Here is a 144,179-nt window from a genome sequence, read left to right on the forward strand (position 1 = left end):
CAGGACAGCTGAGGTGCTGAGACTGGCAGCAGGGAAGTCACCCACCTGGGAATGAATCCTGCCGAACCCTGCCGAACCCCACAGTCCCCTCAGCAGCACAACGGTAGAAACATTGCCCAATATTCAGACGTGGGGTCAGCATTATTACATCAGTGCAGAGAATGTTGCACCAAAGACTTCTGCAGATAGCCAAAGTCATTCCACATCACTGGGTCTTTGTTTTTCTGAAAAAAAAAAAAAATTGGTCGATGAAACTGTCAAAATAAAACAGATTGATTCAGAGGTGGGAGCTCCTGCACCAATCAAACATCAACCAGTCCTACCCTAGCCATAGGAAAGAAGCAGCATGTACTTTTGTGACTTCAAGAAAGCATTGGAGAGCGTGCTTGGCTCTTGTTGTGCACCACTGAATGGAGGTAGACTATTCACTGCACATTCTAAAGAGCTTGCAGGCTGCGTGGACAATCAGACATTGGTCTGTCCTTGTCTAGTGTCTGACACATGAGGTGACCAGAGCATTTCAGTACGTTACAGGGAACCCTAGCGATTGGGCTACAAATCAATCCCACTGCTCCTTTCCCCACATAGCCTGAGATCAGCCATGGAGAACAGCGGTGGAGAAGGAACGTATCAGAAAGTGAACCACGGGTTTTTCAAAAGTGACAGTGTGAAGGAATTGGCAATTTTGCTTCTCTTGGATTTCAACTTTCAGGCAAAGTTGATCCTAAAGAAGCACTTATGACATCTCAAAAATAACAGCAGACTTTCGATCATTCAACATATTTTGGTATGAAAAACTGTTAACAAATGAGAAAGCACTCGTAAGCGATATGTTACATCATTGCCAGATGCCCCAATGCCAGGTGTCCTAGAGGGAATGAGCAGAACATGGAATCCTCAAGTGATCCCTCTCCTGTCACCCATTCCCAGCCCCTGACAGATAGAGGCTAGGGACACCATTCCCACCCACCCTCGCTAATAGCCATTGATGGACCTACCTTCCATGAATGTATCTAGTTCCGTTTTTGAACCCCATTAAAGTCCTGGTCTTCACAACATCCTTTGGCAAGGAGTTCCACAGGTTCACCATGCACTGAGTGAAGAAAAATTTCCTTTTGTTGGTTTTAAACCTGCTACCAATAAACTTCATTTGGTGACCCCTAGTTCTTATGTTATGGGAACAAGTAAATATTGTTTGCTTATTCACTTTTTATACCAGTCATGGTTTTATAGTCCTCTATTATATCCCTCTTAGTCTCCTCTTTTCTAAGCTGAAAAGTCCAAGTCTTTTAATCTCTCTTCCTATGGGATCCATTCCAAACCCCTCATAATTTGTGTTGCTCTTTTCTGAATCTTTCCAATGCCAATGTATCTTTTTTCAAATGAGGCTACCACAGTTGTGAGCATTATTCAAGATGTGGGTGTACCATGGTTTTATATAGAGGCAATAAGATATTTTCTGTCTTATTCTCTATCCCTTTTTTTAATGAATCCTAACATTCTACTTGCTTTTTAGACTGCTTCTACACTCTGAGAAGATATCATGATCTCTCTTTTGAGTGGTTATAGCTAAATTAGTCCCCATCATGTTCTACGTATAGTTGGGATTATTTTTTCTAATGTACATTACTTTGCATTTATTAACATTAAAATTCATAGCAACAGAAAGTAGGGTATTCCATGGGCAGCAGCCACACCAAAAAGAGAGAGAGGCAGTTTTGACACGGATCCAAGGAGGATCCTTTAGATCAAACAATTCATTAGGGCATTGAACAAAGCCAGTCCCAAATCAGTGCATTGGTGAGGAGTGCACAAGAACATCATCACAATTCCACTCCTGTCAGTGGGACAAAGAAAGTGTGCCACCTCCCACCACAAGAAAGAAAGCCAGTGAGAAAGCCAGCTTCTTGGAGAAGATGTACAACTAGCACCCATGAACAGCACTGACATCAGCCAGAGAAGGCAGAGCAGAAGACAGGGATCAGTGGAGATGCCTTGGATTCATGATTGCTGCTGAACCAATAGAGCAAATATGGATAGCAACAAATACTCATCACATGTTTCATGTGAAAACACAGAAATAAATCTGGCTGCACACCTGGAAGTGAGGACACAGATTAGCCCTGGTTACTCCTGCTCTGCCCCACAGTAAGAAATCCCTTCTGCTCCCCCTTATTTCTCTCCCTGACACCCCTGAGGCTCTCTCCATGCAGTCCCAACTGACATGCAGGAACCGTGGGCATGCTGTTCTCTCAATGACGCCAAGTGACAAAATCTGCATTAAGTGAATCAACAAGGCCATCTCAGAAGAGGCCAAATAGGAAATAACAGGGCCCATTGCCTAATGGGACTTATCAATTATTATCTCAGACCATATATCTTTGAGGGGTGATTGTTTCACAGAGCCTGACATCTCATATAGCTTTAAATTACTCACAACCGGGACGGCTTACAAGATAGCAGTAAAATCAGGAGAGGATTGGGCAATGTAATTATAGTATGGAAATGATGTTGATCGCTCAAGCAGTGAGCAGACCTTGAATCAAAAAATCCCCTTTCCCACTCCCCCTCCTTGCTCTTCACCACAGCCACTGCACCTGAGGAACCAGGGAATTAGAGCGCAGCTGAACCATCATGTTAGAAATCTGCCAATGAGGGTGTGAGGATGGCTTTTTAAAATAAAACCTTTACCACAGCAGTCCCCTTGTCTGTTATTAGTGCCAGCACGGTGCTAGCTGGAGATGGAATCATTTGGTCAGTCAGTAGCATTGAAAAATGGATGTGCGCTACTAAGACATAGAGGGTCAGAGTTAGATAAATCCACAAACAGGTGCCTATAAAAGTAAAATGTGGGTCTCGCTGGAAGATTTAGGTACAGTGCATATGCCTTTAATGGGCATTTCCCAACCTATTAGGAACCAAATTCAGCTCTCAGTTAAATTGGTATGAAGCTGGTGCATTTCTATTGACTATGGGGGGAGTTTCTCCAGATTTAGCCCAGTGTAAATGAAGGCAACATTTGGCACTATGTTTGGTAGCAGCTAAGGGAAGACAAGTCAATAATGGCCTGGTGCTTTGCAAAGTTAGAATGGACTTTTAAAAGACAATCCTGACACGGATTATTCTTGGTTGCCGGTCAGAAACCACTCCAGAAAAAAACCAGTATCTTTAACAGTCTTCAGGATGAAACAAGATGGAATTTGGAAGAGCCCGTGAGGGTGTTCATTTAGGTGTGAAGTTACCAGAGATCAGAAGGGAATTTGGGTCCTTCAGTCTGTGGCTGGACTAGAGATTTCTGGCAGAAGAAGAAGTGTATCAGTGCCAAAACTGGCACAAATAGAAACAAGGCTGGTTAAAAAGTGTCTGCTTGCCTGGAAACTTTTGATTTTTCATTGAAAAAATGGAAAAAACATTTTTTTCTTCAAAGCTGAAAAGTTTTCTGTTTCCAAGAATTTTTTGACAGAAATTTTTCATTTTTCAGGGTTTTTTTTTTTAAATAAATGAAACCATCTAAAATTAAAACATTTTAGTAGAAATTTTCAGTGACCATCTTTAGATATCAGGCTGGCAGTATTAGGGGATTATGCAAATAGCTGTAAATGGAGGAGGAGATTAAAACTGACTAGAGTATTTGCATTCCAAATGACGTTTTACAGAAGAAACTCTAAAAGTTAATGATGTGGTTTGGGAAATTTTTCTTGTGGGTTGGTTAAAATTGCATAGCACCAGGCAGTATTTCTATTTGTGATGACTTCCCAGGATCGACAGTGCCAGTGCCAGGATCTAAGTTCAGTGGCATGCATGGAACCATACACACTACACTAAAATACACACAAATATTGTGCATATTTAATGTAGGAAAGTAATCTGATTTCAAACAATTCCCAACCAGGCATACATCTATTAGGGATCTCCATCCACATTTATATGTAACTTGGTGATAAAAGCCCATCTCAGGGCCAAATCCTGAAGGCTAGTGAAGCAGAAGTGAGTAACGCAACTAGTACTCGGAGAAATACTTAGTTTTGGCCTTGTCAGTATATGGTCCCATTCTACCAAGTTTCCTTCCAAAGATTTTTCCTATGCTATAGACAGAGCTCACTGAAAAACAGAATTTCCATTCAATGGGAAATTCTGAGATTTCAAAATTTGGTTTCACCCCAAACTGAGGGTACGTCTACACTACACCATTATTTCAAAATAACAATGTGAATGTCTACACAGCCATTCTGAAATCGGTAAATCTCATTCTATGAGGAATAACACCTATTCCGAAATACAGGCAGTCCCCGACTTACGCGGATCCGACTTATGTCGGATCCGCAGTTACGAACGGGGCTGCCCCAGAGTACACGGACTGCGGGACCTCGCGGTCCTGCCGCCCGTGTACTCTGGGGCTTTCTCTGTGTCTCCCTGGTCTGCAGACCAGGAAGACACAGAGCAAAGCCGCGGAGGGGCTCGGGCAGCCCAGGGGCGCCTGGGCTGCCCGAGCCCCCCCGCGGCTTTGCAAAGCTGCGGGGGGGCTCGGGCAGCGAGGCACTCCAGGCGCGCCTGGGTTGCTCCGCTGCCGGCTTCCCCGCGGCTTTGCAAAGCTGCGGGGGGGCTCGGGCAGCGAGGCACTCCAGGCGCGCCTGGGTTGCTCCGCTGCCGGCTTCCCCGAGCCGGGGAAATTTTCATATTATTGAAATTAAATGGTTTGATAATTTCCAGTGAAAATTTTGAAGAATGGTTAGATTCCTGCCAAATGTTTCGATTTCACTGAAATCATCATTTCCAAAGGAAAATTTTCAGCCAGCTTTGGTTGTAAAGGCCTTTTTACTTCTTCCCTCCCAGTGCTGTATGCGTTTGTGCAACAAGCTTCTGCGCACTCTTAGATCAGAGGACCCTGAAATAGATTCATACTTGCATGTAAATCAGACCCATTTCTGAGATTCTCCTTCAAGCAAAACACCTCAGCTTCAGCCAGATGTTTGCCTGAATAAAGATTTCAGGACCAAACCCATCATTTTAACAGTGCTCTAGCATCTTACAGAAGACATTGTAATTAGCTGGCTTTCAACACTGACCCTTTGCCGAGTAGCTTCAGATCTGCTCATCTGTGTGTCAGATACCCTATACTGCTAACAGCTAAAGGAGATTCTCCTTCCAATCCAGTGTCAGTAGCCTATGATTTTGGGGCAGAAGGAAGGATCTGAAGTGTGCAAGGTTGTCTGAATGTATTGCATCCATTATTATTGTATATGACTCATACTGATTTGTTGTGTGTCTTGCAAAAATGTTTTACATGATCATCTCTACCCATTTGCTGTGCTCAGAGCTTTCATTGCTTTCAAACTCAGCACCGTACTCTGGGGAAACATGAGCTGGCACAACACATATTGCAGGAGGGTGTTATGCAAGATCCTGCCGTGTGTCCCTAAAACACAGAGTCCTCATATGCACTATTTTATACCTCTGCACCCCATTGCCACTGCAGATTAATCCCCATCCCTCCCCTAAACACACAGCTGCACTACTGCAAGTGCACCTTGAACGTCACCACAAACTTTTCACACACCCTAGGGCCTTGCTAGAGCACAGGTGGTCAATTGTGTCTCCTTTAGGGTGGCTTTATGCTCCAAGTTCATGCTCACTTATGGGCTATGAGAGTCACTCAAGCATTTTCACTGGCAAACAGGCGCAGTTGGAATCCAGTGGTGTAGGAATGAAAGGGGAATGCCTGGGATACCCCGCTGCATTGCCTGCTCTGATGAGGGTTAACATTTGAGAATAGGCCTTTGGAAGGGGAACTGGACCCTGGCAGCCCAGGGGATAATAATGAGATTCATTCTTCCTTACAGTCCCTCCAGGACAGGACCCTCTGCAAACAACATGAGGGCTCTGGCTCTCCCTCTGGTGTTTCCTGCAGAGAAGAGCAAGCTGCAAACCTCAGCTGCTGCTTCCCTTCGCCCTCCATGTTATTGAGCCAAGTTATTAGCGGAGGAGAGGTGGTCAGAGGAAGAAGTAAATGAGATTTCACACCTGCACAGAAGCAGAATACAAAGCACCCCAAGGGAAGGGAGCTCGACACACAGAGCCCATCAGTTAGTGGGAAGAGCCACGAGAAGGCCTCGCCTGACGATGCTCTTTACAGCAGCAGGCTCGTTCCGCTTGCAAATCCGGACTGTGAAGGGTTTTTGAGGTTTTAAAAAACCGATCTCTTATCGTCCCTCCTATTCAGAACACCACGAGGCCTGACAAAGGTAAAAGAATCGCAAAGGAGAAACAGCTCTTGCTCAGTAAAAGCCTCATCACCAGGTTATTCAAAAGTGAAAAGAAAGGATTAGGATTAGCCAGGACCATCTTGAGGATGCACGGGGCTGAGCATGGAGAGGATATTCAGAATCAATCTGGACTGCAAATATTGAATAAAGAAGCTTTCAGCATGGAGCGAAGAGCTGGAGCTAATCACTCACTCCCCCCCAGGTGGGAACTTGTGAGATTTCTAGCATACCAATACCCTGCTGGCGGGCACCTCATTGTAACTCAGTCTGGCAAGTAGTGAGGAAAGTAGGCCACAGGAAAGTAATGAAAAGAGCAACAAATAATGCAATCAGATTTCAGACAGACAGCACATTTCACAGATTCTGAAACCACAAGGGATTGCTAGGATCATCTAACCCAGGGGTAGGCGAGAAACCAGATGCAGTTCGCCAGGGTTAGCCACCGGTGGGTTGCTGGCACAATTTTTGTCTGCATGTCTACGGATACAGTTTCTCACAACTCCCGTTGACTGCAGAGCACTGTTTTCAGCCAATGGGAGCAGCAAGAAATACTGTGGACTGAAACACCTCTTCCTGCAGCTCCCATTGGCCGGGAACAGTGATCCACAGCCAATGGGAGCTGCGATGGCTGGTACATGCAGAGGGACAAGTAAATATAGCAGCAGGGGCCTGCCAGGGGCTAACCCTAGTGAACCAGATCCAGTCCATGGGCTGGTATTTGCCCATAGCTGATCTAGCCTGGCCTCCTGCATTACTCAGGCTGCAGGAGTTCTCTGAATTTGTTCCTCTTTGAACTAGCACATGACTGTTGGAAAACCCTCCAGTCTTAAAAAGGCTTGCCCTGGACAATCTGCCACAAGTTGTGCAAAGGTTTGGCACTTTTCACTGTGCCCCCCACAGCCACATAGGATCTGAACCCTCAAACAGTGGCAGTGGAACCACACTCTTTTGCTAGCCGGCTGTCTGTTATGGGCATTTGTTCTTGTATTGCACCATTCTTTCTTGTGGGGTAAATGCTACCTGCACTCCACTGATTGTGAGGGCTCTGTAGTTTGCAGTGTATTGGCTTTGCACATAAATGGTTGGCTGCTATGGGACGGGAAGGGCTCTCCCTTTCGTTAGCCTTCATTAGCCTTCTCTCCACACAACATTTCTGATTATTAGCTATCACAAACCTATAAACAAAAAACAGGACTATGTAGCACTTTAAAGACTAACAAGATGGTTTATTAGGTGATGAGCTTTCGTGGGCCAGACCCACTTCCTCAGATCAAATTGTGGAAGAAAATTGTCACAACCATATATACCAAAGGATACAATTTAAAAAATGAACACATATGAAAAGGACAAATCAAATTTCAGAACAGAAGGGGGATGGAGGGGGGGGGAAGGGGAGGAGGTAAATGTCTGTGAACTAATGATATTAGAGGTGATAATTGGGGAAGCTATCTTTGTAATGGGTAAGGTAATTAGATTCTTTATTCAAACTCAGGCGTAAAGTGTCAAATTTAAGCATGAATGACAGTTCAGAGGATTGAAACAAAATACAGGACTATGTAGCACTTTAAAGACTAACAAGATGCTTAGTTCAGAGGATTCTCTTTCAAGTGCAGTCTTAAAAGGCCTTTGAAGCTGAGGAAGTGGGTCTGGCCCACAAAAGCTCATCACCTAATAAACCATCTTGTTAGTCTTTAAAGTGCTACATAGTCCTGTTTTTTGATTCAGCTACACCAGACTAACACGGCTACATTTCTATCGCTACAAAGAAAAAGTCAGTTGTCATTTTGCATAACATTGTAAACCACTTTCTAGAGCAATAATATTAATCACAAGGAAGGACCCACATGGATCTGGCTCCCTTAAGAAATGGTCTGCCAGCAAGCCCCACACCAAAACCTGCCAGGAAGCCTCTGAGAGTGAGTCATACTATTGATTGAGGGCAATCAGCAAGTCTGCAGGAGAGGAAATGAGCACCCTTCAGGGCAATTGCACAGCTGTGCCTTTGCCTTCAAAGACAGACTTGTGGGGCAAGGGCTGGGCCAGGGAGCAGTTGCCCAGGGGCACTGATGACAAAGCTATCAATCAGGCGGGAGGCTTAAATTGGTCTGCAGGTACACTGGTTCCAGGAGGACTGAACAACAGAGGCAGGGATCATGACTTGCTTTCCCCCTGCTTTCTCCAACTCCTTAAAAGTTGATGCTCTGTGAACGCTTAACAAACCGCTGTTAGTCCAAGTCCTGCACAGTACGGTGGGGGAGGGAGGGACCGGAGTCTGGAAGGGAGGCCAGGTACAGATACATTCAGAGTTCACAGCCAAGCTGCCAGCACTCCTTTCAGGTGAGATCATGTTCTCCTGCCAGTCAGGATGCAGACACATCTGCAAAATGCAGCAGCTGCTGGGACATGTTTGCTAAGCCCAGTGAGGGCCTGGAGAGACAACTACTGCCTGGACACACAGTGCCAAGGCCATGGGTTTGGGTGCATTTGGTCTGGGCGAGAAGCAGGTAATTTCTGCTGCCACAGACTCCCGCTGGGCGCAGCTGCTGCGGGTGCCTGTGTGTGCAGAGGAAGGGACTGGATCTGTGGGATTTGTCTGGAGTGTGGGCACTTGTTTCCCTCCAACACAGTGCTAGGCCATTTCCTTCCCTCCGGTGCACCGAGACAACAGCCAAGTGTCCAGCTTCACTTCCCAGCAGCCTGCGGCACGACACAAAGAGAAAACAACCCTCAGGAGAAGTAAGCCCGGCTGACAGGCCACTGAGGCCCCTTCCCCGGCACACACTGCCCCTCTGCTTTCCCACATCTGATGGACCAGCAGGCTCTTTTTCTCGCCAAGCCCCCCTGCAGTAAGTCCCCTGGCATAAGGACAACTCTCCTCGCAGGCAACTCAACAGCCCAGTCAATATCAAGAAGGGACTAAAACACTCAGGCTATGTCTATCCTGGTGCGATCTTGCACCAGAGCTATGCAAATGAGGCTAAGCGCGGAATATCGCCGAGCCTCATTTGCATACCTAATGAGCCGCCATTTTTTGCGGAAGAGGCTCTTGCACCAGAAGGAGCATCTACACTGCCCCTTCTTGCGCCAGAAAAACCCTCTTGCGCAATGCCGTTATCCCTGAAAATAATCAGCGTAGCAGCATTGCGCAAGAGGGTTTTTCTTGTGCAAGAAGGGGCAGTGTAGTCGCTCCTTCTGGTGCAAGAGCCTCTTCACCAAAAATGGAGGCTCATTAGATATGCAAATGAGGCTCAGCGATATTCCACACTTAGCCTCATTTGCATAGCTCTGGTGCAAGATTGCGCCAGTGTAGACATAGCCTCAGGAACGCGGGTTCCCATCCAGGCTGCAGGGGTGTGAGATGCAGGTGACTATGGCACCAGCCCAGGAAATCAGACCTGGGCAGGCTGGCTGCTAACTACAGCATTGCTCAACATCTCTGTGAGCCTCAAGAGAGTTCACCTAGAACCACAGAACAGGCTCTGGGGTGTCTGACCCACCCAAGGCAGATGCTCTCCAGCTTAAGGATGTTAACTAACGACTAATTTACTAGCCAAGTAGTCTATGGAATTTCCATCGACTAGTCGATAAGCACTTCCACATTCCTCCTTTGAAATTCCATGCTGGAGCCCAGGATCAGCTGGGGAGTCCCCAGCTTACTCCAGGTTCCACAGAAATGCTACAGGGAGCCTGGGAGTCCTCAGCTGACCCTGGGCTCTGTGCGGTGCTACCCCTTTAAAGCAGCAGCGCCTCACGGAGCCTGGGTATGGAGCCCTATCTGATGGGGGGTGGGGGGAGGAATCGACTAAGTGACTGACTATCCACTAAACATTTGCTTATCAGATAGTCGACTAGTCAACTAGTCCTTAACATCCTTACTCCAGCCTCCTTTTGAAAACCTCCCAGGAAGGAGATGTCTGGAAACCAGAGTCGGAATCCGGGTCTGTACTGAACCCCTCCTCCCCTCTGCCCGCTGGGATTAGCAAAAGCCTAGGGTAAGGTTTCTTTGTGATTCTTCAAATCTGCTCCAGGGAATCACGGGTTAGATCTTTCACACCCTTTGCAATCGGCTCAGCAGGGACATCCGACATGGTCTCTGTGAATATACCTTCCTCCCACTCAGCACAGCTTCTTTCCCTGCCACAAGCCCTGGGCACCCTTTCTAACCATCAGCCAATAGCACCCTCTTTCCCTCATCTTCAGAGTCCCACCAGATGCAGGAAGTTAGAGGATAGTGACGACCAGGCACCAGCATGGGGTTTCCCAGGTTTTTGGGGAACAGGGCAAGGAGGCCCCTAAGTGGTCTGAGTTCACTTGAACACCAAACATGAAGAAGAGTTGGCTGCTGAGAACCTCTTGCAAATGGCTTTTGTAAGCTGAGTGCTTGGGTGGCCACCCAGGAGAAATTCAGGTGCCGCCCAGCTGATTAGCAGAGCACCCTTAGCCAGCAGCATGTGTTTTAGTAGTGGTACACATCTGCACATATTGGTGCACATAACAAAATTTATTCTGCACATGGATGGAAAAAATTAGAGGGACCATTGCTTACTACCTGGGAGTAGTTTCCCTAGCCAGTAGTAGGCAATGTTTTAAAGAAGGTGTCTGCATTTCCGGGACTGTTGGGGATGAATGAAAGAGAGAACAAGCTATAGATAGACTCCCTTGGGGCTCAGGCGCCTCTTTGGGCTAGGAGCTCTCCATGGGGCATGGTGGGGTCTGGGCACTGATGGAGAATGAGAGCAGATAACCTCTGTAAGGGAGAGATGGGGCCTCTGTTTCTCGCTTTCTGCCTGGCTCACCGCATAGGCGGTTTCTGCCAACCTTTGTCTTGAGATCCCCAGCAAGGGTCATGGGCTCCTGCAATCTAGATTTCCCTTTGCCTTAAGGCCAGCTGCTCCAGGGAACTCTCACCGCCGGTACATGGGGAGAGCAGAGCTTTGGATGTTCTGGCTGTAAGAAGCACTGTGGCAGGGAACTGACTGCTCTGGGTTTGGCCCTTTTTTTGGCACCAGCATCAGAGCTGAGCTCTTGTGAAAGTCTGTCCTGGATACCGGCACTGGGTGCTTGAAAATCTGGCCCTGAGAGTCAGGGGGGAGTGAAAAGGTCTGGCATGTCAGCATCCCCACTGACTCCAGAGACCCAGGCATCCCACCTGTCCCAAACACCCCTGCTGAAGAGCCGGGCCTGCCAGGTGCCTCTGCCCACACCAACCTCACTCAAAATGCACTGCTAGCCTCCCATGTGGCTCCCAGCCACAGAGAGAGGGGAATTAAGCTGGCCTGAGCTTCACACAAAGAGCATCACAAAAGCCAGGCCTGGCCAGTGAGGCAGGGGATTATCCCACTGAGCTAAGAAATCTAAGCTGAGGGATGCTGGGGGCACAGTCACTGATTTCAGGAGAGCACTGCAGCTATCAGACTGGATGGACATGATAAAAGGAAACCCCCTAACCACCGGCCCGGCATTGAACTCACCCTTGTGGGCTTGCTCCGCTCTCTGCTCAGAGCACTGACAGAACTGCAGCTGTCCTGGGATGCTGCTTTCCCCCTCACCCATGCCAATGTCCAGCACATCCTGGCAGGGCTGGCCTGAGGGGAGATGGTGCCCTGGGCCAACTTGGTGCCTCTGACTCCTGTGGGCATGGCACAGCACCCACCATTTCCCCTGGCACTAAAGGGCTCCCAACCCTGCACCCCCATGCTGTGCCCTCTGCCCTCAACCTCTGCACAGTGCCCCCTTATACCTATTAATGGAGATATATCTATCTCATAGAGCTAGAAGGGACCTGGAGAGGTCATTGAGTCCAGGCCCTTTCCCCTGTGGCAGGACCAAGCACCATCCCTGACAGATTTGCCCCAGAGCCCTAAATGGTCCCCTCAAGTATTGAACTCACAACCCTGGCTTTAGCAGGCAATGCACAAACCACTAAGTTACCCTTCCCCCCCATCCTATGTGTGACTGCCAACTCCAGCCCAGCACTGCAAGCATGTTCTGTCACAGTGCTCCCCTGCCCAATACCCTCCTCCCCCTTTGCTCAGCAACTCCCATGGACAGTTGCCCCTCCCACACTGGCTATAGTGCCTTGGGCACAGGCCCAGTTTGCCCAGTTCTAAGGCCAGCCCTGCACCCTGGTCACAAGGTCCCCATAAAAGGGGACAGACTAGACAGCATGAGAGGCAGTTCTGCAAGCTAGCCCTTGGGAGCATGGATAGGCCAGTCAGCTCAGTGACCCTTCCCCCAATGCCCATATAGGTTGGTGCCTGATCTGTTTTCCTGAGGATCACCCTGTAGGAAGGGAAGGCCTCCCAGCATCTCCCCAGCGTCTCCAGCTGCTGACTTACGGGATGCAGCCCGTGTCTAACCACAGCCCCGCTGTGGTGCCATTCTGGCTCTGACATGATCACTCATCACATGAGAATACTCCTGCAGGCCCAGAGGAGCCAGGGGCTGGAACAGCTCATCCCAGGAGCTGCCCACCAGAGAGAAGACTCAGGTTGCATGGGACAGATGTGCTTCCAGCCAGCCCCGTGCACTGTTTATTGAAACCTGCCCCATACAAGGTAGGTTTCTTCCACTCACTTCCAGACTTGCCAACTGAGACACGGACAAATTGCTGCCCTGAGGCCAACCGCACCTGCAGAAAGCCCAGGAGAGCTGGTCTGAGGGCCCATGCTGGGCAGTAGGTCAGCAGTGCAGGGAGGGAGGCTTTGCATGTGGTTCTGCTGATCACTGGCACGGGAACCCTGGTGAAATCTGATTGTGATTGTATCCTCTGAAGGGTCATGGGTGCAACGCAACTGCACCAGTAAATAGCTCATAGGTTCCATCGCAGACACATGCATTTCCTAGGATTGCCAGATGGTTGAAACAAAAATACCGAACTCCCCCCCCCAAAAAAACTGGGAAAAAATGTTGTTGAAGGGGGAAAAAAAGGGGGGGAGCAAAACCAGAAACCAAAGGACTCTAAGGACTTAAGCCAATAAAATAAAACAGCATTAAAAGCATGTCCCCTTTAAGAGTGAGTACCGGGATAGGAACAGGGGAGCGGTTGAGCACTGAGACCCATTGCTTCCCCTTGGTCGGCAGCCATTTTGTGCCAGCAGCCTTGCGGAACCAGGTAAGCATGGGGGCTGGGCTGAGGGCATTGGGGTTCAGCCGGGAGCTGAGTGTTTGTAGGGTTGGCAGGTGCCCGGCATTTTCGCCTCCTGGCTGGGAAAAAATCAGAAAATACCGGACAGCTCAGGAGTCCGGTATTCTCTGAATTTTTTTTTACCAGGCAGGAGGCGAAAATACAGAACTGTGCGGGTGAATACCGGACACCTGGCAACCCTAGACTGATCCAGAACCCTGACAGTCCCTCCCTTTCAATAACTTCAGTGTCTACCATAGTGGTCACCAATCCGTAGACCTCTGACTGGGGATCCTGACTGGTTTGGCCAGGAGGCTACCAAGTACTTCAATTGCCCCTCCACCCACTGCTGTGCATCTCCTGCCCTCTGCCTTGGAGTTGCCCCCCTGGCAGCTTCCTGCTTTCTGTGCAGGGTGTGAGAAGTAGAAGAGGGGGTGCTGATGTCAGCGTCTAGACTACAGGCTTTTGTCAACAGATACTGTCGGCAAAGCTTCTGTCAACAAAGAGCGTCTAGACGGCATCCGGTTCTGTCGACAAAGCAAGCCGCTTTGCGACATGACAGTGTAGACGCAATAACACCTTCTGTCGACAGAACTCTGTAGAATGAGATTTAGAGCTGTTGACAAAACTGCTGAGTTCTGTCAACGTTATGTCGACAGAACTCAGCAGCAATGTAGACGCAGGTTTAGTTTTGTCAACAAAAGTCCACTTTTGTCGACAAAACCCTGTAGTCTAGACACACACAGGGTGTCCTTCCTGCCCCAACTTGCGTACCCTGTCTCCTCACAGGGAGAAGGGGATGGAGGGAGCTTGGCAATGCAAATCTCTGTTACTCTCACACACTGTGTGTGTCTCTGTCATTCTCACAAACACACAGGCTGTGTCTAGACTGGCAAGTTTTTCCAGAAAATCAGCCGCTTTTGCAGAAAAACTTACCAGCTGTCTACACTGGCCGCTTGAATTTCCACAAAAGCACTGACGATCTCATGTAAGATTGTCAGTGCTTTTCCGGAAAAACTATGCTGCTCCCATTTGGGCAAAAGTCTTTTTCCGAAAGACTTTTGCCCAAAAGAGCCAGTGTAGACAGCACAGTACTGTTTTCCGCAAAAAAGCCCCAATCATGAAAAGGCGATCGGGGCTTTTTTGCGGAAAACCGTGTCTAGATTGGTCACAGACGCTTTTCCGCAAAAAGTGCTTTTGCGGAAAAGCATCCTGCCAATCTAGACGCACTTTTCCGAAAATGCTTTTAACGGAAAACTTTTCCGTTAAAAGCATTTTTGGAAATTCATGCCAGTGTAGACATAGCCACACTGTCCTTTACTCTCATTTCCAGACCCAACACGTATATATGGGGGGGAAGGAGGAGGCAGGGTTGATTTACCTTTTTTCTACTGCTTGCAAAGTAAAACATTTTTGGTTTTTGACTGGTCTCTGCGTTGCATAATTTCAATTTCTCTCTCACACTTACATTTAATTCTTTAAGTAGAGAGTTCTAAAATGCTTAACTAGAGTAATTATGCCTATGGTAATTGCTGCTCCACACTCCAAACTCCTTGGTCCAAGACCAGAGCCTGCACCCCAACCTCCTACCCCAGGCTGGTGCAAGTGAGTGAGGATGGGGGAGGAAGGGGAATGGAGTGAGCACGGTGAGGTCTCAGAGAAAGGCTGGAGCAGGGGCAGGACCTCAGAGAAAGGGGGAAGGAAGCCAGGCAAGGGTATTGCACTTACATTGAAAAAGTGATCTTGTGGTTAAGAAGGTTGGAGACTCCTGGTCTACCCCATTGCCAGAGGCTCTGACCACAGCCCCTTTCCCTGGCTGGCAAGGCAAGAGATTCACCAGCAGCAGGAGAAAGACCCAGGTGTCACTGCTGGAGGAGAGGGGATCCTGAACCACGTCTCTTCCACCTGTGAGTTTTCCCCTTTCCCTTTTCCACCTGCTCCGCTTTGCTCCTTCACTCGTGTCTCCCTGACCGTGCTCTGGGGCTTCTGCGCCAGGGAAGCCACTGGAGGGCTTACCGGGGCAAGTCAGAATGCAAGCCAGGCGGGGAAGTTCCTGGGTTTGTATCCAGCTTAGAAGCAAGCCCAGGAGAAAGGAGAGAAGGAGGCACTCGGGTAGGAACCACTGCAGAGGAATGGCCGGAGAGCAAGGACAGCGTGAGACAAGAAGTTGAGTGAAGGAGGAGGGGGTCGGCGCAGAACATCCTAGTGAACAAAGAGTGAACAAACAACAGAGGCTTGCCTGAGCCCCAGTTGCATCTGCAGAAGTGGGGCAGGACTGCCCTCTCTAACACAGGCCAAATTGTCTTGGGAAAATTACACACCAGAACCCCAGCAACAGGGGGCAAACTTCCCTCCCTGTGGAGGTGTGTGTGTGTCTTAGCTGCCTCGATGGCAGGGATCCCTCTGTCCTTTTCTCTGGGGAGGCACAGGGCTCAGGGAGTATGCACAGCATCTCCTGCAGGGCTCGCAGGCCAGGAGTGGGCCCCCCCAGCCTGGCCCAACCCCACTCCCAAAAGACAAAAGTATGGAATGGAGCAAGGATGGGCAGGGAAGTGGTGACTGGCGTGGAGAGGTCGATCTATCCCAAAGGGTTTCGATGAGAGGGAAACAGCTCCTTGAACTAGCTTGGTTTGTGGTTCCTTCTTTCAGAAATTATAACCCCGGCACTGGCACGGAAAGGACAGGCAGCTCAGGGACTCCACAGCTCCCAGTCCTTTGTGAAGATTTGGATGTACCCCCAAAGGGAAGTTGATCCCTGGGTACATCTGAGCCCCCACTGCTCCACAGTGTGTGGCTCTGCCTAACGCTGCTACTGCCTTTCATCAAAGGAGAAAAGCCCGCAGAACACATGCCTCAAATGCACCAGCATCACTGACAGATTTTCCGAGTCTTCAAAGGGCCCCATTAAATATTAAAAATAGCATTGTTGTTTTAGCAACATTAATTTAAATGAGGCAGATACGACACATTTTTACTGCCTGCATGAACTACAGGCACTGTGCTTTCACTAGGCAGGAGAGCTTGCATTAGTTCTACTTTCTAGTGTGTCTGATAGCAAAGAGGACAGCTGATGTGCTGGAGACCAAGGCTGGGAAAACGTTTAACTCTAAGTCTCCAACCTCAGTGCGTGCAACACTTCATCCCTGTGGGTGTTTGGCAGGATGTGCTATAGGTTGCCAGAAATGTCCCTGCTATATTTTTCCATCTGTGTGCAGAATAAATTTTGTTCTGTGCACTGAGGCATGTGCAGATGTGCACCACCAATAGAAACACATGCTGCTGCCCGTGGGAGGGTGTGGGTGCTCCAATCAGCTGTGCAGCACTGGAATCTCTCCTGAGCAGCTGCCCAAGCACTCAGCTTAGAGGGAACCCTGGTTGCCAGGTGTCCGGTTTTTATTCGGAAATCCAGTTGAAAAGAGGGTCTGGCAGGATCCAGGCAGATATATTGCCTGGACACTAAAGGGTTGGTTGCTGCATAGTGACGGGGAGGTACCAGGTCTGTAACAAAGGGGTGCTCTGGAGGGACACTACTGAGGGTGGATAGCTTAGTGAACCAGGCTGCTCAGCCCAAGTCTGGGTTCCTCTGCTTACAGGCACCAAACTAGTCACAACGAGCACTTCTGCTTCACCTCACTGGCTGACTCTAAGTCACACAAGCAACCCCTCAGACACTCTGGTTCCCCTGCATCACCACCAGTAACAGTCCCCTTACAGATGAGAGGCTACGAAAACCAATCTGATCAAATAAAAGGTTATTCCCATCTCAGTGGAACAGCCCAGGTTAGTTTATAACTGAGATCAGGACTAGAAATCATGCTGTGAGAATCCTTGACAATCTAAAATCTAAAGGTGTATTCCAAAAAAGAAAGAAAAGAAAAAAAGAAAAATAATTAAAAATGAGGATATAACCACTTAAAGGCATCAAATACGCACCCCAACTGCAAAGTTCTTGGTGCAGGCTTGTAGCAGAGATGGAATAAACTGCTGGCTTAAGCCAAATCTCAGGAGTACATCCACAGCTTAGCTGGGCCATTCAGTCCTTTGTTTAGAGTTTCAGTTTGTAGCAAAGATCCTCCAGAGGTAAGAAGTAGGACTGAAGACAAAATGGAGGGGGTATCTTCTGCCCTGTGGAAAGAATCCCATTGTCCCGCTGTGGCAATGTACATCAAGAAGACGGTGTTTGGAGTCACATGAGCAAGTCACCATTGCATGCAGGAGTCAGTCTTCACAAGTAGAAACTATTGCACTCGTGCTGTCCTGAACGTTCACAGGGGAGCCCATGGGATGTGGGCTGGCACCTCCCGGTGCCCATTGTCAGTCAAGTACTTCTACTCGGCTTGAATAGCCCCTTCACGAGACATTAGTCAAACCTCCTGTCAGTGTCTCCCAGACGCAAACATTTGAAATTCAAGTTCTGAAACAGCCCTCCTAACTTCAAATACAAAAATGATACATGTGTACAAATGCCATCATCAGAACCAGCAAACCATATGCTTAACATAGTCACCTCACGTGGCACATGTTGTACAAGAGATGTTGCAAATATAACACAGAGTGTGCAACAGTGATCTATAGAGTCATATTTTAACCCAGGAATGCCACAGGATAATTACCCATCCGTGCCCTGTTCAGCCAGGGCCGTCAGGCTGCAGCAGTTCCCAGCCCAGCCCCGGAGCGGAGAGAATGCAGGTTGAGGGAGCAAGGGAGGTGGTGGCAACTCAGCCAGCAACAGGAAGAGGAAGGGAAGAGGAGCAAGTAATTGGGGCGGGGCCTCGGGGAAAGAGGTGGAACAGGGGCGGGGCCTCGGGGATGCAGTTTTAAGCAATTAGAAAGAAGGTACCACCCCATGAAGTCCAGAGGCCCCATTTTCTGAAAGCTCTGTTTGTGACCTGGCACCTTGTGAGGACCAGCTGCAGGGGGGTGAATTTTGCCTCCTGAGAACAGAGCCTGGGCAAGGAACAGTGCAAAGAATCATCCTGAACTTCACCCCAAACCTCTTCCTGGGCCCTCTCCAGGCCCCTAGATTCCCTAGTCCTCCTGCTTTTCCTGGCTTGGCACATCTGACCACCTACTCGGCATCTGCCATTCCATTTTGCTAGTGGATCCAAGGGAAGCAACACACTTGTGACTTGGGGGAGGGCTGGCACAAGTGACACTGGCCTGAAGCAGCCACCCACACCTTCTAAAGAGGTTGCTGGAGCCAGAGAGCCTGTCTGGCCCAGGGGAAACAATGTGTGGGGACTGAGAGGAGTGTGATGTGGAAGGGACCCCATAAGTAGACAAGCAATAGCACCTGGTCTCACTGGACATTTCTTGTTGACACTTTCCTCCAAGCGGGCAAATGAACTTTCCCCCTTTCTGAGCAACGGTGTTCTAATCGCTGGGTCTCCGTCCCGGTTGCAGCGCTGGATTCTGCACCCAAGGGGCACCAGTGTCCACCTTCTCCATCACAGGAGGGGAAAAGGCCACGTGCGATGCCACAGGGTTGGATCCACACTGTCACCCAGGCATTCATTCTCCCCATATCCTATCAGAACATACGCAAACGCCCATCCCAGGGCCCACACTTTATTTCATAGGCCGAGCATTTGGGTAGCAGATAACTGGGAGGTGATGGAAATCACCTGTGACTTGACCTTCAGTAATGATGGATAGCGTGCTCCTAAAGATCATCTGCAGAAAGCCTTCCTCCTAATGCATCATCTGCAGCTGCAATGAGTCAGAAAAAATAAAAAGCCCTTCCACGCACCTTCGGGGGCTGAGCATTTTGTGTCAAGGAGCCTTCCACTTCCCAATGAGCTGGATAATGAAATTTGTCTGCATAATATAAATTTCAGTTGAAACTCAGAATCAGGACGTGCAAAAGATGCCTTCGGTGCAACTGATTTGTCTTTCATGTCCAAGTGCCCCAATTGACCCTCACCATGTCTCTCACAGTTCATTCTGCAACAGCACCTTGCCCAAGAGATGAGCCACACAGCATATAATTTAGCTGGCAGTCTCAGATGCTTCTCTGCTTCCAAGTCAGATGTGGCTAAAGGCATTTTCTTGATTTGCAAACGCATGTTTTTTAGAATAAATCATTCAGATGCAATAAAACTACCCAATCCAGCCGCCTGGCTATAAGTAAGTTATGTTGTTGGGATATTTCTTGTAGACAGTGCTTTCCCTACTCCTGGTGACAATATGCAGTAGCTCCTCATATATAAAAAATAAAATAGAATACAATAATATTTTGTACTTACCTGGTGCGTTCCATCTGGGGATCTCAGAGATGTTTGCTCAGAAATATATTTTACGGTGACAATTATTATTTGAATTCATTACCGATAGAAGGAAAGTGAGCAAGCAAAAGCCACAGTGATGCTGTAGGACAAAGAAGGACATATTCGGGATTGTTTATCCATTTTGTTAGATTCAGACACACAAATGCAGGAAAGCTACCAGCCGTTTCAGGGGCGTTGCAAACGGAAGGCTTCATGATAACTGATGCAAGAGCTGTTTGGAAAGACTCCAGTTGCCATTCCTCACTCCCCACCTCGGCTCATTTCTAGAACCATTCCCCATGTCTTGTGTTCACTGCGTTTCTAGCCCAAACTCTCAGATGCCAGAAGCTGAACATTCATCTGAATGCCAGATTTTTGTGGCTTCTCTAATCACAATGCTTGAGAGATGCTGGGAGAAGAATTCAAACATAAGCATGGCTGTTGTGGAGGGGAAGACAAACAAAGAAAGAAGGAAACATGAACTGTGAATAAAACTGCTGTGTTAGATCTGATATTTAAGGCTATGTCTACACTGCCAGTTTTTTTTTGCAGAAGATATGCAAATCATGCTCTCATTTGCATATTTTCTGCCGATCCTTTTCTGGGAAAGAGGTTTTGCTGCTAAAAAGTCCCGTGTAACACCATTTGTCAGAAAAAATCCCTTTTTCGCAAGATCCCTTATTCCTCAGAAAATGAGGTTTACAGAAAAAAAACAGCAGTGTAGACATAGCCTAAAGGAGCAAAAGGGATGTAATGCTTGATCTCAACTTCTGTCTCCTCGAGGAGGGAAGGTTTGGATTAGGCATTCAGATGTAGAACAAGGTCCAGTGGCTTAGAACAAGAAGTCTGCCAAAAAAGTAAAGAGTTGGAAGGAAGACCCAAATAACAGAGAAGTCAAAATTGTTTGGTGCCATTACTGTCAGTGCAAAAAATCCTGACATTATTCAGTAGCAATGACTGGAAATCTCCAGCGCCAGTGATGGGGCATGTAAACTATAAACCAAAACATTTCCCAGTGCCTTGTAGTCCTTTGCCAGCCATTGTCTCTGATTGGGAAATGGATAGAAAGTGCACTGTGTGAATCGCCCCATCACTAAAGCCAATGATGCTAAATAAAGGTTTCTGCAATGTGGTACCTCTGTTCTTCTATTGAGTTAGCCCTCAGAAGCCCATTGGAAAGGCATGAGCTGCTTCAAACTACAAAATCCAGATGTTGCAAATGTGTGAAAGCGGGTCTTTGGAAGCTGGCATGACTCTAGATAATCCCAGATAATGTAAACCTGCCCGTCTTCCTTGGTGCTATTAATTCTACAGTGTGTTCTGTATTTTAATAACTGGGGTTCTCACTCATTCATTAAGAGAAGGTGAGTTGTAAACTTATCTCAAATGTACAGTATCCCATACCAAAAGCCCTAATTTAGTTCCCATTAGTCTGTACAGTGGGGACACGATGGCAGAACCACTAGTGAGGCACTGTTTTGGGTCACTGCTTTAGAGTATGATGGCATTTTTGTGAGTGAAAGGAGCTGGGTTAATGCCTTTGCCATACTCACATCCTTTAGAATCACAGAATCATAGAATCGCAGAGTGGGAAGAGACCTCAGGATGTCACTGAGTCCAACTCCCTGCTAAAAGCAGGACCATCCCCAACTCAATCATCTCAACAAAGTATTCATGAGACACTTACCCTTCTTCCATGGAGCCATTCAATGGACTGATTGCTGCAGATATATTTGCTATGGCAGGTACCAGCATATGGACCATGACAGAAACCAGGCTTTAATTAAGACTGAGCATAAGTGTGAGCAATGCTCATTTTAGGCACTGATGAAATTCAATTCTGATAAAATCATTCCAGTATCACAAAGATGCTTACTTGGTTTGCAGCTGCCAGGTAAGTTGTGCAAGCTGAGAGTTCTCAGTGTTTAGCCCCAATCCGGCGAAGTACCAAATGACTTCAACAGAGCAGGTGCTTAAAATTAAGCATGCGCTTAAGTGTTTTGCTAGACTAGGAATTTCATGAATGACACAGAATGGGTGTGTATTGGCTCCAATATCTCCACAACAAGGATGAAAATTTGCGTCTGAGGAAGTGGGTGTATTAAAAGAAAGCTCATTTTGCAGACACTGAAAGCTGTGAAAACAGGAAAAGATAGTCTAATCACGCTCCGGGCAGGGAAACTTTAGCAGATGTGTCCCCGTGGATTCAAGCTCCGTGTTAGCTCATTCCATGTACGTAAAGAGGAACAGATGCTGCTTTTCATTGCAGAGTTTTTCTTTCTATGATGTAAGAAATATTATTCCATGTTGTGTATTAAAAAGTGTAATCATGTGGGTTGTGGTGTTAGGGATGTGTATTTTCCTCACTGCCTGCTGTTGTATATTCCCAAAAGTTTGAGTAAGGTGGTGAGCAAACAGCAGAAGAAAAAAAAGTTGTGTACATGTTTTCTCAGCCCAAACACAGGTTTCAGTGTGTTTGTAACCCTTTTCCATTTGCATTGCATCTGCCTTCAAGTAGCTGGGTTCTGCTAGCACAAATACACATGTATTTATGAGGCTAATTGAGAGGGCTGGAAGTGTCCCATACTTAGCTTTTGATGTCAATTGGCTGTTGACTATTACCACCCATTCAGGTCATGTCTTTGCTGAGGCCAGGAGAGATGGTGTCAAAATTGCATAAGAAGGAAAGTTGCTCCTAAGAAACAATTCAACCAGCCTGACCACTCGCTTGTCACACTTACCTCATTTCTTTGGTTTTCCAGCTATAAACATTTGAGCAAGAGAAGCTCCTATGCAACTGGCTGTTATCTGCAAGTTAACTTCCATTTACTCCTTTCTCAATGGCCTGTGGGGTACCCACTGGGGAAGGACCCCCCTTCACATGGCTCAGCTGAAGAGCTCTTGGAGAGGCAGGACACACCCTCTTATCTGCCCATCACTTCTATTGAATGTCCCACCCAGCTTCCCTGAATTTGGGCACTTTGACTTCTCAGGATGGCTCATTGCTCCTGCCTGCAGGGGGGGGGGGGGGGGGGAAGTCTGTACAACATCCAGAATCCCTGCAAGCTCCTCTCCCAGGCCTGTTACTCTTGCGGCTGCCACATGTTCCCAGACCAGCTGTTCCTGCCTTTGTCCCTATATGGTCCCCTGTCCAACTGCTAACCCACCTCACACGTTATAGCATAGGTAATGGAGAAAAGTCAGGCTGGGGAAAGGCAGATCATGAGTATTTCTGGCCCTGACATTTTCTTCCAGATATCTGGATTTCCATATATTTGAAAACCTAATATAAACAACAGAGAGGGAATTTGCATTTCGGGCAGTGAGGAATGAAAAATGGAGGCGGCGTAATGTATTGCCGCTCGAAGAAGAGGAATGACAGTGGTAAAGTCGAGCACACACGACAGCACCCAATCGGATTGTGGCAAACTCATTTCCTGGCAGAATATAGGGTTTCATCTGCTGGAACATTTAATAGGCATCAAAGAAAGATCACTTCTCTCCACTCGGTGCAGATTGAGAGCCTTCGCTCTTGCTTTATTTTTGCCATTTTATTAAACCCTTTATATAGTTTTAATACAATATGTATAATCCTCCTGAAAACAAATAAATTCTTATACATTTCCCAGATTCTAAGGATTTCTGATGGTTACACATGTTTTATTTATATTTTCAGAGAGACATTAAATATGTGATGTGTAAAAATATGCAAAAAAAATCAACTCTAATTTATTACTATGTACAAAACCACATTACGTTATGGCGTTAATTCCAGCCCTAGGGAAGGCAGGCAGAGCCTGCAGCCAGTATAGCCAGGGGTGGGTGTTTGCACCAGCCTAATTTTCAATATTAATTGAAATGCATGAATGTGCCACGGCCTGGCCATGCATTCAAAAGAACTTTTAATCTTCCGAAACTTGGCGCAGGGATCTCCCCAGAGATGGAAGCTTTTTGGTGGGAGCTGGGAAGAAATGGGGAGGTAACTCATTTTTGTATTCCACAATCCCTCTTCATCTGTGCTTCCCTAGCAGGGTGTGAGGCTGCCACAACAAAAGCCAGTAGCACACAGAGGCATTATCCTAGTGCTGCACCTGTATTTAGGAGCCTGTGGAGACTTCATGCCCTTAGAAAAGTGGGGCTCCCCCTCTCACTCACCCAGTGTAAAGCAGGAATAACGCCGTGGGAGTCAACGAAGAGACACTTTTAGCACACGTGTAAGTACCAGGAGAATAGTACCTGAGATTCTTGCACGGATCCTGTAGCATTGCTCATTTAGCAAATGGCTTTGGGGCCCATGTGCTGGTGGGAACTGTAAGGACATAAGAACAGCCACACTGGGTCACACCGAAAGTCCATCTAGCCTAGTGGCTGGTGCTAGGTGCCCCAGAGGGCATGAACAGAAAAGGCAATCACTGAATGATCCCTCCCCTGTCATCCAGTCCCATCTTCTGGCAGTCAGAGCACCCAAGTGTGGGCATCTGGGCTAATAGCTGTGGATGGACTAATCTTCCAGGGACTTAGCTAATTCTTTTGGAACTCCGTTATACTTTTGACTGGCACAACATCCCCTGGAAACAAGTTCCAGAAATTGGCTGGGCTGTGTGACGAAGTACCTCCTTGCCTTTGTTGTAAACCTGCTGCCTAGTCATTTCACAGATGACCCCTATTTCTTGTAGTATATGATCCCCTTGGAACTCTTCACAGGCTGCTGGGGCCTAAGCTTTCTTAAGTCATTTTGTATCACTTGCCTACTTTACCCCTTTTCCCTGAACATTTATGGCACTTAGCTCTCTGCTGCAGCTCCTGGCAGAAGGCTGATGAGTGGATAGGGGCTCTCTGCCAAGAGATGAATTCCACTCTGCCCATTTATTGCCCTAACAATGGGAGACAGGTCTCTTCAAAGCCTGCCAGCATGTTTCTTGTCCACCGGAAGTCAGAATCCTGCCTGTGACATCAAAATTCCACAGCAATCAGCTGGTATGTCACAAAGAGGATTTTGACATGGGCTGGAAAGCGATAGGTGAGACTGACAGGACCCAGGATCTTATCACCATGCAAATCACATCAGAGATAAAACACATTGGGGATGAGAAAGCCAAGTTACTTGGGCTTCATCAGGAGGTGTCAGAGGTTCCTAAGTGCCAAGGCAACACATGCTAAGCCTACAAATGCTTATTAATAAAGCACTAATTGCACATGATGGGTCCATGCTCCTGGCTATACAATAAGCATCTTCCTGGAGTCCCCCAATGGACCAGAGGGACTTTTACAGCCACACTATGGCTGCTACTTTATTATTGTTTTAAATCCCAACTGAAATGAGAAGACAGGTGCAATTCACAATAGGATTGTTGCTGCCAGAGCAGGGCTGAGGCATCAGCCTCTCTCTCTCTCTCTCTCTCTCTCTCTCTCTCTCAGAGGCTGAAGAATGGTTTGTGGCATGGCCCTTTGCACAGAGCAACCTTTTTGAGTAGCTTACTTTGCATGTATTATTTTTTGTCTTGTGAGCACAATGATGTGACATGACCTTCTGGCTGTGGGTAACCTCTGTTAACAGAGCTGGAGTCATGTCAATTCAGAATATCTTTCAGGTGTGTCCTTTATGTATTTACTATGCAAAATCATCACAGTCAGAGCTTCAGGGGCCTCCCAACTACTTAATGTGCCTCTGTGACAAACACACACAGCTCTTGTGAGCACTAGACATGGAAGTGCAGCAAACACAAACTTGGGCTGACCTAGACCAAAGAGCGCACTACTCTAAGACAGCCATAGTAACGATGGAGATGGAAACCCTAAGTGAAGAGTAACAGGGCTAGATTTTTAAACTTAGACTCCCCATCTCACAGGGGTCAGAGCATCCAGTTTGGGAGGGTCAATAAGAACTAGGAGGGATAGATCCAGTGAAGATGGGATTTGTCTCCATGCCCAGGTTTGAATTCCAAATGTCCCCTAAGCATTGTGGCTGGACAGAGTCCCAAGTTTGCACCATTGTCTAGGCTGACCATAGAAAAAATACCACTGAAAATATCACTGTCAGAAACTCCCTTATGACTACTGCTTCCACTCTGGATTAAATACAGTGCCAGTTCCTCTCTCTGCCTGTCTCTTACTCATTTTCACATATTCCCTCCACAGTCAAGAATGCAGAGACATGTGGCAGAGAGAAGGACAGGGAGAGGGGAAAAGTTGAATAAATAGTCTTTACAGACCTTGCAAGGTGTAAGTGTTAGGCAGAGTTGGGTGGGTTCATGTTTTACCCAAACTGATTCCACAGGAACTTGAAAAATGCTCTGAATATGCAAAGCTTCACTTCTTCAGAGTGACTGGTTAACAGATGCAGAGGTGGCAATTTTCCCAGCCATCTCTATTAGCCATGTACCATGAGAGAGATGGGACATAGGAGCTTTCATTTCAACTAGATTTAGTAGTGAGCAACGGGGTCGCTTGGGTTTTTGACCAGACCAGAAAGGACCATCACAGAATCCCTGGCCCTTTCCACTCCCAGGGTACGTCTACAAAGCAGCATTGTTTTAAAATAACTTAGTCCGCATCTACACAGACGGCAGTTATTCCAAATAGTCTCAAAATACTGTCCAGCTGGAGGACTTCTTACTCTGACTCCTGTAACCCCCATTGTATGAGGAATAAGGGAAGTTGGGGGAAGAGTGCTCTACTTCAAAATAAGTGCTGTGTAGACGCTCCCAATTTCAAAATAAGATGTTTTGAAATAAGCTACGCAATTGACGTAGCCCAATTTGTGTAGCTGGCGTCTCTGGCGCCCTAGCAACAGGCTAGAGGGGGAGAGGAGGAGCTGCGAGCCCTCTCAGCTGTGTCTATTTAAAGGGCTCTTGTGTTCCCCAACTGCTAGGCACAGGGAAGGCCCCAGCCCTTTACATAAAAAAGCATTTAAAAGGGCTCGCAGCTCCCTGCGCCTCTAGAGTGTTGCTAGGGAGCTGGAGATGCATGAGCCTGTTCAACTGTTTCTATGGAAAGGGCTCCGCGCCTGCTGGGCAGCTGTGTTGCCTGGCAGCCACCCAGCAGGCCAAGCCCTTTAAACAGAAGCAATTGAGAAGAGCTCGCAGCTCTCAGTCCCACTGGTCAGTTGCCTGGGAGCTGCTGGGAGGCGAGAGCCCTTTCAACTGCTTCTGTTCAAAGGGCTTGTGCCTGCTGGGCAGCTGCCAGGCAACAGGTTTAGAAGTGGGGGGCATGGCTTTGTTCTCCTCTCCTTTCACATATGTGGTGGACAGTGCTCCAAGTGACCTCCAAATGGAGCTTATTGACTTGCAGAGTGATGCCTTGCTTGCGGAGCAATACACATCAACGCCGCTTCTGGAATGTTATGCATCTCTCAGTGAAGAAAGCTTTCCGAAGGGCAAGGCTCATGTCCAAAAGACGCTTGTATTGTTCGGAGCAACTTATATCTACCAGCAGACATTTTTTGTGAGAAATTCAATAAATCTAAGAACAGAACTTCTATCACTGATGACCACTTGGCAGTAGTGCTCCGCATTGCTGACTTCATGTTCCTTGTGAATGCCCAGCACAGAATTTCTTCTTCACACTGAGTTGCATTTTTTCTTTTACATTTAAATTTAATGCACAGAAGTTGCATTAAACTCAGGTGGGCAATAAGTCGGATGTGGCTTCTGCCAGTGCTTATTATTCTGTGCCTCTGCAGATGTGGCCATTTAAAGCTCCTGTTGACTGTGGATCACCATTCCTAGCCCATGTGAGCTGTAGGAGGTGGTGTTTCAATTTTTGCAGCGTCCATTGGTTGGAGATGGTGCTCCATGGTGAATGGGAGGTTCAAGCGGCTGTACCAATGGAGGTGCCTGCGGGGGCTAACCCTGGTAAACCAGGTTCGCTCCGCAGGTTGGATACTGCCCACCACTGATGTAACTAAAAGGTTAGTGTTAGTGTTGTTATTATAAATGTTACAAGTGTGCTCAAAATGTTAATGTTATTACAAATTTTACAAGCTTTGCCTTCTATGATAATCCTTGGATAATATTGTATACAGTTAACTATGATTAAAATGTAATTACTTTGTGGTGTAAAAAACATATTGGCGACTTTTTACAGCACATGGACTGCTCCTTCCACCCAAGGCCTAGCCCCTCCCAGGTAGGCCCTTGGACACTTCTGAAATTTGTGAAGTGGCCCGCCTTCAAAAATTATTACCTACCCCTGCATTAAACTAGAGAGCGCTCCCTCTGGGGTTACCCCAATTACCCCAAACCAGCAAAGCCCTTAACCACATTTCCTGCCTATAACTTAACAGCCAGAAAATACCAAACATGCACAGGGCAGCTCTTCTGTCTCCAGCACCCCCTGACTCAGCTTCCACTCATCATCTTCCTCTTAGTATCTCAGCAGGCCAGCCCTGACCTGCTCAGTGCCTCAGCTCAAGGCAGCTCACAGCTGGGACTCATCTCCCCCCACCCACTCTCAGTTGAAATTTAACCCTAAAAGGCCCATCCCACAATCTGGCTTTGCAGTGTCTGGCCCTAGGGGGCGGGATGTGGCAGGGTTGATGTAGGGGGCCACCCATCCCCTCTACACCTTATCCCGTGGCTAGTGCAGCTTAATTTAATGCAGTGTGATGCACTCTGCGCTGAGATCTCTTTGCACTGTTTGCTGAGCTCCAGAGTTATGGCAGTCTGGAGTCAGAGAGATTGAGGACTCATGAGAGGCTGAGGCTTGATGGGACACAGCTGCACCACAGCTGTTTATCTGAGGCCTCCGATCCTCATTAAAATTATTTTTCACTCCTGAAGCCCCGTGGCAGGTGAGCAATGCCATTTGCTTTTGGCTACACATACTCACTGGACATTGACTTTTGCTAATTTTCCTGCAACAACACTAGCCTTAAATCTCCTGTTGCTGCGACTGCTAAGAACTGTACTCCTGCCTCTACAGAGGGTGCTGCTTCTCTGTCACACTCCAGAAGGTGGTACTGCCATTGTCTTCAGAACAATATTTGCTAGATGTCCACTCTGCAGTATGCATTAGGGAAGGGGAAATAAATATGGCCTCTTGAGCAGGGCTACCTCTCAGTGTAATTCCAGCATGTCAGGAGCACACGTAAATTGCAGGTTTTACCCAGACTCAATTTTGATATTTCTCTTGACCATTTCTTGTTGCAAACCCTTCCTGCTTCCAGTGCAGGCAAAATGTTCCATGTTCCTCTGTGATCCTTTTGTTCTTCAACCTGTATATAGTTCAGCAATTTCCCAGAGAAACGCATAATCATTTTCACCACCCAGGTCAGAAGGCCAGAGCTCCGTCATGCCATCTTGCAAAAAACATCCCAGCAGTCTCTGCCCAGGTGTTCCCCTTGCAAGGCTGGCATCTCAGCTAGGAGCCTAGCTCTGGTTGTACTATGACACAGCATCTATTGAGACCCACCAAGATGGCAAGCCACTAAGCTTAGCTTCCCATGTCTGGAGTTGGAATGATGTTTCTCGTCACCACTTGAATTTAATTTAAATGGTTTGCTTCTGCTTTCATTTTATTGGCACCCATTATCTCCTCTTTTGTACCTCTGGCATTTCCTTAATAGTCTTTTGACTCATCTGCTCTCAGGAGGAGAAACATTTTTTACAAGAACAATATGAAGTAACAGTTATAAAATCTGTAGCCCGGTGATAAATGTTAAGGACTCATATTCTTTTATTGGAAATTGCTGTCTTTCAAATGTTTAACAGATTTGTAAAAATAATTTCTCCAAAAGGTTACCATTCTACTGAACTCCATTAGAGAGAGGCTGTGCTCTAAATCACCCCTCACGTGCATGAGACTCTGGCAAGGGACACACCAAAGTCATAACTTTCTCCCTTCACACATAGTATTACTTGGCTCATATCCAGCAGCATTCTATTTCCAGGACAACTTCCTTGACCCTTGGGTCCTTCAGCCACAACAGAGGGGCGCGCCTGCCTGAATCGAGGCGTGAAATTATGAAAGAATGGGCCCTGCCTTAGCTCCAGTTGCGCTAAGACCTCAGATGTGAAATCGCCACTTGTTTTTCTCTCCCTCACTCTGGCCTGTCGCACGCCGGGTGGAAAAGATTGTATTTATCACCTGTCAGGGTTTGGCAGAGCTGAGTTACGTGGAGCAGGACAGCATAAAATTATCATACACAAGCATGAAATTACAAAATCGCTCGGAACTGAACAACAAAATTATTTCATTTCTGAGGGAGGCCATTCCATTTTTTAGCCATGACACCTCGACTGCCAAACTTTGAATTGAAATTGAGTGTGAGGTGCATGGAATATAGACAGCAATAACAAGCAAAGGCATGTAAACTAGCCATGCAAATACACTACATTAATGGCCCCAGAAACCTCCCACAGGAGATATGTAACTAAATAAATGTCACATGTCCCAATAACTCAACTTTTCTTATACATTGTGAAATGAATTATGTTGCAATCGGAGCACAGGCTGCTCCTGACGACGTGACTCCCAGGTGGCTGGGGGTTCTTTCGGGTTGCGTGTCTTTCTTGCTTTTCCTCTCCCCATCTTTATGAACAGAGATGGGTAAACACTGTGAATATTTCAGCACTGGATAGGGAGGGTAGTGAGGCAGAATGGAGCTGTATGGACTGGAATTTGGGGAGGACACTGGTCAGTGCAAGGCAGCAATGCGATTGCTAACACACAGAATGCTCCCTGTCCTGGCATTGTGTCTCTTCTGAAAGCTAAAGACAGAAGAGTCTTTATCTAAAGACAGAGGAGTAGCCACAAGTGCCGCTATTTTCCTACATAGCTCACTAGAGGCATGATTCACACTGATACATGGGGACAGCCTGTTGGCCCGGCCAAACTCCATGCACTGCATGATTTCCTTGAATCATCCGTATGATACAAGTGTCCTTGGTGCAGGGCTTGCAATGGACTGAAATTGCATCTCCTTGCAACTTTGGGGCCTCAGCAGCAGCTGCTGAACTGTCTGCCCAGTGAGTCCAGCAGCAATTGCTGGCTGTTACTGTGGTTTGGAGTAAAAAAGCTGTTCTGTTCTATGACAACTGGTTGTGTCCCTTTTGGCTCCGGGCAAGGCAGGGACAATATTTTAAAAGCACTATTTGTGTCAGGGCTTGTTGTGCATTTGTCTGTCACTCCCTGGGGATTGTCTTCTGCCATAGAACTGGTATTGCACCTACCTGGCACCGGGTGGTGCGCAGGGCACGGACACCTTCCCCACGCTGGCACCAGCCCCCCTCCCTCAGCTGCAGCAGACTCCAGAGCGCTCCCAGGAGCAGCCGACACAAGGCTCTGCTCAGTAATCAGTTCCGCCGGTGAGCAGGCAGCTCAATCCATCATGGGGGGGGAGACGGATTTGTCAGCTTTCTGCAGCGCTGCTGGGGCCAGGCAGGGTCTGTGCCGAGCAAACCAAATGGGATGTGAAACAGAACAAAAGGTGGAGGGAAACAGTGCAGGGATTGGGCACCACGAGCTCTCACACTGGCTTTGTCCTTTGTTATTTGCCTCCCAGCCTGGCCTGGGGAGAGGTGTGGAGCCAGCATGCAGGCCACAGTACCCAGGATTCTGGGAGAAGCCTTCAAAGGCCCTGGGCTTTCACAACATGCTGAGCACCCACCCTCAACAACCAGGAGGCATCCCCAGTCAGATCCCCCAAAACAGAAGCGCCTAAAGCACTAGACACTTAGGAAAAGTTTGGCCCTAGACACTAGGATGCTTGAGAAAGGGGCCATAGAGGATGGAGAGAGAGAAGGATTTGGTCCAGTACCGAAAACATCCCCATGTTTTAAATACAATCTTGTAAAAACCAGGTTCTTTACTGACCTTGAGAGTTGTTTCCCTCCTGTCTGCAGTGTGAGGGGCCAAAGGAGTGTTTCAGGCTGCTCATGGCAGAGTCAGCCCATCTCTCTGGACTGCAGATTTCACAGCCATCCACGCTCTGACCCATCTCTCCTGCACTTACCTGAATTCCCAGCCAGGCTGGAGGCTTTTCCACCTGGCCCTTGCTGCTTGTTCCCACCCTGCTCACTGGCTGGCAGATCTGGTGACGCCTAGCACAGAGGATGGAATGAGCAGGGATTGAAATGGTCTCAGGGAGGAACACTGGGGGTGGAGGCAGGTGGTTATTTTCCGTCACTTACCTGGGAAAGGTGAGGCTGTTCAGAGAATCCCAGGGTTCTTTGGGGAGTGACTTGTTTCTGGTTAGAATCATAGAATCCCAGGGCTGGAAGAGACCACAGGAGTCATCAAATCCAGCCCCCTCCCCCAAGTAGGACCATCCCCAACTCAATCATCCCAGCCAGGGCTTTGTCAAGCTGGTACTTAAACCTCTAGGGATGGAGATTCCACACCCTCTCTAGGGTGCCCATCCCAGTGCTTCCCCACCCTCCTAGGGAAATAGTTTTTCCTAATATCCAACCTATTGGGATATTAATAACCTCCCCAACTGTACTTTGAGACCATTGCTCCTTGTTCTGCCATCTGTCACTACTGAGAACAGCCTCTCTCCATCCTCTTTGGAACCTCCCTTCAGGAAGTTGAAGGCTGCTATCAAATCCCCCCTCACTCTTTGCTTCTCCAGACTAAACAGACCCAACTCCCTCAGCCTCTCCTCATTGGTCATGTGCTCCAGCCCCCTAATCATTTTGGTCGCTCTCCGCTGGACCCTCTCCAATGCATCCACATCCTTTCTGTAATGGAGGCCCAGAATTGGTTGACTCCAGCTGGGTTGCACTGGAGCAGAAGTAGCACTGGGACTTCTCAGGGTTTTAAGCCTCACTGAGACAAGGCAGAAGAGTCAGGACATGGCTCTGTTGCCTCTTTTTGAAAGAGGCAGCATCTTCCCAGCAGGTCTCTGGCATTTCTGCTGAATGTCAAAGGTTCAGCATCATAGAGGAGGAGTCAGAAGGACCATTAGCTCACTAAGACTGAACTTTTGAGCATCACAAGCCATGAGCACCCTCAAGCACCAACATTCCCTCTAATCTTTTCCATCCATGCACAGATTTTTTCCATCTATTGTAGCCAGACAGGAATCCCCTTGTAACATCCATTTTTGCTTGCCTGGAGCATGCAGGGCACACGGAGCGGAGGGCCCAGGCTGTGTGACCGTGAATGGCTGTGGACAGAGATATGCCAATTGCTGACCAAGAGGCTGCCAAGGAGTGCCCTTGACTTAACCCATATTGATACGAACACACATCCATCCGCGGGGGGAGGAATCTCTCGCCCAGTAAAAAAATGTCTAGTGCTCACAATTTAGTTATCTCTCTTGCAAGTGTAAATTAACTTGAAACTTGCTTGTAAGAACTGGCGCCACAAAACGGACCAGTAGAATTCGGCATCTTAAATAAGAAAGAGAATACGGGCCCCCAGGGGTATAAAGATAGGTCCAGCAGCGCATTCTCTTTGAGTGTCAATCTACCATCTATCTGCTGGTCGGGTTAGGTGTTTGATCTCCCGAGGTTCCAAGGGGACGCCCACCTCGTATTCGTCTTTCCTAGGAATTGAGAGACCGGCCCTGGCCTGACACGCTGGAGTCGAGAGGCACAGAAAGGGGTAAAAATTGTACCTGGATGTGGTCCTTTGTTGAAGTATATATATACATAGACTTAGAGCTCTTTAAAGATTAAGCTGTCACTTGGTACCATTGTTTCTATTTTCTATCTTTATTTTCTTTGTAACCATTTTTAAAATCTGTATTTGTTAGCATTTAAGAAATAGAGCAATAGCCATTGTAACCATATGCTTTTTATAAGTCTTTTAATAAACCTGTAACTGTTTAAGCTTTAACCTGACTCCTTCAGTTGCTGTAACAGAACCAAGCACAATTTAAAAGAACTTCAGCCGGTCATAAAAGGACAGACATAGGGAGAGCTTGGGCGTTTGGATCTGTGTCACTCCCAGGTGACAAGATCCGTTGGGGCACCTTTCCAGCCTTTCCCAGGCTGCCCGCTGCGAAGGAACCCCTGTGTTCTAGCAGTTAAAATCTAAGGTGTAATAAGCTCTTCCTATATAACGGGGCGTCTGTTGGCCTGCTGGCCACCCTCTGCGACGGGACCCCGGTCCTAGCAGTAAAGACACGGACGTTAAACCTTTTCTGGGAAGCATACACACACACACTGCCCTGACCGTCGGCTGACATCTATGTGTGGAATACATTTTATGTGCACCAGTGGATGCGCAAATGTGAACCACAAGGAGAAACACAAACTTAAGTGCAGGCACACTGCTAAGCAGCCAGGTAGCATTTGCATCTCTCCGGAACAGCCACACGAGTGCACTGCATACAGGAAACCCTGCCAGTCACACCAGTGCCCAAGGCCCCTGCAACAACAGGGAAATGATTACATGAGACCTACCCAGCAGTTCCTGGTAACTGACCTCCACCCACAGGCTGCAGAGAAAATGACACCTACCCTCCCTCCCACCCCCGCCTCAAGGTCCCAACCAAAATTCCATCCCAACCCACATATGGCAACCAGTTAGACCCTGAGCACGTGAGCGAGAACCAGCCAGCCCAGCACGCAAGAAAGAACACTCAGTGCCACTTCAGAGCCCTGGCCCACCCTCCCAATGCCCCATTTCAAGCTGTCGCTATTCCTGATGGGTCAGAGGGAGAACTTTAAAACACCTCCCGGAAAACAAATCCCTTCCGGAGGAAACTAATTCCTTCCTGACCCTGCCAGGTGGCCAATCCTGAAGCATGAGCTTTAGGGATCTCAGACATAAATCAAGTCCCACCCCAACCCCCAATCAGATAATTACACTCAAAGTTCATCTAGCTGTCTTAACATCTGTCTCCAGGATCCCTAATGGGGCTCGACAGCATCCAGGCTCGGTCGCCCCTTCGCACACAGCACTTGGCTACTTTTCTGTCCGGCCTTTGGCTTTGGTTCTCCAGGGGTCTCTGGTTTTCAGCACTGCTCAGCCCAGGGCTCACATGGCTCCAGCTTTATTGACCACCTCCCTGCGTGTCTTGTTCCAGACAAGCGGACAGCATTACCTGGAGGCCAGGAGGGTCCATTACACGTTCCCACACAGTGGCCAACCAAAATATAGCGAGAAGGGGCAGGAAGGGAGGCTGGGCATTAGAACACCGGTGGCCCAGGTGGTCAATGGAGAGACAGCTTACACTGGCAAAGATGTGAAAGTGGGGCCAGTGCTGTGTGGAAAGACACCTCTGCACCCAGTGGTTGCCTGTCCTGAACTGCCTGACTCCTTTTGCCCAGCTGGGGTCTCAGCTGCATGCAGCTTCCTGAGTCAGCATCCTGGGGGTAGGACACAGCATGGGGGCTAGCTTGGAGGGAATTCTAACTGCATGACAGTCTATCTCATTAAAACCAGGGACATGCTTCTCCATTTAATGAGAAGCCTCAGGCACTCCCCTCTGTGTTCTCTCCTCCACCAAGTGACACTTGGGTGCCCCTCCCATTTCCTTCCACATTGGTGCAGGCTGTTTGGAGACCATGTATAATAATAACCCCAAAGGAAAACTCCAGGCCACTGTGCTGCATTCATTGGCTGCTCCATACGCCCCCGGGTATTTCCTCACAGTGCCTTCTTGAGAACAGGAAGTGAATGGCTATGCTGGGTTACAAAACCTGGTGCCCACTGATCACTCTTCCTACCTCACTGTGCAACAGCTGACATATTAGAGCCCTTGGGCAGAAAGACCACATCATGCCTTACCTAAGGAAACTTTGTGAACTCTTTTGCTGTTATTGTTGAACCTGAAGGCAAAGGCAAAGCCTAAAGATGTCAATTATTTGGCAGACCTGAAAGCAGTTTCTTCAGCTCTGAGTAAGGCAGAGAAGATCCACATGATGCACAGGGACTACAGAATAGATACTTTTCATTAAGCCTAACACAATTATATTGCATAAGGTAACCCACCCAGTAGCTGACACTTAATAGATACAATAGACTTTAAGGCTACGTCTAGACTGGCCACAAATTCCGGAAAAGGGATGCAAATCAGGTAAGTCAGCATAGGGAAATCCGCGGGGGATTTAAATATCTCCCGCGGATTTAAATAAACATGTCCTCCGCTTTTTTTCCGGCTTGGGGAAAAGCCAGAAAAAAAGTGTCTAGACTGGTGCGATCCTCCGGAATAAAGCCCTTTTCCGGAGGATCTCTTATTCCTACTTGAAAGGAATACCTGCTCGATCTCTTATTCCTACTTGAAAGGAATACCGCTTGAAAGTAGGAATAAGAGATCCTCCGGAAAAGGGCTTTATTCCGGAGGATTGCACCAGTCTAGATGCTTTTTTCCTGGCTTTTCCCCAAGCCGGAAAAAAAGCGGCGGACATGTTTATTTAAATCCGCGGGGGATATTTAAATCCCCCGCGGATTTCCCTATGCTGACTTACCTGATTTGCATCCCTTTTCCGGAATTTGTGGCCAGTCTAGACGTAGCCTAATAGTCTACAATAAATACACAATCTTAATCTTACAAGTACTTGTGATTCTCCTTTCACGATCTTATTAAAAACGTCTTACCAAATTTCTCAGGTTCAACACAATACAAAATCCTTGTGGGCACAGCATTGTCAGGTTCATAGCTCATCACATGACAGAAGAGCTGTGACAGATTGCTGACCGGTCTTCACCAAGCGGCGAGCAACATTGGCACAACTTTGTGACTGGCCAACATTGGGCTATGAGGAATGACTGAACTGCCAGGCCCTGCCCCCAAGTGGTGCTCTTTTGAAGATATGTCCTGACACATTTTAACTGTATTTACATATACCATGGTGTTCCTCAACGTGAAATAAATAATATAACTCAGCTTGTGACATGGCCACAATGCACTGTTTTCAAGTACATTATTTGATACTTTTGTTTTTAAGAGATAACGTATTAATGTATTTTAAAATAGAGAAAAACATTCACTTCCATCTAGTTTGGCACACCTCAAAGCCTAGTGCCTTAGGTGACCACCTACTTCACCTGTATGATCGAGCACCTCCTGCCCTGGAAGATGAGGTGCAGAGAAGAGAGAAGACATCTTTGAAGGAGAACCACTGCCATTTTGCAATTTGTTTATCCAATGCAGGTGCAGCAGCTGCTTACAGCTGGGTTGAAAGAAAACAAAATGTTCATGGGAACTATCTTGGCTTTGGTGTTTCTAGTTCTTTCCTGTCAGCACAACAGCCTCCTAACTGATTAAAGAGGAGCTATAGCCATAAAGAGATAGCCCCATGGCCATTGCAGAGAACCTTCACAGACTAGCCTCACAGCCACCCGCCAGCCATGGGGAGCAGACGCTGTGAGCAAAAGGAGCTGAGCTTGTTCGTGCAAAGCATCAGATGATCTGAAGAACTTGTAGCTTGGCTTCTGCATGACTGCCAGCTTGCCCTTTCTGCCGACTCTGTCACTTTACCCTACTTGGAACCTTTGCCATTTTTGGGAGTTCTTGCATTTCCACTTCCTTCCCAACATGGAGAATGGAGCTTTGCAAACAGAGATGAGCCTCTTGAGTTTCAGCATGACCAAAGCAAATGGCAGATCTAGTCTTTCAGTGCCCAATTAATGTATATAGTGACTTGGAAAAGAAGGGGGAGTGGGACCAGCGAGATAGTAAAATTTGTAGATACCACAAAGTTACTAAGGCCATGTCTTCACTAGACACAAGAGCGATGCTGCTGTGATAAATTTTCTGGAGTTTGATTTAGCAAGTCTAGATAAGACTCACTAAATCAAACTCAGAGTGTGCCCCCGCCTGCTGCCTGCTTTTGCGAGGAGTATGGGAAGCTGATGGGAGTGTTTGTTCCCATCGGTCTCCCACTGTGGGGACGGCAGAGAAACGCAAAACAAGGTACATCAACTCCAGCTACATAATTAACATAACTGGACTTGTATATCTTGCTTCAGCGTTCCCTATGAGTGTAAACCTGGCCTTAGGTTAGTCAGCGTTAGAGAGGACCCTGAAGAATTCAGAGAGAGCTAACCCAGCTAGGTGAATGAGTCACATGATGGCAAAGGACATTCAAAGGCAATAAAAGCAAAATAATGCCCAGTGGAGTAGAAAAAATGGACATACATGATACTTTGACTTACAGATGACAGGTGACAGGAGACCTGGAGGCCACGGTCAAGTACCTGCCACTGAACACTGCTTCAATGCAATAGATCAAGTATAATACCTGGGTGATTTTGGACATTAGAAAAAAAATCTCTTCAGAAATTCCATTGAGCCTTTTGTTGCCATTTAGGGACAGAGATGAAGCTACTCCAAGGCCACAAGAGTAGTAACTGAAGGCCAAAGGGGACATTATAATAATCCAGACTGGTATCCTCTATAACTGAGCTGTGGAACATCACTCAGGTGTCTCTGCATCTGGTCCATGGCTTAAAAATAGCTTAAACAACGAGTGGTCCTACAACACCTTAGGGTACATCTAGACTATACCTCTCTGTCGACAAAGAGATGTAGATTAGGCATGTCAAAATTGCTAATGAAGCTGGGATTTAACTATCCTGCATCTCATTAGCATAAACAAGGCCACTGCTTTTTTTGGGAACCCCCCCCCCCCCTCCAAAACCCAGCAGTCTAGACCCGGATCTGTCAAAAATAAATCCTTTTTCGACAGATCCTGTAAACCTTATTTTTTGAGGAATACAGGATCTGTCGAAAAAGGGTTTATTTTCAACGCATCCGCATCTAGACTGCTGGGTTTTTTTTAAAAAAACTCTATTTCAGAAAAAAGCAGCGGCCATGTTTATGCTAATGAGGCATGGGATATTTAAATCCTGGCTTCATTAGCAATTCCGATGTGCTTGATTTGCATCCCTCTGTCGACAGAGACACAGATTCTCCCTCTACTCATCTCCACTTCTTCAGTTCTAGCTCAGTGAGAACGTTCCCTGTAACAAGACATCCAGCCTTCATGGAAAGACGCACCAGGTGATGGAGAACCCAGCACCTCTCTGGGTAAGGTGTTCCAGTAGCTAGTTACTCTTCCAAAGGTGCACTCTGTGTTTGTCTAGCTTCACCTTCCAGCCAGGAGGCCTCATTAGCTCCTGGTTCCATTAATGAAACTGGCCCTGGACAGGGAGATGCCAAGAGTTGCTCACAGCTAGATGAGATGAGTAGAGGGAGAGTCTGTGTCTCAAGTCTGACGGCTGTTTGGGAGGAAGGATCGTTGCTCTGTGGATACACCTGTGTATCTGCATTACTCTCGCCAGTGATGTAACAACACTGTAATGAGGCAGCTTGGCCTCCCTCTGACCCAGAAGGGGAAAGACTCGCTGAGCATCCCGGTGAGGGGGCCAGAGCAACCCAGCCTCACTCCCAAGAAACAGAGGGGCGGGTCAGAAGTATTAAGGCAGGAGCTAGGAGCTCAGCTGGGGCCAGCCATGGAGGAAGCCAGAAATGCTGCCCGAGCTCCCAAGGGGGAAGGCTCAGCCACATTGCTGAGGAAAGAAGAACTAGCCTGAGCCTCTGGCAGGCTCCAAAGGCTGGTCGGGACCACTGATTGACCCAGACCCAGAGCTGATGGACCCCCTGCCAGCACCATTATTCCCTGCAGACCCAGAGGAGTGAGGACAAGTGAGGGAGGGTCCCAGGAGGAACGTGGAAGCAGCCCAGGGGTAGCCGACCCATGTCTGGCTGAGGAGATGGAGATGAACAGGTCGGCGTGTTGCGGCCAGGATCCCTGCTGACCCAGAGGCAGCCAGAGCTGTCACTGCTGAGGCCTTGGGCTGGGATGCAGTGGAGCAGGAGGGCCTGCATCCCTCCTGCCACCCCACTCCCCATGTGGCAGGTTGCCCCTGTTTTGGACCAAAGTCCTGTGCTTGTCGGCTCTGCCAGAACAAGGAGACTCGACTGCTGCTCAGCCTGGGAACAGGCCTGAGCCTTCTTAAACTGCTGGCTGCCCTGCCCTGGACACCGGCCCCAAGCTTCCTGAACTGCCTCTGTTTGTTGTCCTGCCTTGACTGGGGGCCTGGGATTATTGACCACAGCTCAGCCTGGATGCAGGCCTAGGTCCACTTATTGCTTGATGCTCATCCCTGATCTAGGGCCAGGTCACATGGACTTCTGATCAGCCTGAACCTAGGCCTGAGTCTCTAGTTCTATTGCCCTGCCCTGCGCCGGGGCCTATGCTTATTGATGGTCCTAAGGCCAAGTATTGGCCGGAGACCCCAAACTGTTGTGTGGCTGCCCTGAAGCAGGGCTGAGCTGGACTGCTAACTGGTCTGCTTCTATGTTGTGAGGCAGCCTGGCCTCCCTTCAGACCTGGACCAGTACACCCAGAAATCACACAAAGCCATGCGGTGTGTCATTGCTGAGCCCCTAGCACAATACACACCAGTCCCAGCAGTCTCGGGAAGCTGGACATCTCTGCATCAGCAGCTCCACCACGGGGAATCTGGCCTTTCTGCTGCTGAAATCATTTCCCCAAATCCAGCAACTTTAAATGCAGAGGAGCTAACAGGTCAGGGACACACAGATGCTGCACATTCCTCATGAGGGCACTAAATGCTCCATGAAGCTCTACAGGCACACACACACTCCAAGCCGCCAGGTGGGTTCCAGGTGCCTCTAGGGAAGCCCCACTGAGAGAAAGTGTGATGAAGAGACCCAGACTTTTGCTAAGGAACCAGGAGCTTCAGGATAGTATAGTCACTGGCCACCTCAGATCCATCCCTACACAGTGGCCACTTGGAACCAGCCAATCCAACCTGTCTTTATTGTTCCGTGGTGAGTTAGGGACATTGTATAGGGGATTCCCAACTGCAGCAAGTTGAAGAAAAGGAAACACTGCATGGAAAAATCACCCAGGGCCTTTGCTCTAAGGTCCTCTGGCCAAACTCCAATGCAGAGGGAAGGAATGGTCAGTCCTGGCCCCTGTCTGAAATTTCAGCAGGTCAGTGGGCACAGGGATTTACAGAGAAATGGCTCTGTTTTCAGTGGGAGGATTTCTCTTTTCATTCCACTTGTGCATTCCTGCCCTGCCCTACGTGTCTGCAGGGGAGAGGTGCATAAGAAATATTTTCTATTGTGAACAAAATACAAAATCCGCACCCCCCAATAATAAATAACAACTCCACTCAACTGGAGCATGCCACATTCAGCTACTCCTCCTGTTCAGTGCAGATGTGTGGAGGAGAGCCCATCAAGGGTTAAAACCCTGCTTCGCCAGACTGTGAATTCACAGCAAGTCTCCCACATGCAGCCAAACAACAGCTTGACATTTTCCATCCTTCACAAGAAAGACAAAGGCGTGAAGATATTCCCATGATTCCTTTCTGCATGCCTAACTATGAGCTCAGGTGCAGCAGCATTTGCCCTGGACCGGCCTCATCAACATGAAGGGCGAACTCATCGTTTCTGCATCTTTCCTCGCCACTGCTTGATTAATTGGCTCACGACAACGCCGGCTGAATACCTAATGCCTCTTCTGTCCCTGTTCTTTCTTCACAGCCTTTTTCTGCATTTACATATACTTTATATTCCATAATTTTCACATACACACAAAAATGGGAGCACATCTCAGTAATTTGATGTAATGACGGCATGTCACCAAAAAGAGGAATTAGAAAAATCTGTAGGTATTTAATTTATTCTTGTTTTTTTTTTCAAGTAGATCTCTCTGAGAAAGGCATTAATATTCATAGGCTTGAAAAAAGCACACTCAAAAAGGAAATTTCCAACGTTTTAGTCTAAATTAAATACATTTTTAAAGAAACAATATTTAACTAATAACGCTTAAAGGCAAAATTAACTAAAGAAGCATTTTTACCCCCCACTCTCCAACCCCAAGGGTTTTATGTCAGGGATTCTTAGAGCCCCAGCAGGAAAACAGTACATTGCTTTTTCCGGGAAGGATCCAATGTGTGCATGATGGAGGGGATACAAAAAGAAAGGCCTTTTAAATTACCAAGGCTGTAATTTTTTATTAAATAAAATGTTTTATGGAAATATTGTAAAGAGTTTCCCAAATGGTTCTAAAATGTCTGCAGCCCACATTAGCCCATATTCTGATGGGGAGTGTGCATTTCACAGTGATTTCAATGGGAAGGCTATAGAGTTTTTCCAGGAAATCAGGAGAAAGTGAAAAATACAATGAGGGCTATAATTGTGCAGGCAACAAGCAAGCACAAAACTCCCAGCACATGCCACTACAGATGCCAAGTGCAGTCACTTCTTTGCTTCATTCTTTGTAGCAGAACTAACTACAAAATGCTAACTTTTTCCTTGGGTCTCCTGGGGAAATGCAGTCCTCATTGATGGAAATTGACATATGCTGCTGATGAAAAGCTAAAAGGGAGATAAGGAAGTTTCCAGTTACCCCAGAACTGGCTGATAAGACCAAGTTTCTGTTTCTCCTGCATCAGCCTTACCAAGCAAATGAAGTTCTGTATTTGAGTTAGAGACTCTAAAGGGATGAATGGACCAGGCATTTAATACAGAAGTGTTACATTTCCCCCAAAGAGTTGTTTCTTAGTGCAATCTCTGTATCCATTAATGCTGAGAACCTTAATATTCTGGTAGTTTGCCCAGTAGGGGCTGAGTGTCCTGGCCCCAATCCACGTCAGTGCGTGTCAGACTTTGCACATCAGAATAATCACATTGAGATCAATGTTTAAGGCAATGCATGTGTGCTGTCCTGGACTGGGGCCACAGTTGTGAGCGGTGAGCTCCATTGCCAGCTGAGCTTTAGGGAGTTATATCTCCCCCACCCAGTCTCTGTCTGAGGCTCACTTAGCTCCTCAGCCAGCTGGACACTTGCTGCTCTACCCCGCCTGCCATCTCCCCCACACCTGCCCCGTTGGCATGCTTACCAGAGCATGGGCTGCCTGGTGAGCATGGGCAATAGTTTAAAATGATCCAGCTGAAAAGAGGCTCTCAGGAGGCATGTCTTTGGAAAGAAAAAAAATCTTAAGCCCCTAGATTGCCTGTAAATTCTTCCCTATGAACAGTGTTAGAAACCTCTTGGAACACAGTGAGCATGGCTCATTCCAGACTTCTTTCACACTGGCCTTTCAAGTGTTAGTTCCTTCCCTGCCTCACTGGTAGGGGACAGTCCTGGAGAATGTATTTTTTAAAGCATGCTGATTTGCGATGTGCAACCACTTTGGTGTTCAGCTCTGATCTGCCAGCACAAAACTGTCTCAATCTGATCTCCGGGAAATAAAACTTCCCATCTTGGCACATTTATAAAAAGATTATCCCCTGGATTAAATAACATTAGCAGCTTTATTTCTTAGATATGAACGCCTCCCCTTGCTTGAGCACCAGAGGCAGAGGCTGGATTAATGAGGGGAAGGGTGTGCTGCTGGTGAGAAAACCCTTCTCTTCGTCTCACCGTTTGGGTGGGCTGTGCAGGCAGCACAGAGCCAGAGCCACGTTTTAAATTGGTCTCTTGATATTTTATGAAATAACTTTTTTCCTAAAGTACTTCTTGATATTTTTATGTTTATATACTTTAACTTAGGATTGGACTCATAAAAAATACATGAGGAATAAGTGGTTTCTGCAAATGTTTTATACATGATTTGGGAACAGATACTATTCAAAGAGAAAAAAATATTCCTTTTTGTATCGGCCGTGACTGAAACATGGCAGAGCTCAGGTCATCTGGCAGGTCTCCTCCAGGCAAGAATGAAAGGCAGTGAGGTAAGGCAAGGGCAATCTCTTCAGATGGTTAGGAACTTAAGTGCAGAATTGACCTGCCGTGGACTGAAGCCATTCACTGGCCTGTGTGCCGTGAGTTGCGGGTCTCAAAGGATCTAGGCCAATATTTTCAATCTTGGGTGTCTGAAGTCAGACTTGAGTCCATAGTTTGGTTTCTAAGGTCCTGAGCCAGCATGAATCATCCCACAATGGTTAAAAGTCTCAGAGGGGGAGCTGTGTGAGACTATAACTTTAAAAACAATGAGCAACCCTGTAGCATCTTAGAAACTAATCAAACTAATATATATATTATATCATGAGCTTTCGTGGGCACAGCCCACTTCATCTGAAAGAAGCTCCTGATCCTGTATATATTGGTTAGTCTCTAAGGGCACGTCTACACAGCAGGGCTAAAGTCGAATTAAGCTACACAACTTCAGCTATGTCAGTTGTGTAGCTGATGTCAAAATAGATTAATTTGGCTTTTGGCGCTGTCTACACAGCAGGAGGTCGAAGGTAGAGCTCTCTTCCTCCGACTTCCCTTACTTCTCGTAAAATAAGTATTAGAGGATTCAGAGTGAGAAGTCCTTCAGCTCAACATTATTTCAAAATAAAGGCTTGTAGTGTAGATGCACTCTTAGTTATTTCAGAATAACATCCATTATTCCAAAATAATGCTGCTGTGTAAACATAGTCTAAGGTGCCACAGGACCACTGATTGTTTTCACAGGCTACGTCTACACTAGGAGTTTTCTCAGCAAAAATATGCTAATGAGGAACTTATTTGCATGAGTTGCAATCTTATTTGCATATTTTCTGCCAATCCATTTTTGCACTATGGGTTTTTGCACAAAAACAAGCAGTGTGGACATTTTCTTTTTGCGCAAAACCCCCTTTTTTGGCAAGAGCCTTACGCTCCAAAAAAGGAGATTTACCAAAATTGTGGAAAAAGGGTTTTTTTGTGCAAAAAGAAAACGTCCACACTGCTTGTTTTTGCACAAACCCCCCTTTTTCCTCAGGATTGGTTAACCTCTTTTTTTGGGGAGTAAGGATCTTGCCAGGAGAGGTGTTATTTAAATTAAGGGCCAGGGCTGGCACAGTGGCCATCAGTAAGTTTAGGCTTGAAATTAAACAAAGTTTCTAGCCAGCAGAGCAGTGAAGTTCTAGAACAGCCCTGCACAGGGAGCAGTGGGGGCAAAAAGCAAATTTCTTTTAAGACTGAGTTTGGTAAGCATATGGAGGGGACGGTATGACGAGGTTGCTGACAATGGCATATGACACATTCACAGCTGCGATTAGTAGGTAACGCCACCTGCCGGCAATGGGGCACTAGCTGGGAGGGCTCTGAGCTACTACAGAAAACCCTCTCCCAAGTTTCTGGCTAGTGGGTCTCACCCACCTATGCAGGATCCCACTGAGCACCATGGTGGAGTCAAGAAGGAATTGTCCCCCAGCGCAGACTGGCAGAGACCCTGGAGGGAGAAGATTCACCTTCTGCAGTGTAGGTCATGGATGCCTTGCTGCTTTGAACCAGAGCACAGGGTAAATTCTCTGGAAATGGAAGTCTTTACATCGAGAGTTCAGGACATCAGCAGCTCAGTCAGACGTTACAGGAGGGGGTGAGTGGTTGTGTGGCTGGCCATGTGCAGGTCAGATGAGGGGATCATGATTGCTACATGCCACAGCTGCTCCCAGATGGTGCTGGCAGCAACGCGCCTGTTGATGCTGAGCATTTCTCACTCTCTATCTTCGTGTTTACATTTGGACCAATCTTGGTGCTGAACATCAGGCACCAAGTATGACCCTGTTGGCCCTAGAGAGGACATGTCCAGATCCCAAAATTTAATTGTCCCCATCTGGCTCCTTAGTTGGCAGCCTCATCAGACAGGCCAAAATGCACTGGCTCCCCTAGACTGTGTCTGTGCCCCTCAGAGCAGGTCCTGCCAGCCCAGCATTCAGGGACCCTAGCAGAGCAACATGGGGAAACATAATCAGGGGATACACAGAGCCTCACCACTCCAGGCACATGGCCCACTCCCCTCTAGTCACTGCCATGTTCCCTTGTTCCCAGAGCAGGTACAGCATGGGCAGCAGCCAGACGAACTCCTGCCCACACAGCCCACATGTTTAGAGGAATGTTTTCTATGACCCAATAAAGCTGTACCCACCCTGAGGGGGTAAACTGTGTGGCTGAAAATGTGGGTTCCCCAAGAAGAAAACTGAGGTTCACCAACTGAATGCACACAGAACATGGATGCTCCTAATCGGCAAGCTGAGCTGGTGGAGCCAGCAACAAGGAGGTGGGGAGATACTGTTTTTGAATACTAACTGTTCAGGTAGGTTCACTACAAGCTAGGTCGGGGAGAGTCTGAGCGTGGGAGCCAAAGGGTTAATGTAATATTACATTCGTTCCTGCCACTGTAGCATACATTATCTTTTTTGACTGAGTAATATGATGCAAAGTTTTTTAAATGATACAATTGTATTCTATTATATTCTGCTCTTCAGGGAGATTTTAGGCTCATTTTTTGCATGAATGATGCTCATTCAATACATTTTAATAGTGACACAGATAGCATTGTAGACACACACCCAGCAGACAGGGTTATGGCAAGTGCACAGATAAATGCAAAAACATATGGCAACACAAGGAAACACTGCTTTTTATTATATAAAAACTGAACACATGTTGCCAGCTACAATGTGCGGGGATCTGAAGCATGGAATTAGCATCTTCTTGAGACAGACTTTCACAGGATTTACCGAAATAAAAGCTGAGTGGGGACTCTATGCACATTTTTTCCTTTAGAGAACTGAACCCAAACTCTGTTTGGCTCACACCAGTTTGGGAAGTTCTTATTCTACAGGCTAAACCTTGTTAGCCCAGCACTCTTTGCTCTGGTCCAGCATGATTTTGGTTAGCTGAATGCCCACGTATGAGTGTGGCCAAGTTTTTCACAGTCCCACAAAGTTTGTTTATAGCCTCCAGCCCTGGCTCTCAGTGTTCTGTAATGTTACTTAGTTCTAATTTACCTCTCAATGTCTTCTCAGAGCCCAGTAAGCAGTGCAAATGTTGGTAAAGCTGCTAGACAATACCTATCTCCCATGGTCCGGCAAATTCTCTGGTTTGGCTCCAGTCAGGTCCCGAGGGTGCCAGACTAGAAAGGTTCAACCTGTACTCCCTACTGACCATTTGTCTAGCTTAACGGAATTTAGCCAGGTCCCACAAGAAGGGGACCCAGGAGAGCCCGCACAGGGAGTCCTGCAGGTCACAGACTGGCTGCCGGGGGAGGGGAAGCAGTGGGGTTGAAAAGGCTTTGGTGTGCTGGCCGGGAGGCAGGGTCAGAGCTGCGCAAAACGAGGCTGAGATGCCTGGTGGCAGCAGAGTGTGTGTGTATGCGACAAGTGAGTCAGGGCTGGAGTGTGATACGTGGGGCCTGCCTGTGTTTGTGGGACTGGAGGGGGCAGGATGGGACCAGCAGGAGGCGCTATAGGGTCACACGAGGTTCACTGTCAGAGCAGTGCCAAAGAAGTGTGCACAGAGCCTGCCCACAGACACGTTGGCTAAAGCCAGTGCTCCGTGGCCTTGCCTTTATGAGCCCCATGCAAAGGCCCACAGGGGAGTGTTGGTACCTTGGGAGGGCTCAGAGAAGGGCCCGGAGAGTGGTGAAAGGTTAGAAAAACCTACCTTATAGCAAGGGACCAAGGAGCTCTGCCTGGTTAGCTCAATAAGGAGAAGGTGGAAGGGGTGACTCTACACACACCCATGGAGGTGGGGGACAAGTATCGAATCACAGGAACTTCAGTCCAGTCAGGAAGGTGCAATGAGGTCCAGTGGCAGGAAGTGGAAGCTGGGCAGCTTCAGATGGGAAGTAAAGTGTAAGTGCTTGATGGTGAGAATAACGAAGCCCTGGAGCAATTGATCCAGGGTGGTGATGGCGTCTCTCTCCTTGGCATGCTGAACTCAAGGCTGGCGGTGTTTCTCCAAGCTCTGCCCTAGGAACAATTTGGGGGCAGGTCTCTGGGGACTAGCCGAGAGGATCACAATGGTCCTGTCTGGCCTGGGAACCTAGGAGAGTGTGAATGTTTGCGGCAGGCAGCCAGTGTGCCGAGAGGTGCCAGCCCAGCCCAGAGGTGCCAGCTGGCAGCTGGAAGGGACCTAGATGCCACAAATGCCAGCTGTACATCCAAGGGACCTCAACTTGTCAGCCCCTTGATGCCAGATGCCAGCTGGCCGCCTGCAGGGAGACACGCAGCCTGCCAGCCCGTCTCTCTCACTGGTGCCAGTGGTATGCCCATGGGAAGTCAGCCTGGCCGACTGGCAAGAGAGCTCAGCAGCTGGGCCATAATCTACAGGGAGCCAGCCAATCCACCAGGAGGGGCTGGCAGCCAGTGTGACGGGAGCCAGGCACTTTGCCATCACACCAAAACCAGCATGCCCACTATCCAGGGGAAGGCAGCCCATGAAAGGCAAGCTTGCCAGTGCGAGGGAGCCAGGCCAGAAGTTGCAGACATCTCCCAGGACTCCTGGTGCAGGGAGATGTCCAGAGGGGTTATAGAGATCCTAGGAAAGAGGCCTTCTTGGAAAGGAACGTCTTCCTGGGAGGTAGGGAGGGTGCTTTGCACAACCCACAAGCTGGGCTCTCTGCAGCAGAAATGGGATGCTAGGAACTACGACTCTGAGGGACTTTTAATGAAAATTGGTTTCTTTGTGTCTGCTGGGACATGTGCAAGTGTGGCTGGGACGGGCTGACAGAAGGCACGCTGATGACCTGCAGACACGAGCTACATTGCATTTTTGCTGCAAAGAAGTAGCAGTTCCCAAGCCCAGTAGTATGCCATCTGGATGCATGTCCAGCTTCTGCTATCGCCGGTGAGAAAGGGGCTCTGCTCCCTGTCTGGCGACAGCTCTTGAGCACAGAATTGGCCTCTTTTCCCCAGCACATGGTACATTGGGGAGAGGCAGAAACCTAGAATGTGGACAGGTTTTTCCTAGAAGACAATGCTTTGCCCAGCTGCTTTCATCCCATGGATCAGGAGATGAAGTGAGGCCCTTGGTCCTCCTGCCTTTGCTGCTGTTTCTCCTAATTTCTCCCCTTTCCTCCTCTCCCTGCTGTTTTTTTCTCAAACCAGGAAGGGCCAGGTATTGCAGAGGCAGAAGGAAACAGGAGGCTGAGCTGTCCTGGCACTTTTGGAAGCCATGCTGTGATGGCTGTGAGGCTCTGGCCAGGTGCAAGGTAGGTCTGTGTAGAAAGCACATTGCAATGTTTGGAGGAAGGGGGAGGGGGTACCTGGCCTTCGTGTCAGGAGCACAACATCCACTTTACTCATTTTCCTGGGGGGGGGGGGGAATATTTAAAAAACCTGCAACATGAGGTTGGCAGAGAGGGCAAACAGCCAGGGAGCCACCTGCAAGGGAGCAGCTCAGTGCCAAGGCACAGCCTCCTGCTGCTGCAGAGAGGAGGCGAGGGCAGCTCCCTTCCCATGGTGTTAGCACCGGGTGGTTCTCTTCTGCATCCTGGCGCTGGCCGTTGGCCAGCCATGAGCTCTCTCACTGCAGAGAGGGGCCTCTCCAGATGAACTGCATGAAGCCCGCCCCTTCCCTCATTAGAAGCCAGACCTCCATCCTGCTGCTGTACACCAGCAGATACAAGAGGAAAGGGCGTTGTGAGGGCTGCCTGAGAAGGTCTTAAAAGAAATTATAGCTTGCATAAAAACTCTAGCTGAGGGCCTTAAAATGTTCCCCTGGGCACTGAACAGTGCCTGGAAGTCTACTGCTCTGCACTTAAGGTTACTGGAGTAACCAAAGGTCAAATAGTGCCATGTTAGAGCCAGACAGCTAGCAGGCTGGGGCACTTTAGGGAAGGCAGAGGAAGGTTCACTCCACGTTTGAATTTTACTCAATATTCAAGTGAGTCTGGAATAATTTAGTGTGGGGTAAAATCCCAATGACCAGCTGGATCTGTGGTTGGATTAGATCCCAGCTAAATGAGCCCCTAAGGATGGCCACTGACACCAGCATGCATCTGGCTTGGAAACCTCCTTCCCCATGTCCCCATCACAATCTTTCCCAAGGAGAGTCAGCCAGTGGCAGAGATGCTGTTTTGCATCTGGCACTGGGCTCCTTTGGAGCTCCTGGAAGTGCCCCGTTCCCTGCACCCTCCCCTGGAGAAACACATTTGTGTGTTGCTGCCTACGCGCTTTACCCACAGCCCATAGCGCTGTGCCCTGCCAGTCGGCACGAGGGCTGTGTTTAGACTGGCCAGTTTTTCCAGAAAATCAGATACTTTTCTGGAAAAACTTGCCAGCTGTCTACACTGGCCACTTGAATTTCCGCAAAAGCACTGACTTCCTGTTGTCTGAAATCAGTGCTTCCTGTGGAAATACTATGCTGCTCCCATTCGGGCAAAAGTCCTTTTGCGCAAAGCCAGTGTAGACAGCTCAGATTTGTTTTGCGCAAAAAAGCCCTGATCGGGAAAATGGTGATCGGGGCTTTTTTGCGGAAAAGCGAGTCTAGATTGGCCACGGATGCTTTTCCGCAAAAAGTGCTTTTATGGAAAAGCGTCCTGCCAATCTAGATGCTCTGTTCCAAAAATGCTTTTAACGGAAAACTTTTCCGTTAAAAGCATTTCCGGAAAATCATGCCAGTCTAGACGTAGCTGAGGTGTTTGCGACCCACAGGGCCAGGCTGGAGGGTGGGGCTTCCTGAGGGGCACTGTGCCAGGTGGGGCTGTGCGAGGCTCACAGGCAGAATCACCTGCCTGTGCACAGCTCCCATCTCTCTCTCTCTGGCATGGGGTACGTGGAGGGATGCTGGTTCTAGCTTTAGAGCAGGGGTTTCCAACCTTTTAAAGGACAAGATCACTTTTTGAATTTAAATGCAATCCAGAGTCTACCTCAAACCCAAATACCCTCATTTGTGCCCTTTCTCCGAGGCCCCACCCCTGCTCACTCCACCCCCCCTCCCTCCACCATCCTCCCTCACTTTCATCAGGTGGGGCAGAGGGTTGGGGTGCAGGCCCTGGTCTTGGATTAAGGGATTTGGAGTACAAGACGGGCTCTGTGCTGAGCCTGCGACAGAATTTGGGCTGCAGAAGGGTGTTCAGGGTACAGGCTCTGTAAGTGATTTTGGGTCTAGGGGGACTCAGGGCTAGGCAGGAGCTTGGAGAGCCAGAGGGGGTTCATGACTGTGGCAGGGTTTCAGGACGTGGGCTCCAGCTGGGCCCTGTTACCTCAGGTGGCTCCTGGGTGGGGGTGCAGTGGGGCTAAGGCAGAGTCACCCCTGCCTGGCCCTGCACCGCTCCCAAAAGCAGCCAGCAAACTCCATCCCAAGCCCTGTTGAGTCTCCTGCCCCTGTTCTGTGGAGACAGAATACAGGGCGGAAGAGGGGAGCAGCTCCAAGGCAAAGGGCAGGAGAGGCGCAGTAGTGAGAGAAGGGGCAGCTGAAATGCTGGCACCTGACACCTTCTTGGCCAAACCTGTCAGAGTGTCTAAGATCTGCCAGTAGATCCTGATCGACTGGTTGGTGACCCCTGCTTTAGAGAAACGGCTGGGTCCCACCCACAGCCGGTGCAAGGTACGGGCTGACCGGGCTACCGCCCAGGGCCCCCACATTGTAGGGGGCGCTGCGCGGGGCTGCTGGGCCGGGCGGGGGTGGCACCGTGCATGCTCCGCGAGCCCAGGGGCAGGGCCACGCATGTGCCGCACTCCCAGAGCCCGGGGCGCGCAAATGGCTCAGGCTGGCCCTGGTCCCACCCCATGCCCTCAGCCCCCGAGAAGCTGCTGGAGATGTGACTCACAATGAAGGCAATGAAGAGCAACAAAGTTGTGCCCCATTCTGTAGCTCCAGCTCATGAGCGAGCGAGTGGGGAGGAGCCCCCAAGTCCTTCCCACTGGCTGGATGCTTTGGAGTTAGTGCAGGTGACCCTCAGGCAGTCTGCATGCTCACCCAGAGTAGGTGACCCTGCCAGCCAGCACTATGCAGGATGGCTCCTGGGAAGTAGCTCCCTGATGATGCTCCAGGCCTAGCCTGGCTGCAGCTGGAAAGGGCAGAGCTGCATGAAAAGAGGAATGTTTTAATGTTCCTGAGCTCACCTCTGAGAAAAGCAGAGTCATGTGATGGGCTCCATGCTGCTCCTGTCACACCTGGGAGACACCTTCTTCTGCAGCAACAGCCAGGATTTTGAATCTTGATGTTAGTGGCTGGGGATGGTGAGAGAGATAAAGGCATAAAGCATTGGCAGGGCATCTCTCTCCTTTCATTGGGTCGGCATCAGAAGCTGGAAGGATCTCTGCTGATCCCAGGTCACAGAGAAACATGCCACCACATCAAATTGTGCCTGGAAAGACCATTCAGATCAAACAAAACTGAACTCTCTGAGCCATTTCTTCTTCTCAAAGCCCACCTCTCCTGGAGTTTATGGATGCTATGGGCACAGAGGGAGAGCTGCAATATTTCTCTCTCCTAACTTTAAGTTCCCATGAATTTAGAATCCTTTTCTCGGAGGGGCTAATTATATAATTTCAATGTTTACTCTATACAGCCAGTGACCCAGGGAGATTAGAGCTGGAATTATATCCTATAAAGGTAGCGCTCACTGCAGAGAGACACTAGGAAAGTTTCATGACACAACTCGTGGCACAACCCAGGACTTGCTCATTTGTTTTACCTGGGTATTTATGGCTTCTTCTTCTGCCGCATTTGATTATTGGTCATCAGTGATCCATTTTCTTGTCGGTTCTTCAAAGGCAAATACAGGCGGCCCCCCTGTCAGGCAAAGTTGATCCTAAAGAAGCACTTATGACTTCTCAAAAATAACAGCAGACTTTCGATCATTCAACATATTTTGCAATGCGATTGGTTTGCAATGCGATTGGTTCCCAGGGAAACTTCACAAGTCGGGTGTGTTGTAACTCGAACCCTCGTTTATGACAGGCACCATGCGCCATCGTAAATGTGGGCCAAGGACGTGAGTCGGGGGGTTTCAGCCTCTTCCGCACTTACAAAAATGGTTGTGAGTGCAGGGGGTCGGAACTCAGGCAGTCGGGGATTTCCTGTACCCGCGTCCGTGCAAGCCAATGTTCCCTGCTAGCGGACTCCAGCCCCGCGAAGCTGCCTCCTCACACAGGTGCATGCTCACCAGTGGACTGCTTATCAAAACTGGCCCACCCTTGATAGTTCCAGATTTATTTGCCATACTGACTAGCAACAAGAAACACTGTGAAACCGTAACAGGGTAGATGGGTGGGAGGTGAATAATGAAACACAGACACATGGAAATTAGACCAGGAAAGAAAGGCTGGTCCCTTAGCCGGCTGCTGCTGGGTTCTTCCTTCTTGAACATTAACATCTCCATTGTTCAGCCTCTGAAGCCACCTATTGTCTGTGTGCTGCGTCTGAGACAGACGGAGCCCAGGTGCTCTGTGGCCTCTCAGCTCTTGAGGGTGCCAGGGGCTAGCCAAGCTCAACCACCTTCTCCTCTGCCAACAGAAACCTGCTGGCACTCAACACACGCCTGGACCCAGCCAGGACCAGTATGCATCTCCCTTCAGGCCTCAGACTCTCCAGTGACCTCTCCCTAGAGAAGTGGCTGTTGGAGCTTTTTCCCCTGCCACATCCCCTCGCTTGCTCAACCCAGGAAGGTGTGGCTCATGGTGAGGCTAGTTTTGTGTTCTGCTTCGTGATTGCATGGCGTGCCTTCTCAGATAGCCACTTGACCCCGCCCCCTACTCCCACTCAGAGCCAAAGGTCCATCCAGCGTCCTCTCTCCTGACAGTGGCCAATGCCAGGTGCCCCAGAGGGAGTGAGCAGAACAGGGAATCATCAATCCATCTCATCACCCATGCCCAACTTCTGACAAACGGAAGCTAGGGACATCAACCCTACCCATCCTAGCTAATAACCATTGAGAGACCTACTTCCTGTTTTTAATATTCCCAGCAAGCACTGCACACTCTAAAGAGCTTGCAGGCTGCATGGACAATCAGACATTGGTCTGTCCTTGTCTAGTGTCTGACACATGAGGTGACCAGAGCATTTCAGTACGTTACAGGGAACCCTAGCGATTGGGCTACAAATCAATCCCACTGCTCCTTTCCCCACATAGCCCGAGATCAGCCATGGAGAACAGCGGTGGAGAAGGAACGTACCAGAAAGTGAACCACGGGTTTTTCAAAAGTGACAGTGTGAAGGAATTGGCAATTTTGCTTCTCTTGGTTCTCAACTGTCAGGCAAAGTTGATCCTAAAGAAGCACTTATGACTTCTCAAAAATAACAGCAGACTTTCGATCATTCAACATATTTTGGTATGAAAGACTGTTAACAAATGAGAAAGCACTCGTAAGCGATATGTTACATCATTGCCAGATGCCTCCAATGCCAGGTGTCCTAGAGGGAATGAACAGAACAGGGAATCCTCAAGTGATCCCTTTCCTGTCACCCATTCCCAGCCCCTGACAAACAGACTAGGGACACCATTCCTACCCACCCTCGCTAATAGCCATTGATGGACCTACCTTCCATGAATGTATCTAGTTCTGTTTTTGAACCCTGTTAAAATCCTGTTCTTCACAACATCCTTTGGCAAGGAGTTCCACAGATTCACTGTGCACTGAGTGAAGAAAAACTTCCTTTTGTTGGTTTTAAACTTGCTACCTATAAATTTCATTTGGTGAATCCTAGTTCTTACACTTCAGGGGGTAGCCGAATTAGTCTATACGGGTATGTCTACACTACAGCACTAATTCGAACTAACTTAATTCAAATTGGTTAATTCAAACTAAGCTAATTTGAATTAGTGCATCTAGATCTACAAACTAATTCAAATTAGTGTAACCCCCAAGGAGATTACAGGCAGTCCCCGAGTTACATGGATCCGACTTACATCGGATCCCTACTTACAAACGGGGTGAGGCAACCCCACACTAGCTGCTTCCCCCCAGCAGACCAGGGAGACACGAAGCTAGCGCCCCCCCCAGCAGACCAGAGACACGCAGAGTGGCTTTTCTCAGCAGACACCTCAGCTTGAAAATAAAGGACTGAGGGAAGTGAGGTGTGGGAGAATAAAACTGAGCTCTGGAGAAATGTTTGGCTAGAGTTTTCCCTACAATATGTACTAGTTCCGACTTACATACAAATTCAACTTAAGAACAAACCTACAGTCCCTATCTTTTACGTAACCCGGGGACTGCCTGTACTTGGATTCCCGGGGCCTTGTCTGCTGGCAGCTCAGGGAGAGGCTCTGAGTTTGCCTTGGCTCCCCCTCCCTACCAGGGCCAGAGTCTGCCCGGCAACCCATGGGGAGTGAGAGGCCCCTCCCAGGGAGTTCGGGAGGGGAAGGAGGAGCCATGGTTTGGGGAGTCTGGAGCCAGCAGGGCAAGGGGAGGACTGGCTGTGTGGGAGCTAGTAAGTCCCAGGCCTGCATGCAGGGATCCCCCTGAGAACTAGCCTCTAGGGACCCTCAGCTGGGTTTATGTCTCCACTGTTGATTCCCAGTTGTGGAGTTTGCTGGGAGGCTTCCCCAGCCAGGCTGAGTTGGCTCCAGCTCCCTGGGTGAGAAAAGTCACAGCATGGTCAGCTCGGCTCTAGCAGCAAGTTCAGGGCTGCTGCCTGCTGTGTGGGTCTGAATGCTGGGCCGGGAGGCTATAGTTTTGAATTTTGGTGCAGTTGTGTGGTCTGCATCTTGAGCCCTGCACCCCTTTGCAGTGAGGGGAAATTCTGGGACTGAAGCAGCCTGGTTCCTGCTTGAAGAGGACTCCTGTGAGAACAGAGCAGCCCCTTTGCAGAGACTGAGTCATCTCTCAACCTGAGGCTCATTCATGGAGTGTGTGAGTGCACCAATTTTTAGTTAGTAAGTCAGGGAATTTGTTTGGGGATTTTATTACCTGCAGCATATTAAACTGTGGAGGGATTTACTGCCTTCTCCCATGTGTGAGTCCTTTGGGCTGTACTGGACCTAGTCAGCTCCACTGCTAAACCACTGCAGAGAAGGATTGTGTGGTCAACAGTCATCAAGGGCCCCAACAAAGTACGCGTACCAACGGGACACTAACCTCACAGTTGCTGGGCACCGGTGACCCTAAAAATACCGTGTTTTACCCTGTTCTGTTATAATTGTCTCCTGTTTAATATAATTGTGTTTGTTATAGTGTATGTGTTTGTGCTATTTTCTGGGAGTCTCCAACTATCTGGTAAATACGTGGGGATTATCCTGGGCTAGAATTTTCCTCCCAAGCTGCCCTGGCGACCCTGTTAGGAAGGAATGAGGGGGGTGGAGGCACCGCCAAGTACATCAATCAGAAAGAATAAAATTGAGTAGGTGGCGGGATCCAGAAGAACCCAGACCTATCCATCCGAACCTGAAAGGAGATTGGCTTTAAAAGAAGGTAACCAGGTGGAGAAGGGGCGCTACATTAGTGTTTTGCTAATTCGAAATAGCATGTCCACATTGAGTGGACCCTGAACCACTCAAGTTAAGGATGGCCGGAAGCAGTGCCGGCAGGGCATCAGGTTAGGACTTAGAGTGTGGAGCTGCTGCCTCAAGGCTAGCAAAGGGCTGTGCTTAAAGGGACCCAACCCCCACCCCGGACAGACAGTTCTCAGGGTTCCCCGCTTGCTTGTCTACCTCAATGAGGGACAGCAAAGCAGTCCTGGCTTGGAGTGCCCTGAGTGCCCACACTCGGCACATCACAGTACTCGGCCATCAGCCCGGCTGCACTTGCTGCAGGCTGCCATCTGGGGGGTCAATCGAGGGGCTGTCAGGATCCAGAAGGCCCTGCAAGAGAGCTTCCACCCCAAGGAGCCCGCAGAGCCACCCCAGTCCTCCCCATCGGGGGCTCGTGCCCCATTCCTCCCTCACCTCCTTCCACTTACCCTTCCCTAGCCCCCCTTCCTGATGTAAAAAATAAAGGACACGTGTTCAAAAACAGAAACTCTCTTTATTTAACAAAATGGGGGGGAGGAGGAGGATTAACCTCTGGGGAGACTGGGAAAAGGAGGTGGGAGAGGGGAAGAGAGAGGGTGGAAGAGGGGAGTGGGAAACCTGGGACAAGGTAGCTGGATGGGGGAAGCCAGGGGAAGAAGGAGGGGAAGTATAAAACTATGGCAAGCCATATCTTCAGTACTGTGTACAGATGTGTGGTCTCCTCACCTCAAAAAAGATATTTTGGCCTTGGAAAGGATTCAGAAAAGGGCAACTACAATGATCAGGGGTTTGGAACAGGTCCCATATGAAGAGAGGCTAAAGAGACTGGGACTTTTCAGCTTAGAAAAGAGGAGACTGAGGGGGGATATGATAGAGGTCTATAAAATCATGAGTGGAGTGGAGAGGGTGAATAAAGAAAAGTTCTTCATTAGTTCCCATAATAGAAGGACTAGAGGACACCAAATAAAATTAATGGACAGCAGGTTTAAAACTAATAAGCAAAAGTTCTTCTTCACACAGCACATAGTCAACCTGTGGAACTCCTTGCCACAGGAGGCTGTGAAGGCTAGAACTAGAACAGAGTTTAAAGAGAAGTTAGATAAAGTCATGGAGGTTGGGTCCATGGAGTGGTATTAGCCACGGGGTAGGAGTAGTGTCCCTGGCCTCTGTTTGTGGAAGGCTGGAGATGGATGGCACGAGAGAAATCACTTGGTCATTGTCTTCAGTCCATCCCCTCCGGGGTACTTGGCATTGGCCGCTGTCGGCAGACAGGCTACTGGGCTAGATGGACCTTTGGTCTGACCCAGTACGGCCATTCTTATGTTCTTATGTTCCAAGCTCAGGGTCGGGGGTCTCACTGGACCAACTTGATTTTCATACAAACCTGCTCCTGGGTTCGCATGTGGCCTTTGGTGGCCAGGTTGGCAGCTTTCCTGCCCTAGACGGCCACTTTCCTGTGCCTAGTGCGGAGGTCGTGGATATTGGAGGCCCCTCCCCAACCCTCGATGAGGTCCAAGATCTCCGCACTAGACCAGGCGGGCACCCGCCTCTTGCGGCCCCGGGCAGGCTCCTGGAAGCTGCCAGTCTGGTGGCTGGCTCATGGCGTGCCAGGTTCAGGGTCTGCTGGCTGAGTGCTGGCAGGCTTGCAACTGGCACTGTAGCCAGACTGTGCCCCCTTTAAAGGCTCCGGGGCTGGGAGAGGGGCAGAAAAGTTTCCCTGGTTTGGCCCAGAGGGCAAGCTGGGAAGGGCTAGCCTCCAACTAGTTCGAATTAAGTGGCTACATAGCCCTTAATTCGAACTAGGCGTTAGTCCTCATAGAATGAGGTTTACCTAGTTCGAATTAAGCGCTCTGCTAGTTCGAATGAAGTTCGAACTAGCAATTTGCATATATAGATGCTATGAAAGTTAATTCAAACTAATGGCTGTTAGTTCGAATTAACTTTGTAGTGTAGATATACCCTATAGGATAAACTTAAAAAAACAACAAATAATCTGGTAGCACTTTAAAGACTAACAAAACATGTAGATGGTATCATGAGCTTTCGTGGGCATAGCCCACTTCTTCAGATGACCAGAGTGTTGGATGTCCAGAACCAAAACAAATAGGGGAGAAGATGGGGGGACGACGACAAGAAAAGGCAGTGTGCAAAAAATATCAGTAAATAACTTTTTCTTATTGATTTTTTCCATAACTGCCATGACTCCATCACATCCACACTTAGTCTCCTCTTTTCTAATCTGAAAAGTCCAAGTCTTTTTAATCTCTCTTCATATGGGACCCAATCTAAACCCCTAATCATTTTTGTTGTCCTTTTCTGAACCTTTTCCAATGCCAAGATATATTTTTTTAAATGAGGCGTCCACATCTGTGCGCAGTATTCAAAATGTGATCATACCATGGTTTTATATAGAGGCAATAAGATGTTTTCTGTCTTGTTCTCTGTCCCTTTTTTTAATGATTCCTAACATTCTACTTGCTTCTTTGATTGTTGCTGCACACTGAGGCTATGTCTAGACTACACTTAAGTGAGTGGATGTTTTCAGGGAACTATCCACAGTGACTCCAAGATCTCTCTCTTGAGTAGATACTGCTCAATTAGTCCCCATCCTATTGTATGGGATTATTTTTTCCAATGTGCATTACTTTGCATTCATCAGCATTACATTTCATTTGCCATTTAGTTGCCCAGTCACCTAGCTTCATGAGATCTTTTTGAAGCTCTTCACTCAGGTCAAACTGCTCCCTCCGTTGCTGTCTGCCTTTCGCAGGCTCTGGGGCATGTGAACTAATACCATCCCCAGAGGGAATGCATTCTCGGGCCTTATGCCAGGCTGAATTAAGGCTGTTGGCTGGCGCCTGGTGGAATTTCCCTAAAGGGCATGGCTCCTCCTGGGTGAGTGAGCGCACCTCTGGGGACATGGGAATTCACCGTGCAGGGGTCACTCTTTCCTTGTCCCAGCACACTCAAAATTCCCCAGCATCCTCCCCAGAAAACACTGCTCAGGGCCAAAGAGAGGAATGTGTCTGACTGCGGCACCCTGAGGACAGGAGAACACAGACCCAGAGCTGTGTGAGTATCGTGTGCTCTGGACTAGCTGTCATCCAAATGGGCCACAATCAGAATCCGGAGGAGAAATGAGAGGCACCCGCCTTCCCCAGATTTCTGTGGTGCAGGCGTTGCCTGTCTTGCGCTGCCCACCCTGCCCTTGAGGGTCCCATGTCCTGTCACCAGCATCCCTGCAGCAATGGAGTGAGGTGGAAGATTCACGTGAGGAACAGGCTCAGTGCACAAGGTGGGTCGGTCACAGACACATTTGTAACTTGGGGTGGGCTAGACTTCACTGCCCTTCTCCAGTGACTTAATGTCCCCTCCTCCCTCCATCCTCACAGCAGTACTGGAGACCCAGAGTTCAGACTGTGAGGAATTTCAGCAAGGACTGCCCAGCGTCAGCCTCCCTATCATTCAGGCTCCAAAGGAGACGGAAGAAAATAAATTACTTTATAGAATCTAATGAAGAAACAAATAGTACTGTAATTCTTACAACGTAACATGGCTATTTTATAACCCACGGCTAGAGTAGACTAAAGTGAAGAGAAAACCAAAAGTAAGATTTGAACGGTTCAGTCCACACAAAACACAGTAAGAAGAACTGAGAGATGCTAAAAGCTGAGATTTAGTTCACCAAAGTCTCAGTTTGTGCCTCTGATCATCAAATCTGCACCATATGCTGCGTCTGAACCATCTCTCCACTTGCTTGTAGGAAATCCTCAGTTGGAGTCCAGGCAGCCTCTTCCTTTGCTGTGGATGACTGCTAGGCAGCCAGCTCCCTGGTTAGCCAGTCAATTAACTGACAAGTGAACAGGCTTAAAAAGCCCTGTTACAAGAAAATACAAAGACTGAGACTAACAAAACAGAAATGACTCTTCCCCATTGCTACATTTACAGAGGAGCTGAAGAATCACATGGACTGAAAAAGTGACTAGAACAGTCTAAAATCCAAACAGCGTTTAAAGCATTGCAGTTAACACAGAAGAAGATATTTCCCCTCCCAGATGCTCCTAGCTGTAGGTAGCATTGCCCTGATCCCTGGTAGAGGGTTAACAACATCACTTCCTGCTGCAAAGTTCAGCAAAGTGAGGGACAACAGCCAGTTCTCTGCTCCTGCCTTAGCTTCTTCCAGCTCACACAAGCCCTAGCAAAGGATCTGCCCTGCCTGCTGGCTCATGAAGTCTGACCCCAACTATTGGACCCAACTCCACAAGCTTCTGGGTGGAGGCTGAAGCTGCCCAGCAACAGTAACACTCAACTCTCTCCTACCTCCCCCACAGGGGTCCCTTGAAGAGACAGCGTTCTATGAGGTGCATGGGTTACACTAGGGCTACTCAACACACATGTGGTCCAAAGTGTGGTTTGGGTTTACGTGGGGCTCAGCCCATGGGTGGGAGCCAAAACAAAAAAGTAGTCATATAATGGTCTTCTGTTGCTATGCATATTAGTAATTTAATTCCTGGACTGTCATTGCTCATTAAAAGTGCTGCCATATGGGTGGAAAGCGGGTAAATACTGCATGTTATTAATATCAGCAGAACTGACTTAAATGGGGCCTGCATGTTGTGTAATCTTACCTTCATCTTTGTATTCATGCCCATCAGTGTGAAAGAAGCTATTTACATATATTTGCCTATATATTTGCATGTCTATGCAACCACACTTAAGTTGTGGCCCTCGGCATGTGCAGTGAATATCATTATGGCCCCTGGCACTTCCAAAGTTGAGTAGCCCTGGGTTACACATTCACTCCACAAATTTAAACAAGCATCCTCATCTGCTTCCCCTCCCAGCCTCTGGGCCTGCTCTAGCCAAGGATTTAGTGCAAAGTAAAAGGCGCAGATGTCCAGGCAGACAGCCTACACACGGCTCTGTGCCAAACTGAAGTCTGCAGCATGGTGCTCACATGGTGTGTAGGGCTTTCTGGATTCCAGCTCCCATACCCTACAGTGAATCTCTGCAAACGTCACTGGTGTGATGGTAACAGAGGCAAAAAGAAAATAATTCATACATCTGCCTAAAATACACAATATTAAGAATGTGTCATTAGACATCATTCGTCTTCTCCTTCCCCCGGGAGTACATTTCCCATAATTACAGGACTGGATAAGTCATTTTTGCCACTTACTATTCACAGCTATTTATTTTTAACATACCTTCCCAGGTCAGGTATGGAAATTATTCTGCAACGAACTCAACTTTAAAGTTCCAGTTGCTGCTTAGTAACCAGATGCTAAATACAATAGGGAAGCTTTCAGAATGATGCCATTAATTTAATCAAATAGAAAAGTACAGAACATGGAAAACTTTATTTCATTTTTCTTTTGGAAAACAAAAGCCAAAGCAAAGCCAATGAGATTTTTCATTTAAAAAGTTCACAATTCACACTGCCGTGAGCTGTCCCTTTAACCACAGCTAAATTGTTTTCTGACAGCCCTTGCAGTAATTTTATCCCCTGACATTTGATTTACATATGATCTTTAAGCAGTGCCACTGCTGTAATAGCTATTTGCTTAATATTCAAATCACTCTGTGATGTCACATACCTTGATAGGTCATTTCACTGCAGCTTGGCAAAATGCATGTAAAAATAAATGTATAACTAATGAAATAAACTGATTAAGGAGAGAAATCAATCGTGTTACTGGTGTAGTGAAGATCTAGTAGTTAATTTAGCATGGATCTGCAAGGGTGCATGTTAATAGAACAGGCTCCCATCTAATTGGTGTGCCAGGAAATGAAATACAGGAACGTTCTATGATGCATTGGAAGAGTTTGCTTCATTTTCTCTGCTCTTTCCTGATAACTGGTTACAGCGCAGTGGGATTTTTTAAAAGTATTTATTTCTCTCCCACAGCAATGGGAACTTACAGGTTCCAACAAGTCAGCCAAATCTCCTGCAATTATCAGGTCTGGTGTTCTCACTGATGAAAATAACTCTGGCTAGAATCCTCCACAGAACTGTCTTTTTTGTTCTTATTGCAGAGCATGGAAATTATTTTGGGTTTAAATTATATTAATAGAGATTGCCTGTCTCCTAGAACTTGAAGGGACATCAAGTCTAGTCTCCTGCCTTCACAGCAGGATCAAGTACCATCCCTGACAAATTTTTGCCCCAAATCCCTAAACAGCTTCTGCAAGGATTGAACTCACAGCCCTGGGTTTAGCAGGTCAATCCTCAAACCGCTGAGCTATCCCTCAGAGGCTTTTTAAGAATTCCTTTTCCATCACTGGAAACTGTGCTTTGCAGGCAGTGGGCACAGACCTTCGCAAGAGATGGCTGGCTCCTGGTTCTAAGTAGCCTGGCTTGGAGGCTGGAGTGGTGGCTGAGGACTGGTGCCAAGGATCTCAGCCAGATGTACAGTTGGGACTGGGCTGGGCTGAAACCAGGACCCAGGGACAGGTTGGGGGTCCAACCTGGGGCCAGAATCTGTAGACAAGCCAAATGTGGAATCCAGATACTGGCTGAAGGTTGAAGTGAGTCTGGGGGATCGGAGGCCGGTGCAGGACTGGAGCGGGCCTGGAACAGACCTGGAGAGAGGTCGGAATAAGCTATAGACAAGGCTGGAATGAGGCTGTGGCAGGAAGAGGGACAGGATGGATGGTAGGCTTAGGGAATTTGTAACCCCACAAGGGAGCAGGAGGGTAACTGGATGACTAGCGAAGCTGCACAACTTCAGGTCCAGAAGTGAGAGTGAAATATTTGTGCCTTGGGTTCATCTGAGCCTGGCCCTGCTCTGGGATATGGAAGCCTGTCTTGGGCCCAGGTGACTCACTGCAGGTACAGATGAACAGGTGAGTCACTGCAGCTGAGCAAACAGCCCTATCTGGCTGCGGACTGCCTCACAGGAAGTCTCATGGCCCTGAGAGGTGCCCTAAGTCCCTCTCCAGAGTACTAGTCCAGAGAAAAAGTGAGTGTGCCCTACAAGAGCCCATCACCTAGCTTTTATTTAAGCAGCTTCCCATCAGGCTTCCTCCTGCTTGTTCTGCAAGCCCGTCCATGCCACCCACTCTGTGGATGGAGACACGAGCTAAAGCTTGCTGTCATCTCTGCACCGTCTCACACTCCACACACTGAATCTTTATGCTGCTGTAGGGACCTTTGGTGCTTGTAAAGCACCACGCGGGGATAGGCCAGACCACAGGGCAAGTTTCTCTTATGTACCACGTGCACAGAGTGTGGCCGTAGGTAAAATGCTGGAGGAGGGATTTGAAATGGCACCTATATGAGTTAGGCAGCACATGTCCTATCAACCTTTAAAAAGTTGGATGGAATAAAATAAAGTGGCTTTCAAGAAGCTGCTGAATCACCTACTGCTTTTTGAACCCCCATGCCCTGAACCTTTCTGGGCCTCCTGTGCACAGCACTTGGAGAGGTGGAACAGAAATCACAATGCACCAGGCCTGGTATCTGTCAGAGTACATATTTGTTACTGTGGCAGCGTGAGTGGACCTGCTGGAAGTAGTCCATTCAGCCTGGCATATGCCACAGGAAGTAAGCTTATGGTACACAATCTACTGCAGATTCTGTAGGCCTCTAGAATCCCTTCACATTTTGTGTAAGTGCATGCGACTCCCCAAGAGGAAAGGTGAAAGCAAACTGTTGGAGGAGTCACCCCACCAGCCTGTTTAACAAAAAGAAAATTCAGACATGCATCCCACCTTCCTTCCAACTGACACACCGCACTTACACTTACACCAGCAGTTCATTAATCTTTTGTACCACAAAGGCATGTATTCAGTTGTTGCATTAGGTGTTTCTAATGAGTGCCATAAATAACGGCATCGCGTAGTCGTAATCCACCATTAAGCAGAAACCATGAACAAAGATCTGCATGTGGATGAATCCCTGGCCATGGGTGGCAGTGTGCCAGGATATGCACCTCCCTTCACTTCTCACCCCCTCTTGATGCAGAGATTAGTCTCCTGAAGAGGGTGTGTAAGCCACTCAAAAGAAAATGGAATGACTGTCTTGCCTCTTCCGACACTGCCTCCAGAACTGGGCTCCTGCACCCAGTCAACTTTCTCCCAGCCCATTCCAGGCCTGGAGATAGTGGCTGTCTAGGCGTGGGCCTGCAAAGATGAAAGGAGCCTTTATGCCACTTTGCATCATGGGAGCTCGGTGGTTGGGGACCAGTGCTCATGGTCCCACATTCGGCTGAGCTTCGCAAGAGTGGCTTTTGATTTTGGGTGCCCACCTGAAAACCCTGAGAGAGGCCTGATGTTCAGAAAGTGCTGAGCAGCTGCCCTCCAAAAATTGGGCCTTGTCATGATGGCTGAAGTTGGGCATCCAAATTCAGTGGTGAGTTTGGCCAAAGACCAAAGAGTAGGCCAAAGGCTCTATGCCTCACACTGGACGTGTCTGGCACAGCTGGTGCCCTTGGCTGTCCTACAGTCAGGAGTGGCCAGAGGTGGGATGTGGCAACTAGCGCCGCAGGCGGAACGCGCAATCGGCGCCCCCACCTGCATGGCCATCAATGGGCCATCAATGGGGTGACCTCATCATCGGGTGCCCCGGGCGCCCTGTGATGTCATCATCGGGCGCCATTGAAGGCGGCGCCCTAGGCAACGGCCAAGTCGGCCTATAGCCACGGGCTGCCCCTGCCTACAGTGCAGATACACAGATTGATTCCAGTAGGTACCCTGCCCCAAATGCCTTACTCAGGACATGTCTGGAAGTGTGGTGTGAAACCACACCTCCATGGCCTCAGCCCTGTGAGCATGCAGGCACCTCCTCAAACACCTCAGATACAAGCCTTCACCCCACAGATCTGCATCTGTATAAACTTCTCAGACTTTGAACAGTTACAGTAAATAACCAAGCTCCAGAGAGTTGTGTTAATTTCCTAGACATTTAATCAATACAATGCTGCCCTGTTCATTATAGCTGTCAAAAATATGCAAAAAGCCCCATCTGGTCCTACCAGGTACTGAATCTGAAATCTCTGATCTAGAATAATCAGTTGACTGACTAATTACCACACCCCATTTCCTCTAATTTAGGGTCATCGGGTTAAGGATGAGTTACCAGCTCAAATATAAAATAAAACAGTAAATATGTGAATTATGCCATCTTGGAGCAGCCACTATTAAGTAGCAGTTGTTAGTTGTTGTTGAGATAGATGGGAGGGCAAATAACATAGTTTGGCTATTCTGAGGGCCAAGAATTATTTGCCTAGCTCTTAGACCTTGTGTAGAAGAGCCTCTCCCTTCCCCTCAAATATTTAGATCTATTTTTAAAAATAGGAAAAAATGATCTATACAAAAGCTTTGCATAAAAAAGTGATCAATGCAAATTCCTCTGAGAAAATTGCATCAACAGATGGAATCAGCCCATTTCCAGCTAAGGCCTCTGGCTGTGCAGATGGTAATTATAGAATGTATGTAAATATGCAAGCTCTAGGAAGCATAGCAAAATGCACTGCTGAATTAAGGCATTGGAGGGGCTGCCTAGTATGGCCCTTCCTAGAGCCCTTTGGCAACAGAAGAAGTAGAACTTGGATGGGTTTTCTGCTACATCTGTACAGTCTAAAGCACGCTTCTGGTTCTCATAGCCAGAAATAGCTGCCTTCGAACTTCCTGCGGTGGAAACTTTCTGAAATTCATTCCATAGTGCTCGGCTTTGGCACCATCCTACAGACAGAGCCATGCGTGAGTCATGCCCCAACCCAGTTATCTCTGTGGGAGCTACAGAATTTAATTATTCTTAGCGATGGTGGGTGGGTTCATCATTCTCTCCTCAGTCCCAGGAGCCCCAGATTTGGTGCCTCTAGGCTGGGGGGCGGGGAGAGAAAAGTGGGGAGCGCAACCTTCAGGACAGTGCCAGCTCCCCACTCCAGCTGTGAAAGAGCCGTCCTGTGGGGCTGAGGCAGGCCAGAGAGGGGTCCAGCTACCAGCCCCTGGAGAAGTGTTAACTTATCTGACTCACTCTCCCCTCCTCCTGTCCTGTCCTACTGCCCGGTGGACGAGGCATACTTCCACTCATACTTGCTCTCACTGCTGTGTGCAAAAACGCTGCGGTCGTTACATGCTGTTTCCTTTTTCCTGGTTCCCCCACTCAGTTTGTCATTTCCCAGTTCTGATGCACACAAGTTATTCTCTGACACAGTAAATACAACTCTGAAGGACCCACAGTAGCCACACCCTCTGTGCCTGTGATCTGGGATGTCATCTTGCTACTTAAAACCTCCGCAAAAATTCCAGATGCGGAGTTAACATAAGACTCACGTGAGTGCGCAGGAAACCTGTCTCTGCTTTCCCAGAGACTCCAGTGAGACCATCTGCAATTACAAACACTTCCCATCTGGCACAGCCTTCTCCTTCCATAACTTGGGGGAAAGAGGAGGCAAATCCCACTGCTGGGCCAAGCACTAGCCAGTACAGAGTCATATGCCGCCTACTCTGATGAAAAGGGATTGTTCTCAGTTCTGCATGGCTGCAGAATCTAAAACGGCTGCAGCAAAACCTCAGACCGTGCAGATCAGGGCTGAGAACTTAGCCTTCTCCTTGCCGGCGCTCCCCAGGGCAGTTCCGTTACTAGCCAGTCTTGCGTTGTAAAGGCGAGGAGATTTCAGGGAATAATCAGATAAGAACCAAATATGGCTTTAGGGCTTAGAATGCTAATGACACCTTGCTCTTACATGACACAGCTTGCTTCATTGGCGGATCACTGCAGATATTGCTAAGCCTCACAAATACCAGACTGATGAGTCTAAATACACCCATGTGTCAGAGGAAGAAGAGATTTGCCCAACGTCTCCCAGTGTGCCAGTGGCAGAGCTAAGAACAGGATGCTTGCCGACTCCCAGTCTTCTGCTCTGAGGACAACAGGACGCTGTCTTCCAGAGCCAGGGACATGTTAGGTGTAGTAAAACTGACTGAGATGCTGTGTTAGAACTGGGGTTTGTGGCACTGGGAGATCCGATACGAGTTATTACTAAAAATGCTCCTGTTGCTGAGTGGGTTAAAACATATTAGCATCACATGGCCAGGGCTGTCAGTCACACTGTGCTCCAGCAGGCAGAACACCATTTGAGGCGTGAGTTTTCTAGGAAAGAGTGAGGTTTTGTCAAAGTCAAAATGGTTTGTGTGAACATGACAATTCCAACAAAATGTTCGTGGGGGAAATTGGGAAAAGGTTTGAAAGTGAACTGTGGAATTTCAGGAAAGCAGCCTGCCCATTTCTCCTTGCTATTCACATATTTTAGACCCTTGACCAAAAACCTACTGGAAGAAGACAAAAGATGAGTGATCCAGCAACATTAGAACAAACCCAGCCGCCAGTCAAACTGTAGGAGTGGCTCTACGATTATGAGCCAATTCAGGGGAAGTGTGCAAACATTCCATCCCATCCTTCTCCTTATTCAACTTACCTTTCACTTGTCTTCCCTTCTGGAGAGCTTCTCCCCAACAAAACAAACCTTTGCCTTGCTGATCTGCCCCAGCACTGCCTCATGCTGATGGCAGATAGCCCAGGCAAGCAGGAATACTGGGAACCTACAAGACCCTTTTCCCAGTGGGTGCTAGGCCCAAGTGCAGAGACGGGAGAGAAGAATGTTCCTCCCCAACAATACATAATAGTCCCAGGTACAGCCCATGGCGTAAAAAGGCCTGTCATGAACGTCACTTGACCGCTCTTTGACTGGCAGGTAATACACAGTTCTCAGATGTGGACATAGTAAGAGGTAACATACATATTTCTGGTGTGCTTCCAAATTGTCTAGTTCTTTTCTTTTGTACAGATGGCTGCCGATGTCTTTATGTAAAGTGTATTCTCTTCTGTAACAACACTGGTCACTTGCACATTGGTAAAGTTTTCCATCCAGGGTTCAGACCCTGTATTGCTGGGAGGAGGCATTATTTTGTTGTTGTTGTTTTAATTTTGTAGCTGTCAGATTGCATTCTCTCAAGAAAATTGCTTGAAAAAGAAATCTGTGGTAAAATGTTAATTGGAGCCAAGTAATTAGACAAAGATAGTTAGTGATCTCTCCAAAGTAATAAGCTTTTGGTGCTTCATTTTACTGCTATAATAATTACGATCATTCCAGAAAGTGATTCAGCATTTGACAAGAAGAACCCACGTGTGGCTGAATGTTTCCTCAGGGACTGATTGCACATGAAGGGGCCCCAAGTGACGGGCATTTCACCCACTGCATTACAAACAACCTTCCTGGACAGCATAAAGGAAGCTACGCCTATTCCCCATTCTACCTCACTGGCCCACTGCTGCTCCTGGGGGCCATAAGGTTAGCTTGCAGTTAGATTCAGCAGGCATCTTTTCATGGAACATATGCAGAATGACCAAATCCTGTTCTTGGATTCATTATAGGGTAAATCCAGAATAATGCCAGAGGTGCCAAGGAGTCGCAGAATATGGCCAGGTCAGCATTGTCCTCAGTTAACTGCAGGATTTTGCAAGCACACTAGCGCAGGGGCTGGAAACATAGGCCAGGCACACCCGTCACCGTTACTGTGAGGAAAACAAAGCTGTCATTGGATGTGGAGAGCTCGCACCTGGGCCAGTCTGACCTGGCTGAAAAAACTCTCCCCTATCACAGCGAAGGAGAGGGATGATCCTGGGAATTCTCAGCCTCTGCTCCCAACTGGAGTAACACCGCAGACAGCTGTGAAGTCATTCCTGATTTACACCAGTGTTGATGAGGTCAGCTTGAGCTCGTGCAGTGAGAAAAGGGAAGATGAAAGCCATAGCTGCAGAGCATAGAATCACAGACTCCTAGGCCTGGAAGAGACCTCAGGAGGCATCAAGTCCAGCCCCCTGCCCAAAGTAGGACCAATCCCAACTAAATCATCCTAGCCATGGCTTTGCTAAGCTGAGACTTAAAAACTTCTACGGATGGAGATTCCACCACCTCCCTAGGGAACCCATCCCAGTGCTTCACCACCTGCCTAGGGAAATAGTTTTTCCTAATCTCCAACCTAGACCTCCCCCCACTGTAACCTGAGACCATTGCTCCTTGTTTTGCATCTGCCCCCACTGAGAATAGCCTCTCTCCATCCTCTTTGGAACCTCCCTTCCATAAGTTGAAGGCTGCTCTCAAATCCCCCCTTACTCTTCGCTTCTGCAGACTAAACAGAACCAACTCCCTCAGCCTCACCTCATAGGTCATGTGTTCCAGTCCCCTAATCATTTTGGTCACCCTCCACTGGACCCTCTCCAATGTGTCCACATCCTTTCTGTACTGGGGAGCCCAGAATTAGATGCAGTACTCCAGATGTGGCTTCACCTGAGCTGAATAAAGGGGAATAATCAGGGCCAGCCCAAGCCATTTTGGAAGCCAGGACCTCAGGGAGGCAGCGCCACCCCAGGCACACGGTGCATGCACGGGCGTGGGCCTGCTTCCGGGCACACAGCGCATGCGTGAGGGCCCGCCACCGGGCGCATAGTACGTACACAAGCCCACCCCTAGGGCAGGCAGGCACATGTCGCATGCGCTGCCCGGCCACCGCAACAGGAATTTTCTCCAATCTATATTGAAATAAAAAATCTTTCCCATGTGTATGGCCCTTTGTTTGCGCCCGTATTAGCATGAATCAAGAAAATACCTTCCCTTCTCTCCTCGTTCCTTTCTAGTGTTGGTAGATCACCCTATTACTCATCTCTAGCCAGTCACATAAGAACCATTCCCAACATCACTTTTGGGAATGAGTTTTGTAACAGAAACTCATCTGAGGGTGTCTTCCTGGAAGTGTAAGCCTGGACTGAATTGCCTCCATTCTGCATCTGCATGATGATTGGCAAGAAGAAGGAACTCCCTACAGCTCCATTCTGCAAAGAGAACAGGACACAGGCAAAACTACAGCTGGAATATTCAAATTGACAGAGTCGATTCCACGGTGCTGGAATCTGATTTCCTGGCAGGTGGTTGTCTTCTTCTGTAGCCAGAGCGGAGCTTTGGGAGTTAGCGAGCAAACAGTTCTTGATTTCACAACTGCCCCAGACTCCCAATGTAGGCTGGTCACTCTCAGCTGTTGGAGACTGAGATCAAGTGAAGGGGGAGGGGACACAACAACCCTGCTAAAATAAAGAGGGAGAGTGTAGTGGGGCAGGAGCAACCCTCCAATAAAATACTCTGACAACTTGTTTGAAAGTCTGTGTGGACGGCCAGGCTCAGTGGGTGCACAGGCTCTGCCCTCACTCAGCCAGGGAGTTGAGCAGAAAGTTTTCGGTCCATTTGGATTCTTGCATGGCGGGGGAGGGAGTACAGATTGTTTCTCCCTGCCGTCAGCCAATGGGAAAACCAACCTCTCCTCTGGGAAACTCCTTCCCAACGAAGAGCAGCTCACTTCCCAAACTGGGACAAAGGGAGTGGATCCCCCAGGCTAGGAGAGAAGGTCTTAGGTGGGGGCACAGTGGACTGGGTTCCATCTCTGGCTCTGTTGCAGGTGTGCTGGGTGAGCTGTCAGACAGTCACTTCCAGACACACTTCAGAGGAGCCCCAGGAGAACAATGGGAGTTGCTGCGAGCTTTGGAGAACCTGGCAATGTCTTGAAGGGGCTTCAGTAGGAGCTGAGCTGAAAATCCACCCTGGGTGTCCCCATGCTCAGCTTCCACTTTCTAAAAAGGGAAACACTCCTTGCTGAGTTCACCTTCTGGCTGTGCCTCAGCTGCCTGAAGTGGTGGATGCTAGTAAAGCTGTTGTGGCAGGCTATGGTAGAAGAGGGACACAAAGGGGACAGTAGATGTAGAACCATAGAATCAGAGAACATATTAGGACTGGCAGGGAACTCGAGAGGTCATCAAGTCCAGTCCTCTGCTGATATGGCAGCACCAAACACCCTCTAGACCATCCCTGACAGGCGTCTGTTTAACCTGCTCTTAAATATCCCCAGTGATGGAGATTCCACAACCTCCCTAGGCAATTTATTCCAGTGTTTAACCACCTGGACAGTTAAGAAGCTTTTCCTAGTGTCCAGCCTAAACCTCCCTTGCTGCAATGTAAGCCCATTGCTTCTTGTCCTATCCTCAGAGGCCAAGGAAAACAATTTTTCTCCTGCCTCCTTCTAACACCTTTATTAGGTATTTGAAAACCGCTCTCATGTCCCCTCTCAGTCTTCAAACTAAACAAGCCCAGTTCTTTCACTCTTCCCTTATAGCTCATGTTTTCTAGACCTTTAATCATTTTTGTTGTTCTTCTCTGGACCCTCTCCCATTTCTCCACATCTTTCTTGAAATGTGGTGCCCAGAACTGGACACAATGCTCCAACTGAGGCCTAATCAGCACAGAATAGAGTTAGAATAATTTCTCGTGTCTTTCTCACAACACTCCTGTGAATGCCTCACAGAATTGTTGAAGCAAAATGCAGGACAATGTAGCACTTTAAAGACTAACAAGATGGTTTATTAGATGATGAGCTTTCGTGGGCCAGACCCACTTCCTCAGATCAAATCGTGGAAGAAAGTAGTCACAACCATATATACCAAAGGATACAATTAAAAAAATGAACAAATATGAAAAGGACAAATCACATTGCAGAACAGAAGGGGGATGCGGGGGGTGGGGGGGGAAGGGGGAGGAAGGAAGGTAAGTGTCTGTGAATTGATGATATTAGAGGTAGGGAGAGTGGGATGTTTGTGAGTTAATGGTATTACAGGTGATAATTGGGGAAACTGTCTTGGTAATGGGTGAGATAGTTCAAATTCTTGTTAAGTCCTTGTTGGCAAGTGTCGAATTTTAACATGAATGACAGTTCAGAGCATTCCCTTTCAAGTGCAGATGTAAAAGGTCTTTGTAGCAGAATGCAGATGGTTAAGTCATTTAGAGAGTGTCCTTTCTGGTTAAAGTGGCAAGAAACTGTTTTCTCTTTGTGATCTTGTCTGATATCTGTTTTGTGGGCATTAATCCTTTGGCGAAGTGTCTGAGATGTTTGTCCAATGTACATAGCAGATGGATACTTTCGGCACATGATAGCATAGATTATATTTCTGGATGCGCAGGAATATGTGTTCTTGATCTTATAACTCACTTGGTTAGGTCCAATAATGGTATCAGCAGAATGAATATGTGGACAAAGCTGGCAACGGGGTTTGTTGCAAGGGAAGGTACCAGGGTTGGTATTAGTGTGGTATGTCCTGTGGTGGTTGGTAAGAATCATCTTGAGGTTAGGTGGTTGTCTATAGGAGACTATGGGTCTGTCTCCCAGAGCCTCTTTGAGTATGGTATCCTGTTCCAATATAGGCTGTAGTTTATTGATAATGTGTTGGACAGGTTTAAGTTGGGGGCTGTAGGTGATGACAAGTGGTGTTCTATTGTTGGTTTCCTTGGGTCTGTCTTGAAGTAGATGGTTTCTAGGTATTCGTCTGGCTCATTCAATTTGCTTTTTTATTTCTCTGGGTGGGTAGTTGAGATTTATAAATGCTTGGTAGAGATCCTGAAGCTTCTGGTCTCTGTCAGTGGGATTAGAGCAGATGCGGTTGTATCGAAGGGCTTGGCTATAGACGATGGATCGTGTGGTGTGTTCTGGATGGGAGCTGGATGCATGTAGGTAACTGTATGAGTCGGTGGGTTTTCTGTAGAGAGTGGTGTCTAATTTTCCATCTCCTATAGACAACCACCTAACCTCAAGATGATTCTTACCAACCACCACAGGACATACCACACTAATACCAACCCTGGTACCTTCCCTTGCAACAAACCCCGTTGCCAGCTTTGTCCACATATTCACTCTGCTGATACCATTATTGGACCTAACCAAGTGAGTTATAAGATCAAGAACACATATTAATTATCTTACCCATTACAAAGATAGAGTCCCGAATTATCACCTCTAATATCATTAGCTCACAGACATTTACCTTCTCCCCTCCCCCATCCCTCTTCTGTTCTGAAATGTGATTTGTCCTTTTCATATGTGTTCATTTTTTTTTAATTGTATCCTTTGGTATATATGGTTGTGACAATTTTCTTCCACTATTTGATCTGAGGAAGTGGGTCTGGCCCACGAAAGCTCATCACCTAATAAACCATCTTGTTAGTCTTTAAAGTGCTGCATAGTCCTGTTTTTTGTTTCAGCTACACCAGACTAACACGGCTACATTTCTATCACTATTCAGTCTCTACAGTCATCTGTTGCCTGGGAACATGAAGTGACTCTGGAATGAGACAGGCCAAGACTTTCTTAGCTCCCCCCATTGTTTTCAGTATGTCCATGTCTGGCTGCCCAAGCTGTGCCCTGCTCCTCTCATTGCCTGCCCACCATTGTCCTGGACCCAACAGCTAGGAGTGGGCCTAATTTTCCATTGAATCCATGTAGTTCTGTGTACAAATGCTGTGAGTGATTATTAAAGCCAATGGTATTGGCATGCTATGGCTCATTGACAATGCTCTCCAACATGAGAGTGTTCCAACCCATGCTCAAGCTAGGTCCTGCTGGGTTTATTCTGAGAAAAGTCTCCAGCTGGAACCGATGGGCCTTCTGAGCGTAGCCAAAAGTAGCCTTTCTACCTTCTCTGCCATTATCATCACGGTGATGGGCAATTTACAGTAATGCCAAGAGGCCTTCATTGCAATCAGGGCTCATGCCGGTCACTGGACGAACATGAGAGACGGGTCTAGCCCTGAGAAGCGAGCAATGTAAACAGTGACGGCAAAGAGCAGAGGAAAGGAAGGAACATATCCCAACTTTACACCTGGGAAATGGAAGCACAGAGGAAGTAAGTGACTTTCCCAAAATCTCCCGGATGCCAGTCCAGTGCCTTATATGCTCTTACACACAGAGCCCTTCCTGTTGAAACCCAGAGACTGATCCACACAGGGAGCATGTTAACAGGAGTCTGGGTCTTCTGGCTCCCAGAAATACTCACCCCTGGACACAGAGCCCCAGCCAGTGGCAAGACAGGTGTGGCAAAGCTCATTGCAAAAGCAGGGACTAAGTACTGAAGTGTTCTGCCATACCAGGGAAACAGGGAGCAAAGCCGTGGAGCACGCCCGCAGGGGGACAGCTCAAGCGCGCCTGGGCTGTCCCGCTGCGGGCGTGCTCCAAGGATTTGTTCCCCGTCTCCCTGGTCTGACCAGCAGACCAGGGAGATGGGGAGCAAAGCCTCGGAGCACGCCAGCAGTGGGTCAGCCGTGGCGCGCCTGGACAGTCCCGCTGCCCACGTGCTCTGCGGCTTTGCTCCGCGTCTCCCAGGTCAGCAGACCGGGGAGACGGAGCAAAGCCGTGGAGGACTTGGGCGGTCCTGCCACTCCCGTCTCCCTGGTCTGCTGGGAGGGGAGTGCAGCTAGTGCCCCCCGACCAGCAGACCAGGCTTTTCTTGCCTACCCCTGGGGTAGAGCAGCTGGGAGCTGCTGGGTTGGTCCCGCAGCGCCGCTCCGGACCAACCCGGCAGCACCCCAGCTGCTCTGCCCCAGGCGTCCTGATTCAGCCGCTGCTGGTCAGTTTCAGCAGCAGCTGAATCAGGATGCCTGGGGCAGAGCAGCTGGGGTGCTGCTGGGTTGCTCCAGTAGCGCCGAGGAGCCGCGCTACTGGAGCAACCCAGCAGCACCCCAGCTGCTCTGCCCCAGGCATCCCCAAGTCAGCCGCTGCTGAAACTGACCAGCGGCTGACTACAGGAAGCCCAAGGCAGAGTTGCTCTGCCCCACGCTTCCTGGAATCAGCCGCTGATCAGTTTCAGCAGCAGCTGACTTGGGGACACCTGGGTTTCTTAAGTTGAATCTGTATGTAAGTCAGAACTGGCGTCCAGATTCAGCCGCGGTTGAAACTGATCAGTTTCAGCAGCGGCTGACGCAAGTTCCGACTTACATACAGATTCAACTTAAGAACAAACCTACAGTCCCTATCTTGTACGTAACCCGGGGACTGCCTGTATTCTTAAATGTGACATTCTTGTCTGTGCTTCATTTCGGAGCTGAGAAATCTGCCGGTGATTAGATACGGTAGTTTCCAGGGAGGACCACCTTCTGGGACAAAGGCATTTAATATCATTTAAGATCAGGATAATTAAATTTAGCTTACTAGTGTGCCTTTGCTAGTGACAAATTGGCAACTGTGACAGGACCTGGAAGGGATTTCTCGACTGGGCCCTGTTTCTAAATTGGCTTTCCTAAACTTATATAGGACAGACCATATAATACAACAGATAAGACATAGTGGATTAACACTTGTCATGGTCTATTGACTCGGGGAGGATTTTTGTTTTGATTTAGCTGTATTCCCTATTAAACCTGGTGATCTGTTCAGTGAGTTGGGGACGCCTGATCACTGTGACACCCACGCGGTATGGGCAGTGTTCCCACTGTCCGGCACTAGGCTCTCGTGTAGTTTTGAGTTGGGTATTCCCAGAGGTGGAGCACCGGCTGGACCGGCCACACTCTAAAAGGGGAGTCCCACCCACAAGCATTTTACCCCTCCTTGCCACTGCTTGGCCTAGGCCTGGAAGCAGTTTTCTGACGCAGGGTACTGGAACTGGTTGTGAATATACACCAGGGATTTTTTTTACAGGTTTGGGGGTAGAGGTTTAACTTCCCGGGTTCTTAGTGGCTTTGTGTTAACACACCACTGTTCCTTTGTTTATTTCCACCCCTTACTGATATTGCGGTAAGTCAATATCGAAGATTTGAAGATGGTTCAGAAGCAGGACACAAGTAGCTGGACAAACCAGTTAAATAAATGTAATTTGGAGTCCGCTGTCTCAGTCGTTGGGAAAGGTTCTAATCCCTGGAACTCAGAGGATTTTAAGGGGGAGGAAGTTCTACAAAAGTTTGCAGCCCCATGGGAACAGAACATTCAGTCTAAGCCTTCTCCCAACCATAAATATCATAAGCGGGCATTAATATACAGGCTCGCTATGTCATCTAGAGAGTTGGCTGCATGTGTGAAACCGCAAAAGGCACATTTAAAACAAGCCTTAAGCAAAAATGAATTGCTGGAGAAACAGCTCCAGTAGCAGAATAATGACAGTAAAAATATCTCCATCTCAAATACTAACTTGAATAACCAGGTTTCCCAGTTAGAACAGTAGTTAAGGGAGATGAGTTTAAAAACCATAGAAGCTGAAAGGGTGGCTTCAGCAACCGACATTCAGCTACATGAGTCACAGGCAGCTGTACGGCAGCTTTTAAAGGATGCCAAGGTTTCTGGGATAGAAGTGGATCATGCAGTTTGTAAAGCTGAGATCAAGCCCTAAGGTCACAAATACAGACCACTCGAGGTTTGGTGGCAGCTGCAAGACCTGAGTGTTATTGCGAAGTAGACGCCAGTGAGTCCCAGGTGTACCCCAACTCCCCCTGCTTATGTCGGAGATGCAGGCATGGCTCCTATTACCACCACCTATACCTCCACTGAAGGTAATGCCTAGCCTGTAATTAAGCGGGAAACCAAACCATTGTCACCAGAGCAGGCTAGAGCAATGGGTAAATCTTTGGGCCCCTGCAACTGGGACACAGTTCTCAATTGGCTTGCTAAGTTCTCTATGACCCCTAATGTCACTCAGGAAGATTTGGGTTTATTATTAAGAGAATGTATGTCTGGAGAGGATTTTAATATGTTACCCTATGCTATTGTGAATGATCAAGGCATTGGTCTTGCAGAAGTGTACAAAAATGTATATCAGGTTTATTTTCCCCATGAAAATCTAATGGGGAGAATGGACACTGATAAACAGCATGAGGGTGAATGTCCTGAGACCTATGTCATGAGGAAAAAGCTTTTGTTTAGGCTTAATGGTCTTGGAGAGTTGAGGGGACATGCAATGTGTTATGACACCCCTGAACTGAAAGAAATGTATTTCCAGGGTTTGCTGCTTGGAATTAAAATGGCGTTAGGTACAATTGACCTTGGTAGCACACCTTTGTATGTGCTGGAAAAGAAGGTGAGGGAGATTTTTGATCTCCATCAGTTAGCTCACCCTAGTTATAAAACGCAGAACAAGAAAATGTCAGTATTTAATAACCCTGAAAATAAACAGCATTATCAAGGTAAAAGGCCAGGTTATCAGCCCAGACTTTTTAATGGTAAACTGGAGGATGTCAGCACCATGAGAAGATTACTATCGCAGAGATTAAGTAAACACGAGCCTTGGGAACGTTTTAAAAATTTGAATACCAATGAATTATTTAAGAGACTTGCGCAACATGAGGTAGCACCAGTGTCATCAGGCAACATGGAGTCCATTGGCCATTTTGAAGCAAGTAGACCACTATGCTGTAAAAGCGGCGAGGAGTCCTGTGGCACCTTATAGACTAACTGCAGTGTAGGAGCATAAGCTTTCGTGGGCAAAGACCATGACGAAGTGGGTCTTTGCCCATGAAAGCTTATGCTCCTACACTGCAGTTAGTCTATAAGGTGCCACCGGACTGCTTGCCGCTTTTGCAGATTCAGACTAACACGGCGACCCCTCTGATACTTGACACCATGCTGTATGGAACCCAGAAATCGGAACTATGAGCCGCCATATTGTACAGACTCCAGAAGTTGGATCCATACGGAACTCGGAAGCCATAGCCGTGCGCCATATTGTACAGAACTTGGAAGCCATAATACCAATGAACAGCAATGAAGATGCTGTGCTTCCCAGCACCTGCAAGAGGGTTTACCCATACAGCAAGACCAATGGGGAAGACCATGTATATATGTGACTCTGAAAGGGAGGTTCAGTACTATCCGTCAACAGATGCTGGTAGATACGGGGGCTCCTACCAGTTTAATGTGCATATCAACAATACCTAACATGGATAAGCTGTGAATTGATCACATCAAAACTTTACAGTCATATAATGGAAAGACAACAGCAACATCATTAATCAAGGATGTACAATTGGATCAACCACAAGGAATATTGTCATTGGATTGCAAGCATTGGACGGAGTCGGGATATTAGGAATTGATCTTCTGAAGCAGTTCCAATTAATCGTGGATATACCCAACCAAGTCATTCGATCAGGGAATATAAAGAATAAGTACAGATTTGTGATTTCTGCCAGCCATCGAATTGGTGCAATCAAGGCCAGTGAACAAACAGAATTTCCTCGATGGGATCCTGATGTAGAAGAAATTACCAACAGACATCTTTTGGTATTCACTCCACACAAGCTAAGCTGTGGGAAAGTGGATGCTAACATCAGAGTTGTGGGATCGGATCCTCCTCCACAATGCCACTATAGGTTCCCAGAAGAAGCAAAGGAAGGAATCAGAAGCACTATCAAGGCACTTGAAGATCAAGGTGTGCTGATCCCTCGTGAAAGTACGTGCAACTAACCAATTTGGCCTGTAAAGAAGGCAGATGGCACCTCATGGAGACTTACCGTGGACTATCAGCATCTAAATCATGCTACTCCCAGGATGACTCTGGTGGTTGCAAAATACCCAAAATCATAGCACACATTGCTGAAGGAGCATGCTGGTTCACGGTGCTAGACATTTCCAACACCTTCTTCTCCATTCCGTTGCACCCCAATTCCTACTATAAGTTCGCATTCACGTATGATGAAAGTCAATACACCTTCATGAGCAGGGCTTGACAAGTGGCAGTGAGCCTCGCTCACCAGCCATGCGGTTTGGCATGCTGCGCATGTACAGACTGCACTGCGCATGCACTGATTACACTGCAGCACCGTGCCGGCTTAAAATCTACTCGCCCCGGGTGAACAACAGTTTACTCTGTGTGAATGTGAAGTATTAGGTCTCATCTGGGCAATGCAACATTGGGAGTACTTGATCGGCATGGCTTCCATGGTATTAAGAACTACCCATATGCCAGTAAAATATGTAATATCTGGAAGAATCAAGAAAGGCCAAATCAACAATCTTAGATTACCTAATGGACTTTGGCTCTCCTCCACAAGGATATAAAAATAGAAAAGATCAAATCCCCAAGTATCATTCCATCACTCTTATGCAGTCCTGGAAATGACAATCATGAATGTCCTGTACCTCTTGTACAAACTCCACATTACCAATCACCATTTAAATTAGCACAGAATTATGAACAAATTAAGACAGAGACTAACAACAACATATGGGTCATGGACAGAAGTAACTATTACGAAAAGGAAAAAATCAAGACAGGGAGCGCTGCTTTGCATGTTCCTTCAGAAAAAGAAATTTTAAAGTCGGTAGAAATCCATTTCGCACAAGCCACTGAAATAATGGTCATTGCATTAGCTTCAGAAAATATACCCAGTGCCGAAGATACAGTAATTTGCACAGACTCAGATTGGGTTCTCAGAGCACTGGTGGACTGGATCAGCACTTGGAAAGAAAGGGAGATGGAGACAACTCAAGGTAAACCTGTCACCCATTCAGACTACCTAGAATATATATGGGAGTTGGCCCATAAGCAGTCTGGCAAAACCTACTTATTCAAAGTATGCGCCCACTGATGGAATCAAGCCAAAATTTCCACCTTGCACAATCACATCTACCAATTGGCTAAAAAAGCTTCTTTACTGGGTACAGAGTGTATGTGGAGAAACGCATCCAGCGTGTGTGTGATCAAGATTCCTGAACCTTCGGAATCAAAGGACATACTACAACTTCAGCAACTCGATCCAGAAATCCAATGGCTAGTAAAGTTAAAGAAACTTCAGGACCATGAAATCATGCAACATCATTCAGGACTAATAATGGCAAGGAGGATTAACAAAACCCCCTCAGACAACCAAAATCAAGTTCCAGTATTGATTGGGGGGCCGTGGCGCTGGCCGAACTGCCACGGAGGGAGGGGAAGGGGGGTGGGGCTGCTCAGGTGGGCCCGGCGGGAGCACAGCTCAGCTGGGAGTGGCGCAGCGCGCCACAGGTGGGTGAGGGAGAGGAAGGGGTGGGGCACCATGTAGGGGGCAGAACTGGCCTGAAGGGGGGGTGGGAAGCAGAGCTGTGGGGGATCGGGGGCTATAGGGGAGGATGGGGGTGCCGGAGGAAGGGGGGAGGGAAGCAGCGCTGGTGGGGGGTTGTCCTGGAGGGCCGTGGGGCTGGCCGGCAGGAAGAGGAGGTGGGAAGCAGAGCTGGAGGGGAATCGGGGCCCATGGGACTGGACAGGAGGAGGGGGGCAGGAAGCAGACCTGGCGGGGGGTGCAGCCACTGGCCGCAGCTGCACCCGAAAGGGCCGCTTGCCGCCGCTTGCTCCCCCGCCGGGGCCCAGCTGAGCACTGTTCAGGTGGGCCCAGTGGGACAGGAAGGGGGGGCGGGATGGTGGTGTACACGGCCAGGGGGTGGGGCCAGGTATGTCACCACGCCCCCTTTCTCCTCCCACCATGGCACGGAGTGGTGCGCCCCTCAGATGGGCCACCACAGGAGAGGAGAGGGAGGGGCGGTGATGTAGACATCCCTGCCCCCTGGCCGTGTACGTCATCACCCCGCCCCTCCTCCCCCGCGGCGGCCTGGCTGAGTGTGCAACACTCAACCAAGCCACCATGGAGGGAGGGGAAGGGGGCGGAGCAGTGACGTACACGGCCAGGGGATGGGGCCATGTATGTCACCGCCCCTCTTCCCCTCCCGCTGTGGCACACAGCTGAGTGCTGCGCCCCTCAGCCAGGCCGCCGGGGGAGCCAGCAGCACAAGGGGCTGTTTGGGCTCCCCTGCAGTGGGAGGAGAAGGAAGGGCGGTGACGTACATGGCCCTGCTCCCTGGCCATGTACATCACCACCCCGCCCCCCTCCCTTGCGGCAGCCCAGCTGAGCAGGCAGCACTCAGCCAAGAGCCACGGTGGGAGGGAAGGGAAAAGGGAAGGGGAAGGGGAAGGGGAGAGATGGAGGAGAGAGGCAGGAGGAGGAGAAGAGAAAGAAAGAGACTGAGAGAGAGGCAGGAGGCGGAGGAGAGCTGAGAGAGAGGGGGGTAGGCAGTAGGAGAAAGAGAGAGAGAGAGAGCTCAGGAGAGAAGACCTGAAAATCCCATCTTATGACGGGCTAATTGGCTAGTCATATATATAGTAGCCCAGTGTCTGTGAGTCTGTAACGCTGAAATGCTGGCTGTTCCCTCTGGGTGGCCCGTGCTGCATGGGGAGTGCAAGGCCCAAGCAGCCACTTGTGCTGCTTGCTCCACCGTGGCGGCCTGGCTGAGTGGCTCAGAAGTCAGCCGAGCATCACGGTGGAAGGGGAAGGAGGGTGGGACGGTGACATATATGCCTGAGGGCAGGGCCTAGAGCTGCTATTATGCTGCACCATTATGACCATTACTATGATGACCACCCTTCCTCACTCGGCAGGAGGTACCCCCGTTCACGATCCCCGCATTCCGGTCAACCAGTGTCTCCACGTCATGCACCGTTAGAATCCCCCCCTTCTGCAGCTCTACCAACTCGTGCAGAGGACGCTACCTCAGTCCATACCTATGAGGAACAGCAGGACAACAACACTCCATGCCAAGACCAACAGAGCCCTGATTCTCCTGCCAATTACTCTTCTTCATCGCCAGACAATGCAGTAGTTCCCGGTGATTTGTCTCCCATGGAAGATCATAAGCAGTTTCAGGAGCTCTTCAAGAGAGTTGCTCAATCCCAGGAGATTCTAACGATGTATGTGCAGCAGAAACAACACTGTTTGCTGAAGAATTTGCAACCTTCCCAGAAATCAAAGTTGGCATTTCCCTTTGATGAGGCCATCTTGGAGGTTGCCAATGACATCTGGCAGACTCCAGCTACATCGTTACCAACCAACAAACGGTTGGATAAGAAATATTTCATAAGCCAGAAGGGTATGGAGTTCTTGTTTACCCATCCCCAGCCCAACTCCCTTGTTATGGACGCCTCACAAGAGAGGGTGAAAATAATACAGGCCAAAAACACCTCGAATGACAAGGAGGCTAAGCGTCTCGACATTTTAGTCAGGAAAGTGTATTCTTTCACCACTTCATCTCTAAGAATGTCTAATTACGCCAGACAATGCAGTAGTTCCCGGTGATTTGTCTCCCATGGAAGATCATAAGCAGTTTCAGGAGCTCTTCAAGAGAGTTGCTCAATCCCAGGAGATTCTAACGATGTATGTGCAGCAGAAACAACACTGTTTGCACAACTAGTGAATCATGATTTCGACAACTATCCAAAACTTGTTCCTCTATTGGAACATTTGTCGGACTCTAAAAGTCAAATTCTAAAGATGGTAATACAGGAGGGCTACACAGTTGCCAGAACAGCGTTGCAGATCGCACTTGACATGGCCGACGCAGCAGCTTGAACCACAGCTACAGCTGTAGTCATGCGTCGTGCGTCTTGGTTACATCAAGCTGCTGTCCCGAAAGCTACAAACTAAGATCGAAGACTTGCCCTTCGATCACCAGTCACTCTTTGCTCAATCCACTGATCAGGTATTTCACTTGGGTAAAGACTCATGCATAACATTGAGAACTCTGGGATGTACACGCCTCCGTACAGACACAAGAGATACATGCCCTATAACAAATAGAGGCCCTTCTCTTATGCGACACCCTGGGCTAGACCATATGATCAGCAGACGCCAAGAAAACGCCCACAAAAACGACTGCAACAACCTAGCAAAGCGCTTGTCCACCAGTAGGGTCAGCAGCAGGTTTGACGTGTTGATCAAGGGACTGTGTACCACCTCTTTGATGGAAGCTCCAAACAATGTGCAAGGTTTATTCCATCATCAGTTGAGGCCTTATCAACAGCGTTGGTCTCTTATATCCACTGACCGTTGGGTCCATGACATAGTCACTTCAGGATACATCATCTCTTTCAACTCTATCTCTCCCTCCTCCCCTCCATCTCCATTCCTTTTCAGGGACCCCTCTCATGAGACTCTTCTACAACAAGAGGTATCTCGTCTGCTTACCATAGGAGAAGTGGAGCGGGTGCCAACTCAGTTTTGAGGGAAAGATTTTTACTCTCGATACTTCCTCACTCAGAAAAAATCAGGGGGTTGGAGGCCTATCCTGGACCTACGCTGGCTCACCCGTCACCTGCAGAAACAAAAATTCAAGATGGTCACGTTAGCTTTTATCATTCCGGCTCTTGACAAAGGTGATTGGTTCGCATCGCTCCATCTACAGGACGCCTATTTTCATATAATGATACACTCGGCCCACAGGCGGTTCCTTCAGTTCATAGTGGGAGCTGACCATTACCAATACCGGGTGTTACCATTCAGACTTTCAGCAGCACCACGAGTTTTTTCCAAGACCCTGGTGGTGGTGGCAGCTTACCTTCGTCGCCTCGACATCATGATCTTCCTGTATGTGGATTATTGTCTATTAAAGGCCACCACACTCGACGAAGCTACATGGGCAGTTACCACTACCATGATGGTGTTCAAAGCTCTTGGGCTCATAATCAATTTTGAGAAGTCCTCCCTGACACCGAATCGCAACCTAGAATTCATCGGTGCAAGACTTGATTCCTTGACCTCAAAGGCGTACTTACCCACGAAGAGGTTCCTACTAATCTGGGATTTGGTACAGACTGTATCAATTTCTCCCAAATCCCACATACTTACCTGTCTACAGCTGCTGGGCCATATGGCGGCTACCACATAAGTGGTACCACATGCGAGACTTCACCTGTGCAGCCTTCAGCATTGGCTATTCACTGTTTACTCACCTAGGCTGTGTCTAGTCTACATGGCTCCATCGATGGAGCCATGTAGATTAGACAGATAGGCAAAGGCAAATGAAGCCGCGATTTAAATGATCGCGGCTTCATTTAAATTTACATGGCTGCCGCACTGAGCTGACAAACAGCTGATCAGCTGTTTGTCGGTGCGCGCGCTAGTCTGGATGCTCCCGCGCCGACATCAAAGCCCTTTGTCGGCAGCCCCGTTATTCCTCGTGGGATGAGGTTTATCGGGGCTGCCGACAAAGGGCTTTGATGTCGGCAGGGGAGCGTCCAGACTAGCGCGCTGAGCGGACAAACAGCTGATCAGCTGTTTGTCGGCTCAGCGCAGCAGCCATGTAAATTTAAATGAAGCCATGATCATTTAAATCGCGGCTTCATTTGCCTTTGCCAAAAAAACAAATCTACACGGCTCCGTCAACGGAGCCATGTAGTTTAGACATACCCCTAGTGCATACGGCACAAACAGGACAGTTTTTATTCCCAAACACATCAGGACATCACTGGCATGGTGGGACAACCCCAGGAATATGTTAACAGGGGTCCCCTTTCACAGCCAGAAGCCCTCACTGCAGATCACAACGGATGCTTCCCTGCTCAGCTAGGGCACCCATTTTCAGGAGCATCGAGCTCAGGGTCTCTGGACGCCCCAAGAATCCCTGCAACACATAAACTTCCTCGAGTTACGAGCAGTATTCAACACTTGCAAGCATTTTCTCCACATCATCCAAGGCCTTACAACCCAGATTCTCACTAAGACATTATACACAGTGTATTATATCACCTGGCAAGGAGGCGCATGTTCACGCCTCCTCTGCACAGAGGTCATACATTTGTGGAACTGGGCGATTCGGCAGAGTTATCACCTGACCGCATCATACCTTCCCAGCAAAAACAATGTTATCGCCAATACCCTCACCGAAGGTGAATTCTGCCTTTCTTATAAACAACAGTGTCACACTGCTGGAATAGCATTCTATTTCAAAATGAGTGCTGTATAGACAGTGCCAAATTTCAAAACAGGCTATCTTGAAATAAGCTACACAATTTGCATAGCTCAAATTATGTAGTTTATTTCGAGCTATGTGTGACTGTGTAGACGCACCCCTACTGAGAAAGATTTGGAGAATAATGATGAAATGTGTGTGCAGTAACTGCACATGCGTTATTGATATTTACTTCTGCAAGCCTGTAAAATGCACGGACATGGAAGATTGCATGGTCAATAAGTCTTGATGCTTTTCCAGCAGCATTAAATATCCTGTGGAACAGCATCTGATTAGTCTTTACACTAAAGTGTGGAAGCACAGAAGCAAAGCTGCCCAGAGGCAACCACAAGAGAGGGAGAGTGTGTGTTTGTGTATGTGCACACATGTGTGAGCTGCAGGGAAGCTGCACCTCCAAAAATCAGACCCAAGGTCCTTCAAATCAGGTGTCCCAAAACAGAAGCACCCAAAGTTATGAACACCTTTGAAAATGTGGTTGCCTCAGTTTGCCTCCCTGGCACTGAAGGTATGTCTACACCCAGTCTCAGACTCAGCTTTGAGCTCAAACTGCTTTGCTGTCTGCATACAAATCTGTTGGACGTGGGTCAGCAAGGGCTCAGGACTCATTCAAGGCTGGGTCTGAGCCAAAGGTTTGCTAGGACTTAGGGCCAAGCTGGCCATTTTGCAGTGTAGATGCAGCCATGCCACAGACCCAAGTCAGAAGGTCTCTCAGTGTGGACATATGTGCATGGACATGAGATCCAGTAATTGTAAGCCCAGGTGTGGATGCTTCAGCATGGATTTGGAAATCCTGAGGCTACAGGCCCTGGTCCCAGAAATGCAGGTTTACAGAAGAAGACACAGGAGTCAATCAAGGAAGCTGCAAAGGCAACTGCATTAGCTCCTGACTTTCTGTCACTGGAGCACAAAGCCTCTTTCAGCAGACACGAAAGTCTTACCCTCTCCCCCGAGATACGCTAGGATCTAGGTAGATACGTCTCTACCAAGCAGTGTTAGCAAATCGCTAATCACACACACTGATGCTCTCTCTCTTCCTCTTCTCTTTTTCTTTGTTCTTGTATCAGTCCTTCCCGTTCTCTTCTTGCTCCCCTCCTCCTCCTCGCTCCTGTATCCCTCTGCCCTGGTCTTTCTCATTCCCAGAGGCAGGCAGGAGCAGACGCTTCTGCACTGGCCCAACCTGCCCAGCCCCCCTTCCCTTTTGTTTACAGCCAGGCGTGATGCTGGCCCCCAGACAGTTTATCTGGCCTCACTGCACAAGACCCGGGGGGCCGGGAGGCAGAAGCCATAGGATCCCATCTGCTGTATGAAAGGAGCTCTCTGCAGCATCCTCCTCATGGAAGAACCCATCAAAAAAATCTCTCCTAATGCCAGTCTGTTCCCCTGTTATTTAGGAGCCTGTGTGCACCGCCATAGATCACACCGGTGACACTTCCATAATGTACTGCGAGCTAATGGTGCCCCTTCCAACTTCCTCAAATGGGCTGTCAGTGAAATCGAAGGAGACAAGAGTGAGATACTGGGACACAGTCCCTAGGCAGGCAGGAACACAGCCGAGAACTCCAACTGTATTGCTCAGAGGCAGCTGGCTGGCAAACGTGCAATGCATTCCACCAGCAAACACTGCCTGCGGCTTGCCGCTGATGGGTGATTTACTGCACAGGTGTGAACGTGCAGGAGTAGAGAGGATTAAATACATTCTCAGAACTGGTCAGCTGCAAAGGCAGTGGGTTTTAGGGCTTTTGCTTTTGCCTGTATATTCCTTTGTAAATCCAACAACATTCCAAAGCTGCTGAGCCCCACACATGATGGCAACAAATGGACTTTGAGGCTGTGTTGGAGTAACATTTTGGCCAGGCTGCAAAGGGGAGCTGCAAATGGAGTGTAACGTAGGCTTTGCAGTGGCTTTGTCATGCTCAGCCCAGCCCACGGTTAAGAGTGGGACGTCTGCGGCCATCAGTGTCACACATCGCTACGAAGCTGGCACGTTTGGCACCAGGGTCTGATCCAGTCCCACTGACTTAGTCGGGCCAGGATCCAGTCCAGAGCCTAGGTGGAGTGGAGAGAAGTCTTCCCATTGGTGCCCATGAACTTTGGCTCTGACACCTAGAGCCAGGGCCATCCCAGCACCGTGAATGACAGCGTGTAGGACCAGTGCCCCCTCCAGTGAGCCTCTCCCAAACAGCCCACTCTGCAGTGCTGACAGGCTGGGGATGAGGTCACATTCCCCAGAGCAGGGCTTGCTGGCACAGAATTCACTAGCTATGTGGATTCCACAGGAAGGGCCTGACCCTGCTCTCACGTACCCAGGAGATGTGTAACTTGACGGAGGTCAAGGAAGCCAGAGTGTGCCAGAGTGTGGGTGAGAGGAGAATCAGGGACCCACTTTCAAAAGGGGACCATTAGCCCTGAACCCAGTGCCTCATTTCACCTCTCCACAACGAGCAGGAGCAACAACCACTGTGGGCAGACTGAGACTCAGCTCCAGGGGATGGATTCCCAAGCAGGGCTGTGCGCTCGCCAGTGCCTCTTGTGAGCAGTCAGCTAGGCTATGTCTACACTACAAAGTTTTTGCGCAAAAAACGTCGGAGTGTCCATCGCGCATTTTTGTGCTAGTAAATTGACAGAACAGATGGCTTTTGCCAGTAGAGTTATTCCTCTTCCCACGAGCAATAACTTCTTTTTGTGCTACAACTCTTGCACAAAAAAGGCAAGTGTGGACACTCCAGCGGGGTTTTTGCGCAACAAGCCCCCATGGGAAAAAACGCAGATGCTCTGATGTCCATTCTGTGAATGACCATCAGAGCTTTCTTGTGCAAGCATGTCCATGCAGTGTGGGCACTTTCTTGCGCAAAAGCACATTGCTTTTGTGATGTGCTTTGAGGTCTGGACACACTTTTGTGCAAGAAGTTTTTGTGGAAGATCTCTTCCGCACAAAGCTTTTTGCACAAAAACTCTGCAATGTAGACTAAGCCCTATTGAAAAGTCAACACTCACAGAACTGCACAGCAGCAGGCATATCCTGGGACTGGAAGCGGAAACAGAGGGTCTGATGCTGGGAAAAGGCCAGCTTAAAGTGAAAACGACAGAAAGTGAGTAGCCAGGCCGCTGGATTCAGACGCACCCTGCCAGCTGAAAGCTGCAGGCTGCATGCTGGCCTACAAGCCGGGGAGGGTTTTTGCCTTGGCCTCAGGCCTGGCCCCAGGGCCCAGCGTGGTTCCCAGCTGCAAGAAGCAACCTGGGTGGCTCTATTCACAGCCTCCCAGCCTGGTGCTCGGGGCACCGTGCAAGCGGCATGGGAGATTCAGACAAGGGCGCTCTGTCACCCCAGACCCTAGGGCCATGAAGCAGCAAAGGCAATGTCTCCCTCCCTCCTTGGAGGAGAAGGTGTCCTGGGATTAGGGCAGGAGGCCCCGGTTCAATTCCCCACTGAGTCCCTGGATGGCCAATGGCCTCGCTGGGTCTTAGTTTGCACGTGTACCTGGGGCTAATAGCCCTGCCCTGGCCCGTGTGTGTGAGGCTGATGACTGGGAGGTGCCCACATGACAAGTAATGGGAGGCAGTTAAGGACCACAGGCAGTGGTAACAGAAGGAAGCCTGTTATGTGCTCCTGCAAGGTATTTCCTGGCCAGCATGCTCATAGATATGGCGACAGAGTACTCCCTTTACCTAAGATGTACCATCCATTTTAGTACCCCAGCTACTTCCCAAGTTGAAAAACTCTCCCCATCCCTACGACACCCCATTTCTGCCCTGCTCTCACTCTGTGGAGATAAGCCCCACTCAGAAACGCAGCTTCAGCTCAAATCCGATGCTTCGGAGATCCCATTTGTCTGTCCCATTTGTCAGCCCCACTTCATTGCCTGGGAATATGACTCAAATTGCTTCCAATCGTGCTGGTGCCAGAAAACACCAGCGTAAGGAAACAGCCCCGTGTTCGCCGTGCAAGCTTGTGCTTTTTCATAGTCTCTCTGCAATTTTCGTCCTGTCAACGTCAAGGTAATTGAAATCTTCCTGATCAATGTTTCAGCTTTTTTTAATTATTATTTTTTTTTTCTGTTTGCAGCTTCTCCCAATGCACATAAGCATTTTCTGACTTGTCGACTCATCTTGTCTTGGTGCTTTGTAATAGTTTATTCTGCTCTTTTTCTAGCCTTTTCAAATATAACTGAATGCACAATATCTGTATGATTGCAGCCAAATTGTGCACCAAAAGATGTGTCTCCAAGTAACAAGATCTTCAAAACTTATTTCACGGCTGTTACAATGAGGTCTTTTTCCTACAGAAACAGTGATGCGCCTGCCTGACACATACTCGCTAGGCAGAATAACTAGCCCACTTTGCAGGTCAGGAAGTCTATTATTGGGGTCAAACCCCAGCAAAACTCCTCCTTTCTAGTACATACAAATACCTCTTCTCCAAAACTACCCCAATACCCAATGGGAATAGGAACCATGCTCGGGCTTCCAGGTTAACACAGGAGCTGTTTGTTGTGAAAGTACTTGCCTTTGTAGTTTTGATGCTGACTTTTCCTTTTACAATCAGTACTCGGAGGCCTTGCTCTGCCTTTCCACAAACACATACATGGAGTGTGAAACCAGCTGACGCAATATAATTCACATACGGGCCAAGAGAGTAGCTTCAGATATTTCCCCTTGTGAAGGAGGGTACCAGGAGGTAAAGGAAAGCTTTGGACCCAGAAAGCCTCACCAGGACATACCTGCAAACCTGCACAACCTGCAGGCGTGGTGGCTAAGAGGACAGTGGGCAGAAGCAAACCTCTGCTCTGAGCTCTGGGGAAGTGCTGCCCGAGAGCAGTGGCTCCCACTCTTTCCAGACAGGTGTTGGTTTGTGTTGTGTACCCCAAAGCCTGACTACACTTAAAAAGTGCTTGCTCACAAAATCAGACATCATAATACAGATGTGTCCCTGAACATTTGCACTAAAAAACTACTGGCATTCTCACGTTGTCCCTGCAAACTGTTAGTTTGCACTGACTGTGAGTGCTTTTTCTGTAGCCTCTTGCAAAATGAGGCAAAGATCCTGAGGAGTTGACAGGCCCCCTGCAAGAGCTCCCTGAGGTACATGTGCCCTCCCTGTTGAGAACCACTGCTCTAGAGATCTTGTGGCCCGAGACCTGGACAAACAGCCCTGACAGGTCCTGCCCAGGAGAGACTGGTGGATGACTCGGGGTTTGATTCTATGCATTTACTTGGATGGAGTAGGGAATCATGGGTAGGAGGTGATCTGGGGGGAGGGGCAGCTGTGCAACACCCCAAGGTACAGGACATAGCCAGATCAGAGCCAGGTAGAGAAGGGTGACCTCTGCCCACTCCTAAAGACAGGATTTCAATGGATGCCTTGACTCCGTAGGGAGCCCTGCTGGGGAAGACACCCACTGTTCCAAACCCAAACTCCCCAAGCAGGGTGAAGCCCTTGGAGTCCTTGGGGAAGCTAAAGGGCCAGACCCTACCTGACGGGAAGTGACCACCTGCTAAGCTTCTGCCTGGGCGGTGCTTGTGGTGGGTTTTTCTCCTTTTACACATCCCCCTCCAAATCTACTAAGGGCATTTATGGCACAGTCAATATCATCAGTGCCTTGACTTGGGGGGAACCTTCACAAGTTCCAGACCCTGAGTGATGTCCAGGCATTAACTCTCCTGTCAAATTTGCCTCTTCTAACAGCTCAGAGACCTCTGAACACAAATCAGCCCTGTCTCCACATAGCGAAAAAGCCTACGGGACCTTCCCTCTTTCTGCAATGCCGCCTCCCACAGGACAGACTCTCACTCCCCTGCTGTGTGCCGTCTGCAGGAACGTGCACCGCATCCAGTCCCACGGATGAACCGGTAATTCCATTCTCAGCCTGTGACTGCTCACTCAGATGAGTGCACAGGCCAGAGAGGGTGGTTGGCTTTCAGCAGCCATTTGAAATGAGACCGAGAGGTGAGGAGTCAACGACGCAGGAAGGCAGCTCCAGGCCACTTGAGCGGCAGAGCAGAAGGCTCATGCACCCTGTGATGGGACATACCCACCCCGCCCTGGGGCCACGAAGGTTGAATCTGGTTACCCCGCCCCCACAGCGCTGCTGGACATGCTCCAGCCTGAGGTCAGGTATAAAGGCCAGTGGAGCAGCTCAGTCGGTGCTAACAGCCACTGGGGAAAGAGGCTGCTGGTGATCCTGAGGAGGAGCTGCTGATGGACCAAACTGCAGAGGCCAGTCAGCAGGGAATGGCAGGAGAAGCCCACAGGCTGAAGGGAAGGCCTGGGGAAGACAACCCTGGAGAGATGGGTGGGAATAGCCCAGGGCCGAGAGTTGTAATCTGGGTGCTCAGTGTGTTGTGGTGGTCCGCTGACAGGGCTCTGGGCTGGGACCCATGGAGAGGGCTGGCCGGGTCACACTCCCTCCATTGACTCTTTTCACTCAGCCGCACTGCCGCGCAAGGAGAGGGCAAGGTTATTGACTCTGGCCATTGGGTCACATGGCCTTATGGAAGTAGGGCATAGTTATTGACTCTGTCCACTAGACCTGACTGTCCCGTGGAGAAGGGGTGTGGCTGGTAGGCTCCACTGCCCTTTGAGATGAGGGCATTGCTAGTGACTCTGGCAGCTAGAGCACATGGCCCTGCAGGAAGGGAGCCTCGCTAGTGAATCAGATTGCTAGGCCTCATTGCCCTGCAGAAGGAGGGTTATTGACTGAAGCCGCAGATGCTGGCCTGGGACAAGTTGCAGACAGCACCCTGCACTTACCCAAATTGGTACCCAAGCGAGGTGGAGCACCTCATGAGAGACCTTACAAGCCTGGCACCCACCCTGGGGGGCAGGCATGCTTGCCCGGCAACACACCCTCAGGGTAAGACAGGAGGAAATCTGTAGGGGTATGTCTACACTACCACCCTAGTTCGAACTAGGGTGGTAATGTAGGCAACCGGAGTTGCAAATGAAGCCTGGGAAATCAAATCCCGGGCTTCATTTGCAACTCCGGTTGCCTACATTACCACCCTAGTTCGAACTAGGGTGGTAGTGTAGACATACCCTGGGGGATGGAAAGGATTGGCTGGAGCTGGCAGGTGGAAGGCAGGTTTGGTTGGACTCAGATGGGAATGGGGAGCTGGTGCTGCTTCCTCAGGCTGGCAGTGCCTTGGAGAAAGTTCCCACTCCGCGCACAGTAGCACCCCGAGCTCTAGCCCTTGGGGACGCCGCAGCTGAGGGAGGCCTTATACAGAACTATGTTTAGAACATGGAGACATGCTGTGGCTAAAACAAGCAAGCCGCACCCCCACACTAAGCCAAGGGAGCCCCCCATATGCCCTACGATATCCCTCCCTGGGCACAGCCCCTCCTGCCCCCGCAGCCTTCCCAGACCTGCACACGGTTCCAGGCTGCGGGAACTTGGCTGGTGTGACACAACAGGATGGCAAGGGCAAGGCAGCACCGCAGGCTGGGCACCTTCTCATTGTCTTTACGTAAACAGGCCTATGAGAATAAGAGGGAGGCTATTTTTTTGCAAGCTTGATTAAGAGCTCCAGAGCCCATGGTTTAGCTTAGGCCACACACATGACCCCGTTTGAATGGTTTCACCTTCCCCATTGAGCACATGACCTGGGCAGGGGTCCGACCGAGGGCCTGGCTGATTATTGGCAAATTACAAATCCAAGTTATTGACTGGACACTGAGACGGAGTCTCTGAGCCAGTGTTCAGAATCTAAATGAGGATGTTGAAGCAGCACCGATCAATACTGCAGTTAAAGCCCAGAGCACAGGCTGGCTGCTGCATATGAAATGTGCTTTGGAGGCTTAAATAAATAGTTGTTCAAATTAACAAGGATGCTCCAAGATGCATCCTTACCCTCCTCCCCCGCTTGCACCTAGTAACGACTTTCTGAAGGCAGAGACACCAAAGAGCAAGCCACTGAGTAGCAAACGTGAGGGCAATGAGCCTTGGCCTGGGGTGGGCAATAATTTTTGTTGGTGGGGGCCACTCCAAGAATTTGGAAAGCAGTCGTGGGCCGCACTCTTCCATGCTATTAATACAGGAGGTGCGGGGTCTGGGGTGGAGTTTGGGTGCAGAAGGGAGCTTGGGGAAAGGGATTGGGGTGCAGGAGGGGGTGTGGGGTCTGGGAGGGAGTTTAGATGAAAGAGGCCATTGTGACCTGGGACAAGGCAGTGGAGTGCAGGTTCTGGGAGGGAGTGTGGGTTCAGGATGGGGATAGAGGGTTTGGGTTATGAGGGGAGAAAGGGGGGTAGAGAATTGGGGGCAGGGAGGGGCTGGGGTGCCAGAGGCAGGCTCTGGCCTGGAGACTTACCAGGAGATTCCCGCCAGCAGCCCAGCACGTTTCCCAGGCAGGAGTCTGCCCAGCCTCCGCTCAGGCTGCAGGGCCATGTGCTCTATGGATAAGAGCCTGGCTGGGGAGGGTGCTTAGTGCACTGCCTGTTCTTGACACAGGCAGCTCCCATTGGCCAATAACCAGCCAATGGGATCATGCTGGGGTGGGGATAGTGCATGAAGTCTCTTGCCCTTCCTCCCTCACAGCTGTGAATCACAAACTGCCCGGCAGCCACTTTTCTCAGTGGCAATGGGGAGTGGGCACATGTAGGGAATCTGCCTAAGGCTCCCCATGGCATTTGCGGGCCAGATGCTGTGTCTTGATGGGCCAGATCCAACCTGCAGGCTACATTTTGCCCAGGTCTGGCCTTGGCTCAAGACTCAGGGTCATTAGCTATGGGGATGTCAAACTAAGCCAGCATTAATATTGGGTATTGGGCCCAATCCATGTCTGCCTGCAGTCAATGGATGCTCCCCATCAGAGGATGCAGGCTGGGGCCCCGTAAAGAGAGAGTTGAATCTCTGAGCAGGACTATACCCTGGCCACATTTTCAAACTCTCCCTCTACTTCCGACAAGCTGAGTTCAGGCCAGCTTGACTGGCTGTGGCCAGCTGCATTCCCACAGCCCGTAGGTTCCCGAAGCACGCTCTAGCCTGCCAGGCAAGGAGGGAGAAACAGCCTCCCTGGTGCAAAGCTCAGCGGGATGACACCGAGGGCCGCAGCTTAGTCAGTGATGCTGATCGCCTGAGACAGAGGCTGACACCGTCTGTCAAGATTATTTGAGAATGAAAATGACTTGTGCTTCCCCTGGAGCGGGTGGGCGAGACACCACAAAGGAGCTGGGCACCGTCACGAAGTCCCCTCTGTTGAAATTAGCCCCCTCGCAGTGCCTGGGAACATCCCTCCCCCCAGACACCCCTCGGCGGGCAACTGTGCTGCAGAGGCACAAAGCAGAGCAGAGCAGAGCCTGCCACTGCAACTCCATGGACAATTCTCTTGCCCAATGCAGAGCCACACTAGAACCCGCCTCCCCCCAGCGTGGGTCTGCCTGTGCAGGAGCAGGAAGGCTACAGCTGAGATGCAGGAAGCAAGATCTGATGTGGCCAAAGGGCCTCTCCATGGTCCCTTCTCCAAGGAAATCCTGTGGGCTTGGCATGGAGCCAGCAGCTCCCTATCTGGAGCGCTGGTTTCAGAACCAGCCTTTGCCAGAAGTCAAAAGACGGGCCAAGAACTGGGCAAATCCAGCTGTGACTGGAGCGCAGGAAGCCGGCCAGGGGAATACATCATCTCACCTCCACACCTCCTCCCCACCACATGCTTCTGGTTCTTGCAGGCTTGTGAGCCGGCAGTCAGGTGGAGGGTATGGGGTGCTATCACCTCTGCTTCACACAGGATGAGCGATTGTGTCCCAATTCTCTGGCACGGGCCCTCCTTGCTGACAGGTTCTGTGCTCAGCCAGCACCAGCTCTCACAGTCCGCCTCCTCGTAATGCTAATTCAGAGTCACTCCTCAGTTCTTCCACCTTCCTCAACAACTGGGGAGGTGGCAGCTTGTTGGGAAAGGAACCAGATGGGCACAGATGGTACCATCTGCTGCAAGTTCTCGTTAGCTCTGCCACACGTGCTCTTGGGCCCCGGCCAGGGGGCAAGCTGCCAGAGTCACCACTGGTGAGGTGCAGAAGCACGGCTGATTTTCTGACTTTGGGAGCCAGCAGCCTCGCAGTGCATTTCTTCAGGAGGCCTCCTACTGCTGGGCTGCCCCTGGATGCTATCAGAGGTGACGTCTACACTGCAACGCTATTTTGGGATACCGGAGTATCCCGCCTTAGCTATCCCGCCTCTTCACAGCAAACCCGGTATTTCGGGCCCGCTATTCTGGCATTCCTGTAAACCTCATACTAGGAGGAGTAAGGGATGTTTTGGAATAGCACTTTGTTTCTAAATTTGGCGTTGTGTAGATGGCACCAAATGACAAAATAAACTATTTCAAAATAGCTTTGAAATAAGATACACAATGGCTACATCTAGACTGGCATGATTTTCCGCAAATGCTTTTAACGGAAATGTTTTCCATTAAAAGCATTTGCGGAAAAGAGCGTCTAGATTGGCACGGACACTCTTCTGCAAAAAGTGCTTTTGCAGAAAAGTGTCCGTGCCAATCTAGACGCGCTTTTCTGCAAAAAAGCCCCGATCGACATTTTCGCAATCGGGGCTTTTTTGCGCAAAACAAATCTGAGCTGTCTACACTGGCCCTTTTGCGCAAAAGGACTTTTGCCTGAACGGGAGCAGCATAGTATTTCCGCAAGAAGCACTGATTTCAGACAGTAGGAAGTCAGTGTTCTTGCAGAAATTCAAGCGGCCAGTGTAGACAGCTGGCAAGTTTTTCCGCAAAACAGCTGCTTTTGTGGAAAAACTTGCCAGTCTAGACACAGCCCAAATTGCGAATCGTATTTCGAGTTATGATGCTGTGTGGACACACCCAGAGAGAGTGCAGGGAAGCCGCGTGCCCTGAGACTGGTGCATGGAAGCTTCCTTCTCAAAATTCGTGCTCCAGTGGTTCTCCCTGAGAGAGTACTCCTCCGGGGGAGCTGAGCGGAGGCAAAGGACTGCCACTTCCAGCAGCCAGTGCAGCATTTCATGGAGCACAGTGAGCAAACTTGAATGCGGAAATCCCAGGAAATTTTCAGGTGAGGTCTGTCTGCTTTGGTTTGGCAGCACTTCCAAAGTGGAGAGCCAGGCGCAGCTTATTTTGCTGGAGCCTGAATGGGGAGAAGAAGATTCCACTTCCCACAATCCACAGAAGTATCAGGACTCTCAGTGAGACTGAAGGAACCAGGCAGACTGGCCCAGAGAGCTAGGAGGGCACCTGGGAGAGAAGGCGGCACAGGATAGCAGGGGTTTTATGGGAAAAATAACCTGATCTCAGTTCTGCCTTTGGTGAATTGGCTCAGTACAGTGTGAGCATAGCTCAGTCGTTCCTGGGCTACACAGCAGGGCTAAACTCGAAATAAGCTATGCTACTTGAGCTATGCTAATTGCATAGCTTAAGTTGAAAAAGCTTATTTTGACTTTTGCCCCTGTCTACACAGCAGTTATTTCGAGAAAGAGCACGCTTCCCCCAACTTCCCTCCCTCTCGTACAATGAGGGTTACAGGCTTCGGAGTAAGACGTCTTCCAACTTGACAGTATTTGACATTATGTGGAAATAACTGCTTGTGTAAACGATGTTATTTTAGAATAATGTCAGTTATTCCAAAGTAATGTTGTTGTGTAGATAGGAGAGACCTGACCACATGGAGTGGAGCTGAGGACTTGTGTTCGCTTGCTCTCTCTGAGCATGTCTACAGTGCGGCGCTATTTCGAGATACTTTCAGTATCCCCAAATAAGTATTTTGTGTCCTGACAGCACACCTGTTATTTCTAAATATTTTTCACAATAATGGGCATGTTATTCCAAAGTCCCTGTAAACCTCATTCCACAAGGAGTAAGGGACATTTCAGAATGGCGCTTTATTTCGAAATTTGGTGCTGTGTAGACAATAAGCTATTTTGAAATACACTCAAAATAAGCTGCACAATCTGCATAGCTCAAATTGCAGAGCTTATTTCGAGCTAAGAGTGCAACATAGATGCACCCTTTCCATCCCCTCCACCTCACCTCAGGCACTCACAACTGCAGGCATACCCTGTTCGGGAGCTAAGTGATTTCTTGGCTTGGCTAATGCTCAGTGTCATTTATGTCCCTTTCATCAATATTAATTCCCTCTTGCCACAAGTCAACAAAACACTTTTAAAAAATTTCTTTCCCATTAGTTTGATCTTATGCAACGTCTGGGCCTCCTGCATCTGTTACCCCATACTTCCTATCCCTCAGGGCATGTTTACCCTCCTTTACATGGCACCCCTATAGCGAACCCCACCTCAATTCCCAGTTGACTTAAAAATGAAATACCCAATCCGCAGGCGGAGTGTAACAGAGCTCAGCTGTCCGTGCTGGACGTTCAAGAGACCCAGACTCCCGTGCATTGCGTTTGGTGAGCGTACGGGATGTGCTTTAAGGGTTAAACTGTCGACTCTGCAGCAGCAACATTTATTGGCAAAATCCAGCTTGCCGTGTGTGTGCATCGGGGCCCCAGAGCACTGTACTCTAGGGAAACCCCCGGTCTGATAGCTGCTTGCATGTTGGAAACTATTTGTGTCACCTACCAGGCTGTGAGCAGACTCACTGGGTTTTCTGGTCCTTCCTGATGGATAGGGTCAGCTCCCAGCTGCCACTCTGAAGGAAGACACTAGTTCAACAGCTGTGCACAGCGCTATAAACTGCCAGTGATTGTGTCATCTCTTGCTACCACAGAACTGCTTCCTGGCCCAGACTCATACAGGAATGCCGTGGGCAGGGCAGCACCCTCTCACTGAGAGCACGATGTGAACAGGGAGCCAGGTTTTTAAATTTGCACACACTCAGCTGCAAAGCCTCAGGAGGGTAGAACCGGCTGGAGAAAGTGGCCACCTGACTTGACCTGACTTTTGGGCCTGTTGAGGTTCTCTCTGGCCCTGCACCACCAAGATCAGGGAGGAAGTTTCCTGTGACTCTCTCAAGTGCCAACTGGGAAACGTTTAAATTTCCTGATGCAGAATGCCAAGGTGCTTGGGGACATTTGTGGTTCCTCTGCAAGGTTTGGAAGGCCACGCCTCACCCAGGATGTTGGCTAGCTGCCTCCCAAAGCCATGCCAGCAGAGCTTGGGTTGTACTTTATGAGATGCGGGGATCTACATTTTCCCTCTCACCCCAACCTGCTGCAAGTACCTGGCCCACTTGTCCCGGGTCAGCTCTGCCTTTCCCAGGCACATTGCTGCTGCACCATCTCCTATTGGCATGCTTCTGAAATGCCCCTCATATCCACATCGGTTCAGGAGCTGGGGCCTTAGGAAAAACACCAACCCTTGTGAGCATGGGCCACACGGCTGGTTGGACCCAGGCAACAAGTGATGTGCAGCCAGGGGTACCAAGGCACAGCCTGCACAGTCATTTGAATTTTATCCCCTTGACCGGCTGTGGCCGGTCATTTACCAAGGGCTGGGAAGAGCCCCAATGCTCTCCAGGTTTGAGTACCTAGCTGCTGCACCTATCACAGAGCTATATTCACAGGGCCTGTACAGAAGTTGTGCTGGGGGAAGAGGAGCATGGGCACTTATACACCCTCCCCACCGGCTGTGCTCTATTTTCTCTGCTGCATCCTCCCTCTGCCCTGGTCTAGCAGGATTTGGTCCCTTTGGCTGCTCATCTGCCCCCAGCTCAGCCCCATGCACAGACAGGCCTCTGTGCTGCAGTGGGCAGGACTTGCTGGGCTTCCCACAGCCATGACCCATCAGTTCCCCCACATCCAGGTGTTATGTATGCACAATGCCTGGGTCGTCGAGAGGGTGGCCTACCCCAGGAATTCTGGTGGCTCCAAAACTGGGAGGCAAATAGAGGACCCCACTCTGATTGTTTCTGGAATCTCATGAGCTTTGAACTGATCTCAGAATTGGCCGGGCTGTGAGCCATGTTTTCACAAGGCCCAAGGTGGGCCACCCTTCCAGTCTGCAGACATCAGCCTAGGAAAAGAGAGAGATGCAAGCAGGTCATGTTATTATAGAGCAGCAGTTTCCATCCAAGAGAGTTACCAGGTTTCTCAAAGCGATTTGCAGCCCCCATTTGCCCATCTCCTCCCTGCAGTGAGGAACTGATGCCAAGGGACGCAGCAGAGAGCTACTCACGGGGACGCAAGTGTGGAAGCAAGGGGTACGGCCTCACAATGATTTTCTGTTTTATTAGAAGCTGTCTCTGCAGCTCCAGCACCAAGGAAAGGTTTAAGCAGGAAGCAGCCAGGAACAGATTCATTAAACTCACTCCAGAGCAAGTATAAAAAATCAATGGAGTTCATCAGGCGGCCTGCGCTAGCATAGGTGTCAGGGAGTCCCCCTCCCCTGTCCCACAAGCTCTGACATGCCACTTGGGGATTTGCAGGGCTGGCGCAGAACAATGCTGGATTCTGTTAAATCTCACTTGGAGTAGGATGGAAGAGCACGTTGGCAGCAGGGCTCTTTGAAGGGAGAAGTTCTCAGCCCAGAATTGATCCCTCGATAGCCCAGGGAGTAACTCTCTGGGCGTGAGGCTTATTTGAAAAGCACTCGCAGACCAGCAATTCCCGAGCCTCCGCTCGCTGGCCCAGCAGCAGCTCTGTTTGCTAAGTGTTGACATGTAGCTACCTGTGCACCTGATGTTCATATTTCACTGACCTGTGCCTGGTCTCCTCCACCCTGGGGAGTAGCAGCTATCACTGGCAGGTAAAGAACAAAGCCACAATATTTGCAGTGACCTTTTTACTAATAGTGGCCATGGCTTTATTGGAAGGCCAGGTCAGCCTTTACGGCACTCTTTTTATAATGAACATTTTATCTTTTCTCTATCTATTTTCAGATCCCTGCAGTAAAACAAATCTAGAAATTGGACACCTTCTCTCCTCTCTTCCCTCCCCTGGGAGAAGCCATTTCAAGCCCCTAACTCCATCCAGTCCACACTACATGAAAGTATGTGAATGTCAAAGTCCTCTCAGGCCAACTGGTCTGTAATATATTGACATTTACGCTGATGGCTGTTTTCCTGTTTCAATAAGTAGAATACCCCACCCCCACGCCAGGCTTGCTGCCTGTGATGCCCCTGTGTACAATAACAAACATCTAAGGCGTGGAGCACTTCGCGCTGGTGTTAATGAAAAGGTCTGGAATGGCTTTATGAAATATTCATTAAACCCTCCTTTTCTGCATCCTCATTCCTACTCCTCTGCTCGGCTGATGCCAGCCCAGGGGCCGCCGACACCAGGCAGGGATGGAGAGCAATTGGAAGGGATGTCTGGATTCCTAGGAGAGGCAAGTTAAAAAAAAAATCCCCAGGTTCATTAAAAGAGCTCCTAATGGCTCAGCCTTTGTTCGCAATGGATCAGCGTGGCAGGCACATGCTGGAGGGAATCGGCTACACTCCTGATGAAAAGGCATTGTGGCATGTGGGCCCCATGGTTCTTTCCGCCGTCGGGTTGGGATCTGTCCGCAGAGAGTGAAGTGGGGGAGGGGGCAGGGCTGGTGGGGGGTCAGCAGCACAGCACAGCACAGCACAGCACAGCACAGCACAGAGAGCGTGAGTACAGCTGCTTTGTGAGAGAGCCGGAGGGTTGGCTTGCACTTTACACTTCCCCAGCAGCCCCATGTGCCCCATGGGCATCTCCTGAAGTGTCACAACCTTCCACATTCCTCCCTCCCTTCCCCCGCACCCTGAGAGATGGGCATCCTGATGTCCTTTTGTCAGAAGATGAAACTGAGGCAGAGGAGTGGAACAACATGCTCAGGTCACACCCCCAGCCAGTGAGAGAGGTGGGTGCAAAACCTAGGAGTGCTGAGACCCCGTCCTCTGCTGTTATCGCCAAGCACATTCGAGCCCAGGAAGAGCAGCATGGCCCACAGAGCAAGTCACCCAGCCCATCACAGACCCTGGTCTGAAGGCATGACAGGAATGGAACAATGGAGGGGAGTTCCAGGTCTCCCATGGTGAAGGGGAGCCCTTCCAAACACCTTGGAGAGTCACTGCGCCTGGAAAGAGCAATGGGATAACTCAGCCTCCTTGCTGGCAGAACCCCCGGGGTGACCCATCTGGATGCGCCAAAGTGTAGCTCACATCCAGACGGAGCCCTGGCCACCCTACTGGGATCCCCTGGGATACACTAAAAGAGCGCACAAGATAGGGCCTGTGTGGAATGCAAATACCACAGGCACTCTGAGCTGTTTCCCCCGCTGAGGCTGAAAGTCCCATCGGGTAAATGGCAGGAATTGGGGAGATTTCCAAGTGGGTGTTTTGAGCAAGGGAGGCCTGGCTCTGATGCAGAATGCTCCCTGCAGCAACCTGCTGCTCTGCCAGATTGGCTTCCCTTATCATTCCCCTTTCTATCCACCCATGGTGTGGGCCACCCTGCTCCCCGCTCCTGGAGCCCCTTCTTGTACTCCAAACTGTGCTGTTGCTGTCCTCACCTGCCATGCGTGCCAGCCGGGACCTGTCACTCCCCCTCCAGATCCATTCCAACCTCCCATGGGCCGCGTAGTCTGTCTCCCCCTTCCCTGCCTAGTGAGGCTTGCTCTGCAGGCATCTGCCCTCACCTCCTCCTGCTCCTGGCACCAGCTCTTGAACATCCTTTCATAGCCTTCTCTCCTCGCCTTTGACGCTGCTTCCCAGGCCTCCTTCACAACCCTTAGGCCTGACCCCAAGGACCCACTACCTTCACGGAGATCCTTTCCGTGAGCCCCGTTCATGCTGACACTGACTGGACAATCCTTACACTGTCACCTCTGTGTACGAAGTCGGCTCAGCAGAGTCTGCCCTCCACGTCCGCGCTATGCATTATACGTGTCTGTCCAACCCATTCCGGGAGGCATCGGTGGTCTCGTGGTTCCTGCAGCCTGCAGTGAGAGCTGAGGTGTTCCTCACCTCACCAGCTCAGGTCTTTAGACTCTGTTCCATGGCTGGTGACAGGACACTTCTTTGACCCAGGCTGACACGGTGCCCTGGATGGGAGTACTGTAGCGTATTCAGTAGTAGGGCACTGCTGGCTTTACTCAAGCCTAGTCCCAGGGCTTGAGTTCAGCAAAGGTGCCTTGAACTGAATTTGCCCCCTTTTCTCCATTTGAAAACACTTGTATGCCAGGGTGTGAGCACTATGTGGGGACGTGACCCATAGGTGGTTTGCAATGGATTCACCACTCACTGCTTGTGCTATCTGACGAGGCATCCTACTGCTTCCGCTCGTTGCTGCACAACTGATGCTTCTGTAAATAAGCGGGAAACTAACTTCCAAGGTGGCTGCATGGCCAATGCTTTGGAAACAAAATGTCTTGCAAATATACTTTCCCCTGCGGACTTGGAAAACAGGGACCGTCTGTGAATTTTCCCTCAGTAAAACCATGCATGTGTGTGGGTTCATGAAAAACAAATGAAAAAGCTAAAGGATAACAATGACATTGTTATTTCAATCAGTGTCTCCATTTTCACAGCATCCACCCTGCTCTGCTCATCAGTGCAGAAGGCACCATAGTACTTAACATAGGATGCATCTGACACACAGGAGAAATGGTCTGAGGTAAATAGGATGAAGTTCAATAAGGACAAATGCAAAGTGCTCCACTTAGGAAGGAACAATCCATGTCACACGTACAGAATGGGAAGCAACTGTCTAGGGAGGAGCACTGCAGAAAGGGATCTAAGGATCAGAATGGACCACAAGCTAAATATGAGTCAATAGTGTGATGCTGTTGCAAAAAGAGCAAACATAATTCTGGGAGGCATTAACAAGAGTGTTGAGGGCAAGACACAAGAAGTCATTCTGCCACTTCACTCTGTGCTGATTAGGTCTCAGTTTGAGTATTGTGTCCAGTTCTGGGCACCACATTTCAAAAAAGATGTGGAGAAACTGGAGAAGATCCAGAGAAGAGCAACAAAAATGTTTAAAGGTCTAGAAAACATGAGTTATGAGGGAAGACTGAGAGAACTGGGTTTCTCCCAGTTTGGAAAAGAGAAGACTCAAAGGAGATGTGATAGGAGCTTTCAAGGAGCTAAAAGGTCGCTACAAGGAGGAGGGAGAAAAATTGTTCTCTTTGGCCTCTGAGGACAGGACAAGAAGTAAAGGACTCAAACTGCAGCAAGGGAGGTTTAGGTTGGACATTAGGGAAAACCTCTTAACTGTCAGGGTAGTTAAACACTGGAATAAATTGCATAGGGAGGTTGTGGAATCTCCATCCCTGGAGATATTTAAGAGCAGGTTGGACAGACACCTGTCAGGGATAGTCTAGAGGGTGCTTGGTCCTGCTGTGAGGGCAGGGGACTGGACTCAATGACCTCTTGAGGTCCTTTCCAGTTCTAATGTTCCAGGATGTCTTTGATTCTATATGAACCAGCACTTATAGTAGCGATTTTTTTTCCAGCAACAGACAGAGATTTGGAATAGTGTACCTCAAGTGACATGGCACTGACAAGTGCCTGGGAACCCACAGTAGGACCGATACACATCACAATTCATGGGGGCTGTATCCCTTAGAGGCTGCTTTGAAACAGCTTAGCAAAGTAGCAATGAAATCCAAAATGTATCATCCAACTAGTCAGCTGACTAGAGACAGCAATGGCTGTTGTGTTCCTCCAATTAACACAGATCAGCTGATCGGCCCCTAATGAGTTATGTACATGATTCCCTTCAAAACTGGCTGGCAGCTGTACATGCAGCAGGTGTCTTAAGCAGGTCCCAAGAACATCAGAAAAGCAGATTTCCCTTTACCCACATCCCCTAAGTCATCTCATTTATCCAGCCGAGGAAACACAAACAGTGCTAAAGTGGATGTTTAGGATGAAGTGGGAGCAGAGCAATCTAAGATCTTTCTCTGGAGCAGCTGACACAGTGCTCGTCAGCTGAAGAAAAATGATCTTCTAAAAGGGGTTCAAAGGCAAAACCGCAAAAAAATCCTGATTTATTTTTCAAAGACTGTAGCAGCCTGGGATTTTCTCGGCCAGGAACCCTAAACAGCAGTGCCTTGCAGAGAAAGCTGGACTTGCAGGGGAGACCCCAGGACCCCCGGCCCACATTCTAAGCCCCTTGATCCAGCCACTGAGACTGGAGGTGCAAGGTTCACTTCCCTGAGAGTCTGAGTGGCTCTTGATTCCCTCCAGCATTTTCAGGTATAAAAATTCAGACAGGTGCATGCAAACGGCCCTTATGTGAGGGACTTCCCCAAATGCTGTCTGCATTTCATAGAGCTGAACTCTGAAATATCACAAACATAAAATCATTCCTGATACAGCATGCAGCTGTTGCAAAAATCAGGGGAATGACAAATACAGACAGGACTGGAGAGTTATCCTGAGCCACGTGGATCACTTAATAAACTGGGTACAAAGAAGTAATGTGCATTTTAATTCAGCTAAATGTAAATGCACCTCTGTCAGGGCTGTTCCCCACTCTGGCACTCTAAGAGACCTCAAATAGCTTGCCTCTATAGGCTCTGCTTACAAAAACTCCCCAGAGTCACAGATTCACAGTCTTTGGGAGGTAGCTGCCACTACCAAGTGAAACAAACCCCCCTTCTTGAACCCAGGAAGGTAGCACTTGGACTTCCTTCCCCAGAGTTCCCCAAGCTCCTCTGCCACTAGAGAGTTTGACAAAAGAAACAAAAGAAAACAGTGTCTTTGACAGCTGACCTCTCAGGCCAGACAGGCACACACGCAGACCTCCTGTTTCTTTCCAGAACACAAGAATAAAATCGTCACCTTAAAAAAAGGTGATTTTAGTAACCAAACACAAAGATGAACTTGATGAAGCAGACTTGGTTGCTAGGTGTTACAGAGCAACTGAGAACAACAAATTAAAACACAGAGAACATCTCTGGGTATGCTCTTGGATAGTGAGTGGGGGAGGGAAGGCATAGATTCACACAGAGAAGTTTAACCAGAAAACCAAAACAAAGAAAAATGCCTTGATCGTGACTATATACACATTTTCCTTTATTTACTCACAATCCCTTCTTGGTTCAGTTCACTCCCATGCCCAATATTCCTTGTAGGCATGGTAATTCTAATTACAGTGAACCCTCGTTTATCGCGGTAGATAGGTTCCAAACCCGACCGCGATAGCTGAAAATCCGCGAAGTAGGGACACCATATTTACGTATTTATTTAACATGTATACAGTGAGCCCTCGCTACTTCACGGTTCGACCATCGCGGATTCACGTATATACATACGTAATGAAAAAAGTCCACGAAGTCGTGAATCCGCGATGGTCGAACCGCGAAGTAGCGAGGGCTCACTGTACTGCATGTTGCTCCCTCCAGCCTTTAACTTAGAATCCACACAAAGGAAGAGCAGACCAGGTATGTCTGTCCAATTCAGATTTCAGCACTGTATTCCATTGGTCCTTCTGGCCTCCTGCCAACACCCTTGCTAGCTACCTGAGTTTAACCCTTTAGTCACCGGGTGCTGGTCAGCACTCCTGCTATCCATTACAACCTCTAGGCACAAAGACTGTCAGCCAGACTTTCAGGGTGGAAGGCTGTTCTGGCAGGCAGGGTCTCTGAGAAAAGTTTGTGATCATGGTGGAAAATCTGTTAAACATGAGAATCTTGAGTAAGGAGCAGAAAAGTTATATTCCCTGTGTATTTGGCACTGTTGCAAACGCTGCTGGAATCCTGGATCTACATCTGGGGTCACTGGTCAAGATGGAGATTGAAAAACTGAGAGGGTTCAGAGAAGAACCAGGAGAATGACTCAAGGGTCAGAAAACCTGCTTTCTCATGCTAGGCTCAAGGAGCTGAGACTGTTTAATCTAACAGAGAAGACGAGGGGGAAACATGGTCATAATCTGTAAGTACCTATAAGGGGAACCACTATTTAATAAAGAGCACATCAGTCTAGCTGAGAAAGATCTAACACAATCCAGTGCCTGGAAGCTGAAGCCAGACTGTGGATTAGGGGTAAATGTTTAGTAGCATTCACACAGCCTACTGAGGGTTGAGGTGGAGTCTCCATCACTAGGGGTATGTCTACACTACCCCGCTAGTTCGAACTAGCGGGGTAATGTAGGCATACCGCACTTGCAAATTAAGTCCGGGATTTGAATTTCCCGGGCTTCATTTGCATAAACTGGGCGCCGTCATTTTTAAATCCCTGCTCGTTCGAACCCCGTGCCGCGCGGCTACACGCGGCACGAACTAGGTAGTTCGAACTAGGCTTCCTAGTCCGAACTACCGTTACTCCTCATTCCACGAGGAGTAACGGTAGTTCGGACTAGGAAGCCTAGTCCGAACTACCTAGTTCGTGCCGCGTGTAGCCGCGCGGCACGGGGTTCGAACGAGCAGGGATTTAAAAATGGCGGCGCCCCGTTTATGCAAATGAAGCCCGGGAAATTCAAATCCCGGGCTTCATTTGCAAGTGCAGTATGCCTACATTACCCTCCTAGTTCGAACTAGGAGGGTAGTGTAGACATACCCTAGCAGTTTTGAAATCGAGTCAGTGTGTTTCTCTAACAGATGCACTGTGGGAATTATTGTGGGCAGGTCTCTTGGGCTATGTCTACACTGTAGGGGGGGAGGGAGAAAGATATACAAATTGCAAAGTGCAATTTGCGTACCTTTTTCCACTTGTTTTTTCGGAAGAGGCTTTTCCAACATTTGGCCCATCTACACCGGACCAAATGTCAGAAAAACCTTCTCTTTCCGAAAAGTCCTTATTCCTCATAAAATGAGGAATACAAGGATGCCAAAAGAATGTGCCTGCTTCTTTGGAAACTTCCGAAAATGTGGGCATGTTCCCTGGACACAGCAGAGTTTTTCTGGGATACCGGAGATATCCTGGAAAAACTGTGCAGTCTAGACATAGCCTCAGGTTGTCCTGCATGGGACACTTGAGTTGATGGCCACAATGTCCCCCTTCTGGCTTTCAGATCTATAGATTTAGTAAAACTGTTGCCTACACAAAAGGTTGGGTGCAGAAAATTTCGCCTAGAACTACAGAGGCAGCTCTTTTTCATCTGAGCATCCAAGTTCAATGAGCATGAGCAAAAGCTGGCAAATGGACACAGCTCTAGGACAATGGCCTTACAATCCATAGGCAGGGCCAATATTACTCCTAGGCTCCTCCACTGACCGTGCTGATCACGGGTAGAGAACAGTTGTGCAGACATCCCACAGCACATGGAGTCCCAGCAGCTAAAGTCTTGTCTGCAGCTAGAAGAAAACCCACTGGCATCATCCATGCTGGTCCCCCAGGACTGTTGTCTGCTCTGCTCACAGAGGTGCCTTTTGGTTCTACAGCAAAACACGGGCATTGTCATCAGAGAGAAAAGTGTGGAATGCTACCGCCCAAGTGTGAAATTCCAGACAAATTAATTGTATTTCACCTTTGTTTTGTAATTTCATTCCTGCCCTCTGCATCATTAGATTCCTTTGGTCCATCTCACACAAAGCAGGCGAGACCTGCTGTGCTATGGTGGCAACATGTTCAAGTCATGCAAGAAGCAAGTGCCTACCCTGGCTCCTTACTCCTAGCTCACCAGGCTGGGAAGGACTGGGAGGAAAGCACCTTCAAGACACGATGGAGGGGGGAGATGCCTCCAGGTCTAGCTGGCTCTGATAGGGAGTCATTCACCTGCAGATCTCAAAGCAATCGCCAAGTCAGTATCATCACCCTCATTTTATACAGAGGGAAACAGAGACATGAAGAAACTTGTGATGTGCCCAAGGTTACCCAGCAAGTCAGTGGCAGAGCTGGGAACTGGTCCTGATCGTCGAGTTCCAGCCAAGTGCTCTCTCTGAATACAGCTGCTGTCCAGTCTACCCAGATGAGGCTCAGTCCTGGACTCAGAGCTCTGTGATCTCCCACTCCAGGTGGAGACTACAGAGGCAGTTCTCTCAGCTAGAGGGGACATAGCTTGTAGCATCCGTGTGATGGGGTGAAGCAACCCCACACTAGCCGGGGGCCCTGTGAACTGCAGTGTGACGGGGTGGAGCAGTCGAACAGGGCCCCATGAACCATGGGAAGTGGGGTGGGACAAGGAGGATCGCCCCAGGACGGCGGTCGGAGAAGCTGCTCGGGGCCCAGGTGAACGGCCAATCAGGGCCAAAGGGGGGACCAATGGCGCAGGCGCGGTAAGTATGGGACCGGCAAGAGGAACAGGTGCTGGTTGATTATATCACCCGCCAGTGCGGCGGGGACATCACCGCCCACTCGCGGGAGTCTCGTGGGGGCGGGTGTGAATGGGTGGCGGGACATTCAAAAAGGGCACCCATCACCCTGGAAGAGGAGGAAGCTGGGCGGAGCACCGGAGGAGCGGGGAGGTAAGCAGAAGAGGCAGGTAGGAAGTGGCCCAGGGTAGGGTCATGGAGCCCGCAGGTTGGCATGTTTAGAGGCGACTTCCCCTTCAGTCAGGCAAGGATATCCCTGCCTTAGGGCCCTGGGCCAGGACCTGGGAGTGAGGGAGGGTCCGGGTCCACCTATCCCACAGCCCCTCCCCAGTCTGATCTCCAGTTGCGGGAGAATTGCAATGGTAGTGACAGAAGCTACAAAGAACCCAGGTTGTGGAGGGTGTTCTCTGACCGTGACTTGTACCAGTACTTGTTAACCGTAATGTGTAACAATCCACCCCTGACGCCCACTGAGCAGAGCACGGGGCAGCAGTCACGGGATCCAAGGAGAACAGTGTCAAACCTTCCTTGGCTGGGCTCTGCCTGGGTGCGAGGGGCCACCACTCTAGTCCCTCCTGCACTGTGAGATGCTGAGGTGTTACAGCAGAGGACAGAAATAGAGAAAGAATCGGAGGGAGGCTTCAGCAGCATTTGCATTCTTGACAATCCCGTTCCATTCAGCTTTAGTTTTAAATGTGCTCCTTAGGTTTCCTTTCCCCAAAGAAAAACGGTGGTGCAGTGAAAAACAATGCAAGAGACAGGCCAGAATGAATAAGTGACTCATTTCCTATGCCTGTGAACGCGAAGATTCCTGTTCACTCCACTCCCGTCCTCTGCATTTGTCTGGTCTCGGTTTAGCAGAGCAAGCAGTAACTTGGAGTGATCAGGGGAAAGGACCCAACCCAGCACATGCAGAGGGCTCGTGCGGAATCAGCCTGGGTAAAGGTGCACTCTCCCTGCACTCCGGTTATTCCAGGGCAGTGGGTGTGAAGCCCAAGTGGGCCTCAGGTTCAAGGCTGGGAAAGCAGGTGGTTGGGGGGAAGGACGGGAGCATGGCGAGAGGAAGGGTCCTGCTGGAAATCCCCCACACCTAAGAGCTCCTAAACAAAGGGTTGTACCAGACCCCACCCTGGTGCCATGCTGGTCATTTCTCCATTGACAGTCTGACCTTTGGGGTGCAGGGACTGCCAGGCTTGTGCTGTGATCACACAGAAACAGACAGGTCTATCGCACTCCAGGAAATGAGCATATCACTGCGTGGCCAGCAGCTGTCCAGTGCACACAGCAGCTAACTCCTCAGATCTAATGCAGCACCATGTCTTGAAGGGGCTGAGAGAGCCTCTTAATTGGAGGCTGTTGTTGGCTTTTTCCAGAGAGTGTCTCTGACGGCTTTGGCTGAGTTGGCTGGTATCAAAACACTCAGAGACCCGCTGCACTGCTCACTGGGCATCATGGCTTTAGTTACCACAATTCAGGTATAACTAATGAACAACTTTGTGTTTCCTGCCTCTGGCCAGATCTATTCATGGCTTGTGCATGGGACAGCAATCACCAGCATCTGCAGTCTAACCCCAGTCCTGACTGTGATTTTCTCAGTAGCTTTCAGCAAGTCATGTCCATTTGCTGTGCCTCAGTTTCCCCATCTTTCTGGAGTGGTGGGAGGAATTATTTTTCAGTGCTTGTAAACCACATTGATTGACAACATGGGGTACATTGAAACATGCTGTAATTGCCAGGCATTGCTACCACTCTGTGTTTCATAGCAAACCCCAGAAAACTACTGATGATTTGCACAGATTTCTGTGTAATCAGGTTTCAAAGGTTTGTCATAGCCAGGGGTGGATTATCTCCCACTATCTATAAAATGCTCCCATGGAGTGCATCTCCAATAGCCTCCGACAACCAAAGTCCAGCTCCTGGCCTTCACGTGTGGCTTAGTTTTCTAAGTCCAGCGAAACTGCACTGACAGGAGAAGAGGCAAAGGCAGGTGACTGGCTCCTTAAAACCAGTTGCTTCGGGCAGGTGGGGCTCGTTAGCCTGGGAAGGCCATCCACCTAGCAGAAGGGAATTAAAACCTCTGCTTGTGGCGATACCTAGTTATGGGAAAGGCTTCGGGAGTAAACCCCGAGGATAAATCCGGAGATGGAGCTCCTACGGCAGTTTGAGGTTTTACTCAACCTCACTCTGGCAGCTCCTGCGATGACATTGGTGTCAAGCTATACTGGCTTTCACCTTTCCCTTGGATCACGTCAGTGGCGTGGAGAGGAGGATCCTTCTGCTGGGCATCAGCCAGTTCTCAACTTACTTGCCCAGGCCTGTGCCCTGGAGAGGACACTCCGGCATCGCTTTCTGAACGGTTACACAACACGGGAAGCAGCAGTTACCGGTATTAAGCCACTGCACTTAATTGGCATAGAATGAGGCGCCAGAGGTTGCTTCCGACGGTGGGAGAGGTCTCCGGATCTCATTGGGCAGCTACCGCCTGCCTCAAGCTGGGCAGCCCCCAGCCAAATAGGTGCTGCTTCGCCACGGTCCACTTGCTCCACTAGGTGTGTGGGGCTTAGGGAATCACCAACAGGTGGATCGTTAACCTTACACCAGGCAAAACAAACAAGCGACAAAGTAATCCAGCCTTCAGGCTGGGCACATGGAATGTAAGGACCATGATTCCGGGCCTTACAGAAGACCTATGGAGCATTAGCAACCCCCGGAAGACAGCAGTCATTAATAACGAGCTGAGAAGACTTTGGATGGACATTGTGGCCCTCCAGGAAACAAGACTATCATCCTCTGGATGTCTCCGGGAGAAGGATTTTTCCTTTTTCTGGCACGGGAATCCTCCAGAAGAGACTAGGGAACACGGTGTTGGCTTCGCAATTTAGAAACAACCTAGTTGGCTCAGTCATACCACCAAATGTGGGAACTGAGAGAATGCTGAAAATCCAGCTTCAAACATCAATGGGCATGGCCAACATCTTCAGCGTCTATCCACCTAATTTAACTTCTGCCCAGGAAGATAAGGACAAGTTCTATGATGAACTTAGTATTGCTATCAGTGAGGTATCTTCCCATGAGCCGCTATTCATCCTTGGCGACTTCAATGCCAGAGTTGGCAGCTACCGTCACAGGGAAGATGAATGGAAATGGACAGTGCCTCCTTGAACTCTGCTCCCACCATGATCTCTGTGTAACCAATATCTTTTTCAATGTCAAACCCCAGCACAAAGTTTCGTGGCGACACCCAAGATTGAAACATTGGCACCAGCTTGACCTTTTCCTCACCAAACGCAGCTGTTTAGGTAGTGTCAGGGTGAGACGCAGCTACCACAGCGCAGACTGTGATACTGACCACTTGCTCGTGTGTAGTAAGGTGTGCATCCAGCCGCGAAGATTTTTTCGCTCCAGAAAGAAAGGGAGGCCGCGCATTGACCCGGGTAAGACTCGTGTGTGAGTTTGCGAGTTTGTCCAAGCCCTTGAAGAGGCCTTGCCCCGTCGGGATGACACCGATGTCAGCAAGAGATGGGAACGACTACGGGACGCTGACTATGATACTGCGATATCTACCTTTGGGAAGAAGACAGTCAAGTCTGCTGATTGGTTTGAAGCCTACACTGAAGTGCTGACGCCCCTGATTGAGAAGAAGAGACAGGCACTGGTGGCATACAGGTCCTCTCCCAGTGAGGAGAACCTGCAGGCGCTCCGGTTTGCTCGGAGTCAAGTGCAGCAGGTTGCTCGGCAGTGAGCCAACGATTACTGGCTCCAACTCTGCTCCAAGATTCAGCAGGCTGCGGACACTGGTAACATGCAAGGAATGTACGACAGAATCAAGCAGGTCATTGGTCCATCACAAAGGAAGACCGCCTCACTTAAATTGGCCACAGGTGAGGTTTTGAAGGACAGAACCAAGCAGACGGAACGCTGGGTGGAATACTATTCACAGCTGTACGCCAGCAAGACCGTAGTTGCAGAGAGAGCTCTGAATGCCATCGAACCTCTGCCCACCATGACTGAACTTGATGCTGAACCCACCACGGAAGAACTTAGCAATGCGCTAAAAGCACTCTCTTCTGGAAAAGCCCCAGGGAAAGATGGTATTCCCTCGGAAATCCTTAAATGCGCTAACGGTACCCTAGTCTCAGAGCTGTATGGAATACTCAGCCAATGCTGGAGAGAAGGCAGCGTACCGCAAGGTATCGTTACTGTCTACAAGAACAAGGGTGACAAAAGTGATTGCAACAACTATCGCGGCATCTCCCTTCTCAGCACCGTGAGGAAGCTATTTGCACGTGTTGTCCTAAAGAGGCTCCATGTTCTTGAAGAGAGAGTCTACCCTGAGTCTCAGTGTGGGTTCAGAGCTGACGGTCCACCATAGACATGGTTTTCTCTGTTAGGCAACTACAAGAAAAGTGCAGGGAACAGAACAAACCTTTGTATATTGCTTTCATCGATCTGACCAAGGCATTCGACCTTGTCAGTAGAAAAGTTCTGTTCGCGATTCTGGCTAAGATCAGCTGTCCTCCAACTCTGTCCTCCTAATGGATGAAGGAGGTAACCTAGTGACAGATGATGTGGGGAAAGCTGAAGTACTCAATGCTTTCTTTGCCTCTGTATTCACGGACAAGGTCGGCTCCTGGACTTCTGCGCCAAGTGATGCAAGATGGGATGAAGATGGACAGACTGTAGTGGGTAAAGAACAGGTTAGGAACTATTTAGAAAAGCTAAACGCACATAAATCCATGGGTCTGGACTTAGTGCATCCGAGGGTACTGGGGGAGTTGGCAAATGTCATTGAGTAGCCTTTGGCTATTATCTTTGAAAAGTCGTGGAGATCGGGAGAAATCCCGGATGACTGGAAAAAGGCAAATGTAGTGCCCATCTTCAAAAAAGGGAAGAAGGATGATCCAGGGAACTATAGTCTTACCTCGGTTCCTGGAAAAATCATGGAAGGGATCCTTAAGGAATCCATATTGAGGCACTTGGCTGAGAGGAAAGTGATTAGGAATAGTCAGCATGGATTCACAAAGGGCAAGTCGTGCCTGACCAATCTGATTAGCTTCTATGATGAGGTAACTGGCTCGGTGGACATGGGGAAGTCAGTGGATGTTATATACCTTGACTTTAGCAAGGCTTTTGATACAGTCTCCCACAATATTCTTGCCAGCAAGTTAAGGGCTTGTGGATTGGATAAATGGATGGTAAGATGGATAGAAAGATGGCTAGAAGGCTGGGCCCAGCGGGTAGTGATCAATGGTTCGATGTCAGGATGGCGGTCGGTTTCTAGCGGAGTGCCCCAAGGTTCGGTTCTAGGACCGGTTTTGTTCAATATCTTTATTAATGATCTGGATGAGGGGATGGATTGCACCCTCAGCAAGTTTGCGGATGACACTAAGCTGGGGGGAGAGGTAGATACACTTAAGGGCAGAGATAGGGTACAGAATGACTTAGACAAATTGGAGGATTGGGCCACAAGAAATCTGATGAGGTTCAACAAGGACAAGTATAGAGTCCTACACTTGGGACGGAAGAATCCCAAGCATAGTTACAAGCTGGGGACCAACCGGTTAAGTAGTAGTTCTGCAGAAAAGGACCTGGGGGTTACAGTGGATGAGAAGCTGGATATGAGTCAACAGTGTGCCCTGGTAGCCAAGAAGGCTAATGGCATATTAGGTTGCATTAAGAGGAGCATTGCCAGCAGATCCAGAGATGTCATCATTCCCCTTTATTCGGCTTTGGTGAGGCCGCATCTGGAGTATTGTGTCCAGTTCTGGGCCCCCCACTACAAAAAGGATGTGGACGCATTGGAGAGGGTCCAGCGGAGGGCAACCAAAATGATTAGGGGGCTGGAGCATATGACTTATGAGGAGAGGCTGAGGGACTTGGGTCTGTTTAGTCTGCAGAAGCGAAGAGTGACGGGGGGATTTGATAGCAGCCTTCAACTTCCTGAAGGGAGGTTCCAAAGAGGATGGAGAGAGGCTGTTCTCAGTAGTGACAGATGGCAGAACAAGGAGCAATGGTCTCAAGTTGTGGTGGGAGAGGTCCAGGTTGGATATTAGGAAAAACTATTTCACTAGGAGGGTGGTGAAGCACTGGAATGGGTTACTTAGGGAAGTAGTGGAGTCTCCATCCTTAGAGGAGTTTAAGTCTCGGCTTGACAAAGCCCTGGCCAGGTTGATTTAGTTGGAATTGGTCCTGCCTAGAGCAGGGGGCTAGACTTGATGACCTTCTGAGGTCTCTTCCAGTTCTATGATTCTATGATTCTGCTCAGCATTATTAGGGCCTTCCATGATGGCATGAGGGGGACCATCGTATACGACGGATCCACATCTGAACCCTTCAAGATTCTCAGCGGAGTGAAGCAGGGGTGCGTGCTGGCTCCAACACTGATCGACATCTTCTTTGCAGTTTTGCTCAAATATGGCTTTGGAACTGCTACAGAGGGCATCTTTCTCTGCACGAGAACGGATGGCAACCTCTTCAAACTGTCGAGGCTTAGAGCAAAGACCAGGGTGCTTACGAAGCGTCTAAGGGAGTTCCTTTTTGCTGATGATGCAGCTATTGCTGCTCACACTCAGCAGGAACTGCAGTCACTCATAACTCGCTTTGCGGACGCATGTATGGAATTCGGCCTCACAATCAGCTTAAAGAAGACCCAGGTGATGGGCCAAAGCATGGGCAAGGAGCTATTTATCAGTGTGTTGGACTACGAACTGGAAGTCGTCCATGAGTTCGTGTACCGAGGCTCTATGATCCCGGACAACTTGTCATTTGATAGCGAGATTAACAAGCGCATTGGAAAAGCCGCCACAACTGACGAAGAGAGTATGGGCCAATAGTAAGCTCACTGTACACACCCCGGTGCAGGTCTACACAGCCTGTGTTTTGAGCACACTGTTGTACGCCAGTGAAATATGGACTTTGTGCTCAAAACAAGAGCAGCGGCTCAACACATTCCATATGCGCTGCCTTAGGCTTATACTCGGTATCTCATGGCAGGACAAGATCCCCAATAGAGCAGTGCTTAAGAGGACGGGCACCGTCTCCATGTTCACCCTTCTCAAGCAGAGGCGTATGCGCTGGCTTGGCCATGTCTCATGCATGTTGGATGGCCAAATACCAAAGGACCTTCTCTTTGGCGAACTGGCATCTGGAAAGAGGCCGAAAGGGCGACCTAAATTGCACTATAAGGACATGTGCAAGCGTGACCTCAGCACTCTCTCTATCAGTGCAGACACCTGGCATTCACTCACCTTAGACAAGTACGCCTGGGAACAGGGAGGGAAGGAAGCTCTTGCTATGTATGAAACCACCTTGGTGAGGGAAGCAGAAGACAAGAGAGCCCTCAGAAAGATCCGTGCCCGTGATACCAGAGCGACATCTGCCTACTGCTGCTCTCAATGCTGAAAGGACTGCCATTCCCGGATTGGACTGCACAGCCATAGAAGACGCTGCTCGAATCAGTCCAACAGGCACAAACCCATGATCCTTCCAGATCGAAGGATGCCTAAGAAAAAAAAGTCTGTGTAATCATGAGACACCATTGCAAGTTATCCCTCATTACTTTAGCACAGCGCATGTTACCAGTTTATGTGCAGAGCAGTGTTGAGTTAGCAGTCACACCCTCTCCTGGCCTGGAACACTGAATGAGTTCCAATGTTCTCTGCTGCCAGTAAATATAACACTGGTGCAGACCAAGCAACCACGGATTAAATTCTAAATCTTGGCACTAGCTAACTTGCTTCATAAAGCAGACAAATGGCATGGGGGGCATGCAGTGCTACAAGGAACTCTGGGCCCCTCACAATGTTAAAAGTTGATTGCAATCTCCTGGCTTTCCTTAATATGGTTTGTTAGTCTCTAGATTTTGTTCCATTACAGTATTATAGTGTTTGGGGATAGCAAAGGGTTAGTGTCAGTTTAAATGATTTTATGAGAGACAGAAGCCTTGTGCATATTTGTACTTTTATAAACCTGTGCTTAGCCTGGGCCAGTGAGGAGCACAGTAGAATAGCAGATCTCGCTCAGTTGTAGCACAGAGCTTGATTTATTTCACTGAGGGCATGAAAGAGAAGCCTTAAATCACAAAATGCAAGTGCCTGCAGCCTATTTTTCTTTAGCCCACATGCAAACTGTCCAAGCAATGCTTTCTTCTCTGGACCCAGTTGAGTTAGAAGCTATGTCTACCCTGCAACACTATTACAAGATACCAAAGTATCCTGAAATAGCTATCCCAAGTCTTCACCCAAGCCTATTATTTCAAAATACAACAGGCTCACTATTCTGACATCCCTGTAAACTTCATTCCATGAGGAGTAAGGGATGTTTCAGAATAATAGGTTATTTTTGAAATTTGGCGCTGTGTAGACAGAGCCAAAGTATGAAATAAGCTGTTTTGAAATAAGTTTGAAATAAGATACACAATTTGTATAGCTCACATTGTGTATCTTATTTCAAGCTACAGTGCAGTGTAGATGCAACCTGAGGGACCTACAGCTGATCAAAATCCTGTGTCATCACAACTGGTGGCATGGCATTAGACACGAACAACTGCAGCTTCAGGTGGAGGGGAGGGATAGTTCAGTGGTTTGAGCATTGGCCTGCTAAACCCAGGGTTGTGAGTTCAATCCTTGCAGAGGCTATTTGGGGCAAAAATTTGTCAGGGATGGTACTTGGTCCTGCTGTGAAGGCAGGGGGCTGGACTCCATGATCTTTCAAGGTCCCTTCCAGTTCTAGGAGCTAGGCAATCTCCATTAATTAGTTAATAGGTGGGAGCAGAGAAGAGCCAGTCCTGGTATAAGACATGGAGGAAGAAGTGACCATAAGGCAGCAGCATTAGGAGCTGGATTGTCACTGGGTTCTCCAAGTTTTCCATATGGCATCAATGGCTCTTATGTTTACATATCACCAACAGACAGGCAGAGTCTAGAATAGGCAAAAAGGAGGGGGCTAAGAAGCTGACAGTAGCATGTTGTGCTGCTTATGAAGAAATGCAGCAGAGAAACCAGCAGTGCAAGGAACAGTGCAAGGAAAGAATGGGACTGGTTCCTGACCTCATAGTGTAGTCGCAGCCTGTGCTAGCTCTTGCCTGATACAGCAGGAGGGCACACCAGAGAGGCATTTGCAAATTTAGCAATATCTCTTTGTTCTTGATGTTGGGTGTGACTTTATGCTTCAGCTCTTTGTAATGTATTCTCCCAGAATTGCTCCCTTCCCAGACTTACAGTGCTTATCCCTAGAGCATAGAATTAATTTCTTGAGCATTTATAAACAAATCATAGAATCATAGACTCCCAGGGCTGGCAGAGACCTCAGGAGGCACTGAGTCCAGTCCCCTGACCAAAGCAGGACCAATTCCAACCAAACCAACCCAACCAGGGCTTTGTAAAGCTGGGACTTCAAAACCTCTAGGGATGGAGATTCCACCCCCTCCCTAGGGAACCCAGCCCAGCGCTTCCCCACCCTCCTAGGGGAACAGTTTTTCCTAATATCCAACCTCCAGCATGCAGCGCAATGGAACCTTGATCCAACTCAGAGACACTCTTGGCAATGCAAATTAACTTCGTCTTCTTCTTCTCCTCCTCCTCCTCCTCCATCATTATGACTTAAAATGTATATGAATGTTATCAATGAGTATAGTGACACCATGAAGGGGAAATGAATGAAAAACTGCGTCCTTATCAGTTTAATCTGGGAATGCTAAAATGCTTTGATATGATTCATATGGTTATTGCATGGCATTACTACAGGCCAGAGCCAAGGCTGTCTGGAACCCTAATTGTGCATTTCTGACATGACTGTGTTTGGATTTCTTATAAGCAGAACTTTCATACTGACCTTTATAATTACTTGGTTTATAAAAACGAGATCACAATAATGATTTTCATTTTTCAGTTATTGATATGTACCCCCAGCCTTACGCCATCTGCACATCCTTTTTGGTCTTAGTTTAAATCAGACATATCTAAAACAGGGACTGGTTAGGTTTTCCCTACTCCAAATAGGGCGGTATGTCAAAGTTGAACACTATTAACAGGCCACAGGCATATAATGAACTTATCTAGCAGAGTTGCCCTGTGAAAGTCTGTGTTTAAACCAAATATTTGTATCAATGCAAAATCTGTTAATGGTTTAAACCAGGTATATTTCACTTTAGTTTAAGTTGATTAGGAACAAGTTTAAGCTAAACAGAAATAAGCCACGCAAACTAAAATAGAAGCTTCAAGGGGTAGCCGAGTTAGTCTGTGCGGGATAAACTTAAAAAACAATAAATGATCTGATAGCACTTTACAGACTAACAAAACATGTAATAGGAGAGTCCACATGCTGGCTTACACCAGTTTAAACTGGTTCACCTAAGTTGGTTCAACTAAAATGATGCAACTTTGTATGTAAACAGGCCTGTGATGTCAGGGGGCCATACAGAGAGTGGGGGTTATGTTGGGGTCAGGATCATGTTTAGGTTCAGTTTAGATAGACTGAGAAGAGCTGTGAGCCAGGAACTAGCTTTCTCGCTCGGTGCTATTGTGATGTGAGTGAGTGATATTTGGCCAGGCAATTGTCCAAAGTCAAAAACCTCCATAAACCATTGCTTGGAGGTGTGACTACCACAGAATGGTGATTTGTAATCACTGTACTAGGTGAGTATTTCTCAGGATGCTGTAACAACTCATGGTCTGTGCCAAGGGCAGATAGCACATGATATACCTTTCCCTCATGACCTCCTAGCTACAAAGAAGTTAAGAAAGAGCCACAGTTCCTTGGATTAATTGAGTCTCTTTCAAATATCCAGCTGCAGTGTATTTACTGAATACACAAATAAAAATAAAGTTGTCATTTTAACTTAGCCATGAGTAGGTGAGTCATATATCCAGGCAGGATCTATCTGGGCTACACTGTTACCAATTAGTTTATTTTGCACCCATTGCATCTTTCCCCCCTGTTTATGTAATGAATTAATCCTGTAAATTCTGTATTCTCTCTTAAATTTCCTCTTTTTTTCATAGAGCAATCACTACTAAAAGATGAATTTTTTATAAGTTTGCCTTTGTTACTTTAAATTTTTTATAAACTTCTTTCCCTTAAGGAATATGTCTTAGAGCTGGCAATAAAGTATGTTAATTTCATTTGAAAGGGGAAATGTAAGTTTGTATTTTATTAAACACACACACGCACTATATCTATATCTGTGTATTTAACACTTGTGTATAAAATGTGGAGGTAGTGCAGATGCCACATATGGTACATAGAGAGAGCTGTGATGTGTCCAATTAAAACGAGTCTGACGTGAATGCTGAGCTTGTGACAGAAGCAAACTGACAGGTCGTTTGGAATTCTAGACCCCATCCTGCCTTTGTTCCCCCACCAGACAGCCACTCTCGGTATTCCAGAACCCTCCCACCTGGCCGGTGCGCTCCGCAAGGACTGTACTGAGAGCAGGATTCTGCCTTTCCACAGCCCCACCCTCATCCATTATCTTCCCTTGAAATCCCATCATCCCCTTTGCTGACCCTTCCTGTTTAAGTGCTGCCACTGTGCCACGTGCGGGTGAGTCTCTGTGACAGCCTCATGCAGCCCAGAAGAAAGTACCAAGGGGCGTGTTCTTTTGGAGCAGTGGTCACCAAGCAGTCCATCGGGATCGACTGGTAGATGTTGGAGACTCTGACAGGGGATCCTGACTGGCCAAGAGGCTGTCAAGTGCTGGCACTTCAGTTACCCTTTCACCCCCCACCATGCTGCTCCTGCCCTTTGCCTTGGAGCTGTGCAGCATGTGGGAGGGAGAAAAAGGGAGTGCTGATGTCAGGGGGTATGTCTACACTACCACCCTAGTTCGAACTAGAGTGGTTAATGTAGGCAACCGGAGTTGCAAATGAAGCCCGGGATTTGAATTTCCCGGGCTTCATTTGCATATTGCCGGGCGCTGCCATTTTTAAATGTCCGCTAGTGCGGACTCCGTGCCGCGCGGCTACACGTGGCACGGAGTAGGTAGTTTGGATTAGGCTTCCTATTCTGAACTACCGGTACACCTCATTGCCTAGGCCAGGGCAGGGGATTAGGGTCCAGGAGGAGTTTCAGGATTCAATCTCTGGGAAGGAGTTTGGGTGCAGGGGGACGCACATCTGGGGCAGACAGTTGGGTGTAGGAGGAGATTCAGGGTTAGGACAGAGGTTCCAGATGCAGGCTCTGGATGGGCACCATTTAACTGAGATGGCTTCTGGGTGGTAGGGCAGAGGGGTTAAGGCGGCTTACTCCTGCCCTGGCCTTGTGCCACTTCTGGAAGCAGCTGGCATGTACAGCAATGGCTCCATGGTGCCATGTGCTGCCCCTCATTTACAGGCACTGAGCCCACAGCTTCTACTGGCCATGATTCCCCATTACTGATCAATGGGAGCTGCATGAGCGGTGTCTGCAGGCAAGGACAGCATATGGAGACCCCCTGCTCTGCCTTTCTCTGGGGCCGCAGGAACATGCCAGCCACTTCCAGGAGCCCAATTACCACAGGGATAATGACTCCAGCCACGGCAGGCTTGGCATGTTATAACTCACTACTCAAAGAATTACATTTAAGCATAAGAGAGAAATAAAAGCTATGAAATGCACAGACCAGTCAAAACCCAAACTAACCCACTTTGCAGGCAGTAAAAGGAGTAACACCAACCCCCGGCTACGTCTACATTGGCCCCTATTATGAAATAGGGATGCTAATGTAGCACTTGGGAATAGGCAAATCCGCGGGGGATTTAAATATCCCCCGCGGCATTTGCATTTTCATGACCGCTGCTTTTTTCCGGCTTGGAGATAAGGACCAGAGCCTGCACCCCAACCTCCTACCCCAGCCTGGTGCAAGTGAGTGAGGGTGGGTGAGGAAGGGGGAGGGAGTGAGCAAGATGAGGCCTCAGAGAAGGGGTGGAGCAGGGGCAGGGTCTCAAAGGAGGGTCAGGTAGGAAGTGAGACAAAGGTATTTGGGTTTGAGGCAGGTCTTACATTGCACTTACATTGAAAAATTGACCTTGTGATTAAAAATGTTGGAGACCCCTGGTTTGGAGGCTTCTCCTCTTTTTTGATTTTAGCCTCTGTCGCTGGCTAGGGCGAGACCTAATCCAGTCCCACAAAGTCAAGTGTCCAAACTTTGGGCTTGACTCTTCTCCCATTGCTTGGCAACATGGAGGCTGCCCAGTTCTCCCACGGGGGCAGATTTGTGGGGTTAGTGTTAAGCCTCAGTTAAGCTTTTGTCCTGCTTTAGAAGCTGCTGCAGCTAGCAGGGGTTTCACTGGTCTCCATTGCCCACACTAGTTCTTCTGTAGCTGAGTGTCACAACAACCTGGCAACATTGTCAAAGGCTCCAAATGTGAATCCTATTCTGACGGCACCGATGAAGCTGTGCTGCGGCAGTGCCTCTGGTGCAGACGCGCTATGCCAACGGGAGAGAGCACTTCTGTCTGCATAACAAAACCAGCGTCACGATCAGCGGGAGCTGTGTCAGCAGGAGCTCTTCCACCAACAAAACGTTGCCCACACCGGAACATTGGTCAGCGTAACTTACGTTGCGCTAGGGGCTGGTTTAGTCACATCCTAAAGGGACATAAACTAGGCTGTGTCTACATTACAGCATATGTCTGCATACAACAGAAAGAAAAGCTCTAGGAGAAACATGCAGAGTGACTCTCATTCCTGATCCTTTGACCCACAGAACAGCGCAGCAGCCAAAGCACCCTAGCACCAGGCGAGAACATATTGCTGGTCGCATGGTGCATTCATTCCACAATTCGTTCCCTGCACTAGCCTTTCCCTGTTGCCAATGAGGCAGGAGCCTGTTTAGATTCAATAAATGTCCATTTACAAAAAGAAAGCTAGCACTTGTGCGGAGTGGACACAAATTGCAGACGGTAATGTATTGTAAATAATTATCTTTGCCGTGGAAATCGATAGCTCTTGAAATGGAGCCCTTCCTTCACTTGGAAAATATTGCATATTTGTATTCCTTCATTTGCATAACGTCGGAGATAGTCATCTCAATATATAATGCCAAATATGTGCAGAATCAGGGAAATATCTATAGTATGGGTATTGTGCTAAACTGAAAGGCTGCAGCTCCAATAACAGGGCATATTACTGCATCAGAAAGTACACAAGCCAGTGAGGGAGATAAAGAATGTTTTCCCCTTTGGACAAGTAACCCAGTAAAGCTGTGACATGTCCTCAGGTGAAGGCTGCTTGTCTGAAACTATAACATGCAAGAACAAGTGGAGGGCAATCAGCAGTGACAAAGAGAGAAGCATTCCAACTCCTAAAACACTGGTGTAAAGGGATGTAAACATGAATCAGTACACAAATTCCTCAGCTTGTCCTTGCATTATACACGGTATACAGAGCCTGTCTATTGCCAGCCAGAACAGGGAATACTGGCAAGCTGCAAACGTGCTCTGCTCAACAACCCTGCATTTACCAGCCAACTCCTGTGGTGATGGTGTGTGAAGTGGGATGCAGGAGCCTCCCCCCAAAATAGCTGGATGTTTCCTGACCTGTCCAAAGCATTGACTAGTGAGAAAACTATTCAAGGAGGAGGTGTACAGTGAAGTCAACTGAGCAGCAGAAGGCCAGTTAATCTGCAGACATTAACTAGGGAATTTGATGTCAGAAGTGATTGGAGAATAATAAGATTCCAGTGGCTCACAAACAGTTGTACATTCCTTTGCAGAATATTTAGCATTGTACTTAAGTGTTTTGCTGAATCAAGGCCATTATAGGGAACGTTAGTTATAGTAAAGAAACTTCAAACCTCATAGCCATTAAAACTCCACTGTCTAGAGCAGGGCTACTCAACACGCAGCCTGTGGGCTGCATGTGGCCCGCAGCCTGTTAGTTTGCTGCCCACGGTGCAGTTTGGGTTTACACAGGGCTCAACACATGGCCTGCGACTGGGACCCAAACCAAAAAAGTAGTCAATATCATGGTCTTCTGATGATACACGCTTTAGTAGTTACATTCCTGGACTGTCATTGCTCTTTAAAAATACTGTCATATGGGTGGAAATTGGGTCAATATTGCATTTTATTAATATCAGCAGAACTGATTTAAATGGAGCCAACATGTTGTGTAGTCTTGCCTTCATTTTTGTATTCATGCCCATCAGTGTGAAAGAAGCTATTTACATATATTTGCATATATATTTGCATGTATATGCAACTACACTTAAGTTACGGCCCTCAGCATGTGCTGTGAGTATCGTTGTGGCCCCCAGGGCTTCCCAAGTTGAGTAGCCCTGATCTTGAGATTATATGTAAATTCCCATACCACCGCATGGGGATCTTGTATGCAGTAGCTACCCTTTCCTTTATTCACTGTTTAACTAAGTTTCCACCCTGCTATTTCCTTGCTCCTTTATCTGAGACATCACAGCTAATGAAACTGAGATTTTAATACTCTGTGCCTTCAGCTTTTTCACACTTTAATTTCCTAAATTTGCTTTCAAAAGGGGTCAAGAGTGATGAATATTCACAGAGCTGCAAGGAAACATACTCTTCCTCTCAGGCATGCTCAGCTTTAATGCCTAACCAGGGGAAACAGCGGCTCTCCGGTGCAGTAGCATTTCAGTTCTGTTCTCCATATGAACACATAAAGGTTATCCACCTATTTGGAGCTGGCTACATCACGCATGGTATAATTCTTAATCCAGACCAAAAAAACCCCCAAAACTCTTTGTTCTTCTCTGAACCTTTCTACACAAACAAAATCTTTGCCAGGTACACGACTTAACTGAAGCAGTGACCTCTGACCTCCCTGGCTTCTATTTCCCCTGGCAGCCCAGCCAGGCACGTGGTGCTCAGACTGCTCTGGTTCCCATTCAAGCGTGTCTCTGTCAAGCTCAGCTCCGGAAGGCATTCCCATAAGGGGCACGGAGCCGGCCAAAGTCAAACTTCAGCACAGCCTCGCAGCCCAGCAAAAGACAAGGCTCCTGTCATCACCTATTTCACTTCCAAAGAATGCTTCCACCAGCCCTGCTACCACACCTGCACAGCCAGCATCAGGGGTGCACCAAAGAGAATGCCAGTGTCAACTTCAGTCGAAGATGACATATAACTACGCTGCCTTGTTTGGGTTCCTTGGAAACAAATCGGTGGCCTGCCAGATCTCCAAGCTAATAAATAATAACAACAAACATAATAAAAGTTAACTAATAGCAACACAATGCCTTTATGTTGTGCCCTGCTCACATGGGCAGAAGACGTCGCAACCCAGTTCCATTAATAGGCACACGGAATAAAGTGTCCTTTCAAATCTGACTGCCCAAATCCATTCTTTTCTCTTACAGTCATAAGCAGTTTCAGACATTAATTGAACTGCAGTGGCAGACCCACACAGAACTGCCAGCTCTGACTGGTTGGTTTGTAGGCAGCTGCAATACCAACATTATCTCAGAGGCATCCTTATGCCCAACTAGCTAGGTGACTTTGGAGAACAACAAAGAACTTTACACACTCACAAAAAAGTCACTGCAGCCATACACCTGTAATTCATCCTAATTACTTCCTCCATTACTGCAGGCATTAATGACCCTGGTATTAATTTGGAGCACTCTCATTTATACCCATATGTACCAGATTGTTCATTAATACACTGTGAATTGTAACATGGTGTTTTTCAGCTGCTGGGTATCACTGTGTATTTAAAGCTGTTACACTGGAAGTGTACAAGTGAGGGTGACCCAGAATGTGTCTCCAGCCCTGACATTTTTCTGGAAAGGAGGGCTGACAAAGCAGAAAAACATTCTGTCTTATACCACCCAATCATAGATATTCATCCTCAGTTCTGTCTGACGTCCCCAGACCTACCACCCACTGGTTTCCTCTTTCCTTGCAACCAGATGGATCCAGTTAAGTTTCCTCAGTTGCAAGATAAAGTGCTTTCAGAGGCTGTGCTTGTCCCAGCAAGGAACATCTCCAAATTCTATGGCTCCCTACTGCCTATCTCATCCCAAACACTCCCCAGACGTGGAACTGGCTGACACTGCGTGCAGTTTTGCTGGCTAATATGGAACACGTTCATTGATTTGCACATGGCAGGTGCCTGCTTTTATCCCTCATTTTATTTATGCATTGGGGATTGAAAGATTCAGATTTAGTTGTGCAATTTTCTCTAGCACAGTTCTTTTTAGACACTTGCAGGCCGTTCTTCCTCTACGTTATTTCCCAATTGCCTCTGGACAGCTGAAATCCAGAGTGCCCCAGACTGCAGATTTCAGATTCCAACATTAGCTCTCTATTAAAAAGCAGCAATGCAGATGATGGCCCCAGAGACCTTTTCCAAAGATTATCATTTTGGGAGAACCTACATGCTCCAAACAGTTTTGGGGACCACGTTATATGAAGCACTGGGAAACTACATACTACAAGAACAACACTCCCCCAGGTGCTGACTAGCTAAGTGAATGAAGGAGATATTGTTATTCCCACTTTATCGATATGGTGACCTCAGGTCTTGCCCAAGGCTGTGGAGCAAAGTGGTGGCAGACTTGCCAACTGAACCCACACCAGCAAAGGCCCAAGCCCGTGCTTTTGCCCCAAAGCCCCTTTCCAAAAGATCAATGTGCAGAGCTACGAATGCCTCCAGCACCTGGGAGAGACAAGACAGGTGAGGCAACACCTCGTATTGGACAAGCTAGCATGGGTGAGAGAGACAAGACGTCCACAGAGTTCTTCTTCAGCTCACAGTTCCTGGGGACATTTGGCACCACACAGTTCTGCTGCCAGATGTGGGCAGTCTGAGCCATTGTCTTTGCTAGATGGGGCAGAGCATCTGACTCAGCTCCCCCTCCTTGTTAAGAGAAAGCTGCTGTGGGAAAGCCGTGCGAGGCAGAAGGCTTCCACGTAGGCCTTTTCCAACCACATGACAACTTGAAATCAAGAACTGGCTCATTCTAATCTTCTCCCACTTTGATGACTTTAGATCTATATTAGCACAAGATGTTTGTAATCTCTTCTATATGGCATTTTGTTTCCCTTTAATCACACAAGGTGGGCTTAAGCAGGAGAACATTATACAATTCCCTCCTGCTGTGTCTTTGTAGCTTGATAGTCGCACATGCTAATGCTCAATTACTTGTTATACAGTGTCTAATATTTTCTGTAGCAAAGAGAATTTTATTATCACTTAACATATTGATGAAAGAGCCACACGCTAGTTAATTGAATACATAATAAATACAGGCATAGACTTGAACTATTGATTACTTCAGTTGCTTGCTTGAAGCATCGATGTGCAGTGTGCAGATTTGCCGTTAAGACTGTGATGTCACATTGCACCAGTCTCTATTTTTAATAATGGGGACAACTTGTTCTTAAGCACTTCAAGGGGGCAAAATGTCCATGTGCTAAATGAGCTGGCTGCTTGTGTGTTCCATGGATGATGTGTGTGGAGGAGCCAGAGGAGGAATGAGGAGTAACTACAGCCACACTGTGGAGAATATGTGCCCAGCAAGGGATAGATACTTTATCACATATTTCATAATTACACGAAAAAAACAATCACACCTACCCTCTACATTAAAGGCATGTTAAGGTTGCAGAGTGAAGTACTCAGTTGTTAGGAAATGCCAGAGTTTCTGTTTCCTGTACAACAGAGGAGCTTTCATGCAGCCCCCCCTTTTCCTCCGTGTTCCTGTTCTGACACATCCCTCCCCATGACCATATCCTCTAGCTCTCTGCCTGGAAGGGCGTGTCTACAGTAGGAAATTATTTCGAAATAACTAAATTTGAAAAAATGTCCCAAAATAACTATTTCAAAATAAGCATTATTCCCCGAGGAAAGCAGGAGTACAGAGCCTGTTATTTCAAAATAATGGGTTTGGTGCTGTGGATGTTCCACTTATTATTTTGAAATAACTTCCTAGTGTAGACCAGGGCAAAGAGGCCTCAAATGTACCTGTGTTGTTCCAAGACACATCACAGGAACAGGAAGAGCTGTCTGCCTTTATAGTGTATTTGAACAAAACTGGCTGAGCTCAGCTCCCAGGTCTCACCCTGGGCAGGATCCCATGCACTCTGTGGAGGGGAGTTCCCCCAGCACAGGCAGGTCTATAATCACTGAAGAACTCTTTACGTCTTACCTGCACCCAGGACCCTGAAACCAGACATGTCTGTTAAAGCTCAGAATACCACCAAGCAAGACCTAAATGTCTGTTTTTCATGTTTAGTTTGTGGAGGCGCCAACCACCAGCACATCAGTGGGTTGCAAAACAGAAACCAAACTCAGACACACTCAAGAATGAAATAAAATTTCCTCTTCATCCAGAGCCAAGGTGGCATCTCACTCCAGAGATGGCATGCAGCCTCCCCCGCAAAAGTAACACTCACACAATTTGGAGACAGTAGCATAACAGCATGCCCTGCACAGCCTGTGTATTTCATGCCTGCTCTCAGGCCAAACCCAACAGAGAGCATGAACAAGAATCCACCTGGCTTAGCTCATGGAGGCTTTTGCAGTCTCTGAGTGGGGGAGTGGGGGGGAAGTGCTGGGTGAAGAACACATTGTCTGAATGCCCTTGCTGCTATTCCTCAAGACAGAAAGGTCACATGAGTGCTGTTAGGATGGAGGTTTTTGATTAATTTCATGATGTAAATGAGCACCCTACTTTCACAACAAGCCAGAAAACAAGCTAATCCCATTTCAAAACCATGTCTAAACAAGCCAATTCCTAAAAGAACCCCAACATTCTATGTGACTGGATCCCCTGGCACGCAATGAGAGAATATGGCAGGCGTGCTGCGCACCCCTGAACTCTCTGCTCCCCCTTTCCCATGCTTGCCAGCAAAAACTCAAAAATGGAAGCAATAAACTACAACAAACAGCAAAACTACAAGTCAAAACTAGCCAATGTGCAACTCCCAAGACAATTAAGTCTGAAACAAGCTGAATTTCTGCAGCAGTTTTAAAGCAGTTTTGGTAACAAATTGAAGCAAGAGACAGGAAGTAGAAACCTGCTGGAGGCCCTGAGACAAAATCTACCCTCATTGACGCATGCAATTCTGCTAGCTTTAGTGTGCTTGGCATGCTGCATGTGAGTTTGGCTTCACTGTCTATGCTGAACTGAAGAGGTATTCATCCCAGGACAGAGACTTAGAACAGAGCTGGAGAAATTATCCACAGTGAACTATTTAGGTGGCAAATTCAATCCCTTTTTCTTCTGTTCATGCAACACCGCTTGTTATCAAAGCTAATTGGTAAAGTCTCATGATTTCAATGGGAATTAGTGCCACAATGTCTCTGAGCCGGCCCAGTGCAGGCTGCTTGCAAATCATTCCTTCAGAGTCTTCATCTAGCTGTTCAATATTCAGAAATGGCAGCATGTGAAAAGGGCCAGCCCAACTCTGGCACCACTAGTGAGATGTCAGCCCTGCAAGATCTTTGGTAGGGGTGACGGTCATGCTATTGCAGGCTGTAACAGCCTCTCCCTATCCTGTACCATTACCTGGTGGCACTGGCTTGATGCTAATTATTTCCTTATTGCTCCCTCTGCTTTCCTGGGTCTACTGAATGGATCAATAGAGGAGAAGAAGAGGGGGGACATTTGGCCCAAGTGGTGGAGATTTCGATTGGAATGCCATCTCCTGGAGCAGGCTTCTAAGTACCTGAACCCACCCTGGCATCCGACATGCCTCAGGACACTTAGAAAAGGGGAGGGAAATCATCAGAAGACCCTTTGGCTATGTCTAGACTGCATCGCTCTGTCGACAGAGGGATGCAAATCAAGCACATCGAAATTGCTAATGAATCAGGGATTTAAATATCCCGTGCTTCATTAGCATACACATGGCCACCGCTTTTGTTTCGAAATGGAGCTTTTTTGAAAAAACCCAGCAGTCTAGATGCGGATCTGTCGAAAATAAACCCTTTTTCAACAGATCCTGTATTCTTCAAAAAAAGAGGTTTACAGGATCAGTCAAAAGGGGTTTATTTTTGACAGATCTGTGTCTAGACTGCTGTTTTTTTTCCGAAAAAGCTCCGTTTTGAAAAAAAGCGGTGGCCATGTTTATGCTAATGAAGTGTGGGATATTTAAATCCCTGCTTCATTAGCAATTTTGATGTGCTTGATTTGCATCCCTCTGTTGACAGAGAGGTGTAGTCTAGACACAGCCATATTATGTACAGAGTGAAGCGCTAAACACCTTTTTGCCTCTTTGCCCTGTTGTGACTCTACCAATTCCTGGAAGTATGTACAGCAGGGGTCGGCATCCTTTCATAACTGGCATACCAAATTTAACTTATTCACTTTTATTTCCAGATCTGCACAGAATCATAGAATCATCGAACACTATAAGTGGAAGGGACCTCGAGAGGTCATCAAGTCCAGGCCCCTCCCATCATGGCAGGACCAAGCACCATCTATCTGACCTGCTCTTAAATATCTCCAGTGACAGAGACTCCACAAAATCCCAAGGCAACTTATTCCAGCGTGTAATCACCCTGACAGGTAGGAAGTTTTTCCTAGGCTGTGTCTAGACTACATGCCTCTGTCGGCAGAGGCATGTAGATTAGACAGATCAGCAAAGGCAAATGAAGCCGCGATTTAAATGATCGCGGCTTCATTTACATTTACATGGCTGCCGCGCTGAGCCGACAAACAGCTGATCAGCGCGGCAGCCATGTAAATGTAAATGAAGCCGTGATCATTTAAATCGCGGCTTCATTTACCTTTGCTGAACAAACAAATCTACATGCCTCTGCCAACAGAGGCATGTAGTGTAGACGTACCCCTAATGTCCAACCTATCCTCCCTTGCTGCAATTTAAGCCCATTGCTTCTTGTCCTATCCTCAGAGGCCAAAGAGAACAATTTTTCTCCCTCCTCCTTGTAACACCCTTTTAGATACTTGAAAACTGTTATCATGTCCCCTCTCAGTCTTCTCCTTTCCAAATAAGCCCAATTCTCTCAGTCTTCCTTCATAAGTCATGTTCTCTAGATCTTTAATCATTCTTGTTGCTCTTCTCTAGACCTTCTCCAATTTCTCCACATCTTTCTTGAAATGTGATGCCCAGAACTGGACATAATGCTCCATTTGAGGACTAATCAGTACAGAATTGAGTAAAAGAATGACTTCTCATGTCTTGCTCACAACACATGAATATATCCCAGATTCATGTTTGCTTTTTTTGCAAGTGTCACACTGTTGACTCATGTTTAACTTGTGGTCCACTATGACCCCTAGATTCCTTTCTGCCATACTCCTTCCTAGACAGTCGCTTCCCATTCTGTATGTGTGAGACGGATTGTTCCTTCCTAAGTGGAGTACTTTGCATTTGTCCTTATTGAACTTCATCCTATTTACCTCAGATCATTTCTCCAGTTATTACCCTATCCTCCAAAAGCAGTTGCAACCCCTTCCAGCTTGGTATCATCTGCAAACTTAATAATCATACCCTCTATGCCAATATCTAAATCACTGATGAAGATATTGAACAGAACCAATCCGAAAACAGACCCCTGTGGAACCTCCCTTGTTATGCCCTCCCAGCAGGATTGTGAACCATTAATAACTACTCTCTGAGAACTGTTATCCAGTCAGTTATGCACCCACCTTATAATAGCCCCATCTAAGTTGTATTTGCCTAATTTATTGATAAGAAGATCATGTGAGCCTATATCAAATGCCTTACTAAAGCCTACGTATACCATGTCTACCACTTCTCCCTTATCCACAAGATTTGTTATCTTACCAAAGAAAGCTATCAGATTGGTTGACATTTGAAGATTAATTCCTTAATTACTTGCTCCATTATCTTCCCTGGCACAGAAGTTAAATGGACTAGTCTGTTGTTTCCTGGGTTGTTCTTATTTCCCTTTTTATAGATGGGAATGCCAGTGGCAGGTGAGGACAGGGGCAGACTGGGGCAGGCTGGGTATGGTGACCATATTTTCTAAACCAGCTGCCGCTAGGGAGAATGGTTTAATTTCAATTATTAAATAGATTAAGCATTTTAATTTTCTCATGTTAGTTTATCAAACTTCATTTTAAACAGAGTAAAATATTAATTTGCCCCCAACACAAAAGGTTTCAATGTTTTATTTATTTATGGCAGGGGTGAGGAACCTTTTTTGAGTCAGGGGCCACTGACCCACGGAAAAATCAGTTGGGGACCACACAAGTGAGAAACAAAAAAACTGGTCCAAAACCTCCCAAACGTCACTGGCATGGCCCCCAACTGAGCCACCTCACTCCTCTGGTCCTTGAGCCCCACAGGGAGAGGGGAAGGTTGAGGTTCAAAGAACTGAGGTTTAAGGTTTTCCATAGACCAGATTTACTTTTCTGGGGTTCCATAGTCAGTGGATTTTATGGACCCACTTAGGCACTAGGGTGAGGACAAAAATGAGGGTTCAGGGTGTGAGACAGAACTGCTGGCAAATGGGGTAGGGATGGGGTGCAGGAGCACGGTGGGGTATCTGGCCAGTGGGGAGGGTGCAGAAGCAAGGGAGAATGTCTGAGCAAGCTAGAGGTGAAGGTGCTGGCAGGAGAAGGGGAGTGAATGAGGGGGATTGGGGAGTGGGGGTCTGGGCACGAGGGGGATATATAACTGGCTTTGCACCCCCTTGCAGCTGGGAGAGCTTCTAGACAGTGTGCTTCCATTGCCCCAGCAGGGCGGAAAAGGGAGGAAGCTCAGCACCACCCCACTATGCAGCAGGGACCCCGCGCAGCCAAGAGGCTGCAGCATCAGCTCTGGCTTCCCACTTGGAGGGCATAGGGGAGTAAAGAAAGCCCGACCTTCCCCTCCAGAGCTCATGGCAGAGAATGGCAGAGCGAGCGAGTGGCTCCATGCACTGTCACTCCCCCAGCAGGGTGAGAAGGGTGCGGGGAGAGAGAGCAGTGGCGTTCAGAGTGCGCCTGTCGAGCCCAAGTGCACCCCAGCCTACGCAGCCCCTCCCATGGCTGCAGCTCCAAGGCACTGAAGTCCAGAAGCAGCTCTGCCGGGTTTTTCCTGTAACAACAAACGTCTGCCTAGAGAAGGAGGAGGTGGCACAGCCGCACTGGGACCTTGCGTGGCAGAGGCAGTCCCGTGGGTGGGTGGGGGGAATTGACTCCTGCCACGGCCACAGCTGTCATGGTCTGCATGTCCAGTGGGCGGCTGCCTTTGTCTCTTTATTACCAGCTCCACTTCATTCTCCCTTCTTAAACAGTTCCAGCCTTTCAATCCCCACACTCCGCCTTTCCAGCCCAGCCCAGAGCCCGCACCCTGTAAATGCCTCATGCGCTCTGACTCTGAGCCAGAAGGGGGATCAGTTACCACAACCAAAATGCCCCTGTTTACAAAGGGTCTTTCAGCAGATGCAAAGTGATCCTAAGCTCAAGGCTTTCCCAATCCATTCACAGATTTCCCTTAGAGGTTCCCCTTTCACTGAAGAAAAGCTCCTCTCCTCACATGCTGTACCTTGACCGGGCACCCGCAAACGGAGGCTTTCAATTGCGCAGACAAGCTCTTTTTAAGAAGCTGTCTATACAGCTACCTGTGATAGATTCTTATCAGATGCAGGTTTACAGAGCAGGGGCTGTTTCATCTGGGAAGTGCATGTTGTGGTTTATTTAGTCTGCAGCTTTATTCAAACTCCAAGAGTCCAGGAGCTATCAGGAAACAATCACCAGTGAATTATATGTCTCTGTCCCAATGCCAGACAAATCTAATACTAATGCTAGACAACAAGGGTGTCTGTGACATTAGTAGGAGACATAGTAAAGTGGCTGGGAATGAGATAGAGTGTAAAATCTTATGAAGGTCTCACACTGTTTCCTCTCTTTCCATGGAGGTGTTTCCTCACTGGGATTTCTGAATCTGTTTTCAAGCCTCAGGCTACGTCTAGATTGCAGGCTTCTTTCAGAAGAACCTTTTTTCAGAAGAGATCTTCTGGAAAAACGTCTTCTGCAAGAGAGCGTCCACACAGCAAAAGTGCATTGAAAAAGCCATCTGCTTTTTTGAAAGAGAGCGCCCACACTGAATGGATGCTGTCTCACATTTAAGCTATGATTACTATTGACGGAGTGGCCACCAGTCAACTGTGCTTTTTTCGCTTTCCTTTTCTTCCGAAAGAGCTCCCTTTTCCTCATCCACACACGCCTTTTTCCGAAAGAGCTCGTTCAGAAAAAGGCTTCTTCCTTGTAGAAAGAGGTTTACCAATGTCAAAAAAACCCTGCGTTCTTTTGACTTTCTGTTGAAAGAACGCAGTTGCAGGGTGGACACGAGTGTAGTTTTTCCAGAAAAACTCTGCAGTGTAGACATACCCTTTTACTCAATGGCCTGATGTGTTCTGGGACACAGCAACACCATTCCATTGGGCTCCCAGGTAGCCTAACAGTTCTGTATTGTAAGCACACGCTTAACCACTTTACTGAATTGGAACCTGCACAAGAAATATGAAGCTTCCTTGTCACTGCGATGTGGAGAAACACACGTCTGCCTGGCGTCAGCCCCACATTTTAAGAAAAATTACAAAAATCAATAATAGAGCCATGAGGTCCCGCTGGCTAAAGGAGTGAGCAGAAGCAAGCAATTTTCAAATATGCAGAGGGGAAAGAAAGATGCTAGCTAAAGCTGGGAGATGTGTCACAGCAGACCCAATAAAAGAAGAATCCTTAACATCAATATATGTATTTGATCTGGTTTAGCCATGCAGTGTTTGACACACACCAAAGCCGATCTCAGTGCAGACTGTACATAGTCATGAGTAGGCCTACGCTGCATTAAGGGGGCTGCAAGTGATTTAAAAAACCTGGATTCCAAAAGGCAACGTCTAGGAACAGATGGGAAACATGCTGGGGTGCTGTAGGAATGAGCTGCAAAATGAGTGAAAACGCCACAGCTAGAGTCTGGCATGTCTGAGACACTGGGAGGGGCCTCAGGGACGCAAGATGGTTAAATTTGTTCCAGGCCTTTAAAACAGGAATTGCCAGCTTATTAGCCTGCCTTCTCTCCCAGGTACCAGGCTTGAAAATGTCAGCCACGCAATTGCTGATGCTTGGGGGCAAAGGTTGGGGAGTCCGGTAGCCAACCTGGTGGGGAAGAAGAATGTGTACCAGCCACGCCTAGCAGCCTTCTTGTGGCAAAACCAGTGAGTAATGCAGCCGATAGGATTCATCTGTCCCTGAGGAAAGGCTGTGACACAGCACGGCACCACACCCTCGCAGGCGATGGATCGTCCAGCTATCCATGCTGTGTGGGGGGTGAATAGCTGGCTTGCGGCAGGACAGCAAGGGTTAGCATGAGCCTTATGACATCACCTTGGGCAGATGTGTGACATGCAGCAGCAGCAGCAGTGGCAAAGCAGCATTTCCAGACGCATGGCAGAGGCTGCTGTAACCAAATCCTGCATTGCGGGCTGGGGACTCTATCCTGAGAGTGAGCAGGCTGGGTGGGGAGGTGGGCGAGGAATACAGAAATGGGCGATTACTTTGGTGTTTTAAGTGAGAGGAATGCTTACAAAGCAGCAGGGGGCTGACAGACTCGCCCAGCCCCTGGGCGAGGGGGGACTTCGGATGGAAAGTGCAAAGCAGGGGGTAGATAACCCTCATTGTTGCCTGATTCCCCCATGTCAACCACCTACCCTCACCCGCGGAGTATGTGGGATCGGGGCACCCATGCTTATGACACGGAGACCCCGATCCCGGGTTTACTCTTGGATCAGATGGGCTTGGAAATAGGCTCGCCCATAAACAGGGTCACAGTCACGGCAGGGGGTACTTTTTCTTGAAAGTAGGAATAAGGGATCTTGCGGAAAAGGGCTTATTTTCCGCAAGATCCCGTCTAGACTGGCACTTTTCTCCAGCAAAACCCCAAGCAGGAAAAAAGCGGCAGCCATGTTCATGCAAATGCCGCGGGGGAATATTTAAATCCCCCGCAGCATTTGCAATTCCGAAGTGTCTCATTAGCATCCCTTTTCCGGAAAAGGGTGCCAATGTAGACACAGCCGAGCAGAAGGAATGGAAAGCAGTTTATTCTCATCTGAAAGTGAAAAGAGACAAAAGCCAGTTTGGATGGCATTTCTTGAAACAGAGAAATTCCCTGTGACTCCAGTGGCAGAATTGCTCCTCAAACGATGGCAGAATATTACCCAACAGCAGTTGGTGTGTGGAGTGCAGAAGGGGTAGTTTAAGAGCCAGAACAATCAGGAGTTGAACACTGTGCCTTGACAGCTTCTAATTTTAATCTAGCTTAAATGTTAATTGTCTGAGCCAATGAATTTGTATATTCCTGACAGTCTTGGCTATCTATAACTAGACGCTTGTCTGCGTGAATGGAAATGTTTCCGACCTTTACTATCAAAAGGACTTAAGATCATGAGTTTATTACACTGTAGATATTTCCATAGGGGAATGATGGAAATTAATATTTTTCTCTCTTGCACTATTTCCTTTCTTTAAATTTGTTTGCTTGAGTACAGATATTTAAGAGATTAATTCACAGGTAAGTGTTAGAGTTGAATGGATGGTGGAAAAGATGGAGCAGATACTCACTCGAATTTCAAATTAAATATTGATTTGACTGTGAATATCCTTGATTGTAATATCCACATCAATCAATCAATAATAAAAGAGCCACCATCTCATGCTCCAGATGGCCTTGACAATCTTTTAAAATATACTAAACAAATAAATAGACCCCTCACTTCCCAGCAATAAACTTGAATAACCCAGCCGCATCTAGAAATGGTTGACCTTTCGGTCAGCAGAGTAGTTCTTTGGATTTGGTGGAATATGAATTATTTGCAGATTTTTTCCAAATAACACATTCAGATTTTCATTCAAAAATCAAGAACACAAGTACTGAAATTTCATTTGGCTTTTGTTTTTTGAAAACCAAAAGCTGGGGTGAGGGAGGTTGATTGACAATTCTTGATGAAAGCAAAATAGTTTTCATTTAGTCTGAAATTTTTAAGAGAAAAATCATTTTCCTGGCAAGTTCTTGCAACAACACAAACTTTAACAGGAATTATACATATTCCTCAGGGCCTCTGTTACTATCCCCCTGAAAGTTCAGGTCAAATGCTTGAATCTTCACTGAAAGTAAATTGAATTATTTCTGCCACAGTGAAATTCAGCATCCCCATTTTGCAGGTTAGCATGCACCGCAAATATTACCATCCACATGCCTCATCGATGCAGCATAGCCCATTTCTAACATACATGGAGTTATATAAGTTAGTCATGGTATTAGTTACTTGCAACTTACCAGCCCAATTGTGTATTTGATTGTGGTAATAATTGCAATATACAATTCAATTCAAGTGTTCAGCAGAATGAGAATTACTCAGAACGAAATCAAGAACATTATAGAATAATTAATACATTTGGGAATTTTGCTTCCCACTCACTTAAATGTCATTGAACAGAAATATGGCCAAACGTATTGAAAAACTGTTCTCTCTGATCTAGTAAATATAATGTATAGTATCAAGGAAACTACATGGATATGTAAGTGCACTATTGTTACATGGTCTATAGAAAAGAACAAGGCAATCTGTACAACATTTTAGACACAACTGAAAGATTTACCGAGCATTGCTTGGGTCCTTAACTCAAATAATTATTGTTGAGTGGAAAATAAAATGAAAATGTCCAGGCTTCATTTAAATCATGGCTCTGGGGTAGGGCTGGGGATGAGAGGTTCAGTCTATAGGCTGCTCCAGGGAGAGAGAACAACCCCAGTCCTCTCTCACTGCAGCAGCTTGGGGTCAGGTGAGAAGCGCCTCTCCATGGACACTGCAGCTCCAGAAGGCACAGCTGAGGGAGGGGAGCATGTCCTCTGTCTGGGCAAGGTCCAGGTTCATCTGCCCCTGCACTCCCCAGGCAGAGTGAGGAATGCAGCAAACTGAACACTTTCCCCTCATTCCCTGATGAAGGGGAACAGCCAGCAATGACCCTGTATGAATTTTGGGGAGGGAGCTTCAGCCCCTCTGCCCTCCCTATAGGAGAGCTGAGTGGTGGGAGATTCAAAGCTGAGGCAATCCCAGAGTGGGAGCACCCGCAGACAGTCCCTTTCACCTGCCTGGTGGTTCTGTTTCTTTTCTGTATGGTTTTATGTGTCCCTGTACACACCTGGAGGGAGGACTTCTGGGATCCCACCACCAACCCTGCCCTTGATTTAATTTATGATAAGAGGAAGCGTCCTACCAAATTTGATGGTCCTCACTCTTAGGGTACATCTACACAGCACACTTATTTTGAAATAAGCTATTTCGGAATCCCCCCCCCCCCTCAAAAAAATAGCTTATTTTAAAATAGCACATCTGCATTACAGGAAAGCCTCAAAATGAGTCCGAGGCAGGCTTCCCTTGGACATGCTACCTCAATTTAGAGCCCCAGGAGGCACTGGGGAGTCATTACTGAGAATGGCCCTAGGGAGGAGCTATTTTGAAATAGCAGCAGGGGAGCGTCCACATTACCGCCACACTGAAATAGCCATTTCAGAATGGGCATTATTCCTTGTGGAATGAGGTTTACAGAAGTGGGAATGAGCCGTCCATTATTTTGAATGTATTTCGAAATAATGGAATTGCTGTGTTGACGCTCGCATTGTTATTTCAGAATAACAGCCATTATTTTGAAGTAACTGCTGTGTAGACACGCCCTTACTGCTTAGGAGGAGTTCTTGAACAAACAGACAGATGGACAGACAGACTCACTCACTGACAGACAAACTCTCTCCAATATTTAGTAGACATGTCATCGGCTAGGTTGGTGTGTTAGCAGGCCTGAAAATGTAGGAGCCCTGTGTTCCCTCACACTGTCTCCCACAGAGGCTGGGTTCCTTTCTGCGAGTGTTCAGTGGTGTGTAGTATAGGTGCAATTGCTTTCCCTGGGAATTCTCTGCCGGCAACGGTGAGGAGTTGGTGGTGAAGACTTGTAAGGATTCCTGCCTAGGAGTCATCTTCTGTAATGCCCTGAAATTCTGCATCCCATTTTTCTTTTGTAGGCAGTGGCGTATCTATCTCTGCCCTATTCATTGCAACAAAGAGAACGCATCATTTTAGCTCTGCCAGCTTTCCTGAGTTTTTTTGCAATTTGCTTTCAATCCCGAGTGCTGGTTGCTATACATCTGCCCACTCCTTTCTTATGTGGAACTAATCCCAGGACTTGATTTTCAAGTTCTTTAGCATCATTCTAGACATGGTTTTGCAATCTTTTGTCCTGATCCGCTGTTCCCATGATAGATTTCGATAGCCCCTCAGGCACAGAGACCTTCTAAAGACATATGTGATTAGTAGTATTGCAGCCCTTCTCTACATTACATAAATATAATATTCCTTGCAAGATAATTCTGCTAAGCTTTTCTTATTGTAAAGAATGAAGAAGAGAATACAGTGTGGGTACAAAGAGGAGAAGGAGAGGAGTGCAATTGGCATGCACCATGGAAGAAGAAAGCAGGATATAAGTGCAGTTAGGGGAGAGAAAAAGGAAGACTGCAAGCACCCAAGCATGTGTCCATGAAAGGTCCAGCATGGAGGAGGCCCGAGTTGTGACTGCAGTGAATTGGCAGTGCTGTAATACAAATTAAAAATACTAATAAAGCCTGGGGCCCACTCTCACTGTGCAACAAGACAGGGAGCCCTGATGAGAGACAGTGCTGCAAAGAACCCTTAACAAACCTCAGCCCCAGATGCCCTGAATGAGCCGCACATATGAATGTTCATGGGTGTGTTAGTTCAGGGCTCAGGAGGCAGAGGAGGGAGGAGTGACAGTAACAGTTTGTTTCAATCTCACACAAGAGTGCGGTGGAAAGTTGGGGGGCCTTATTTAGAATTTAGCATGTCCCTTGGATTTCCCCATGCCAGATGCAGGGAACGGATGCGGTAGTTAGTGGACCTGATCTGTAATGTTCTGGGTTAGTGGAGGCCATTGGACGCATGCTGTCAGATCAGACAGGGTCACCTCCTTCTCTGTGTACCCGTGTATCAGGATAACCCAAGTAAGTCATTTATAGTGAGGACCTGGAGATGGCAGCAACATATAATCACAGACATAAGCAGGGTTTACATGTAATTATAAATTCTATTTTTTATCAGTGCAACGCAGACAGAAGATTATTTTCTGCTTGATATCATCGTCATTTTTGATCCATTTCCCCCCTAACTTAAAAAGGATTAAGATTGGGTTTCTGGTAATAATTTTGGATATGCCAACATCATAAGTACTACACAGTATTGTATTAACCTGATTATTAGATACTTTTTGCTTATTGTTAGCACCATTTCTGCTTCTCGGGTTAGCATCTGAAATGCATAAAACCAGCTGTTTTGGGTGGCCACGCAAATATGCCAAATATTTTTTTAAAGTCCGGTTTAAAATAAAGTACTCTGTACCCTTAGCTCCCTGGAGTGAAATGAGCCCTCACAGATAGGCAATGGAGAACAAAATACTCTGTGTGACTTTGATCATTTTCAAAAGGAATTCGGAGGAGACGAAGGCCCCAGGTGAAACTATTTCATATACCGAGATTATGTCTCTGCTGAAACCACCATCTGCTTTTCATTTGCTCTTGGACTCAGGAGCAGACTGACTGACCTCGCAATTCACATCAATAATTGGCCTGTACCGATACGCCTGCTGAAGATTCTGACTGGCCCCAGGGGTGAAGCTGGCTGGCCAGACGCTGAGCCAGTTGGGAGCAACCTGACATCAGCGCCTGCAGTATTGAGGGGAAGAAATGGGTGCTACGTCTCTCTTCATTGCTTGGGCTTAAGGAGGTTTGTGGCTGACGTTCCATTCAGATTCAGACTGTCTTTGAACACGAGGTCCCTGAGGCAAGCCAGTCTGCGGTTCACTCGGTCGCCCATCAAGTGCTGATGGTAGTGCCAGTACAAGGGGTGGGATGTTTACCTGGCGGTCACAATGTTCACACACACGAGTTCTAGGCTTTGCATTGACCCTTCCATTGCACCTTTGAAGAGCAGCAGCCTTCAAGCAGAAAGATGGCGTGTGGAAAGTCCTTCCGCAGCAGGGACTGCATGGTGCCAAGCACAGCCTAGGTCCATCAAGGCCCCTTTCATGTTAAGCTAGCTTGTAGGAGCATGGGCATATGCAGGACATGGGAGCTAACAAGATACAGCTACAATGGAGCTGAACATTTGGGTGCTGAGCAGATCAACAGTGGCTCTGTCACTTCTTCTAAGCTACTGGGGTACCTCTGCCTTTGAGCATGGCTGCCTGGATTGTGGGCTGCTCTCTAACATTTGGCCATTAGGAAAGAACCCCGTTATGTGGACATTAGCAGAACAGTAATTCTGAGGCTGAGTTGGCTGAGCAGACCAAGTTCTGTGCTCCTCCCAATCAAAGTATCGGTGCCTCCCAGTGCAAACCTCATCGTGGTTGTTTTAAAACAAACCAAAGGAAATATTTCTGCACTCAGCACACAGCCAACCCATGGAACTCCTTGACAGAGGATTTGGTGAAGGCCTGGACTTTAACATGGTTAAAAAAGAGCTAGATAGATTCATGGAGGTTAGGTCCATCAATGGTTGTTAGCCAGGATGGACAGGGATGGTGTCCCTGGCATCTGTTTGTCAGAAGCTGGAAAAGGATGACAGGGGATATATCACATGATGATTCCCTGTTCTGTTCACTCCCTCTGGGGCACCGGGCATTGGCCACTATTGGAAGACAGGATCCCTCAGTCTGGCTGTTGTTACAGTCACAGGAAGTAGCACAGCATTTTGTTCAATAGATTGAGGTTTTAATTAGTGCAAAACACACTTCGTTAAAGCCAGTGTAAAACCCTCTCCTCCCCTGCTCTGTGTGTATTTCCAAGCTTCACCATCCGGCTATGGGCAGCGCCACTGAGGCATTTGCAATTAGACTACCCTCACAGATGACATTCATTTTAACTGGTTCCCTATTAGATGAAAATAACTAATGTAATTCTCCCCATTTGGCATCAGTAGGGAACCAGTGCTGAGTAAATGAGCTCATGGTTAGGAATCAAAGATTAACTGATTAGCTTGGAATAATTTCTTCTCCATATGAATTAGCAAATCATAGGGAATTATTGTGGACAGAACTGGGTGGGTTCACTTTACTAGGTCAGTTAAGAATAGCCTGGCCTAATTACAGTGTCTCCAGAGTAAGACAATGCCAGTGCTAAAACTGAAAAGTCCATTTCACTCTCAGTTCATCACCTCAGTTGTTCCTATTTGCCCTATACATTTTCCTTAGGGCAGAAATAGGTCTTGGATGGAGCATCCACTTATTTATTTATTTTTGGCAGATTTAATAAATCCCACTTTGCAGTGTTTGAATCACACAGTTATGACAAAAGTATGTGCCACACCAAAACTACCTTCCCTGACTTTCACACGGGGGTAATTATTTACAAACAAAACCGTCTTCTAAAGCAGGACTGCGCAAAATATGATCTATGGGCCGGACTTGGTCTGCCAAGCTGTGGGATCCAGCCCGCGAGAGCCACAGCTGGTTTCACAGCCAGTGAATCTGGCTGCTGCAGGGCCATGTGCTTCTCTGAATGCTGAGAGTCTGAGGGAGGGGGCAGAGGCTTCTCACACTGCTCCCCCACCACGTAAACCCCATTGACCAGTTTTTGGCTAATAGCACCTGCCTGTTCACAGGACAGGCTACATGTGAAGTGCTCCTCCCCCCTTATCCCTCAGGCTCCCACAGCTCCTGTAGTTGCTGTGAATAGTAGAGGGGCATGGAAGGCAAAGACTTTGGTTAAGGAACCTGCTGGGCTGCTGGCTGGGAGCCACCCAGTAAGGTCTCCCAGCCAGAGCCTGCCTCTGGCACTACAAACCCTCCCTCCCCCAACCCTCTGCGCCCTTCCTGTACTCCTACCCCATGTAACCCAAACCTTCTGCACCCCTGCTCCACCCCCCATACCTCTTTCCAGACACTGCATCCCCACGTATGCCTCTCCACAGGCCACAGCCCCCTCCCAGAGCTTGCACCCCAATCCACTATCCCTGGTCACAGCCCGAATCCCTGCACCCCCTCCTGCACGCCTGCCCAAGGTTACGACCTCCCTCTCTGTACTCCAGGGGTGGGCCAGACAGCCTCTGCAGGTTGGATCTGGCCTGCCAAGCTGATTGATCTGGCCCATGGCTGCTCTGCCACTCCGCTGCCTCCAGGCCAATCAAGACCTGCAGATAGGGGAGCGCGCAAAGTCTCCTCCTCCTGCCAGGGGTGCGTAGCACCAGAGGGAATTGCTACCTGTTTTGAACAGCTGGTGGTTCTCTCTAGGCACCATGCACCCCTGGCACAGCAGGGGTCAGGGGCAAAGACTTAATGCGTTCCAATGCCCCCAGGCCAATCAGGGTCTGCGGGCAGAGGAGAGTCTCCTGGCCCTGCCCCATCCACCCAAGGCCCTGCCCCTTCCTGGGCAGCCCATGACTATTTCTGAAATTCATGAAGTGCCCCCCCCTTCAAAAATTATTGCCCACCCCTGTTGTAAAGTGAAACCAGGCTTAGTTCCTACTGTCTGGAGAGTTGGGAAGGCTGAAAAAACCCCAAGACTTGGATACAAAATGTGACACACTTGAAAACACTGACAAGAACACACACAGTGCATCACTTTGCTTAGCTAGAGAAACATATCCCATCGTCTGGGCAAGGAAACAGGGCAGGGTGATCCACTTCCCAGCCAGCCTACCCCCTCGACACCCACTGACTTCCCAGCCAGCTTGCTTCTGCTTTAGGGATTGTTTTTATCCTGTTCAGATCCCAGGGTGAGGTTCTTAGGCCTCTGAACAGATCATCAGAGTGGTCCCTTTTGGCCTGGCAAGTCATGGAATCCGCACTTCTGGCTGAGGTAGTTGGACATTTTATGGATCACCCTGTAGATTTAAACATCCCCATCAGTACTACAGGCACTGATGCCAGGCTGCTCACAACTGGCCCAATGTCTGACCAGCCAGCTTCATCCCTAGGGCCAAAGTCGACTGTGCAGTGTTTGCACAACTCCCAGCAAAGCCAAGGTGAACTCCTTCCACAGACGGCAGCACAGAACTCAGACCATAGTTACTCTTTGTAGCTGGGGTTTGGGAATTTTCATTTAATAAAAAAAAGTCTGTAAGCAAGATTTCCATTTATGTTTCTAAGTGGGAATCTGCACTGCACCATGAGACAGAACATCCAGGCAAACCATTTACACGCCTGTATCTGCTTAGGGCTTGTCTTCATTTATCCTGAGAAAGATGCTCACATAACGGGAGTTGTGTAACTCAGGTCAACTTTCTCTGGTAGTGCAAAGCTGCCCTTAGAAAAGGAAAACTCACCATTGATTTGTATCAGTATCTGACAGCCTGGTGGAGGAGTAAGAAAGAACTCAGTGCATATTATTTACTCTGGACATTATCTCACAGTAGAAGCAGCTTTACCTCTCAGTGTTTAGTGCAGCATCATTAAAAATAGAAGTGTCAAAGATTATTTACATTTCAAGAATAGCTAAGGTCTTTAAAGAAACTTCCATCATCCTTTAAAGGCTCCTAGTCAGATGCTGTTCATTAGTAAAGTCTGCTGGCTTTATTTAGCCTATGACTACAATTATATATTTATGAGGGAATCAGCAATTGGAAATTTCCCTGTAATGGTAACTGGAGCTTGGCATCCAAATAAAATGAACCCCATTAAGAAAGTATTGTGGTCACTGGGGTGGATCAAGTGTGCTAATAGTCCAACTAACAGCAATTAAGTCAATTAACCGTTCAGACATATGCTGCTCAATTTCCCTGCTTAAACAGCCTGGTGCATCTGTGAAATTTGTGGGACTTATTTATGGTGAAAGCTGCTGCTCATCATTATGAACCAGGGGGACCAGTGAAAATAAGGGAGGCTTGTAAAAAAATTAACGACTGCAGAAAAAAAAAAAGACCTGCTAATGGCGGGGCGGGCGGGGGGGGGGGGGGAGGGACGGCGCGGTAGGGGCAGGGAGGTTTGGCTTTTCAAGTTATTTATTTATTTATTGCCATCTCAATAAGTATGGAACTACTCGCACATGCAGATGGGATAAGTAAAAGCTATCTTCGTTAGCAGGTTCTTGATGGCGCAGCTTCATGGGGAGTGTGTCTATTGTTGGCACTGTCTATAGGAGAGCATGTGCGTTGGCCAGTGGGAAAGCAGCATGGCTTAGGTGAAGACAGCTAAGAATGGCTTAGGAAACGATTTGTGGAAGCAGAGGGAGTTACACCCAGAAATCCACAACACTTCAGAGCAAGGAGCTTGAACCAAGTCCCTGACCCCGTAACACACACATGCCGATGCCTCTAGCCGACCCACATTTACACACATGTCCCGTGTTTCACACCACCCTTCGGCAAAGCTCTTCTGAATGGTTCAGACTACAATTCGGCTCCAAATTCAATTTATCTGTGTCTATGGTTCTTGTCACCAGCATATCTGAGTATGTTGAATTTACCCTCATAGCCCTCCTGTGAGCTTGGTACAGATGGGGCTCTGCCAGCCAGGTAGCCCTTGTGACCTGCCAAGGAACACACACAGGAGTTCTCTGGCAGAGCCAGGCCTACATCCAGACCACTTGAGACTACAGCTGAATGGCATTTTTCAGGCAACTTTTTTTCAACAACAAAAAAAGCAGATTTGGGTTGATTTAAGCATTTCCCAAATTTGGGTTGAATTCCCTGAATTCAGTCCAGGCAAAAGTCTCCCAGGCCTTCTGGAAAACAATGGAAAGGCTTCATTGCAACATGTTCAGAACAAAAGGGTTTGTTTTTTCAGCTCCAAGTGACATTTGTTTCTAAATTCATGTACATTTTTATCTCATGGTTAAGACTTGGAAACCAAACTTTTTAAAAAAACGTTTCCCTCGCTGCCCTGCAAAAAAAAAAAAAAAAAGAAAAGAAAAGAAAAAGT

The sequence above is a fragment of the Pelodiscus sinensis genome, chromosome Z (assembly GCF_052426305.1).
Source record: "Pelodiscus sinensis isolate ZL-2025 chromosome Z, ASM5242630v1, whole genome shotgun sequence".
NCBI classification, from domain to species: domain Eukaryota; kingdom Metazoa; phylum Chordata; order Testudines; family Trionychidae; genus Pelodiscus; species Pelodiscus sinensis.